Raw genomic sequence first — 102,480 nt, forward strand, 5'->3', positions numbered from 1 at the left:
GGTTTCTTGCCAGATGTTGGCCTAGTCCACATACTGATCCGCACTTTGGGGCTGGTCTACTTTGGGGCCGTAGTTTGCACGCCCCTTTGTGTTGGCAAGACTTGGGATTCCAGGTCGTTCGTTCTTTCTACAAAGGTTCTTTGAGCTCCAGGTGCCTAGGAGCCCTGTACTAAGCGAGGGGCAAAATCACGACATTATTTGTGTTCATCTTTGGAGGGGCTCTACACCTGCTGCGGTCCCGCGTGGTTGAGGTTTGAAAGGAGGACCTGGAATGAGGAGCTATGCAGGACGCCTAGGGTTCCTCAACATCAACCCTCTGCTGCTGTAGACATGAAAGGAACCAGTTGAATTATGACATTACATTCCTGGCACTCCTTTCCTTTCCTCCCAGCGCCAGTGGGACGTTTGAATGGGGTGAGACACCAGAACTGTCTGGACTTAAAGTGCCTTCAGGAGGCCTTAGTAAGATTTGCAGGTGTCTGCCTGGATTAGCAGCTCCTTCTATGGACTCTGGATGGCCAGCGTTTACTCCCGGACTCCCTTCTGTTACTTTTTAACTAAAGTACTTATAATAAAATACTTCAAATATAAAAACATAAACTAAGCAGTTTGGCTAGTTAAAAAATTAATAATATAAACACCTGTGGACCCACCACTAGCTTGAAATTTTATCAGATTTGCTTTGATTCGTTCCCCTCAAGCTTTATTAAAGTATAATTGATGATTCATTCTTTTTAAATAGAACAATGCAGATATGCAGAAGCTCCCTGTGTACCGCTTTCCATCTCATTCTGTCTCCCTCGCAGAGGTGAGCACTATCCTGAGAATGTATAATATATCATTATTTCCATACATGTCCGTATATGCATATCTGTAAAATGTTTTCTGTTGCACGTTTAGACATATAATTAAATGGAACCATACTGTACCTGCTCCTTTTTCCTCTCCCAAAATTATACTTTTGAGATTTATCTAGTTGGTCAATCTCTAGTTAATTTTCACGGCTCTTTTGTATGAATGACCCATAATTTATCCATTCCCTTACTGAGGGAGTAAAGTGATTTCTACTTTAATGCTGTTACAGAGCAACAATGAACATCATGTACAAGAGATTCACCAAGCAGATTCCCAGAAGTGGATTTACTGGGAAGTTTTCAACATTGTTAGCTTATTGCCAAAAATTGCTCTCAGAGTTGATTGAATCAATGCACCAAATTACACTCCTATCAGCAGTATATGCAGTTTGAGGACCCCAGTGGACTGATGTCTGATTCATACCTGAGAAATCTGAACTGAGAGAAGCTAGCTAAGACAGCTTTGGGTGGAGATGGAAGGCAGAAAATGATGGGCGCAAGGGGGTCAGTTTGCATGCACGGAATTTGTCAGCACAAAGGATGTGAAGGTGTTCCCCATGGAGCAGATGTGGGCCATCATGAGATAGCCAGCATGGGATCATCTTTGGTCCTGTCCAAGAGGCCTGAGTGGAAGGGCAAATAAACTTCAGCAGAGAACCTCAAGGTATCACTGAATTCCTAGGGACTGAATAAGGAGAGCTGCATTAGCCTTCCAAAGGAACCACAGGTGAGTGGTTCCCTGGTGATGGGGTTGGCAAAGGAACCCACGAGAGTGCCCACAAGAATCAGCTGTAAATGTCTGCGAAGGTTACAAGCAACTGATCCTCTACCACCGCAGCAGTAACAGGTAAGAACTTTACTGCTTCCCTTTCCTCCCCACTGTTAAAACCCAGGTAATGTATGCTAAGGGGAGGAGGAAAGTGTGGAAGGAAGAATAGGTGGAGAAAAAAGAGAAGCCTACCAGTCTCTCCCCCAGAAACCAGCTTCCTACTGGCAGTAGGCTAGAGCTGAATGAGGAAGGAAGCCTCAACTGTATATCAAGTTTGGAACTTTGGATATATTAATTACTGAATGACAGTGTTTTATGATCTTAAGGGACTACACAGCAGGACTTTTTAAAACCTAAGCGTAAGCAGAAAAGTCATGACTGTGTCTTCTATCTGAATTTACACCTAAAGACAGAACAACTAGGCCCACTGAATAAATGTAAATGCCAGTTGTGGGGGGGGGGAGCAAATAAAGTTGCTTTATAATTATATCTCAAAGAGATGCTTGTTCAATACAACAAACAAACATTCCTCCAGAGTGGCTTTACCCTGCTTTCTAGAAAGCTTCTAGTCAGTAAGTGCAATTTGTTTAAAAATTTTAGCCAAGGCACCTATCATTTAAAGGCAAAACTTCTGCCAAAAAATTCACAATGCTTCCAAAGACAAATAAAGTCGATTTGGAGATTCTGTGGTCTTCTGGGAAGGTATTGAAGTGGGAGCATTATTTCCTATAATTAACTGGAATGACTAAATATTCACATAAGTAGGTTTCACCAATAGCTCCAGCATTTATCATAGACAAGTAGTACTAAACTAAAAAACTATAATCTGTCATGGGATTAGAGAAGAAAAATAAACTAAAAAATCCTTATTATTTCACCTACCAAAATACAACAGGTATTATAAAATGAACAAAGAAGGCAAGTATTCTTACTATAATAAAAATATAAATGTCCTTTATATATTTATTACATTTAATATAAATGTTCTACTTAGAAAATTCCAGAGAATAAGTTCATATATTATTTATATCATTGAGTAGTGTTTGGCATATGTGAACATTAGTTTTATAGCAGTTGGCAAACATAAGATTAAATATGTTCTTTTTTTCTTATGTTGTAATTCTTTTTTTTTTTTATTTTATTTTTTTTTTATTCATGATAAATTATTAAGTGAACAGTGCAAGTTAAAAACAATAGTTTCATATTTTTTCCCCACCCCCCTTTCCCGAGTCAGCACCTTCAAGTGTTACCACTCCCCAAACGGTGCGCAATGCACTCATTGTGTAGGCATACCCCCATCCCCTCCCCCACCCCCCACCTCAGTCTGATGTCCAATTGGTGTCGTTCCCAGATTTGTATTTAGGTGATGATCAGGGAAACTGTTGTAATTCTTAATACAAACTGAGTAACAAGTCCTACAAAAATAGCTTCTTTCAGAGTCCAGGATGAAAAAACTCAGAAGTGGAAAAGTCAATGAGAGAAAGAATATACCTCATTTTAAAGGTGCCATTTTTTATTAAAATTATTTTTCCATATTCATACAAAGTGAACTTTTAAATGAAATTCAAGAACTCCTTTAGAATGATTCTAGAGTTGAAAGGCATAGTGCAAACATAAATTACTACAATCAACAAAATCAAAAAAGATTTTAAAAAGTATTTTTAGCTCAAAAAGTTTTAAGTCAAACTAAATTCAGAGCATTACCATCATTACCAGAATACCTAGTTTGAAACTTAATTTCTTTTTCCATTCCCTTTCAAGCTGGATTAAGACATTAACCATAATATTTTGGAATGTTCAGCATTTATGTTTGGTAACCAGACATGTATGATTTGTAAAACCACACTTAGAATTTATTTTGTTCAGATAAATGGGTGATTTTGTATACTTCAGCTGGAGAAAGTGATCACAAAGGAAGATGTGATGAAGTCTCCCACACAAAACTTAGTAAAGATCAACTAACACTTATAGACAAAACCTAAAAAAAAGAGATTTGTGGATGATTTCATATATATAACCTATAACTATGAAAAATAGAAATTGGATGGTTATTCTTACTAGCTGGATGCTCACAATTTCAAATGAAGAAATCACTAGCCACTCTGAAAATAGGATTAGGGAGGAAAATGATTTTTTAAAGTCTTCCAGTCTTCCATTTTAAAAGTTTGTCATTGCAAAGAAAATATGAAATAATATATTCAATTTCTGTGAAACACAAATGAGGAAGGAATCTGTTAAAAACATGGAGTATATTTTTATTTCTAATTTTAAATCTCCATGTAGGTCTTATAAGCTTTGAAATGCAAGTACAACTTTAAAGCATTATAATGACTAATTATAGATGAATAATAATACAGTCTATAACCAAGGAGGCAACTGTAGGCGTTTTAATTGGAAATAAGCATTCGGAGATAATGCTAATAGCAGTGTAGAAAAATGAAGTTAAAAAAAATTCAAAGTGTTGCGAATCCTCCTATCCTTCTGGGATTTTATTTTAATCATCTCCTCCACAGAGAACTAGCAGTACCTTCCTGTAGTCTCCCGATGTGTCGCCCTGGGGGAAAGGAAAGCAAAGTTACAGTCAGATAAAAGTGGGTTTTAAAATGTTCACAGTTCAAAATCATCTAAGTCAACTTTTCCTGGAATTTTTTTAGCTCTTTAAAATTTTTTCATTATTTTTTTTATTACAAAAGTAATATTTGTTCAGTGTAGGAAATAAAGACAAAAAAGAACATAAAAATCACCCATTCTACCATCTAAAGATTACTACAATTAACATTGTGGTGTGCACATATCCTTCCAGTCTTTTTTCTATGCATAGAAATATCTATGTAATGGAGCTGTAGTATTCTTCTATATTCTGCTTTTTCATTTAACAATATAGCAAGAATATTTTCCTATTTCGTTAAATATTCTTCTACCACATTATTTAATGATTACAGAATATTCCATTGTACATATGTAAAACAATTTATTTAATCATACCCTTTCCCCTCCCCATGTTGGATATTTATGGAGTTTCCAATTTTTCACTATTACACTGTTTCAATAAGCATATTATAGTTAAATTTTTTTAATGATTTATTCTAGATAAATTTTCATAAAATGGGAATTACTGGATTAATGAGCATGCATTTTCTTAAAGCTTTTTGATATGGATTACAAAACAGCCTTCCAGAAAGATTCTATAATTTCTACATAGTAATTTTTATGGTCTAATGATAGATTTTTATTAGTCCTTCATGGGCACTAGAAAAGATGGAATCTCTGTATATATAGGGTTCAAAGTTTAATAAATACCTATTAAAACCAATCTTAATATATCTTGTTTATACTTTCCCTCATTCATCTGCCAAAGAATAAGGTGCATTAAAGGCTCTCATTAGCATACTATTTCCATTAGTCTTCTTTGGGAGCCTCAGATTTCTTATTTATACATTTGAATGCAGTATGATTTGGTACCTAAAGTTTTATGACAATTTAATCTTTGTTGTGAATTGTTACCTTTGTCAATATAAAGTGATCCACTTTCTCCTATTTAAGGTTTTTTTTCTCTTTAAATTCTTTTTGCTAATAGTGTAATCCCTGCTTTCTTGTATTTGTCAAATATTCTTTTTCCCTGGCCTTTTTCTTTAAAATTTTTACATGTCACTGTATTTTAGTTGTTCCTTATAAACAACATGAAGTTGGATTTTTTAGTTTTTACCTAACCTGAGAGTTTATTTTTATTTTTATAACTTATATTTTTATCTTTTGTCATTTTTTCTATTTACATATTTCATACTTCTGTTCTGCTACTTTTGTTTCCTTTTCTTTGAGACAATGTCTTGCTCTCCCAGACTGGAGACTGGAGTGCAGTGGCACAATCATAGCTCGCTGCAGCCTCAAAGTCCTCAGCTCAAGCCATCCGCCCAACTCAGCCTCCTGAGTAACTTAAGACTACAAGCACCCACCATAAATCCTGGCTAATAAAAAAAAATTTTTTGTAGGTGTGGGGTCTCACTATTGCCCAGGCTGGTGTTGAACTCTTGGCCTCAAGCAATCCTCTTGCCTCGGCCTCCCAAAGTGCTAGGATTATAGGCATGAGCCACTGTGCCTGGTCTATTTTTGCTTCTTTTGACAATTATTATTGAATAGGCAACGTATTTTTATTTTCAATCTTTTCTAGTGGTATGTGTGTATACACATATATGTACATACTTACATATACAAATATATACTATAAATATTTTATAGTGATATTTTCCCAAGCCAATCAATATATTTCTACTCTATCATTTTAGTGCCTGTATAGTATTAATATTATATCATATGGATTTTCTATAACCCATCTAGGTTATTCCCTATTAATAGAAATAATATATTATATAATAAATTATATACTATAAATATATATTTATATAAACAAATAATATAAAATAATAAACTAATATAAATAATGCTATGATGGAAGTATCATATTACATAGTATACTTTTTGCACATTTTATTAAATAATTTTATTCAAAATCTTTCATAGACTTTTTTATGGTAAATATATCTAAAATATATAAAATTTGTCATTTTAATCATTTTTAAGTATATAATTCAGTGGTATTAATTACATTCACAATGTTGTACAACCATTGTTGCTGTCTATTTCCAAAACCCTTTCATCATCCCAAACAGAAACTCTGTACCCATTAAGCAATAACTACTCCCATTCCTCTCCCACCAATCCCTAATAACTGCTAATCTACTTTCTGTCTCTGTGAATTTACCCATGCTACATATTTTATGTAAGTGGAATCATACAATATTTGTCCTTTTGTGTCTGGTTTATTTCATTTCGCATGTTTTCAGTATTTAACCATGTATCAGAAATGTCATTTTTTTCCATGACAGCCTACCATTGAATGTCATTCCTTTTTATGTATGTATATACTTATGTATATACATTTAGTTTATCCATTTATGTGTTGATGGATACTTAGGTTGTTTCTATCTTTTGCCTATTGTGAATAATGTTTACATTGGTGTACAAGTATCTGTCTGAGTCCCTGTTTTCATTTTTTGAGTATATACCTGACAGTGGAATTTCTGGGTCATATGGTAATTCTATGTTAAACTTTTTTAGGAAGCACCAGACTGTTTTCCACAGTGGCTGCAACATTTGACATTCGCACTAACAATGTAGGAGAGTTCCAATTTCTCTATATCCTCACCAACATTTGTTATTTTCTGGAGGGGGGGGAGTTTGTTTACTTGCTTTTTCTTTTTAATTATAGCCATCCTATTAGGTGTGAAATGATATCTCATTCTGGTTTTGATTTGCATCTCCCTAATGATTAATGATGTTGAGCATCTTTTCATGTGCTTATTGGCCATTTGTATATTTTCTTTGGAGAAATGTCTATTCAGATCCTCTGCCCATTTTTTAATTGGGTTGTCTTTCGTTGTTGAGTTGTAGTTCTTTATATATTCTGAATTGTAAACCCTTATCTGATAAAAGTTATTCCAGTTTATAGTCCCTCCATAAAATAAGACAGTGAGTTTTCCACAAGCACTTCCCAATGCTGGTTATGATTTCTTTAAACTTTGTTAAGGTATTAGGTAAAAACTGATGATTTGTTTTTATTTGCAATTTGTTAAATATTAGTGAGATCCCATATTTTCCATATATTTTTGGCTTTTTTGTGTTTCATCTTTCATGAAATGCATGGTTAATATCCTTTTGCCCAGTGTTCTTTTTCCTAGTGATTTGTAAAGCTCTTAATATACGTATATTAACCCTATGTTATATGATACAAGTATATTTTCCCATAACTTCATTTATGGTCATCCTTGAATCTTAAGCTAGCTATATAGTTCAGCTCTGCAAAATAAAGTTATCTCATAGCCTGAACAGAAATAGAAACAAGTTCCTGAATGCCTTGTAGACATAGTAACAAAATCTGTAGCTAAAGTCACCTAATAGTTAGACCTCTCCAAGCTATTGAGTAGGATTCAGAATATTTAATTCACAGATCAAATCCTGATTTGAAGTCTGTTGTGCAGGCAACCCCAGTTTCCAAGGAAATTTGTCTCAGTTTCATGTCCATGAGATGCTTACGGCTTCTTCAAGAAGCAAAATCCTGGTAATGAGGGGTTTTGAGGGCTGTGAATCATTTCTCATCACTCCTATGCCACCTTTGGACTCCTAGAAGTCTGGAGCCAGGTGAGGAACAGCAATCCAGGTTAACTAAAATGCTTTCCCGTACTTCCAGCAGACCTCAGCTGGCCCTGCATAGGACTCTGGATTCAGTTGCTTATCTCTTATGATAATTGGGTAGATAAGGAAATCATGCTCTTGAAAGTATTCATTAAAATGTTATCTTTCTCTCTCTGGGGTCAACATGAAATAATTACTATACTTAGAAGGCAAATATTTCCAGCTTCTGTCCTGGTAAAGGTTTAAATGTCTATGTGAAAGGAGAGAGACTGCAAGTATCTGGCGTACCATTTTTAAAGGGAATAATATATGCCAAGAAGAGGGGACAGGGAGTGCTGAATGCTGAGGTCAGAGCCGCCCTTTCCTTAGTGCTTTCCCTTGGGCCAAGGCTGCTGGGACCTACCTTGATGAAAGAGTGCAGAGACTTTCCATAGAGCCTCTTGAAGTGTGCCCGGATGTCCATCATGTCAATCTCTGCTCGAGAAACCATCACTCGGATGAGGGTGTTATCATCTGTGCCCAAGCCCTAAGGAAGAAAACAAGATCCTACATACACGAAAAACTGGCCAGTTTTCAGGGAGTATCTTCTCCAGTCTATCAAGGCAAGATTAGGGATGACTCTTCCTGATATCCTTTGTTCCACAGCATTAGAGGCCTGAGCAATAGCCTTGCTCCTTGCCATGGTATTCAAGGCTCTCCACAGCTTACTTTTCCAACACTCTATATTCTGACCAGAGGACACACTGCCCTCGCCTTTCTCGAGAGCCACTCTGTGCTGTCCAGCCTGCTTGCCTCATCTATGATTCCCTGGAATGTCATCCTTCGCTTCTCAGCCTTACCATTCCTCTCCTTACCGTGTAAAATCCTTTGATGTAAAACTTGCTTGAAGTTCCTTCTCAAATATACTAACTTCTTCATATATTCTTTGCAGAGCCTCCCCAACCCCGAAAAAATATTGAAAAAAAAATACCCTTTCCTCTCTGTTCCTATAATATTTGGATCCTCAACTGCTGTCTTACTTCCTATCTTGTTATTGTTAGTGTTTTGCACATATGTGCCTTCTGCATAAGGCTAGACGTTCTTTGAAATGACTACATTTTGGTCTTTCCTGCACCTCCCGTGACCTCACCATGGGTGGTTGCACAGAATACAGTGCAGGGTTAGGAGTATGGGCTCTGGAGCTAGCCTGCCAGTGTTTGCATCCTTGCTCCGTCACATCCTCACTGAGCACCTTCAGCAAACTGTGTAGCCTCTCTATGCCCAAGTTTGTTCTTCTGTAAAATAGGGTTAATAATAGTACCTGCCCCATAAAGCTGTTGTGGGAATAAAAATTAATCTATGCATATAAGGCATTATGAACAATGAGCCACACATCCTAAGTACTCAATAAATATCACCTAGTATTGTTATTAGCAAGCACTCAGGGAAGTATTTGATGAATTGGATATTTCAGGGTGAAATTTGATGGGAGGTGTATAAGTAAGCCTTAGAAGGTGGACATAATATATGCCAAAGTCATTCAGATGCTAAAAATGAGGCCATTTACCTTCATCGATTTATAAAGCCTTTCAGCAAAATATGCAGGTTTGTTCCTCATACACTTAACTGTAGAGAAAAAAAGAAATAAAAAGATTACAGGTAAGACTTGTGAGAAAAGAAAAGTGACAGCTGTTCCCTCACTTTCTGAAGGATACCAAGTAATATTGCTTGGCTGGAGGAATTTTAGCTAAACGTTTCATGAACGTGCATTTTCACAGATAGAAAGCACCCTCAATTTATCATCAAGTTCCTGGAGAAGTAATTAATAAAGGTCATCAAAGCATAGGGTGGCATATAGTTTCAAAATGATGATTACTGTCTCTACCATATGAGACACGAATCCTAACCATTCACAGACTTGCAAGATGCAGCTAGTATAATATTATCTTTCCCATGTAATGAGATATAAAGGCACATAAGATACAAAATATATAAACCACATGGCACAACAGCAGTCAAGTTGTATATAATATTTCTTGTTCAAAATTCTGGAATGCACCATGAGTGATTTAAGTAACTTTTATCTCTGAGAAAAGTTCTGTATCTCCATGCCAACAAATTGATAACAAGGAGGAAAGTCTATAGACATTTGTTTCTCCGTTCCCCGCCCCCTACCAGCTTACCTATAGCCAGCAGAGCATCTTCAAAGCTCCCAGATGTTTCAGATTTAATACTCTGTTCAATATCCTTCTGTGATATCCTTTTGTATTCATCAAACACTACAAATAATAACAAAATGGCATTATCAATAAATAAAAAAGAATAGAGGAAACTAAAATTTATGGAGAGAATGAGCATTTTTTAACTAGCCAACACTATTTACTCTTTGACATATTTCAAGAGGAAACTAATTAGTGACGTGGGCAAGCACCCAGGAAGGACATGGCACAGTGGCATGGGCTTTGGTGAGGAGGAAGAAATACTGTGACACTTGGAGAACATCAGACAAGTCCCTTCCCTTATCTGGGACCCTGTTTCCTCACACATAAAATGGACATGACCTCTAGAGATATTTGCTTTCTTTCCTCATTGTTTCCTTAATAAACAGAATGTGTCTTTTTGTAATTTTGGCCTTGGCAGTCACCTGTGTGTTCATCTTCCTTCTGTCTCATCAAAACTAGAGCAATTCATAAAATCAAGTTTATGGCATGGTTAAAAAACAAAAACAAAAACTGAGCAATTCAATCTCTTCAAAACTGAGTCACATTTAATAATAGCTGGTTGCATCTTTTAATAGGCTTTAACATAATTAAATTTGTTTGCTTTTTTGCCAAGTATTTTTTAATGTGATGAATATGTTTTCCTCTCTTTCTGTCCCCTTCCAGAACCTTCTCAGAGCAGGTGTCTATTTTGTTTATCTTCTTCAGGGTGCTGCCCCACCTCCATCAATGTGATTTTCACAGGTCTGTCAATCAAGGGGAACTCATACCCAACAACATACACCATAACCTCTATCAAACAAGCGAGCAGTTCACCCAGTCAGGACCCATTAGACTTACTTTCCTGGGAATTTAAAAAATTTAAAATTGAGCAGATCATGGGGATGGCCAAAAGCACTGAGTCATCTTTATCCTCAAAGAACAGAAGTATCACCTGGGAAACCTGTTAAACTTCCTGGGTGTCACTCCCAGAGATTCTAATTCAACCAGTCTGAAGAAGGGGTTCAAGCATCAGTATTTTTAATGGAGAACAGACTTCAGAGACTCTGCCTTAGAAATAAAATCCATGACTCCCTTCTACTGAGATCCCCAGAACTGCCTTGGTTTCTGTTCTTCCTGAAGTTGTTCATCTCTCCATTCAATTTTGTGAGATACCAGTATTTTTCATTTTCCCTCTTGTCTGATTCTGTATTATTTCCTCTTTTCTTACTTAAGTTGGAGTCTGAGTATATTGCTTGGAATTAAAGAATCTAATTGACACACTTTCTAAGCCTCAGTTTTCTCCACTCTGAAATGGGGAAAATAATGACTATTCCATTGGGATGTTGCAAGAAAAAATGCTTATAATATGCTTAACACTGCACAAAGAAGATAGAAAATTATTTTTAAAACCTTATTGTGAATCCTCACCATTATTGTTGGTTGGTAAGAAAATTATGAAGTTTTCTTTATCTAAATAATGCTTAAAATATTTCCTGCCAGTGGCTTACAAACAGATATTTTATAACTGCCCAACTGGGGGATTTGTGCCTGCAAGTGAAATTTTTACAAATGTGTTTATGCACTAAATCGGCTCCTGAGGACCTGAAGCTCTTGGAAAACACCACCAGGGGGAGATTTGTGCTATTCATAATCAGGCAAGGGACTGCAATGAGTCAGAAGTTGGTGCATCTGATGATAGCTCAGAATGTTTATTAACAGGAGCAATCACCTATTTTTTTTGTCACTGTGGAATAACTGAAATAATTACAACTTCAAAATGTGTTGTACTTTTCAATTATGTTTTCAATTTAGCAGACTCCTCAAATTTCCCACAAGCTTTGTAAATCAGTGTGATTATAAGGGCGTGGTGGGTTTATAAAATTATGTACATAAAGACCTAGAGAGCTTACATAAAATATGAAATATCTTATTAAACCCTTACTGCTCTTTACAAGAAGACTATAAACCTGACAACAAATATTCTGTAATTGTATAGCATCTTTCTCCCAAACAAGTTAAAAGCATATTCCAAAGTTTAGAATTATCAGAAGCAAATTAGAAACATTACACATAGGAAATAAAATTTGAAATTATCCACTATTCATATTATGCAACATAACTCCTAAAGAAATCACGTTTATTAGCTTTACAGCTTGGATGTTAAACAGGAATAAATATCAACCAACATTTCTATTTTATTGCTTCCTGTTGCACTGAAGATTATTTTCTTATGTAACTAAATTAAAATCAAAATCTTGGGGCTACTTTAGAAAAAGGACTGACTATGAAGGTAAATTTCCTAGTAATGTGAACATCAAACATCTATGAATATGTTGTATTTCTGCTAATTATTCATAATCTTTCAGAAATTGGCTTTCATGCACATCATTGGACTCATACATTTCCAAGATAAGAATCTAAGACAGTTCAGTACAATCAGTTCTCTGTACCAACTGTAGGAGAAAAGGTTACAATTAATTAGGAGCAATATAGTTTTCACTGTTTTTCAAATAGTTTCTTTGGGAAGTGAGGTAAGTGCCTTACCATGCAACAGATGATTTCGATTCCGGGAACAGAGAACAGTTAGAAATTTCACCTCATCTGTCCCCCATTTCTTCTCTCCAGCCTCATACAGGTCCTGAAGCCAAACAAAGCATAAGTTTAAAGCACCAAAAAGGATGTGCCAGGACGTATGCAAATATTTCCAGAACTTCAAAGAGCTGAGCTCGCTTAGTATTATTATGTTGTTGGTGATGGGGGTGGAAGTGGTGGTGCTGAGTAGAAATGACTCAGGACTTTTAGGCATGCGACTATGGGGACCCCAGAGTACCTCCCTGGAGTCAAGGCAACACCCGCAGTTCCCTATATGCAGACTCCATGGTTCTATCATAAGAGCGAAAAGGAATGCCCTAGACTTAGGCTGTCACAGTTGCCACTAACCTCATGTGGCTATTTAAATTTTAATTAATTAATATTAAATAAAATTTAAAATGCAGCTCCTCAGTCACACTAGCCACATTTCAAGTGCTTAGTGGCTGCATGTGGCCAGTGGCCACCCATACAGGGCAGTGCACATGTGGAATGTTTTCATCATCGCAGAAAGCTCTGTTGGACAGCCCTGCTCTAGAATGATCTGTCTCTCAGTAGAACCAGGATCCCATTGGTAATTGCTTACATTCCAACCAGTAAGAAGACAAGAAATTGATTCAACTCACTCGAACTTGATTATTGATAAATCAGAACTACTATTGATTTATAATGAGCCACTGGACTGTTACATTTCTCCAAAAGGTCTTAACTCTAACATTGTTACTCGTTGGGTTTACCACCATCTATGCCTCTGTTTCTTTACTTCTTTCTCCGATTCCCTCACTGCTTTACAGTCAATTAACATAATCACAGAATTTTAAAGCTGAAAAGGCTCAAAAAGTTCATCTGATTCCATTCCTCTTAAACTTGAATCTGAGTAGGCTTGTGACGGCTTGTGGATGATTTATTTTATGTGTCAACCTGATTAGGCCCGGGGTGCCCAGACATTTGGTCAGACATTATTCTGGGTGTTTCTGTGAGGGTTTTTTTTTGGATGAGATTAACATTTAGATCAGTAGACTGAGTAAAGCAGATTGCCCTCTCCATTGTGGGTGGGCCTCGTCCAATCAGTTGAAGGCCTCAAAAGAACAAAAAAGCTGACCCCCATCCCCCACCGAGAGTAAAAGGGAACTCTTGCCTGACTGCCTTGAACTGGAACATCAGGTTTTTTTTTCACTACCTTTGGACTTGCACTTAAACATTGGCTCTTTCTGGGTCTCTAGTCTGCTGGCCTTAGGATGGGAACTATGCTATCAGCACTCTTGCTTCTCAGGCTTTGGACTCAGACTGGAACAAAACCATCTCCTGGCTCTCACTTGCTAATTCACCCTGAAGATCTTGATACTTGCTCACCTCCATAATCTTGTGAGCCAATTTCTTATAATAAATCAATCTCTCTCTCTCTGTCTCATTCATACACACACACACACACACACACACACACACCCCTATATCCTACTGGTTCTGTTTCTCTGAAGAACCCTGACTAGTACACTTCAATTAGTAAAGTATAGTGGAAGTGACACTGATTTCTGAGACTAGATCATAAACAGTCATGCAACTTCCACTAGTTCAATCGGATGCTTGCTTTTGGGGTGCTTCCTCTTGAAACCCAGTGGCCGTGCACTGAGAAGCCCAAGCCAACATATATCCCCTTCCTTCTAATGAAAGCAACAGCTCCTTTTCTACATACGGCATAGTGATTCATACCTCTTACACTAAATGGGACCAACCCCTCACTATGGTTAAGAATACAGACTCTAGATACAAATTGCTTGGGTTGAAATTCCCAGTTCTGCCATTTATTATCTATCTGAACTTGAGCAAGGAGATTGACTTCTCTGAGCCTCAATTTCCTTGTCTGTAGAATGGGGATAGCAATACTTACCTCATAGAGTTATGGAAGGATTCAATGATATACTTCATATAAAGAGCTTAGAACAGTGTTTGGAACCTGGTAAGAACCCATATTTTATTAGCCATTATAATTAGTGTTATTGGGCCACAGCTGATTAGACCAGGGGTTGGTACCAGGGCAACCATCAGTGGGTTGGGTACCAGAGAAGCACCTGCTCTTGGAGTTTGCTATCAATTTTACCCAACAGGGTATACACTGTGCCATGCTGCTTTACACAAGTCCTATAAATGTTCTCTTTGGGGAAGTAAAAATGCACAGTGAAAAAGCAATCACCTCCAAGTGGTTAGTGGTTATCTGGGACTGCCACACAATGGACCCAATGTCAAGAAACATGGAACCCAGGAGTACTTAGGTAATGCTGTCCAGTGCCACCCCCAAGCACCAAGTCCCTCTGCAAAAAAAAAACAAACAAAACCTCTGTTATTAACAGTCATCTGTGGGAATCTTTTTTTTTTTTTTTATGGTATATCCCAGCCTGGCTAATATATGCTGAAATATAAGAGGTGGTCCACCAGTTAAGGCCTGTCTTATTGGCAAAAGAGAAGACAACTGGACGAAAGAAGCCGCAGTTGTACTAACCTGGGCATCCTGCCTCATGAGGTCATCATCCAGATGATTTCCTTCATCCCTACCACCCTGAGGATGAGAAAAAACCAAAAAGAATGAGAAAGTATCCACAAAGATTTAGGGGCACAGTTAGGGCAGAAGGTCTAGGGACCCAAGGACATGGTAGTTAGACCAAATGCCACAAGGCGTGGGACTTCAGACTTTGTGAGGGAAGACAGATGTCCTCTGACCTGTGCCTACAGTACATTAGCCTCAGTGTGGCCCCTCATGTTGCCCAGTGTCTCTGCCAGTAGAAGGGGAAGGAGAATGACTGCTCCCTCTGCTATCTCCTTGCCTTCCCCACCGCCCCACTCCCCTATGTCTTCCCAGCTGACTCCTGCCTTCCTAACCTGGTAACTCTACAATGACCAACTTCTACCAACCAGGGCTTGGGAGCAGAGGAGAGTCAAGAGAATCTGGGACCTGCAGTGGGGCTTGAGGAGCACATGAAAATGTCCCCCACCCCTCCAACGCCAGCTCACAGGAGGGCAGGGTTGGGGCCTCAGAGGAATGCTAAAGAGCAACAAATCAGGCTTCTCTCCTCTAGCTTTTTAAACTTTTTATTGCTATGCTGTCTCAGAATTCTGTGGTCTATGCATAGCTCAACAGAGTGGTAAATATGGGAGGAAAAGAAACACAGGATGGAAATAAGAGAAACAGGCAGGTGTTAAGTAAATATCAGAGACGAGGCGGAAGTTGGAGGTGATTTCCCAGGTTCTGCTTTGTGTGTTGGAAGAACAGCAACAGTATTAACAGAAATAGTCAGGGAGAAAAGCTGGTTGGGAGGGAAAATGAGTTTAGGAGGACTTATTTGAGGTGATAGTAAAATATCCACAGGAAAACATCTGAAAAGCAGTGAGAAATGAGAGTCTTGTGCTCAAGAAGGAGGCCGGGGACAAGGATGCAGTTAGGAAGTGATGTGAAATGTCTCCAGTTTCCATCTTCTCTTTTCTGGCACCCCTGCCCTACCCAGCCCAGTCCTGCTTTATTTCCCACTTGGGATGCTGAGTAACTTCCTACCTGGCCTCCCAGCCTCCAGTTGCTCACCACCATTCATCCTATACCTCGCTATTACATTACTCTCCTGAAAACGCAGTTCCAATCACATTGCTCTTATCATCATCATCATCATCATCACATCACCTACTGCTCCCAAACCTTTGGTGGTTCCCTACCGCTCTCCAAATAAAATGTAAACTCCTCCCAACATGGAATTGCAATGCATCCTTCCAAGTTGCTTCTAGAATTACCAGCCTGACTGCTCAACTCATTGTTCCCTGAACACACCCCATGTGTTTCCCGCCTCCTCGCCTTGTTCTTGCTGTTCTTCCTGCCTGGAATGCACCCACCCACATCTCGGCCTCTTGAAATTCTAGCAGTCCTCCAAGTCCTCTTTGAACTTATGCCATGAAGTCTTTCCTTTGTTTCTGCAACCACAATCTCTCCTTCATTCTTCCTTTTACTATGTGCCTCTCTTCGTGCAACTTGTGTACCTGATATATTCCCTTATGATAATGTAAACTCTTAAAGCACAGAAACTACCTCTTAATTGTCTTCATAACTCTCGGAGCACTAACAGGGGTACCTGGCATGCATTAGGTACTTGGAAATATTGAATTAAGTAGAACAAATGTACATACATGTCTACCCAGAGTCTCTTAAGGAGAAATAAAATAACAGAAAGGCCCAAGAACAACACCTGGAGCAGATCCACATTTGGGGGCTGAAAGGATGAGAAAGGTTGGTAAAGGGGAGCATTTCAATAAAACCCACCCCCCATCAGAAGCAGCCAACAGAGACAGTGACTCACAGCTGACAGAGACACCAGTACTCGCTGGAACATGAATGACGTGTCAGAGCAAATGTCATCTTCAAGGCTCCGTCCATATTCTAGCAAGAGAGTGAAATTAGCAACATCAGAATAAAGAGTCTTGTCCTACGCTGTGTCTCACTCCAGAGCATTCTGTCCCCTCAGGATCAGCCTGTTTACTGAAGCAGCTCATCATGAGGTTTTCCACCCCACACACAATTTTTCAAAAACTGGACTCTGATAAAATGGTTCAGATAAGTTTATCTTGTTGTCATAGTGAAATGAGATGTTCCCGTTCCTTAGAGAAGGAGAAAGCCGGGGCCGAAATCCTCTCTCTGTGGTTCCTACTGTCCAGGGGTCTGTCGCGAACATGGTTCTCAGAGCTGCGGAGGCAGCAGCAGCCGTGCAATGGCCACTGCAGCATCACAAGTGGGAGGCCAGAGTGGAGCTTCTGAACCCATCTTTGGGGACAGGGGCCGGGGCTGTCAAACACAAACCCTAGCATGCACCTTTTCTACCACATCTCGCACTGGAGAGGTTCTGACAAGTTACCCAAGAGACGCTCCAACCCTTCACCGCCCTCAAGGGAGAAAACCCACATTGAGACCCAGGTCCTAGCTCCAAACTCCCAGGGTTTAGAATCTCCTGTTCTGAACACTTACCAAAAAGCTCTTATTGTGGTTGGTTTTTTTCTACAAAAGGAACACATGTTGACTACAGAAAACTTACAAAAAATAAATCGGTATCATGAAGCAGGGGGCAAAAAAAAAAAACCTCCACCATAATCTCATCATCCAGAAACAATAATCATTGATAACATTTTGGTGAATATATTTCCTAATTTCCCCCCACATACACATATTATTTTCCTTTCTTAAAAAAAATGGTATGTTGTTAACTGTGTCAATTTTTTAATGGGATCACAGCATAGTATTTTATAGCTTATCTTTTCCACTTATCTATATTCCATTACCATTTAATATAATTTAATAATATTCTTCAATATTAGTTTTAATGACTATATAACAGTCCATTGTGTGAGTGTGCCATATTTTTTTTAGCTAATCTGCTACTGTTGGACATTTTTAGCTAAAATAAACAACATCTAATAAACACTGCAGTATCTAAACCTTTGTGCATTTTTTGTTATATTCTTAGGGCAAAAAGTACGCCTTTTTAAAAAGGCTTTTCATACGTATCATCCTCTGGAGGTTTCTAAGAGGAGAGTGAATGGCTATCATTCTGAGATGGCTGGAGGACGTACAGTCCAGTCTGGAGGTAAGAAGTTGGCCCCTCCAGGCCGCTAAGATTTGCTGGTGCCACCATTTTGAACAAACACCTTTGATCCTTTGCTTGCTAACACGGAACAGCTTTCCAACTTTTCGAATAATAAAATATGGCACTGGATAGCCCAAGTAGAGTGGCATCTTCACGTGAGAAGTCTTAAGTAGCCAACAGTTAGCCATTTGCTTAGACAGGGATCTGCCTCAAAGCAGAGCTTGGCACCTAGGATCCCTCATGGCCTGCGTTTCTATGAAGAGGGTCTAACCAGCGGATAACCATTTGCTGCTAGTCTCATTCTCAAATCACAGCAAAACCGTGGCCAGGGCCACTGAGGATGTCACATACGCTGCTGGTAGAGCTGGTTTATGCGCCGGATCTCCTCAGGGGTCCGGGAGGCCAGGATCTCGATCAGGCAGCCCTCATCCGTGCCGGCTCCCTAAACACGAAACCAGAGTGGGAGGAGCATATGAGCCAGTTTATAAAGTTAAGTCCCAGACATGGAAGGAACACAGCCATGAATCTGCAGAGAATAAAGACAACCCACTGGGTTCTAGCAACACAATCTGTTAACTTTTAATTGTCCTGACCCAAATCCAGTGTGTTTGCCATAATAATTATTAGTAATAACAAACATTTATAGACTGTTTACTATGTGTTGGTTATTGTGCTGGGTTAGGTACAGTTTCTGCTTCTCTGGTGGCTTAATCTTTCCTTGAGCTCCTCTGTTCTCTTCCTCTGAAGGGCAGAACCTTCAGGCAAAGACTTTGTCACCTCTTTGCTTTCCCAGAGCCTAGCCCAGAACATTCCACAAGGCTAAGTACTTGTGGACATGGTTGAGGAGGGGAATTGTACAGATGCTGCTCAACTTACAATGGGGTTACATCTTGGTAAACCCATCATAAAGTTGAAAAATTGTAAGTAGAACCATCCTAAGTCAGGGACCATCTAGATTTGCATTTTATACTTGGTCATTAAAAATCAGCAGACCCCAGCTAGAGCAGGCACCACTGATTGGTCATCTAGGGATGCCAAGACCCCTCTTGCCAGTTCTAATCCTCGAGGCCCCCTGGCGTCAGTCATAAACTTATATATCTCAAAAGTCGCTAACACCACAAGACAATTTCTGCAACTGTACCAAAAGCTGCAATCACTCCCTACTGAGCCACAGGAAGAAGCAAATGATTCTGTAACTTTTTTTGGAAAACAACTTTAAATTATAATGCTATAATATAATGTAATGTTTTCAAGCTGTCATCAATGAAGGAAAATTTTTCTCCTATATGTCATCCTCCCCACTCTCAGAAGGCCTTTGTCCCAGTTTCTGGAGGAAGCTTGTCAGTGTTTGCACTGACAGCACCAGGGGCACCGAGGAGGAGCAGCCACAAACCTTCATGGCCCTGTGCAGCTCCTGCACGTCGTACAGCACCGTGGGCGTCATCAGCGCCACTATCGTCTGCTCGAAGTTGCCACTCAGTTCTGACTTCAGGTCGTCCATCAGGTCCTGCAACGCAAGAAAGTGGCTCCGCTTAACTGCTGCCGTAACTTAAACCAGCCACTCTCCAAGTGTGGTCCAGGGACGCCTGGGTCTCTGAGACCCTTTCAGGGGCCAGCAAGGTCAAAACTATTTTCATAATAAGAATAAGACATACTCGCCTTTTCACTCTCATTCTCTCGCGTGTGTACACTGGAGTTTTCGTAAGGCTACTCGATGTATCTATGTATCAACAATTATGTCAAAAGGCTACTAAAATACTCCCTCCATTCCCAACTACATATCTGTACAAGATCAGATTTTCTTCATATACCTCAGCCAAAACCACATATTGGAATAAACTGAATGCAGAAGCAGATGGAAGAATCCGGTTGTCATCCATTAAGCCAGACATTAAAGAGATTTGCAAAATGTACAACAATGCCAACCTTCTCACTAAATTTTTTTGTTTTGCAATATATAGCTATTTTTCATTCAAATGGTATTTATAGTAACATGTAATACATTTATTGTTATTTTTACGAAGTTAACACATACTTTTAAATGTCCTCAGTTTTAATTTCTTTCTTTTATTTATTTTTTTATTTTTTGAGACAGAGTCTCACTCTGTTGCCCAGGCTAGAGTGCCTGTGGCGTCAGCCTAGGTCACAGCAACCTCAAACTCCTGGGCTCAAACGATCCTTCTGCCTCAGCCTCCCAAGTAGCTGGGACTATAGGCATGAGCCACCATGCTTGACTAATTTTTTCTTTATATTTTTAGTTGTCCAGCTAGTTTCTTTCTATTTTTAGTAGAGAGGGGGTCTCGCTCTTGCTCAGGCTGGTCTCAAACTCCTGAGCTCAAATGATCTGCCCACCTCGGCCTCCCAGAGTGCTAGGATTACAGGCGTGAGCCACCATGCCCAGCCCAATTTTAATTTCTAATGTGTTCAATATCAATAGATATAGTCCATAAAAACAAAAAAGTCCTCAATAATTAAAGAGTGTAAAAGGGCCTTGAGGTCAAAATGTTTGTAGACACTGACTTAAATGTATTTGCTAACTTAACAGTAAATCCTGAATACATCTCCAAGTCAATATTTACCTGGCACATTTGTAACAGCTGCAGAGAATTCTAAATATAAATATAGGTGCAATATAACTTCTTTAATCAGTCCTTTGTTTCTATTTTTCTACTGTTATACACACAAGGCCTTTAGTTGTATTTTTGTGATCATTCACGATTATTTCTTAAGACTCAATTCCTAAAAAGAAATACAATTATTTGGACAAAGGACCAAATTCTAAAGACATTTATTCATATTTCCTCCTAGAACAGGTCAGAGAATTTAAGAACCTTCTTAAGATCAATCAACTTAATCCATCAATAAGGAGCCAAGCTGCTATTCAAACCCCAAATCTCTGATTCTCACAAACCTGATTCCACAACACTTTGTTTCAATCTACTGTGCATATTTTTATGTTATAGCCATACATGTTGAATGAATGAATGAATGAACAAATTAGTGCTCAATCTGTTAATGTCAGGCATCTTAACCAGCTACCATCTGATGAGCTTAGCTGTGAAACTGAACATCAATCCTGATGCATGCAGTAATGCGTTTAGGTCTCTAGTTCACACAGTACAGGTACGTTCATGCCTGTTTGTGTTCACTGAATTTCTTTGGGGATGGAGAATAGTTTAAAATGTCCAGAAGACAGAGCAATTCTGACCACAGGAATCCCATTCCCTACTTGGGTGCCCAGTCAAGGTGTGCACACAGATGCTCTGGGGAATAGCTGAGCCAGCCCGGCCCCACCCAGCAGTTTAATACTTTAATACTTTACTACTTTGAGAAGTAGTCTCAGTTCACCTGTTTGTAAAAGTATCTCAGGGCAGAAATACTTAACATAGAGCTTCTGTACTCTGACACCTGGAGACACTCATTGATGATGCTTCCTCAATAAAAAGGTTCTTGATAACCACATAGGTGGGTTTGCAATGATGTGGAAAGATTGAGTGGAATGATTCTGGTGAATGAGTCATTGAAAATAGAGATAAAAGAGATAGTTCCTGAGTGTGTGGGATTCAAACTAAAAGGGGAAAACACAGTAACTGAACAACATCTGAATACATAAGCTACTAAAACACAATCATACATGTGAACACATAAAGCCCCACTCTAGAATTTGAGGGGGTGCCCCTCCATTGAGGAGCATCAAAAGAATGAATGTATGCTACAAGCAGATGCATGTGGAAGAGTCCAAACGGACCTTAAATCCTAGGAGGGCCTATTTAAAACAAACTGGATGTAAACATTTTAGTCACTTTGGGGAGTCTTCATCCATAGCGGCCTAAAAGAAGCCATCAAGGCCAGAGAAGCAGCTCTGGAAGCTCAGCCTTGCCTGGTGCTCAAAAGGGTCATAAGTTGAGCCCATGTGACAACCAAGGCCCTGCGAGAACTGTGGGAAGGGACCAGCTTGGCCTTGAGGTCTGTGAATCATAGAGCTCCCTGAAATCACTTGTGGAGAAGTATAGTGGGAGAAACCTGTGTTGAAATTGTTTTTTGTTTGTTTGTTTTTGTTTTTTGGTTTTTTGGGTTTTTTTCCAAGAACATCTTTAAAGAAGACAAAGGATCCATCTTTGAAAATGTAATACCACTTCGGGAATCTAGATCAGGGAGAGCCCTGCTTCTTCTCTGTCGCCTGCCAAGTCCCTGCCAAGTCAGCCACGGAGCAGGAGAGGTTAGGGTTAGGGTTAGGTGGTCTTGTAGGCCTACCCTGCCAATGGTGGTCTTGTAGGCCGTCCTGATTTCCTGGCGCTGGGCAGTGTTGCGGTAGGCAAGGACTCCGATAATGGCATCTTCATCGGTGCCTGGGGCAGAGCAGAGACAGTGAGTGACTGTGATTTGAGAGACGAATGAGAATGTGGGTTACCCAAACATACACAGAGGGCATTCTAAGAATAGAGGTGCTTGTTCAGAGAGTTTGTCTATATTACTGGGAAACAGACGCTAGATTTGAGTCTTGGGTCTCCTTGAATTAGCTGTTTACCACTGAACAAAATAGTTAACTTCTCTAAGCATTAATTTCTTTATCTATCCACGTGAATGATCACAGGACTTTCCCTCCCTGGGCTGCTGCAAGTGTTACATAAGATAATTAAGTGCCCAGCACTTACTAAACCTTCAATAAATGCTGACAAGAGTAATTCTTCTTCCCCTCCTCTGGAACTCTTTTCACATCTTTTAGATCTCCTATATCTGTCTTCCACAGTCTCACTTTTCCTCCCCTAGTTTTTGTCTCTTTATCATTTCCTCTGAGTTTTGAAACAAATCAAATTTGTCTTTTAATTCACTGACTTGGCATTTTGCAGAATTTAAGTTGCCTGCTCACTGCATTCACTGTGTTTTAAAATCTGTAAATGTGTTTTTAAATCTGTAATTGTGTTTTTTATTTCTAATCTATCTTTCCTGAACTCAAACGGTTCTCTTTATATAACTGCCGAAAAATTCCCATGACACCCATTCCTACCAAAACTTTAAGTTATGAATTACAAATTAAAATGTCCTAAGTTTTGCTTGCCTGTTTCTTACAGCAGCTTTTACAAAGGGGACTTTATTCTGATTTTTCAAATGGGTCCCTTGTCTTTGTAACAGCTGGATGTTCCTGTATGTTTGGACAGTCTTCTGTTTCCTCATTGTCTCTACCGTATGGGGAATTGTGAGGAGTTACAGAAGTGGTTTTTGAAATATTTCAGAAACAAATGAAAAAATGTAGGTTCACCATATTATTCCTTGCAAGACTCAAGATCAAGAAAAATGTGAGGTGTAGGGAGGAAGCTATAGAACTTTAAGTTTACATACCTTAAGGACCTACTTTTTGTTCTTATAAAAAAAAAAAAAAAAGGGGCAGGGGGTTGGGGGGAACTGGGGAATGATAGATACAACCATCCTTTTCCCGTTCAGCACTCTCAGCTGGGGGAGAAAGTCCATCACCTTTTCACACTTCCTGTTTCTATGAAAGGCACCACCCTTCCTCCAAGTTTGAACCCTCAACATGGCTTTGCTTTTTTTTTTTTTTACCCTCTCCCTTCCTTCACATTCAAAGTTCCTGCCAAGTCATGCAAATTCTTGCTCTCTAACCTTCTTTGCATTCTGCCTCCCCTTTTTCAATTCCTACCACTATCACTCCAATTCAGGATTTCAGGGTTTCATTCTCGACAACTGCAAAAGTCTGCTAATTCTTACCTCCTAATTGGTCTTCCCAAAGTCTTTCCAGATTTATTTTCCTAAAAAGAAAAACTCTGACAATGTCCCTTCCCTGCTCAGAAGTACACAAAGGCTCCCCACCGTCTGCTGGATTTACTACAGGTGCTATAGTTGGTGTTTGAGACTCTGCTGTCTACAATATCCCATTCACTACTGTAAGCATCCACATAAAAGATAGCAGGCAGCCCAATTCACAGGTTTAGCTCTAGAATTATTGTGCTTTACCCAACTGTATAGCCACTCCATTCTTCTGACTTCCTTCTTGGCAGTCTATTGGTTTATATGGCTCCTGAACCTCCTCCATTTAACATCGTGATTCTGGCATTTGTTGCTTCCTGGCCAATACCTTTGGGCCATCCATCACCCTATGTCTGAGCTTCTTATAGGTGGCTTTCATAGTAGCACCGCAGGACCTTCCTTTGGTACCTGCCTTCTCAAAAAGCTCCCAACCAGCCTACTCCTGTTTTGCAAGTTCCTCTGCCACAAGCTGCCTTTCCATGCATTTACCATAACTCCCCTTAGGGCTCAGCGCACGCTCTTCCATTCACCTGAAACACATTCTCTCTTAACTCTGCTTATTGAAACTCAATCATCTCCGAAGGCCCATTTGAAATTCTGCATCCTCCAAGAAGTTTTGCTTGATGCCCCTAATAAAATGTGATCTCCTCTCTGCGAACCCCAGTGGGATCTTACTTGTGCCCCTCCTATCATATTGTGAACTGGCCATAGTTATATCTGTGCATGACTTAGCTATGCTAGTATCCATGGACTATGTGGCCACAAGGACACATTTTTTAGTCCTTGTCTCCTCTGACAGTCGGCTTCGCACTGGCCCACACATAGCAGGCAATGAAAAAGGGTTGTTTGTGCCAAATGTCTCCTATTTTGATAATTTTGAATGCCATGTGGTAATGTTCTATATTAAAGTGTTCTTGCCTATACCAAAGAGTTAGGATAAACCTGAAACAAAAATGGTGGGTCCAGTACATTTTCTCTTTTATTTATGAAAAAGGGAAAATGAGAAGAAAGGTGCATAGATTCAGTACGATGTTCTGTTCAGAAGTGGGCAGTAGGATAGAACAGTGGCTTAACCTCCAGCTCTGGAGTCAGACATGAAGCACTGACCATGCAAAGATGGAGGAAAAGTGTTCTATAAATTGCCTAGAATCCTGACTCTGCCACTTACTGGTTCTGAGACCTCAGGCAAGTTAGATAACCTCTCCACACCCCAACTTCTCAGCAGTAAAATAAGCTGCTGCCAAGATTGAAAGAGATAACCTATGGAAATCTCTATGCCTCACCCAGAGTAGAGCTTAATAAACGTTTGCTATTAGTGCTACTGTTCTTGTTACTGTTAGCAGCATTGAGGCTAAGTAAAACAAACCCTTTTTGGACCAAAAGCCTGGGAAAGAAGGTCTGATGGTCAAGTGTTTTTACCCAAATCTCAAGGAGATTCTAAACAGCAGCTAAGAACCAGGGGATACTTCTCTGGCCAAAAGTCCACCCAGGCAAGTCTTGGAGGCAGGGACTATGGGGTAGCCTGCAGTGCACCCCATATGACCCACCCAGCACGAGGCCTTGAACCTCAGGGATCTAACTGAAGTGTAGCACACTGGAAAACGGTATCAGCCTTCTCACATTAAGCTCCACACACTGCATGTTGGTGCTGTCACAGTGGAGCTGTGCCCATCACGGCTGTAACAAGCAGAGGGACTCAAGGGAAAGAACATGGACTTAGAGCTGTCAGGCCTCAGCTTGAGACAGGGCCCTGCCAAGTGTGAGCCACGGCTCAGTTCCACTTACTACTGACTTTGTGAGAGTTACTTGGTTTCTCTGGGTCTCAGTTTCACATCTGTAAAATGGGACTAAAATAATAACAGTAAGACCTGCTTTCACTAAATCACATGGTTCTTACACACATCCAATGAGATAATGTTTGTGAAATTGCTTTGTAAACCTTATGGCATTATACACATACCAGCTCTAATTTGAAAACAAATACATTTCTAAGTTTTATAAACAGATTCATAATGTTGTAATACAAAGCAGATTTAAACAATTGGGGAAACCAAATTATTTGGCAAACAAATACATTTCTGAAGTTTTATATACAGATTCTTTTTTTTTTTTTTGAGACAGAGTCTCACTCTGTCACTTGGGCTAGAGTGCCATGGTGTCAGCCTAGCTCACGGCAACCTCAAACTCCTGGGCTTAAGCGATCCTCCTGCATCAGCCTCCCAAGTAGCTGGGACTACAGCTGCACACCACCATGCCTGGCTAATTTTTTCTATTTTTAGTAGAGACAGGGTCTTGCTCTTGCTCCGGCTGCTCTCGAACTCCTTAACTCAAGGAATCTTTCCACCTTGGCCTCTGGAGTGCTAGGATTATAGGCGTGAGCCACAACGCCCCACCCTTATATACATATTTTAACATTGTAATTCCAAGCAGATTTAAACAATTGGGAAATCCATAATGAGTGCATTAAATTTAAAATTCTTTATTAAAATGATGACTGAATGCCCCTCCCCATCTAATTTGTCTTGAAAAACCAATTTGTTCCTGTGTGTTTTCTGAAAGAGACACCCACTCGCGATTGCCAGAGTCACACAGTACCGTCCTCTGTGACTCTATGACGTACAGCGCACGAGGGAGGATTCGCCTCCCGCGGGACACTTACCGAACCCTTTCATGGCCTTCCTCAGGCTCTGGGCGTCTTCGGCAGCATTGAATCCTGAGGCAGCTTTGACGGTACCTCCTTTGCTTGCCTGAGTACACAAACGGTGGCGTGACTGAGATGCAGGCTCTGACCAATACGGAGGCATCTCACTCATATGCTGAGCACCTACCATGGCCCAGACAGTACTCCAGGTGCTGGGGACAGCAGTGACCATAAGTGAGGCTTTTGCTCTCTTGGGGCTGATGCTCTAGTTCAGGGGGAGGCAGACAGCAAACGAGCCAACATATCAAGACTCCATAACGTGCCTGGGGGTGAGAAGTGCTGTGAAGCAGACAGAGAGGTGCTGGAGGGGATGCTCGGAGGAGCGACATTTAGGCTGAGAGCTGAATGTATGAAGCAGCTGCCCATGCAAAGGCGGAGGGAAGTGTTACGGGCAGAGGAAACAGCTACTGCAAGGGCCCTGAGGTTGCAGCCAGCTCCTAAGGAGCGGTGGGACAGAGGCCAGGTGACTCAAGTGGTGGGCAAGGAGAGAAGAGGTAAGATTAGCTACACCACCGCCTATGGGGTAATCTGTCCCCCCCAAAATGAAAAATATCAAACCAATCAAGCCTCTAGAGCCAAAAACCAATTTGCAGGAAATAGAGGACAGAGGAAAATGTTAAACCACACCAAAGGGAGCAGTCAGAAAAACCCAGACTCTGAGAAACACTACTTAACAAATGATCTATAATATTAATAGTTTCTTCAACAAATAAATTGCAAGGGGAATTTAAAAAGAGAGAGTTGAAGGGGAACTATAGTCTAAAAGAAATTTAAAAAGCATATCGATGATCGTAACGTGTGAACTTTATTTGGATCCTGAATCAAACAAACAGTAAAAAAAACCAAATTGGCAAATGTGAACAAGTGTCACATTGAGACAATTGGAAATGTAAACACTAACTTGATGCTTGATAACATTAGGAATTAGTCTTAACATTTTTAGGTATAATAATGGTATTATGGTTACATTTTATCTTTCTACAAGGTTTCACTTATACCTATTGAAACAGTTTACAGATGAAATGATAAGATGTCTGGAATTTGCTTCAAAATGACACAGGTGGGAGGAAGTGAGTGGAGATAAAGAAGAAACAAGATTAACCATGAGTTAATAATTATTGATAGGTCCACAAAGGGGTTCCTTATAATATTCTGCTTACTTTTGTATATGTTTAGTCTTTTCCATAGTAAAAATTAAAAATAAATAAAAAGAAAGAAAATCAGAGAGGTGGGTTGAGGCCAGAGCAAGGCAGCCCTTCCAAGCTGAGAAAGGAGTCTGTACCATCCTAAGTGCAGAAGGAAGCCACTGACAGGTTTTAAACAAGGGGGTGGGACATGTGATCTGATCTATATATTTAAAAGATCCCTCAGGCTGCTGTGGGGAGATGCAGAGATCAGTTGAGAGTCTGGGCCAAGATCCGGGGGTGGGATAAGATGCTAGACTAGGGTGAAATAATTAAGATGGAAATAAACAGACAGACTCAGCACATGTTTTGGAGCAAAGGCGACAGAACTTGCTGATGGACTGACGTGGGAGGTGAGAATGGAAAAGAATCAAGTATAACTTTAAATCTTTTTCGTGAGCAGCTGGGTATCGTTTACCCAGATGGGGAAAACTGGAGGAGGAATACCAGATTTGGGGTGGCAGTGGGGGGTAGGATTTAGAAGTTCTATTTTCAAAGTATTAAGTTTGGGATGTCCATTAAACATCCCGGTGGAATTATCCAAAGGACAGTTGGTTATACCATATAAGTCTAGAGGTCAAGTCTAAAGTAATAAATTTAGGATGCATCAGCATTTGGGTGGTATTTGATGAGATGACGGAAGGAGAAAGTGAAAATAGAGAAGAACAGGGACCTAGGACAAGCCTGGATCTCTCCAACAGTACAGGTCCAGCAGAGAAGGAGAACCCGGAAAGGACGACTGAGAAGGAGCAGTCCTTGGGGTCAAAGGAAATTCAGGAAAGGGCATTGTCCCAGGCTGAGGAAGGAGGGAGAGGTGAGCACCTGCTATAGTGAGAAGCTTAGTGGGAAGGAACACAGGCACTGGAGCGAGATAGACCCGGGCTTGAATCTTGTCTTCAGCCTGTTCTAGCTGTGTAGCCAGGGGAAGCTTCATTTTTCTCACTCGTATACTAGGAATAATGATATCAACTCACAGGTTGTTGTAATAATGAAAGAGGATAAGACAAGAAAGTACTTAGCACTGAACCCAGGAAAAAGTAAACACTAAAACAAAAACTTGAACTCATGGCTATCATCATTGTCATCGTTATTATTAAATAGGACTCCATATAGCCATATCTCCATAATAAATATAGTAGTGAGATTCTTTGTATCTATTTCTTATAATATCCCTCGGTGCCAGCCTATGGGGTAATACCAAAGGTGGTAAAAACAGTGTAGAATAGAGCTAAAGCTTCCCGATGATTTAATTTGATCCAAGGATGTAATATGGGCCATCTAAAGGAATAGAGGATTTTTTCCCTGCAGGGCAGTTCGCTAGCAAACCAGACAAGCTTTATGTGCTACACCACCCGGGCCTGGACCTCTTAGGCCTACTGTGGCCCACATCAACCCATCCAAGTCCTCAGATACCACAGGGCATGGCCCTCCTCTTCTGAATGACCAGGCTTTCATATCCTGGATATGGTCAGTACCCAACACTTAATCATCACCCTCTGTATACCTGACAGAAGAAAGTAGAAATTTATGATACCAACTTCCTTGGAGCACTGTTATGAATTGTATCCCCCCAAAAAAGACATGTTGAAGTCCTAACCCCAGTGCGTCAGAATGTGACCTTATTTGCAAATAGGACCATTGCTCGTGCAATTAGTTAAGATGAGGTCATACTGGAGAAGGGTGGGCCCCTAATCCAATATGACCAGTGTCCTAACAAGAAGATGGCCATGTGAAGACAGAGATACACAGGGAAAGCACCATATGACAAAGGCAGGGACAGGTTATGCAGCAGCAAGCCAAAGACACCTAAGTGCCTGCAAACCACCAGAAGCTAGGAAGAGGCACAGAAGGATTCTCCAATAGGTTTCAGAGGGAGCACAGCCCTGCTGACACCTGCATTTTGGATGTCTGGCCTCCAGAACTGTGAGGCAATACGTTTCTATTATTTTAAGCCACCTCATTTGTGGTACTTTGTTATGGCAGCCCTAGGAAACTAATACAGGCACTTTTCTTCTTTTTCTTCTACTATATATCAGTACTAATAAACAAATTGGTGATTTGCTGTCAAAGTTAATGTGGCCTAACAGCCTTTGGCTCCACCACGAGACAGCTTTTTGTTTGCTTGGTTTTTTGGAGATGAGTTCTTCCTATTTTGCCCAGGCTGGGCTCAAACTCATGACCCTCCTGCCTCAGCCCCCTGAATAGCTGGGACTACAGGCGCACACCACCATGCCCAGCTGAGACAGCTTTCTGAGTTGAATGTTTCACAAGGTTCTTTTAAAACTCTAGTATTAACAAATATTTGGATGATACTCAAACACTGCATGCAACTTTAAAACAAACTACATTCCTCAGGGACATGAATATGGGATTAAAATTAATATTTAACAAGATGAATCGATCGAGAGATTTGCAAGGGTGGTTCAGTTTATCAATTAGCATTCTTAGTCACTCTTTTTCTCCAAGATCAAGAAATTTGTTCCTTGTTAGCCCTATAAATATCCATACTGATTATATTCCAGGGCATAATGTACCATTATCCAATCTGGGAAGACAGGGGATTCCAATCCAGGAAGGCTCATTGTGGTAGCAGGCAAAGGAAACAGAGAGGATGTTGGGAAGAATGACAAAAATGAATAGCTAGAAATAACTGCTGTATTCACAACTTATGAAATATTATTGGTATTATATTAATGAAGATGATAGACGTCAAAAAGATTGGAATACAACACAATGGAACCATCGTGAGCAGTAGAAAGGGATGGAGGAACACACTACTGATACACACAACATGGATGAATTGCAAGACACATAATGCTCAGGTCAGAGGAAGAAGTCAGAAACAAAAAAGTACATACTCTGTGATTCCATTTATAGGATGTTCTAGAACAGGCAAAACTAATCGATGGCGGTAACAATTAGAACAGTGGTTGCATTCTAGGGTGGAGTGGAGAGCAGGTGGGGGCTGACCTGGAAGGCACATGAAGGAGCCTCTGGGAATGAGAAAATATCCTATCTTGATAGAGGAGTAGGTTACATTTGTCAAAGCTCATCTACCAGTAGCCTTAGGGGCTATGTAGTTCACTATATGTAAATTATATCTCCATAAAAAAAATTGTTTTAAATACTTTAATACAATGACTTTTAAAACATATGGTCATTAAAGAGAATTTGGAAAATTCAAATAAAAATATTAAAACACCCATAACCACCATCTAGAGTAAATAATTTTAATGACATAAAATGTAATATAAACGTTAGTACAGAGATTAGATAAAGCATAAGATGAGAGTGAATACATAACTTTTATATCCTACTTTATCATTTTATTCTAAGTATGTCCCTATACTAAGTGCAAAAAAAAAAAAAAAAAAAAAAAAAGCAGAACACAAAACTGTTATTTATGCTCTTATTACTACTATTTAAAAAATCATTTTAGGCCAGGCTAATGGGACTCATGCCTATAGTTCCAGCACTTTGGGAGGCTGAGGCAGGAGAATCACTTGACACCAGGAGTTCAATACCAGCCTGGGCAACAGAGCAAGACCCTATCTCTAAAACAAACAAACAAAAAATTTTAATTAGCTAGGTGTGGTGGTACATGCCTGTAGTCCCAGCTACTCGCAGGAGGGTCAATTGAGCACAGGGGTTCAAGGATGCAGTGAGCTATGATGATGCCACTGCACTCCAGCCTGGGTGACAGAGTAAGACTCTGTCTCTGGAAAAAAAAAAAAAAAAAAGATCACACATATGAGTAAGGTCAAAAATAAAATAATCGCAAATAGTTGGGATTTTCAATATTGTAACTGCATAGCATGGTTTACTTTTCTTTTCTTTTCTTTTTTTTTTTTTTTTTTTGAGACAGAGTCTCACTCTGTTGCCCAGGCTAGAGTGAGTGCCGTGGCGTCAGCCTAGCTCACAGCAACCTCAAACTCCTGAGCTCAAGCGATCCTCCTGTCTCAGCCTCCCGAGTAGTTGGGACTACAGGCATGCACCACCATGCCCGGCTAATTTTTTCTATATATATTTTTAGCTGTCCATATAATTTCTTTCTATTTTTAGTAGAGATGGGGTCTCGCTCTTGCTCAGGCTGGTCTCGAACTCCTGAGCTCAAACGATCTGCCCCCCTCGGCCTCCCAAAGAGCTAGGATTACAGGCGTGAGCCACCGTGCCCGGCCTACTTTTCTTTTAAAAATGTCCCTTATCTGTCTAACAAATAACAGTCATAATGGAAAAACAGGTTTTTAGGAGGAAAGGTGAGAGCAACTGAAGTAATTTCTCTGGAGTGGAAAGCACAGTGAAGACCATGTGGGTACAGTCCTCACGTGTGGGCAAGCTGGGAGCTGCTGAAGGCAGGAAGAGCACTCTGTTAATGTTGAGTCCGCAGAGCCTAGTACCACGTCTGGCACAAAGTACGGACACCATAAACATTCCTGAAAAAATATTCTCCATGTCCAGGGAGAATCAATCAATAAGAATGGATTTTAAATTAAAGCATAAGAGGTTTGGGGCAGACATGAATAAACCTTTGTCAGGGATCATGAAGAAAATTCTGGAATGTCCAATGTAAAAAAAAACTTTTTTAAAGAGTATTTTACTATATACCCAGGATAGTTTACACATCCATCTTCCTAAAGGAAGGCATCTAGAGGATCTCCAGTTCCTCTCCAGGTATAAGATTTCTCCTCCTATTATTCCTTCCCAGAAGAGCAGGGGTCAGAATCAGGCAACTATTCAGAAAGCTCGTTTGGGTGGGGGAAGGAGAGCAGATGGCCAGCCTTAGGTAGAGCCACGTTTCCACCTTGGGAACTGAACTTTAACAGAACTCCCAAAGGGATTGGATTCCATGCCTGTCCCAGAGATCAGATAACCAAGTTCGGAGGAGTCTGATCACAGTCGAAAGCAGGAGGAGATGACATCCCTCCTGATGAGCCTAAAATGATGGGACTGCACCAAATATCAACAGTGGTCATCTTCTGGGGTAGAACCTCCAGGATTTCTAGTTTTTCCTTTTTAAATGTGCTAAAATAAATACGTAGTGCTTCTGCAAAGAGATAACTATAACTTGTTTCTATATTCTCAGGCTGTTAAGAGGATTCAAAGGATGCTCTCTCTGAATCAATTTTCAGGGTCAAGTTGCTTACTACTGCTGAAAGAAATTAAAATGATGTTTAAAAAAAACCCTGCCTTTTCATGTCCTCCTCCCTTTCCCCCTGTTGAGCAAACAGTGCTTTGTTTAAACTAACAGTGGCTGAGTACACATCCCGTACCTGTCTGCAGCTGGCACCACGTAGGGTGAGGCGCTCCACAACTTACCATGGCCATGACTCTGTGTCAAGATCAGAGTTCAGTCACCCCGGCAGATGCTCCTCTGTGATAAAAGCAGAGGGAAAATTACTGTGAGGAGGGAAGTGGCATTAAAATCATTAATCAGGGTAATTTGTAGTTTGCACGAAGTTAAGCCATGAGAAAATAACACCCAACTTCATCAAAAGGCCAGCTATTGATTAGCCAAAGATACAAAGGCGAGGCTAACAATTACACAGAAACTGTTAAAACAGCCAAGTAGTTTATTATGCCAACAAAATGTTTTCCTACCTGCTCTTCTGTTTGGAGATAACACACTACAGAAACAATTCCTTTTTTTTGTTAGGGTGAAGTATCACCACTTGTACTCAAACCAGACATAGATTCTGAACTGTACGCTACAGTGTGGACCAGAAGAGGTGCCCCCTTTGAGAGAAGAGATGATTGATCCAACTGCAGCAGGAGAAAGTACAGCACCCGGCATACACTCTGACTATGTGATGTGTGTGTGTGTGTGTGTGTGTGTGTGTGTAATGACAGCCTGCAACCCAATCAACATTAGAATCTTTTCATGTCCCAATGGCTATCTTCACTGCCACCATTCTATGGTTAAAGATGCTTCTTCCCTGTGAACTGCAGCCTTACACGCTCAATTTTGTCCTCAGTTTTCATATCCCCTCCTTCATCAGAAAGACTGGAATCATCGCACGTTTTTTTTCAGTTGTTCAGAATGCAAGACATGTCTTCACCATAGGCCTCTTATAGGCAGGCCCTAAGGGGCAGGCTAACCACCTCCTGTTCCCATATCCAAATCATATGAACAGAGCTCCTTTTCTAAAGTTAGATCCTTTACCTAGGTCATCCTAGAACCAGAAGTACAGGCATCCCTGGAAGCTTGTTAAAAATACAGACTCTCGGGCCCCCACCCCAGACCTCCTGTCAGAATCTGCATTTTAACAAGATTCCCCAAATATTCGTCTGCACACTAGTTTGAAAAGCCCTGGCCTAGACAATGATAACTACATACTTCTTGAATCACTTGATTAACACGTAAGCCCTGTCTGGGCACATTTGCTTTTTACCTTCCAGCCTTCCTCAGGCCCAGCTCCATTCGTCATTGTTCCCCACCGTCCATTGCAGACTTACCGCACATTACATGGGTGTTCAGTCCCTTCCAAAGGGACAGCCAGCTGGTTCTGGGGCACAGCCTGAGCAAAGGTGCAGAGGCAGGAAAGAGCAGCGGGTTCAGGGACAATAAGGAGACAAGGCAGGAGCAGAGGGCTCTTCCCAGGAAGGCTCAGAGACAAGGTTGGAGAAGCAGAAGGGAACTGATTGGTAAGAGCCTTGTACGCCCAACTGAGGAGTTTGGCTTTAACAATACACTAGAGTAATTGGAAAATAGTGGAAAGTCTTTTGTAATTTGCAGAGAAATATTAAAATAAAAGAAACGCTTTAGCAAGGTACTATACTATAGGGTAGTCTGGATTGAGGGCCAGGGGTCAGGAAGGCCCTCAGGCCCTGTAGGAGAGAGACTACTACAGGAACACACAGGGAGAGGCGAGGCTCTGGGCAGGGTGTGACACCTGGAATATGACATACATAAGATGTTTGGAAGGAAGGCTTTATTGGATGTAGTGACTCATGGACTGTATAGATTTATTCATTCAACACCATATATTCATAAAGTGCCTCTATATTCCAGGCACTGTTCTAGTTGACAGAGACAATACAGGGAGTGAGAGAAAGAACTCGCCTTCAAGGAGCTTACAGCTATGATCCGAGAGACCAAAACAGACACCCTATGTCAACTAAGGTGGACCCTAAGGTTAAGGAAACAAAGCTACCTATGGGTCGAGGGTTCAGGACCTGGCTGGCATGCCAAATTTCTAAATTCCTACAAGAAAAACCATACTTGCTAAACCCCTTAACAGTAAGAGCTATCAACTCTGATTTACAACTCAGACTACTACAACTCTAATCAGACAGAGGACCAGCCTTATGAACATTCTTTCCTGATAAGGAACTGCAGATCGTAAGCCAGTTTCAGCCAGCTTGTAGAGGCTGCACACAAACTGTCCTTGTGTCTATAGTTCACCTTTTGACATAAGGAGCCAAATTCCACCACATTTTAATACCAAAACCTTGCCCCAAAGTGAACATGGGATGTATGTTACATATATGTTTGCCCATTACATATGTGCTTGGCTCCCCTCATAAATATGCATAGCTTTTCCCCTAAACCTACTGATTGTGTATGATACTGGCCTGTGAGGCATAAAACCCAACCTGTCACTCTTCCAAGAGAGCACCTCTGGCACAAGCGGGAGACTCTCTTCCTAGTTTGCAAACCTATATCACCAATAAAGCTCTTCTTTCTATTATTAATATTTAGCCATCGTCATGGTCTTTTGGATGACATAGTCTACCGGGAGAGATAGACAACAAATAAACAAGTGAATAAATAATCTCTGACACCAGTGAGATGAAAATATAACAGGATAATGGTACTGAACAAGGATCAGCCTACAAGCCAAGGATGGTTTTTACATTTTCAAACAGCTTACAAAAAGTCAAAAAATATTTTATATGAAATTTGAACTTCAGTGCCCATAAATAAAGACTAACTGGAGCACAGTCACACCCATTTGTTTATATAAAGTCTGTGACTACATTCATGCTACAACAGCAGAAATGAATAGTTGTGACAGAGACCATACAGCCCACACAGTCGAATATATTTATTGTCTGGCCCTTCACAGAAAAAGTTAGCTGACCCCTGATATGGAGAATGACATGATCGGTTGCCAGGAAGGAGCTGGCCTAGACAGGGTGATCAAGGAGGTGTCTCTAAGGAGATGACATCTAAGCTAAGAACTGAATGAAGGGAAGAGGCCAGCCACTCAAAGTTCTGGAGGAGAATTCTTTCAGGCAGAGGAAACAGTTAGTGCAAAGGTCCTGAGGCAGAAATGAGACTATTATGTTTGAGGGATGAATAAAAGCATCATGAATAAGAGCAAAAGTGGCAAGAGATGAAGATGGAATAGAGCCATGGGATATTGTGACTTACAATAAGGAATGTATATTTGATCTTTGTCCTGTTCCTGGCACAGAACTCCTAAATCCCTTGGAATTTCCTAAGTGATGAGAACAATAAGGGTGAAAGGAGTGTCTTTTGTTATTCATAACAAGCTCCTTTCAACCACACCTGAGTTTATATTAATGAGGTTTATATTAATTAATGAGTTTATATTAATGAGGATGGGGAACTGGTTGCCAGGGGAACCAACTATGCAATTAGAGGGTTGGAATTTTCAGCCCATCCCCTTACCTCAGGGGAGGGGAGAGGGGCTGGCGATTGAATTAATCATCAATGGCCAGTTATTTAATCAATCATGTCTATGTAATAAAAACCCAAAAGGATGGTGGGGGGCGAGGGGTGGAGGGTTCAAAGAGCTTCCAGGCTGCGAACACAGGGAGACGCTGGGAAGGTGGTGCACCTGGAGAGGCCATGGCAGCTCTGAGCCCTTCCCACACACCGAGCCCCATGGTCTCTCCCATCAGGCTGCTCCCGAACTGCATGTTTTTTTAATGATAAACTGGTTTTCCTGATTTCTGTGAGCCATTCTAGCAAATGAGTGAACACAAGATGGGGGTTGTGGGAACCTCTGATTTACAGCCATTTGGTCAGAAGTGCAGGTGACAATCTGGACTTGTGACTGGTGTCGGAAGTGGGGAGCAGTATTGTGGGACTGAGCCCTTAACCTGTGGGGTATGACACTAACTCCAAGTGGATAATGTCAGAATTGAGTTAAATTGTAGGACACCCAGTTGGTGTCTGAAGAGAACCGGAGAATTGGTTGGTGTGGTTCCTCAGCCCCACACATCCAGTACCAGAAGTGAAGTGTTGAGAGTATAAGGAAAAACAAACTGTTTTTCCTATACAATTGGTGTCAGAAATGGGATTTGCTAGAATGGCCCTGGCTCACCAAAACATGTGGTTTGAGAAGAGAAAGGATGAGAGGGTGGGAGGTGAGGAACCTTTGATTCCTAGTGGCCACGTGGTCACCCACAGTATGGAGCCATTGTAGTGCTGAGATCAGTTACTAAAGATAAAAGTTACCCCAAGAGTCGGTTCACTGGATGCATAAGGAAATACAAACTAATAAGGTGAGGCCAGTGTGGTGGCTCACACCTGTAACCCCAGCACTTTGAGAGGCTGAGGTGGGAGGATGGCTTGAGGCCAAGAGTTAGAAGCCAGCCTGGGCAACGCAGCAAGACCCTATCTCTAAAAAAAAAAAAGTACCCATATCCCTCATTAAGTATAATTTGTGTGTGATTTGAATTTAGTTGCTGCTGCTGTCGGGCTGACAACCACTCTGGCAGACACAGCTTTTAGGAGCAAGGGCCTCCCCCGCTTTGCTTCCACACAGTTTTGGAATAAATGACAAGTGAGAAGGCAGGGAAGGGGGACACTTCCCAAAAAAGTCAACCTTTAATGTGAACATCTCCACTCCTTTTTACTATATCAAGAAGTGGAAAGGCTGCTTGAGCGAAGTGTTCTGGAAATACTGAGAGCCATTATTCAAGGAGCAAGAAATATTTTACTAAAGGAAACAATAAAGCATCATACTTGAACACCGGGTGCTTTTAGCTAATTTATTTTGAGACGTGGACAGCACACAGCCATAAATCCATTTATATAGGCAGCTGCTGTAAATTTATTAAAGTTTTACCAGTACGAAGTGAGTTTCTAAATAGACTATAAAAATGAACACAGAAAATGGTGTTCCTTGACTCTTTCAGCAGACACCAAATAATACACATAATGCCAGTCCACACAAATGCTTACTGGCACAGTGCCTGGCACCCAGAAAGGCCTCAATAACTCTTGGCAAGGACGAGGGGGAGCAGAAAGGGAGGGAAAGAACTGCACCTCACAACACAAAATTGCTGCAGACCTCCTCGTAGCCGCACAAAGTGACCAGCTCCCAAGGGATGCAAGATCTTTCTTCCCAAAGCTCTGCCTAGAGCCACCCATCCGCCCCCACTGCCCACCTGTCCTGTGGTGCCGTGCTCTTCGCAGATCGTCTGTAGGAAATTCTGTGCTACCTCAGCTTCCTTGATTCTTTTGTTCCTTCTCTCTAAAGGCCTTCCTACAATCCAGAAACAGAACAATATGACCCAGTTCACAATGACTCAGACTGTGCTGGAGTTTTCAAAGTTCCTCAGCTGCTCACAGATGGGGCAAAATAAGCAGCAACTATACCTCAGTTTTTACATCTGTAAAATGTAAACACACTCACATTTCAGGGGTGGTTCAAATGACCCCAAAGAGCATGAGGACTCCTCAAGATCGAGGGATGAAGACTGAAGGTGACACATTTTTTTAGTGATGTCTAAGAAAACTCAGGGTTACGCAGAATGTGGGTAGGGAATGCAGCTTCTTAACAATATCCAAACTGTCTATACCTAGGACCTGGGATAGGGCTCCTTAAGTTTTTAAGTCAAAGTTTTAGAGACAATAAAAGAAAGCTGGGAATTAAATGTGTGAGATCTATCCCAATAGCAGTTAAATAAGGGAAAAATAGGTTGCAAAGATATTTAACCTATTTCAAGTAAGATTACATAAATTTGTGGAAATAATTTATAATGGGTTTGTAAAGAAAAATTAGGTATGGTGAGAATACATCTCTATTGTTTTCCAGGGGGATGTCCAGAAGGAAAATGATACCCTGTCACTATCGTATCACTGCCAGAAATCCGCAAGCTAGGTGCTGACTCAAGTATAAAGTTTCTTATGTCCTCACGACAGATTGCGGGTACATGGAACAAGGACTTCTGATTTCAAGGACGTGCCATATGTGGAGGCAACAGCATCGTGCATTTCCCCCCTTACCCAGAATTTGGAAAGCAGGCAAAGTAGATAGAGCCCTGAGCATTAGACTAGTAAAATCAGCAAATGCCCATCAAAACAAAGATATGCAAACTCATCTTAATGGGAAAGAATGGCTCCTGGGCTGAAGCAGACTTTCTGAAATGTATCAGCGTATTTAAAGAAAAATTGTGTCCTACAAGCCCCACACAAAACTGTCACAGAGGCTTCCTTTGAAATCTTCATCAAAGCCCTGTCCTAAGGAAAGGGTGGGTCCGGTGGTCCAGGGCTCCGTTATTTCCCATCTGTGAAGGTGAATTCTGTTCATCTAATACCTTTTATTCTGGTTTCCTGGCTGCCAAGCAACTGTTGGACTAGAGTTTGGCTTCCCAACTGGACTTGTCTACAAGTGTTGGAACATAAGGATTTTTGTCTAAGTAACAATATATTTCTTAATGTAAATAAATTGGTAGCACACGTGTGTTTGCATGTGTGTATATGTGTGTTGTGGTGTGGCCAGCCTGGTAGACAGGAACCCTCCCCAAGAGTGGAACTCCTTCTTGGTGTGCTAAGGAATACAGTTTCTCTGGGTCTGCTGGATGTTGCACTGTGGTGAATTCACATCCAGCAATGGATGCTCTTCTTGAGACCCCAACTCCACTTGGCAGCCTCCATACAGAGTCCCAACACTGACCCACATCCCAGCACAGGCGACCAGAGCATACATTATGAAGGGACTTGCTGGCCTCGTGGCACATTCTTACTGAATCCGTCTCCTCCCTGGAAGATCACATGTGAGTGAGTCATTCACCATTTCTTTTTGGTACGTGGTTTCATTTTACATCCCATAAGGATGACAAATTTAAACCACTGGCTGTGGATTTTCAGAGGGTATGACTGGGCTCCACCCAAGCACTAAAGGCTTTCAAAATCATCTATAAAATAGGAACATGAAAATAACTTTTTTTTTCTGCTTTTTTTTTCTCCTACCTTAGATCCTTTCAAAGGTAAAGGAAGCTTTGTTGCAGTGATGGGGTTTGAGTGGGGAGAAATAAACATTTTCAAATATTTATTCAAGGGCAAAATGTATAAGCTAAATAAATGCAAACATTTGGAGACCTATCTGCTAAGCAATCCTAGATAAAAATCTATTCTACCCCAGCACTGGCCAGTTACTCACAGCATTGTGGAGGACAACCATAATAGTTTCAATCCACAAATGATTCAAATACCACATTTTACATATAATTTAAAACATCCCACTCCTTCTCTATCCATCATGCCAAAGTCTCTTAAAGTTTTTACTCTACTCCTTGTCTAACAGGCAGAGGAAGGAGGGAAGGAACATTTACTAAATACTTCTCTACGTTATCTGAGTTAAGCTACCCAATAACTATTGGAATAATGATTATTATTTCCACTTTGTAAGTTAAAAACTGAGACTTAGAAAAGCTGTGTTATTTGCCTGAGGTCACACAGTTTAGCACATGGGCAGACTGGGATCAAACACCCATATGTCTGATTAGAAAGCCAGCCGGATGTACAGTATGAAAACTGGCTGTGGTGAGCTCTGCTTTGTATAAAAATAAAAAGAGAGCCAAGGTGGCCTAAACAACTGTCAGAAAAGGTGACTGGATCCTGTATGCTTAGCTCAATCCCTGCCATGTTAAACGTCTTGTCTCAGTTTCCCCAGGAGTAAGTTTCAAGGAGGGCATAAATTAAAGTATATTCTAATAAGCTTTATAAATGTGTAGCTGCCCCACCTGGTTTCTCTGCATACTGCATTCAGCTTACATCGTACAGTACTTCAGATATTCCTAAGTAATGTTTTTTATTGTTATCTGAGTGACTCCTCGTGTCACCTGTGGACTAGAGACTTTTGGAATTCTGGTGACTATTTTTTCATTGTTGTTGGGAGTTTTTTTGGTTTTTTTGTTTGTTTTTTTAACTATTCTGCCTTTTAATTGCAGACAAACTGTTTGGATCCCCCTCGTCTCAGGCCAGTGACCGCAGAAACGAGAAGTTGATGTAGTGGCAATGCTGATTATTGCTCACTGTCATGGGACTGATGTGATAGTTTACTGACGTTTCCTGTTCATTCATTCATTCACTCGTTCGACAAACCTTATCTGAATGCTGCCCCACACCAGGTACCATTTTAGGTGGTAAAAGGCACACTTTGATGTCCACCTGTACACCTTTCATAACAACCTATTATTCCCTATCCCTTGTCTGTTTAAGAGTAACCTACCATTTAAAAAAAAAAAAAAATCCTGGAGGCTATTGGTGATGATTTTGGTTGAACTTCCTTCCTGTTGCAAGGACTCTACAACCTTGCTCAATGGTCATCTCCCAGCTTCTAGTCACCCTCTGGCTTGACGACTTAGTCCTCATGGGGCAGGCTTGCCACTGCTAAGGAGCTCTAAGAATCAGGAGAGTGGCCTTATATTCCTTGTCCTGTCTTTTGGAGCTAGAGGGACTTTATTTTAAAATAAATATTTATTGACCATTTAGTTGTATTGAATGCTTAGATATTTTATCCATATTATATCCTTTTGTCCCCTCATTGTCCAGTGAACTAGATATGATAATTTAAGTTTTAGACAAGCTAAGCATAGTATCCAAGGTCACTCAGTAGTAGGGAACAAGAGCTATGTTTTCACGGCTCTGACTATAGAGACTTCATATTATACCATGCCAAATACATGTATGTACACACACGTGTATAATTATGTGTAAAGGCAGATGACAATTCTAGAAGCTTTCAGAATAATGATGGAATAAAAACTTTAAATTGTCACATTTCTTGCTGAGCTAAACACATCCTTGTTCTTCCTATCTTTAACAAGCTGGATGCAAAAAAAAAAAACAAAACAACAACAGCAACAAGAACATTCCTCTCCCAGACTTATCTGATGGACACTGGACCATACTTTCACTGGCAGACAGATGGCTCCCAGTCAAAAGTGTTTAGTCCAAGGCTAGTGGCCATTTAAGGAGAACAGTGCATTTCTAATTCCCACACACCCTGCCCTACTTCAGTCACAGTCTTTCTAGTGGGAGAACAACATGGCACGGCTCTGTGATAGTGTCTCTTTGAGCAGACACGTGGTCAGAGTCGTGCCATCTCCATCTAGGAGGGACATAAGGATTCCACCCAAACACATTCTGTGCCTCCCCTTATACCACAGCCCAGCATCCTGTGCTCAGTGCAGGAAGGTCATGGCTGGTCCCACCACAATATAAAAGTGCCCAAAGTACAGCCTACTTCAGAGACTGACTGATGTGTCATGCCTTTGGAGTAGTCTGCATTCAGTGTCAAAGGAGGTTAGATATAATGACCCCATTTGGTTATGTTTATTCTAGTGCCAGCAATATTAAGATTATCCAGTACAGGCCGGGCGAGGTGGCTCACGCCTGTAATCCTAGCACTCTGGGAGGCCGAGGCGGGTGGATCGCTCAAGGTCAGGAGTTTGAGACCAGCCTGAGCAAGAGCGAGACCCCGTCTCTACTAAAAATAGAAAGAAATTATATGGACAACTAAAAATATATATATAGAAAAATTAGCCGGGCATAGTGGTGCATGCTTGTAGTCCCAGCTACTCAGGAGGCTGAGGCAGGAGGATCGCTTGAGCCCAGGAGGTTGAGGTTGCTGTGAGCTAGGCTGACGCCACGGCACTCACTCTAGCCTGGGCAACAAAGTGAGACTCTGTCTAAAAAAAAAAAAAAAAAAAAAAAGATTATCCAGTACATACCAGTAGAGAGAGAAAGGAGTGCCAAAAATAGCTTTTCTAGCTTTTGCTATGAACTGAAAACATTACAGGCTTTCATTCAAAGCCTAAGGATGTGGTTGGCACAGCTATGACATTTTTTCCAGCCCTAGATGGCAACTGCTCATGCTATTAGAGGCAGCTCCCCTCCAGACTTAAAAGCACAGTTCTGCTTTTGATCACTCAGAGTTGGTTTTCCCCTATTTCAGATCAAAATGTCAAGCAAACCACAGGTGAGAGAGTAATTCCAAGGCTGAGATATAAGTATGCAAAGACAGCAGAAGTAGCAATGGAGGGGACAGTGTGCCCCCAGAGTGAGTGCCCTTCTGCCAGGGTTGGATTGTCAGGGTGGAGAAGCCTTTGGCGAGCACCCAGGCCACCCCTTCATTTTACAGACAGGAAACAGCCCTATCTACAGGTAAGCAATGGGTCCATCTTCTGGGTAATGTGCGTGGTAATGTGTTAGGTTCTCTCAGCTGACCCAAGGTCTGGGAGGTGCTGCCATCACGGGCAGCACAGGTTCACTCTAGAATGGGAGAATCAATGCCATCCTTCTGATGAAAAACTGCAAAGGGACAGTCCAGACCCAAGAATGGCGCAGCCAACTTCCCACCCGCATTTCTAATTTCACATGATAGTCATTCAGACAAGCAGCAACTTCACAACTTCAATGACCACACCAACCTTCCTCCATAAGGATGGAACCCTAGGGTGCAACCACTTGAGTTTATAATCCTCCTACACACACTTCCTAGCTGTATGATTTGGGCCAACATATAGCCTCTTGTGCCTCAGTTTCATCATTGATAATGAGGATCACTTGAGGCCAGGAGTTGGAGACCAGCCTGGGCATCAGAGCAAGACCCTGTCTCTGCAAAAATACAAAAAATTAGCTGGGCCTCATGGCATGCACCTGTAGTCCCAGCTGCTTGGGAGGCTGAGGCAGGAGGATTGCTTGAGCCCAGGAGTCTGAGGTTACAGTGAACTATGATGATGCCACTGCACTCTAGCCAGCACAACGGAGTGAGTCCCTGTCTCTTAAAAAAAAAAAAAAAAATAGTAGAATTACCATATGATTCAGCAATTCCACTTCTGGGTATACATATACCCAAAAGATATGGAAGCAGAAATTCAAAGAGATAACGGCATGTTCGTGTTCACAACAGCATTATTCACAGTAGCCAAAAGGTAGAAGCAACCCAAGTGTCCTTGAACAGATGAATGGATAAACAAAATGTGGTATATATATACAATGGAATATTATTCGGCCTTTAAAAGGAAAGATGTTCTGACATATTCTACAACATGGATGAACCTTAAGGGCATTATATAATACTAAGTGAAATAAGCTATTCACAAAAGGATACATAAGTCCACTTATATGAGGTACTTACAATAGTCACTGAGACAGAAAGTAGAATAATCATGCTGGTGGGAGGGGGTATGGGGAGTTACAGTTTAATTGTTACAGTTTAACAGTACAGAGTTTCAGTTTTGCAAGATGAAAAGAGTTTTGTGGATGGATGGTGGTGATTATTGCAAAACAATATTAATATACTTAATGTGACTGAACTGTACATTTTTTCTTATGTGTATTTTACTGCAATTTTTTAAAGTTTTTTAAAAATGTGAACTGCTTAAGAAAAAAACAACTCATCAAACTAACCACTTAAGGTGTGTGCATTTTATGATATGTATTTTGTGCCTCAATAAAGTAATATACATATATACAACCTTAGAGGCCAAGGTCTCGGCTTTGTAGGAAAACTGCTGTGACTCTTCATTTAGCAATACTCACTCTAAGGCAAAATCCAACTCGGTAGAATCCAGAAATCCATATGGCTTTTGTACAGCATCATGGATAAAATCATGTCTCCTCAAGTATAACAATTATTTAAAGAGAAAATCTGTCAAGTATGGTTAGGCTTTGCCACAGGGTTACATTGTGTTTCCTGATCTGTTCTCAGAGTTATTTTAGAATCAAAGTGCCTTAAGGAAATGTGCAAGGTCATGTAATTCCATGTTCCTCCTTCAGAAACACCACAGGTAAACTATGTGAGTGAGAATCTAATACAGCAATGCTCACTGGTTGATCACACAAGAACCCCAACAAGTTTATCACAAACTACTAGTGTTGATCTACACTTCTTGTCTGCTCTATCACCAGGATTGTCACATGTCCATCCACACTGTGGGCCATCACAGTCTCTCTTTGGGGATCAAAAACTATAGACCACTGTATCTTTTTTTTTTTTTTTTGAGACAGAGTCTCACTCTGTTGCCCGGGCTAGAGTGAGTGCCGTGGCGTCAGCCTAGCTCACAGCAACCTCAAACTCCTGAGCTCAAGCGATCCTCCTGTCTCAGCCTCCCGAGTAGCTGGGACTACAGGCATGCGCCACCATGCCCGGCTAATTTTTTCTATATATATTTTTAGCTGTCCATATAATTTCTTTCTATTTTTAGTAGAGGTGGGGTCTCGCTCTTGCTCAGGCTGGTCTCGAACTCCTGTGCTCAAACGATCCGCCCACCTCGGCCTCCCAGAGTGTAGACCACTGTATCTTGAGACCAAATTCCAAGGTTGACCAGTGCTCTTCTTTGTTGCTATTGTTGTTGTTGAGAGAGAGTCTCACTCTGTCACCCCAGCTAGAGTGCAGTAGTGTCATCCTAGCTCACTGCAACCTCAAACTCACGGGCTCAAGCCATCCTCCTGCCTCAGCCTCCCACAGTACTAATATTACAGGCATGAACCACTACGCCCGGCCTGACCAGTACTCTTGATTTCTCTTTTTGTCTTCGCAATCATAAGTCTCAAGGATAAAACAAGAAGAGCACCTCATCAGGAAAACTAAGACCCCTGAATCTAACATACGGTCTTTCTCTTATAATCTTTTCCAGAGAAATTAAAATCCAGTCCATCTTTCTTTACAGAATCCTTGTGATGCAGGAAGGGAAGAGAACAGACTGGATCCGAACGAGAGACTGAAGTACAGGAGATATGGAGAAAAGGGAACCCTTACACATTGCTGGTGGGAATGTAAATTAGCACAGCCATTATCAAAAACATTAGGTGTTTCCTCAAAAAACTAAAAATAGAAATACCATATGATCTAGCAATCCCACTTCTGGTATTTAGCCAAAAGATTTGAAATCAGTATGTTGAAGAGATGTCTGCATGCTCATGTTCACTGCAGCACTATACAAAATAGCCAAGTTATGGAATCAACCTAAGTGTCCATCAATGGATGAATGGATAAAGAAATAATATTTATACACAGTGGAATACTATTCAGCTTTAAAAAAGAAAATTTTGTCATTTGTGACTTCATGGATGGACTTGGAGAACATTATGTTAGGTGAAATAAACCAAGCACAGAAAAAGAAACACTGCATGTTCCCACTTGCATGTGGAATCTGAAACAATCCCACTCAAAGGAGCAGAGAGGATAATGGTGGTTACAGAGCCTGGGGGGTGGGCAGAATGGAGAGATGATGGTCACAGGGTACAAAGGCTCAATTACGCAGAAGGAATAAGTTTGCTTCTTTACAATATATTGCACAGAATGTCAAATATAATAAATAATGTACTGGGTATTTTAAAATCAATAAAAGTAAATTTCAAAGGTTCTCATCACAAAAAATGATAAGTATTTGAGGTGACGGATATGTTAATATGCTGATTTAATTCTTCCACATTGTATTCATAAATCAAAACATCACTTTGTACCCCATAAATATATACAACTCTAATTTGTTAATTACAATTTAAAAAAATTTAAAAAGTATAGGGGGGAAGGGATTTGCAGGGAGTTAGTGATAAAGCCAGAGAGTTGCTTGTAGGTAGGAATACAGGCACTATACAGCCCAGCCCTTTCTCTCTGGCTCCAAAGGTACATCTCCAGGTATATTTGCCCATGAAGGAAGAAGACTCCCTCTGAAGGAACAGAAAAAGCAGCCAGCCCAGTTTTCCTCCACAGATTTACACTGGCTCAACCCCAGAGAACTGGAAGTGAGCAGAGAATAAATACTACTCTCTTCAAAGTTTCGTTTTTTGCCCTGCAAATAATCAAGTTTCAGCTTTGTGGGCAACCCCTTCTCCCACTGGTTCAGCCACTCCCTCACGGGGCTACGGCAGGGTTCTGTTCTCAAATCTTTCCAGAATTCAAGCTGACTCTAGCAGAAGGACACAGAAACAGAACTGTTAAAATTCTTCCACAGTGGATTTCTGATTCACACAGGGAACTTGCTGTTTCTGATGCAGCTGCTCCCAATTCCTCATTCCAAAGCTCCTGAAGCCATGGGGAAGAAAAGGGAGAAACTCATGACAAAACTGAGAAGACTAGGCAGAAGCTGAGAGGAACTAAAACTAACTTAAGGCAGATGGAGCTGGATGGAGGGTGTGTGTGTGTGTGTGTGAGAGAGAGAGAGAGACAGAGACAGAGAGAGAGAGTAGGGAAATGGGTTATATTTCTCTACCAGCTCTGTCTGATGTGGGGATCCACCCAGAAAACCCCACCCTGAGGTGTGAGGAGCTGTGAGGCAGGCCAACTGCTGGCCCTACTCACCCCCAAACAGGCCAAGCGGTGTTGAGGCGGAAACCATGCTGCCAGAGTGGATTCAGAGAGACATGATCAGTGAGAATCCTGGCAGAAATGCATGCTGGGAGGTATTTTATATATATAAATATTTTAAAATTTTTAATTTATTTTTTCTCAGAGAACCAGGTATCAGGGGTAGAAAAAGCAAGAACAAAGAGAACACCAGCTAGAAACTGGGAATTAGACCAGGCACCGTACAGACAACCCCTGTCCTGCTGTAAAGCTCACGCTAACATAAAAAGCTGCACAGGGTGGGAGTAAGGGTGGTCTGTTCCCCCTGTCTCTGGTGTACAGTCTCTAGACGCCAACACAGTGGCCACAAGCCACGTTACCGAGCAACTGAAGTGTGGCTAGAGTGACTGAGAAACTAGATTTTTAAATTTGGTTTCATTTTAATTAAAGTTAAATTTTACAATTGATGCAGCATAAAATATTTTCCCATTATACACAACTTTATTGCTTTCTTAGTGCTACCTTTCACTTTAACCATAGCATGTGTAGGGCACACGTCAGGCATGTGGCAACTCTTCTAGCATTACATACAATCACTCATCTAGTTGGTCCCCACAGATTTATTCATTTCGAATGGTATTTTTCTAGGGACTGATGCAATATTTGAATGCTTTTTTCTGAATATGTTTTACAGAGAGCATAAGGTACAGTGATCCCTATGTTAATTGTCATTGTAATTAAATTTATTTTTTTAATTATAACATAATTAATTCATTCTCTAGTTTAAAAAAAGTATGGACACATGTTAACATTTAAAATGAAGGCCTGTTACCAAGTGTAGAACTGAGTGGAGTGGCAGAACCATCGAGAGTGGCACAGCAAAGTAAAAGACAGAACTGACGCGAGAGTGAATTTGCTTAACTTGGACAGATGCAGTAGGTAGGCCTTTCACTTCAAAGTCAAATCCTTCTAAAAAAGATGAACCGGTGTTTTTAATGTGGATGCAAATATTAAAGGAAAATTATTTTTGGATACTTGATTTAGTTATTGGAAAATTTTTAAGTACGTTTAAAATTTGAGCATGTGAATTTACATGAAAAACTGCACATTTTATGAACTCTAAATACAAGTCAAGTATTTCTGGTGAAAATTTAGCATTCAAATTCAGATGTGCTGTCAGTGTAAAATACACATCAGATGTTAAGATTTAGTATAAAAAGAAGCCTGTAAAATATCTCATTAATAATTTTTATTTTGATTATATGCTGAACTGATAATGCTTTGAATATATTGGGTAAAATAATCTATATTATTAAAGTTAATTTTTCCTGTCTCTTTTTACTTTTTTAAATGTAACAACTAGATCATTCAAATTTGTATATGTGGCTCACTTTATATTTCTATTGCATAGCACTACTCTAGACATCTCTCATGTCATTTAGTACTAATTATTATAGCTAATGTTGACTGAGCACTTATCAGGTCAGATACCAAACACTTTACATGAATGATCAGACTATTTCTTTAAATTTCACACACAAAAAACTTATTTATCTTTTCAGTGTCTTCATTTCCCTATTTGATAAAAAAGAAAAAGAAAAACATAATATGGACCTATAACAAAATGCTAGAGAACAAAGGAAAAGGAACAAAGCCTCAAAATATTTAAAGGAAGAATCTATCCCTGAGAATAATCCACTTTGAAGAAACACTCAGGAAACTATTGGGCATCCTCAATATTTGGCAGAATAACACAGCATTCTAAACAGGGAATGAAAAATGCCTAGTGTAACAATATTGGTAAATCTTCTGAGACCAAAGATTTTGGTTTAAGTACTCCACATTCAGCACATCAAGGCCAAGATTAATTTTCTATGACCATTCTCCTCCTCCCTCTCTCTATTTAATCAAGCAAACAACAGATTTTAGATTTTTAAAGCACACATGTATTTAAAAAGGACTTACAAAATCATATCTAAATATCACCCTTTTCACTACTGGTTGTTTTCAACAAAATTTTTTTTTTTTTATGAAAATGGAATCCTCCTAAAAGAAATAAAGACTATCTGCCAAGGTCATAGAAAATTTAATACTAGCACCTCAAGAAATCACAGAAAAGATAAAGCAAAATACTAGTTAGCTTTTTAAAATTAACCTTTATTTTTGAATTTTAAAGACAATACATAAACTTGGCAGAAAATTTATTTGGGTTTGTTTTAGCAACCTCAGGATCTTATGGTAGTAACAGTGAACCATGGGTCCTGGACAGTCAGTGCTAATTTTATTTGTCACTATTAACCTCTCCTTCCCTCCAGCTGTTATAATAGTATTATTATTAATACTTTGTTATTATTTAAGTTGCTTGTGTGATCTGATAAACTTGTTCCCCAAACCCTGCAGAATGGGAGTAGAGGTAGAATTTTTCATGGCAATGCTAAAAAGAATGGATCTTTTCACACCTACAAACAGAAAAGATTCACATTCATAGAATTTTAGAGACTGGAATGCCTTTAGTAATCCTCTGTTTCTCCCTTTCATTTTATTTGGTAAATTATTAAGTCAACTTTAAACACCATAAAGGACATTGTAAAACAATGAAAACTCACCATCTACTTTCATTTTGTTTGTTCCAGTCGTTTAGCACAGTCGTAATCACAGTATGTATATAATTTTGTGTTCTCTTTCTACTTAATTTTCTATATTCTACACAATCACCACATTTATCATTTTACTGAATTTATACTCTCCCATCAAATTGATATATATTATAATTAAGTCAATGTCCCTCCTATTGGTTGTTGAGTTTTTTTCTACCACAACTATAATCTTTATGATCAGCTTTGTAGATATCTTCTTCTTTTGACCTATTGCTTGGGATATCTGCTAATTATGAATATTTCCAGTTGTCCTCCAAATTTACAAGGATGTCCAAAGCCCAGCCAGGCATAAGCTAGCTTTCTGGCTTTATTTATTTATTTATAAATTAATATATTTATTATTAATATATAAATTATTAGTTTACACAGTAACTAATGATTATATATAATATTGATGTACCTATAAATTGATATTTAGGTATAAAAGTAAGCCTTATTACTAATTTGTCTTTTTAAATTAATAGTAGGAACACTGAATCTTTCTCTTTTTTTTCTGCATGTATTCTTTGTGAATTATCAGTTTGCATTTTTTGCTCATTTTTAGGATCTTGATGCTTTAATAACATACTTATATAAATTATGATATATTATAAATTTTAATATTATATATCTAAAATTAATTATAAATATTTTTCCAATTTATTATAATATTTTCCTTTTAGTTTCATACAGTCAAAATTTGGAAGAGAAATTTTCAATTGTACCAATCTGTCTTTTCCTTTGTATTCCTCTCTCTTATTAGTTCAGCAGTTAGGAAAGTCTCTTTTTGGTGAAATGTTGATAATAGTAGAGCTGGGTGATGAAGACATGGGGGTTCATTTCGCTATTCTCTCAGTTGGGTATATATTGGAAAATGTCCATAATAAAACTTTTTAAAAGTATCTCTTCCCCATTGCTAAAATAATCATTTTATTTTATTTCTACTAATTTTCTCCCAGCCCTTTCATTTTACAGTTGAGGGAGCACACCGATGAGGTTATAGTAGTTTGCTTACTACATGACCCATCTTGTTTCCCTCCTACTAAACTTAGCCAAAACCTCTTTTTTTAGGAATCGCAAAAACACCCAGAGGCGGGGCTGTTTGGGATGGGCTAGAATTCAATTAAAAAAAGATGGGCTTGTAGATCCCAAGTGACTGGTGCTTTATTCCTTCAAACTTACTCCAACCCTGCCACACAAGATATGGGAAGGTCACGGACGTGCCGATAAACTTAACAGCTGGCTCTCCAAGGAAAGAAAATCCTGATGTGTAGCCACTTCTTTGGTGTAAATATTTCCACCAATATTGCAAGTTACTAATGTGACCAATTTCAAGTTACTAATGTGATGTCACTGAACTTAGAGTTGGGAATAAATGAGCAGTAGCACACCACTATATACTATTTCCACCACACAGATATAATAGACATAAATAACTTCAAGAGCATAGATAACATAGTAAAAGGTAGTAAAAGAATTAGGAAATGATGAGCTGTTGTAAATATAAATTATTTATATTTACATTTTAATATAACTTAGTTACTCATATGTTCAATTTAGCCCAGCACGATGGCATGTGCCTGTACCTCCAGCTACTTGGGAGGCTGAGGAGGGAGGATTACTTGAGCCCAGGAGTTCAAGGCCAGCCTGGACAACATAGCAAGACCCCAGTCTCTAAAAAGAAATAAAAAATAAATAATTAAAAATTAAGGAAAGAACGCAAGAAGCCCTCCAGGTGATTCTGATATATTCTCAAGTTTGAGAACTTCATTTCCATGGCAATAATTCTAGACTCCAACTACTGATGCCTAAAAAGTTCCCCAAACCACCCTATGGATATTTCATAAGTGTAGACTCCCACTCATAATCTTACATCAAGTATAAGGGAGGGGGAGGGGGGTAAATTATGTTAATGGGAGGGGCATCATGACACTTTAAAAAAATACCTACATAAACATCACTCAAGAAATGTTGTGCTTGCCAAAGGTTGTTTAAACAGTAGAGTTCTCAAAACTATCCACTGCAAGCATGCATTATTCCTGGTAGGCCCTATCTGTTATTTTATGATATCCGTGAAACTCCAAATTAAATTCTCTTCCCACATATGGGTGCTGGCATAGGCTGAGAATCCAGAACAAGAACCGAATTCCAGTCCCTGCCCTGCCCTCCAGATTTAACCCCACCTATGAGAGCTGATTTATTTTGGCATACAATTGGGATAGCAGAAGTTATTGCAAAGGATTTCTGTGAGAATTAGCAATCATGTCAACCTTCCTTCCTCCTTAAGAGAACCTTCTTTCTGTTGGGGGATTGGGTTTGCTAAACCAGGAGGAAATAATGATCGCTCCAAGGCAACCCCTTTCCAACTGCCATGAATAGTTTAAGAGTGGCCATGTGATCCACTTCTGGCCAATGAGAAATAAAGACAAACCTGCAGCTTCAAAGAAAGATTTCCCCCAAGGCTAAAAAGACAGAGTCAGCTAGCCAAGTTCTCCCTTTTTTCTGGCCTTGGATATTGTCATGACATGACATCTAGAGCTATGGCTTCAAAAGGATTCTAATTAATATAGACTGTAAAGCACCTAGCATGGAGGAAAGGTCTCAAATTCAAAATGCACAAAAATCACCTAGGATGCATTTAGAAATACAAATTTGGGGGGCAGGACCCTGGACTCTAGGGCTTGAGTCAGTAAATCTCAGAGACCTCATTTAATCAAGTTTAAATAAGCACCCCTGGTATTCTCGTCACACCTTAGTCCAGGCCCTGATTCTTACACAGGTGGTCTTCGGACTGCAGTTCCAAAGCTGCTACTTGCTGTGTGTGCAGGTACTCATAGTCCTTACTTAAATATTCATTCTGCCCCTATCATGTAAAAGGCATGGCAGGAGAAACAAAGATGGAAGAGACGTGATCTGGCTCCCAAGGAGCTTGTAACCTAGTAAGAGAAACAGAATGGGTATATAACGCATCTAGTGACAAAGCAGCACTATTATTAGAGTTGTAGAGTGGGCAGAGACAAAGTCCCCCTACTTTCAAAGAGATTCAAAGAGATCTCATTTGACTTAGGCATTGAACAATATTGGGATTTCAACAGGGAAAGGGTTTTCCAGGCAGAGAACAATAAAAATGAAGCCAGTTATGATTACAAATGGTAACTTACATGAAAAAGAGTACTTAGTTTGGAGTTGAGCTGGAGCTTAAGGGCACCATGAAGGGAGCAAGGGCTGCAAAAGTAATTTTCAAAAAGGGATCATTTTGTGGCAGGCCAGGTTTAGAACCTGGACTAAAATTTGCAGGCCATGGGAAATTGTCCATTCATTTTGCACACCTTTAGTGAGCACCCACTATGTACTCAGCACTCTGCTAGCCAGAAGATGAGAGCTGCATGGTCCCCCGCCCTCAGTGGAGCTCAAAGCTGAGTGGAGGAGGCAGGCATGTGATCAGACATAATAAGGCATGAACATCCCGTGCTGGGGGAATCACAGAGAGAGAGCACATAGGAGAGGCCCCTAACCTAGACTAAGTCCATCGGGAAAGCAGACCATGTCCAAGGTGAACGTTGGTGAGTTGGCCAGATTTAAGCAGGGAAGAAGGAGTCATGTTTCTCCAAGGCTGAATCTCTACCTTGATTTCCTTCCTGGTACTCAGTACTTTCATTTTATCCAAAAATATTTATTACATAACTGGGCCAGGCACAGGAACAGATGCAAAAGGAAATAGAGATTTACAATCCAGGCGGGCAGTCCTTAATATGGGATCCTTGGACCTTCTAGGACTCATCCCCCAGTGCTATCCTGTATAGTCCTACAAAACAACCTTAGTTTGTAAGGGCCCTCCAGCTCCACCTCTGGGACCAGGCTGCTCTGATAGACATGCCACTCCTCCAGAGTGCCTTGGTCTTGCTTTCTCATTTCTTTTTTTATTTATTTATTTATTTATTTTTTTTTTATTTAATTTTACAGAATCAAAGAGTCTAACAGTATATCTTGTTAGATACAGTATGTCCTCATAATGTATACATTATTTCTTGTACAATGATATGAAATAATATGGGAAATATTCATGATAAATTATTAAGTGAACAGTGCAAGTTAAAAACAATAGTTTGATATTTTTTTCCCCACCCCCCCCTTTCCCGAGTCAGCACCTTCAAGTGTTACCACTCCCCAAACGGTGCGCAATGCACTCATTGTGTAGGCATACCCCCATCCCCTCCCCCACCCCCCACCTCAGTCTGATGTCCAGCTTTCTCATTTCTATGCCTGTGCACAAACCCTTCTTCTCCAACCCTGCCTCAATATAAAGCTTCCCTCTCCAGGAAGCCTTCTCTGACCACTCCTGATGGAGTTAGGTGCACCTCCTGTTATTCCATGGCAGTCTGTGCATGATGAATGCATCAAACCACTTATCATACCGTCCTATGATTTTTGAATTGCTGATTTACTAATCTCCCTAAGGATAGGGTCTGTGTGTTTCAGTCTTGAATCTCTATTGCCTGTCACATTATATATATATATAATAAATAAACAAACCTTTGTCCTTCTCGTAGAGGCTGTTAACCTCCTGTCCAGCTCCCAAAGACCCTTCCCCAAGGTGCTGGGCCCCCCTGCCTTTAGGTGCTGCCCTAAGTCTGGCTCCCACAAGAATGGCCACCAGAATCATGACAGCACGTTGTTCTCATTCCATCTCTGCTCTCCACTCTTCACCTATCTGCTGAGACCTCCTGGATGCTTAGTATGACCTAGGTCAATATCAAGTTCACCTTGGACAAGTGGTTTGGACATAGACTCTACCTCTTCCCCTGTGAAAGAATCCAGCCCCACAGTCAGCCTAATCTCCCAGCCTTGCCTTTTCCAGCTGATTCCCCCACTTTTAACCCATTATATAGTATTAAAGAGTGGTAGAGCATGGGACATAGAATCCTCATGCCAAGCTCAAATCCCGGCTGTACCACTTGTCAGTATGTGACTTTGAGCAAACTACTCAACTCTTTTGTGGCTCAGGTTCCTCATCTATACATGAATGATAATACTAGCATCCACCCAATATGGGTGAAAATTTAATAAAACAATATGCCAGGTGTTTGGCATGGGGCCAGGCTCATAGGAAACACTTGGTGAACATCAGATGTTAATAGCAGCAGCACAGAGAGGCAGAGCTCTCACAGACTAAGACACAGCCTGGCTCAAGAGTGGGTCCAGGCTCTGAAGCCAAGATCAGGCCCCTCGGTGCCCATGACCTGATACCATTGCAAGGACTTTGTCTGACAAAGGGCCCTGCCCCAGCAGGTTTACCTAGTCCACAGGCTTCATATGTCAGCTTGCTTGACAAGGAGAAAGTTGAACAAGAAAAGAAAACCATTTGATCAAGATTTAGTTAATAAGCCAAGAAGCCACAAATCCAAATCCCAAATCACTATGAACCAAGCACTGATGGAGTCATAGGAGGGCAGAGGGGATAAAAGAACAAGCTTTAGCATCCCGGCAGCGGGATTTAAGCCTCAGTTCTCAAGCAGTCTAAACTCCTAAGAACCATGACTTGGAGCCTTGGGATTCTCATCTGTAAACCAATATTAATAACCCCATCTCAGGTTGAAGTGAAGATTAAATAAAATGAGTGTTATTCAAAGTTGCTCCAGGGAGGACATTCCAACTGCCTGCATAAGTAGCCCCAATTGCAGTGAAAACAAACCCTCAAAGGCTAGGTTTGGGCCAAATCACAGCCCAAAGCCTAAGCAAAACACTTTTCAAGTTTCTTGTTTTAGATTAAAAAGGTAATGATTTTTGGATTCTACTCCAGTGTTTTTATCCCCAAACATTTAGGTAAAATTGATACTCAAGGAAAATCCCACCCCCTTGTTTATTCTGAAGCTTCAGGTAGTCCCTGGCTCCTTGCCCACCAGCCCCAGTACCTGCCATTCACCTTGATCTCCCTTGGAGAAGAAGAGGTTTAATCTATAAGCAGACATGCAAGATCAGGAATGTTAACAAAGAAATGCCACCACACATGAGTCTGGGGATGACCAGGAGGCTCACCCTTTAAATGCTGAGGGCTACTGTGGTCCAGGTTGACTGTGCATGTTACTCTCTAAATTGCTTTCAAAGAAAAATTATCCCTAAGCAAAAGCAAGAACATCGAGGAGGGAAATTCACAGATGCCCTTGATCTAGTAGTTGTGTGTTTGTGCATCTGCATGCATGTATGTATGTGGGGTAAGGGGTGTACTTGCATGTATATCCCCAAATGAATAGAAATCTGACCTGAGCTGAATGAGGATGGCCTTGGCCTGATAGGGATCAGGGAAGTCAGCAGCTCTTGGGTGGCGAGTTACTGAGTTACTCATTTTCTCACTCGTGCCCCTTTCCTCTCCTACTTGCTATTCCACCTCTCTGTCATCAATTAAAAAGCCAGGGCTTGGCTAAACAGAGAGACTTGCAATGGAAGGGGGAGGGGGGTGTCCTGGATAATTTGGCGGAGGGCACCCTATCCATCTTTCCCACTCTCAGCCGGAGAGAGCAGGTGCCCGGTTTTCATGAGAGACGTGTTACTCAGGACCCACAATACTCCACAGCTCACACAAGACTTGCATCGACGTGGGGAGCACTTCCAGTTGGCAGAGTGTTGAAAAGCAATCCTCTTTGGCCCCTAAGTCTCCAGCTGGTCAAAGCCATGACAAAAGGGTGAGACTGCCATTGGCTGACTCAGAGCATGGGCCTCAGCCCAGCTCTGTACTAAGGGCGTTAGATACAGGAGGAGAGAAAGTGGTAAGAAACTAGGAGAAAGGAGTCAGTTTCCTAAATGGAGTAAAGAAAGAATTACAGTAAACTGTAAGCAGTGTTAGACTGAGTTAGCGCCAGGGAACATTGACTCAATCCTTTCTTTTTGATTCCCGAGCGCAGCACATGGACGCAGTAAGTAACTGCTGTGGTCTCTGAGTGGCATCCCGAGCTGTATAACCCGCTCTGGCTGTCCTTTGGAGGGTGCCCGTGGTAAGGGCCGCGCTCGCCCCCCTCCTGCCCACGCAGTGAGCCCCGGGTCCGCCCGCAGGCCGGCGGCGGGCACCCTCTCCTGGGCGCGGCGCGGCGCGGGCCCGGATATCCCCGCGAGGCGCTCCCCGGCCGCGGCTCCCGCTTCCCCGAGCCCAGAGCCCCTGGCCAAGAGCCCCCGTACCTCTCGTGCCGAGACGGGGCTGCGCTCGTTCTCTGCGGCCGCGGAGGTCACACTCTGGTCGGGCCGGACAGCGGGTCTTATCCTGGGCGGATCCGCCCCACTTCGGGGTGGAGACTGAGCCTGAGTTCCTGGTTGTCCCGTTGCCCACGGGACCGGAAAATCCTTCAGGGAGCAAAGCGCACCTGGGGCCCAGGGTCCGGACCGCCGCGCCAGGTGACCGGGGAGGGGCCAGCCTCGATTCCCCACCCCCAGCTGGGGTTGCACCTGGCACGTCCCCGCGCCCCAGGCGGTGGCCAGTCCCGCTGGGTCCCCAGCCTCGCCCACCTGCCCGGATCGCACAATACCCCGGGCATGACCAGCCCCGCTCCGACCCCCGCAGAGTGGGAGCAGTTGGATTCTCCGCGTCTCGGGTGCCCGGGAGCCCCCACACCCTCCGAGGCCAAGCGCGGGCGACCTCGCCCGCTCCCGCCCCGCGCCGGCCGCGCCCAGCTCTGGGGAGAGCCCCGGGTCCCGCCGCGACTCCAGGCTTCCTCCCGGGGAAACTGCGCTTTCTCTCGGCAGCATGCTCACGCCGAGCCTGTGGCCGGGGAAAGTAGAAAGTGAAATCTGAATGGCACATTTCATTTCCCTCTTTCACATGAAAACGCACATTCCAAAAAGTTTCCAGCAGCTCGGCATGTTGGAGAAACTGCTTGAGAAATGCAGTTCCCCTTCTTTGTGCGCCCAGCAGGCGGGGGAAGCAGGCCTTTGGGAGTCGGACTCGGAGCAGCCCGGATCTTTCTCTCTACACCGGTAAATTACTAAGCTTTAGTACCTGTCAGTAGCTCCCAGGTTCGGCTTGGCGCAGCCCTCGCCCTTCGTAAGACAGATTTGTGTGCTTGTATCTGCTTCCCCTGCTGGCCACACGCTTCTTGAAGCCACCGACTAGGAGTAGGTCGTCTTTGCGCCCATGTCCAGTACTGATTCTGGCGCGCAGTAGGTGCTCAGTGAATGCTTGCGGAATGTATTCGTTGAGCCCACAGGCAAATTCAGATTTTATTTAACAGAGGATAGCTAGCTTTTGGGAGTGCTTGTTACCCAACAGACCAAACTCCAAGTGCTTACTAACACCTGCAAAGCCAAAGAGGTAACATTAAATTATTTCATTAAGATGTGTCTAAGAGGCTGGTCCCAGTGCAGTGGTGTTTACAACTAATTGATCACAACCAGGTACAGATTTCTTTGTTCCTTCTCCACTCCCACTGCTTCACTTGACTAGCCTTTAAGAAAACCAAAAAGATGCATTAAGAGCTACAAGAGGTGGTTTAACATGGTTTAGAACATGTGTTTTAGGATCAGATTTGTATTCTAGACCTGCCTCTTTTATCTGCATGATAACTTAAAAAGTTTCTGAGCTTCGGTTTATGAACTAAACTTGAGGAAAGGAAATTAAAGGCTAAATAGTAGGAAAAATATGAAATAAGGATAATTCATTTCCTCAGAAAAATTAGAGAGATCACTGCATCCCTTAAAAATAATACTTAGGGGCTAGGCATGGTGGCTCGCGCCTGTAATCCCAGCACTTTGGGAAACTGAGGCAGGAGGATTGCTTGAGGCAGGGGTTTGAGACCAGCCTGGGTGACATAGCGAAACCCCCGTTTCAAACAAAAAATTAGCCAAGTGTGGTGGCATGTGCCTATAGTCCCAGCTACTCAGGAGGCTGAGGCAGGAGGATCACTTGAGCCCAGGAGTTCAAGGCTGCAATGAGCTATGATCATTCCACTGCACTCCAGCCTGGGCTACAAAGTAAGACCCTATCTAAAATACACACACACACACACACACACACGAAAAAAAAAAAAAAACAAGAAATCAAACAACAACAAAAAAACCCACAAAATACTTAGGCCACATTAAAAAAATACAGATGAGGAACATAGCAGGTGCTGTTAGAACCCTGCTTAGATAACCTTCACTAGGAGGGAGCACTCAGCCCCAGCTCACTACTGCCTTCTGAACCAACTGCCCTCAGACAAGTTGGGGGAGCCACAGCTAGAGGATTTTTTGTTGTTTTGATGTTTATTTGTTTGTTGAGACAGGGTCTCCCTCTGTTTCTCAAGCTAGAGTGCAGTGGCATCATCATAGCTTACTGCAACCTCCAACTCCTGGGCTCAAGCAATCCTCCTACCTTACCCTCCCAAGTGACTGAGACTAAAGGCGCTCACCACCACACCTAGCTAATTATTTTATTTTGCTTTTGTAGAAATGATGTTGCTCAGGCTGGTCTGGAACTCCTGGTCTCAAGCAATCTTCCTGCCTCAGCCTCCCAAAGTGCAAGGATTACAGGCATATGCAACTACACCCAGCCCAGGGGCTAATTTTTAGGGGGCACAAAAGGCCAGGAATAAATTTGTGGTACTATTTATATTCCGGAGCTCCCATGGGATCAGGCTGAAGCTAAACTTCAGCAGAAACCACATCTTTGTTCAGCGTCTCCCTCTCCCCTATCCTATTTCCCTCACTTACTTAGAGGTTTCTCTTGAGAATACCCTCAGTAAAGAAAGCACTTAACTAGAATCCTAATGTCAGGCTCTGTTTCTAGGGAACCTGATCTGAGACGGAGTATTTTAAAAATTAATATAATTGTCGAAATTAAAGACTCAAAGAAGCCTTTATATTAAACACATGCACTTACCTCAGCTCCCTCTTGAAATCTGACTAAAGTAAGAGTAGGTTTTTCAAAAATCTCACAAGGACAAGGAACAAGAGAGGAAAAAATAACAGAAGTTTGGGGACCTAGAAAGCACACGGACAGGTGGCAATTGACTTAGCAGACCTGAGAAAGCTGACTCCTAAGCCAGGAGCAGGAAAAGCCAAGAAGCAACATGATATTGCAGAGTTTCTCAGGATACGAAGGAGTGCACTGCGCTAGGTGCTTCCGAAAGTGGAGACACAGGTAAGCTAAAAACAGGAGGATTTGTTGTAAGTCTGCATGAGAGGCAGCCAGTGTCCCCAACATTGCGCAGCTGCCACTCTCCTCTCGCACAAGGGCGGAGGCACATTCTCTGAAGGGGGTAAAGCAGGGGATCTCTGGGACGGGAAAGCACTACACGTAGCCAAAGTGTTATCTGAGACCACCTAAAAAACTACCCCAAAGCTTGGTGACCCAACACAACGACCATTTTATTATATCTCATGATTTTGTGGGTCTGAATTTGAACATGGCTTGACTGGACAATTCTTCTGTTCCATGTGGCATCAACAAAGGTCACTGGGTGGTATTCAGCTGGCAGATGGGCCGGACAGGAGGATTCACGCGTATATTTGGCACCACGGCAAGTAGAGCTGGAAGAGTCTCAGCTGGCGCTGTCAACCGGAGCACCTACACGTGCTCTCTTCACATGTTAGTCTCGAGGTGATTGGATTTTCTTCATGGAGGCTCAGGGTTTCCAGAAAGGATACTCCAAGAGCCCCAGGTAGAAGTTATAAGACCTCTTATTATTGAGGCTTGGGAGCTATTGAACATTATTTCTGTTGCATTCTATGGATCATGCAAGTCACCAAGGCCAACCTAGATTCAAGGGAAGGGGATTAGACTCCATTCCTGAAGAGGGAGTGGGGAGGTTACAAGGTATTTACAGTCTTCCTTAATCTAGACCACTAGATTAACACAAGACTGGGGCTACTGTCCCGAAACTGAAGAGCCATATGAAACTTAATACGATGGATATTGAGCTGCTTGGTGTTCTTCCTCCATTTGGCTCCTAGAACACTGCCAGTCAGGATTATACTCAGTAGGATGGGGAATTTGAAATACTCTTCTCTTGAGAATCTAAGGGGAAAGACCTGTAGAAACTGTAATCATTTACTCAATGAAACTGGAGCAACCTGTTAGTAAACTCACCCTCGTCAAGCACCACCGTCTTATACACACACACCCACGGCTTCCAGGCAGGCACATAGATCTCACTCTTAGGGTTGCTAGATAAAATACAGGACACTTAGTTAACTAATTTGAATTTCAGATAAACAACAAATAATTTTTTACTGAAATATAACATACTTTGGGATGATAAGCATGTCCTACATATTGCATGAGACATATTCATATTAAAAATTATGTATTGTTTATCTAAAATTTAAATTTAACTAGGCATCCTGTTTTGTTTTGCTAAATCTGGAACCCTTAAATAAGAACAGCCAGCCAAAGTCATCAGAATTTAAGGGAAGGATCTGATGTGTAAGATAAGAACCCAAAATATACTAACAGGAAAAAAGAAATTTGGAAAAAACAGACTATATGGAGAAAAGAAAACGTTGAGAAATCTATTATCGATCTCCTTTGAGAAATAAAAATAGAATAAAGTAGAATAGATACACTAAAAAAGAAACACTCAGAGAACCAAATAGAGCTCTTTTACATTAAAAATGTGATAGCAAAACCAAAAAACATAGTAGAGTGGTAAGAAGATAAAGCTAGGAAATAGCCTAGAATGTACTGGCAAAAGACAGAGAAGGGAAAGAGGTCATAAGAAAGGATGAGAAATTTGGAAAGCCAGCCCTAGACATCTGGGAAGCAGAGGCAAAGAAATCAATTAAATAATTCAATTCTTTTAGAAGTAAAGGGCATGAGTTTCCACATTGAAAGTGCTCACTGAGCCCAGCATAATGGAAAAAAACAACCACACTGAGGCACATCATGATAAAATTTCAGAAGACTAGAGTCATACAGAAGATCCTACAAACACCCAGAGGGGGAAAATGAGATTTTATATAAAGGAGCAAGAATCAGAATGGCATTGGAGCCAGTGTGGTGGTGCACTCCTGCATCCCCACTACTTGGGAGGCTGGGGCAGGAGGATCGCTGGAGCCCAGAGTTCTGGGCTGTAGTGCACTATGCTGATTGGGTGTCCACACTAAGTTTGGTGTCAATATGGTGACCTTCCAGGAGTGGGGGACCACCAGGTTGCCCAAGAAAGGGTGAACTGGCCCAGGTCAGAAACCAAGCAGGTCAAAACTCTCATGCTCATCACCCAGTGAACAGCCATTGCACTCCAGCCTGGACAACATAGCAAGACCCCATCTCTTAAAAAGAAAAAGAAAAAAAGAATGGCATCAGATTTCTCAGTAGCAATACATGAAACTGGAAGGCAGTGAAATAATGCCTTTAAAATTCTGAGGAAAAATTATTTCCAACATAGATTTTCATATCTATCCAAATAAGCAGTCAAGTGGAGGGGGGTGTAAATAAAGATTTTTTCAGACATGCACAATTTCAAAATATTTATCTCTCAGGTACCTTTTCTCAAGAAGCTTTCAGGGGATGGGTAAACTCACACCTAAAGGGTACAATGCACACCATCTGGATGCTGGGCACACTTACAACTTTGACTCGAACTGTACAAAAGTAATTCATGTAACCAAAACGTTTGTACCCCTGTAATATTCTGAAACTAAAAAAAGAAGTTTTGAGATAATGTGTCTACCAAAACAAGGACATAAATCAAGAAAGTTTTAAAAAACAAAGTGAATAGCAGGATGAACAACTGAAAATCGAGTGGTGGAGAAGGGTAGTTACGATAGATAGAGATTTCTAATTTTGGTTAACTGTAGGGGATAGCTAACATTTATAGAAGCACTTACTATGAGCCAGTCACTATCCTAAGTGCTTTACATAAACAGTATTAATCAGTTAATCCTTACAACAGCTCTATGAGTTAGATACTTGCGTAGAGTAGGTGTCAATAAGTATTACTATTGATGGTACACAAATCGTTTGTTAATTCAACAAAATTGCATTAAACTTCCTGTAGCAGATTTCATTTTTCAAAATTGGCTGTAACAATATGTTCAGTCCCCCATGCTCTTCCAAAAAACCATAGAGATGGCCTCTATGTCATCTCCCCTTGAACCTCAGTAGGCTTCTTGGATGGGTTTCTGTGACTGCACAACAAAAGTAATATTACGTGACTTTCAAAACTGGGTCTTAAAAGGTGACACAGCTTCCATCTAGTCCTCTGGCTCAGAACATAAGCCTTTAGAGCATGTAAGTACAGCTGCCCTGAAACCACCATGCTGCAGAGACCAAGAGAATGGACCACATATAAATAAAGAGAAAAGTGCAGGAGCCCTGGCTGTTTCAGCCCTCAATAATTTGAATTTCCCCAGTCCTGGCGCCAGACACGTGAATGAGGAAGCCTCCAAGACAACTTCAGCATCATCCCTGTCTCATGGCAGCCAGATGAGACACTCTGAGTGGGATCCACCTAGCTAAGCCCAGTCAATCACCAGAATGAGAGATAACAATAATAAATGATTGTTATTGTTTCACACTCTAAATTTTGGGATTTTTTTTTGGTAGCAATAGACAAGCAAAACACTTCTAGATAAAAGTGGGTTTTAGGCTAGACTTCTGAATCTCCCTTCCTGGGAGATTGAAATGGCCAAAGGCATGTAGGAGGGGCATTTTTACCCTGAGTGGTGAGTCTCCTCTCCGATACTGGAGATGGCAATCTCAGGAGGACAGCCAGGCCACATCCAATCTGGATGCTGGCCAGGGAGGAGCTGAAGCTAGAGGCCAGTTAACCTTCAGCCCCTTGGGACAGTGGCCTTGCAAGGCACCGAGGAGAAACCCAGCAGGGGTGACTTTCCTTGCCAGATGGCTCCCTCCACAATCCTTTCAGGCTGCTGGAAGGTAACCAACCCTGCAGTCTGAGACGCGAGGGGAAGATTCTAACAGCATCCAAATAGACAGGCAGGGAGCCAAAAAGAATTAGCTCATCCTGTTTGGAGCAAAGCATGGATAAAAGTTTCAACTTTCAAGAATGAGTAAGCATAAAAAAATATATAGAACTATAAAAAAATTCTGGAACATAGAAAACATAACACCTAAGAGGTAGAAGAAACTATTTTTTTAAGTTTACCATATGAAGTAGAAGTAAATTTTAAGCAGCTTCTGCTATGTCTTTCACAGATAAAACAGACCAAAAAATACAGGGCCGATCTGAATAATATTATGTATAAGTTAGAATTAATAGTTATGAGCTGGACTAGCCTCCCTATTCTACAGAGAAAACACCTTCTTTTCAATCATCTACTGAGCATTTACAAAAACTGACAAAATGTTTGCAAAGAGAACCTCATTAAATTCTAAAATAAAAATAGGAGTTTGAATCTCAACTTTACCATTTATTAGCTGGTGACCTTAAGAAAGTCACAGATCATGGTCTCCAAGAAGGAGGTGGCACTCCACAGCTTGCTTCACTTCTGGCCTGGGATCCTAAGCAGTGTAAGGCACAAGGTGACAACCGATGAGTGATACGTCTTGCATTAGCACAACCTCTTAATTAGGGTCCTCTATTGGTACTGCAATAATTCTTATTCAATGAGCTTCACTGCTGTTTGGGAAAAGGTATTGTCTAATTTAAATCAATTCTAGATATTAGACATTCTGAAAACTTCCTGTTTGCCTAACAGACATAGTGAGCAACACCCCCTAATGCCCATTCCCCTAATAGTCTACTGGAAATAGATCTAAGAAATAGCATCAGCATTTGCTATTTTTGTTTTTTCCTGCCCCAAGAGAGCAACATCTGTTCTTTCCTTCCCCCAAACCTGTTTTGGTCCCCATGAACTGCTACAGCTCAACAAAAAGAGAAACCTTATTTGACCACAGGGACGTTAATCATTTGCATTCTATCAACATAAAGTTCAGCATAGTTTGGTAGTCAAATAAATGCATCTGCAGATCACTGCCTCCAGGGAAGTGCCCAGTCCCACCCCTCATCCCACTCAGAAGCCTGGGAGCTGACAAGGAAGACATTTTTCCTTCAGTTGTTGGTGTTTTTAAAACATCTGCTCTTCTGGCTTGTGCCTTTCCCGATTCGGTGCTGCAGCTCACATGTAAGCCTCATCACATCCAACCATGATTATGAACATAAACTCTGATCATAGGGATCAACATGGTCTCATTCATTTTCACAAATGCTCTGGGTGGATGTGAATAGCTCCGAAGTAACTACAGTTAACTGTCACAAAAACAGCTGCAAATACTTCAGGATGGGAGTTATGATAACTCATCTTTTTAATATGTGTTTTTGTAGGGAGGCTTTCAGGTTGAGCTGAGGTTTGTGGCCACTGCTAGGTTCAGGCAAGTCTGGGTAGGTCTGGCAAATTATTGGAAAAAGTCCACCAGAGGTCTGAGCCTTACACAAGAGGGGAAAGGAGCCAGTCGTGGTGAACGTAATTAACAAAGAGTCAGTCATGCAGGGCAGTGGTCCCAACCTTTTTGGCATCAGGGACCAGTTTCATGGAAGACAGTTTTCCCACAGACCGGGGTGGGGTGAGGTGGGTGTTGTGGGTAGGAGGAGGGGTGTGTGGAGCTCAAATAGTAACAGGTGGCCCATTTCCTAACAGGCCACAGGCTGGTATTAGGCTGAAGCTGGGAGGTTGGGGACTGCAGATGTAGGGGACTCAGGACCCCAAGAATAGAACTAGGACCCAGCTTCCAGGAATTAAGTCTCAAATATTAAGTGGGATCAAACCAAGCACTATGTTGTTGCCTTCTGCACTCTGGTAGACACAGGGTGGCCTATTGGTGACTATGACTAAGTCATAAATTTGTATATAAATAGTGACATGGTGGCTGCTGGCTTCTCTGAATGTTTCAGGGCCAACACCTGAAACCCATCTACCCAAAAGGCAGGTTTAGGGAACCTTTGATGGGGACACAATTTTGCCTTACCTAAGGGCACTTCCCTACCATCACTGCAGAATACAGAAAACAAACATAACATCAGTGGTGCCCCCTCCCCTCCCTGCACTGGTGGTACACCTTGCTCATGGGTCACTGTCAAACAATCCCTAAGCAGCAGAGATGACTGTGGCTGCTAGGTCAGTTTGCCACTTTTCTAAGATTCCACCAGCAAGGAGACAGCAAGGCCAAGTAGATTTAGGCGATTTATTACGGCACAGCAGGCAGCATAAGCTCCATGTTTGCATAGGTTCCCCTTCACCTCCGAGTCCGGTGGGGGCCATGCCGAGGCAGGCCCAGGAGGATACTGAGCACGCAGTGTATCTGGGTCATATTAGGGTGGAACTCAAGGTGCTGGCTGAGAAAGAATTTTTGACACAAAGATTAAGATAAAAAGAAGTAAAAAGTTTATTTTACTTTCCCCTAGAGAGAGAGAGAGGAAAGGGCTTGGCACAAGAAAGAAAGAAAGAAGTACCAACAGGGAGGATAAGGGGTTTGGAGTTTTTATTGGGAGTAAAGGGGAAAAAAAAATATTGCTGCAAGCTGATGGCAGAAGGCAGCTGTGAAACACTGCATCTGTTTTTCCTTTTTCCTTTTTTTTTTTTTTTTTCCTCTTCTTTGTGAGGCTGGCTTATCAGTCTCCTAGGAATCTGGTCTGGCAAGAACTGGGGGTGGGGTTGGGGGTGGGGGAAGCTCACATCCTGCTGTCTGCTCAGGGCTCTTCAAGGCTGTGAAACAGACTTTCAAATAAAACCATTTAAGACTCAGGTGGTTAATCTTAAAGACAACAAGTTGAGCCACATGTGGTTAATCAAACAAAAGGACAGCTGTGCTATGATCTTTCCCTTTAAAGGGACAATTGGGTGCTGTGAGTTTTTTTCCCTTTTTTCCTTCCTGTTAGATAGTTTATTTTTCTCTATTAGATAGTTTATTAGCAATGCCATCCTTTCAGGGGCTGCTAATAAACCTGCTGATCCTCCCAGGTTTTATTGTCCCAGAATGAAAGAAAATCTCCAGGGAACGAAGGGTGAGGTCTCTAGCTTTATTACCCTGGAATATCCTCCAAATATTCCATCTCCAAATCTGTCTGCAAAGAGATACTTTTCTCAGCTGCAGCCTAACAACTGCATAGTAAAAGAACATCACAAGAACCAAATCATGAAGCTACGACTAAACATATTTTGGAGAATTTTGTGCATTTACATATGTGGAAGAAAATCAAATTACTAAAATACTAGGTAAAATGAGCTGGTTCTTAAAATGCTGTTTCTTTCTTAAAAATAAATGGTTGCTTGATTTTACCAGGAAACTATGACTACAAAGAACAAGGCTGTGAGTAATTGAGTTGTATTTAGCCTCTTAAGGTAGTACATTATCCTGAAGGCCACCCACCCCCTGCTGCTTCCCCCACTGTTTGCTGTTCTTTAGGTCATGGGAGGTGACTTTGAAGGTGGACAGCATGTCCTAGGACAAATATTCTATGTCCTAACTGGGGTGGTGGTTAGACTGGCGTATACACTTACTAAAAGTCACTGAACCATGCACTTAAAATCTGTGCCATTAAGTATATGTAAATTATGCCCCAAATAAAAAGAAGATGCTAAAATGATTAATAGCTAGCTATTGGTTGCCTGGATTTATTAAACTGACCCCCTCCCTCCTTCATGTTATCCATCAGGCCTCCTAGCGTTTCTCGGATGGATGTCAGGGAGCCCAGTGCCCTGTGGCTTGACCTGTCTTTGTCTCCGTGGTTTAAACATCTCCAGATTAAAGAGGAACAGGGAGAGTGGCTCTAAATGAGCCTGACGAGTGCCGAGAAACTGCTATTCCATTTAATAAAATTTCATGACGGGTTATTTCCAAATCGCATCATTAAGAAGCTGGGATCCGCCGGGCGCGGTGGCTCACGCCTGTAATCCTAGCACTCTGGGAGGCCGAGGCGGGTGGATCGCTCGAGGTCAGGAGTTCGAGACCAGCCTGAGCAAGAGTGAGACCCCCGTCTCTACTAAAAATAGAAAGAAATTATATGGACAACTAAAATTATATATACACAAAAAAATTAGCCGGGCATGGTGGCGCATGCCTGTAGTCCCAGCTACTTGGGAGGCTGAGGCAGGAGGATCACTTAAGCCCAGGAGTTTGAGGTTGCTGTGAGCTAGGCTGACGCCACGGCACTCACTCTAGCCCGGGCAACAGAGTGAGACTCTGTCTCAAAAAAAAAAAAAAAAAAGAAGAAGCTGGGATCAACTAAACTCTCCTCCTGGGCGGCCCGGGCGGCGCGGCTGCCTGTTTCCCCAGCTCCGGCCTCGGGGACGCGTTTCCAGTACCAGGGCGAGGCTGCCATCTAGTGGCAGAAGAGGCAACCAGCGGGCGAGAGCGGCGTAGCGGAATGAGCTCATCTTTGCCTCTTTACAGAACTCAGAGTTTACAGAATTTACCCATCAAAGGGCGTCAAAGGATCCTCTGAAAAGATGCTTTGAAACTGAAGAGAATGGCAGGAGTGCTTTTGGAGGGTCAGACACTGACTGTCCCCCAGCCAGGGAAGTAACGGTGATGGACAAGGCTGCAGTGAGCCCGTACTGCATGATGCGTGTGTGCCAATCAGAACAAGCCTTCTTTCCTGTGGCTGGACGAAGCCCAGGGTGCACGGCGTGGCAAGCGGAACACAGGCTGTGTTTCAGCTGTCCTCCCCAACCTCTGCCAGGGATTGTTGGTGCAGTGGACAAACCGCGCAACCGCGAGCCCGAATTCAGCAACTGTACCTGCCCACAGCAAACACCAGTTCCTAGAACACAGGGCACAGATGAGTACACCCCACCCTCACTTGTCCTTCAGGTACTTGGTAGCCACTGTTACACGTGAATCTCCGTTGTCTTTTCAACAGACACTATCAATTTTAGGTTTCTATTCAGGCCTAGGTGTGGACGGCCTCTATCATTTGAAATGGAGAAAGGGTGGGAGCTTCTAATGTAGTGTGTTTAGGAAAGGAGCATCATACAACTTTGTCACGAAAGACGACAGTGTGGAATTGGACAAATCCAAAGTCGTAGGTAAAGGGCGTAGTAAATTTTATACTTTAAAATCCATGGACAAACAGACACATTGTAGAACTAAGACGGGGAAGATGTTTATTCATTTAGCAAACATTTCTTAAACACCCTGGTTTGGGACACTGGGCTAGGAAAAGGGAACAATGGTGACTAGAAAAAGAGTCCCTCTGCCTGGCAGGAACCCTCCCTGCTCCCCAACCCCCCACTCTGCCCTCCTAGAAAAACACCTACTCTCCTCTCCCAAGCTCATGGTTCAAAACCTTATCTTTTGTGAAGCCCCCTACCTCCCTTTACAGTTAGGCGTTTCTTCATAATACTTTATGAGTGCTTCTTTTTAGCATTTAGCACATGTTATTATAATTTCTATATTTATTTATTTTATTAGCTTTCACCTCCCCCTGAATCAACTTTTGGTTGGTTGAATTTCTCTATTGTTTTCTATTTCATTAATATTTGCTTTTATCTTTATTATTTTCTTTATTATACTTTCTTTAGGTTTAATCTACTGTTCTGTTTCTTGTGTCTTTAAATTCTAACACTTTTTTACTATTTTATTGCAATTAAATATATAACATAAAATTTGCTACTTTAATCATTTTTAAGTGTACAGATTCAGTTGCATTAATTAAATTTGCAATGTTGTGTGACTATCACCACTATTTCCAAGATTTTTCATCACCCCAAACAGAGACTTTGTACTCATTAAGCAGCAAATCCCCATTCCTACCTCCTCCCAGACCCTGGTAATGGTAACCTCTAATCTACTTTGTGTCTTTGTGATTTATTTTTTTCAAGAGATGAGGTGTCACTGTGTTGCCCAGACTGGCTTCAAACTCCTGGACTTGCCAGGTGTGGTGCTCATACCTGTAATCCCAAAACTTTGGGAGGTTGAGGTGGGAGGATCATTTGAGGCCAGGAGTCCAAGACCAGACTGGGCAACGTAGTGAGACCCCACCTGAACAAAAAATTAAAAATAAATAAAAAATTAAACCTCCTGGGCTCAAGCATTTCTCTTGCCTCACCCTCCTGGATAGCTGGGACTACAGGTGTGAGCCACCACACCCGAATTTGCCTATTCTAGATATTTCATACAAGTAGACTCATATAACACTTGCCCTTTGTGTCTATCTTATTTTATGTAGCATAATGTTTTTAAAGTTCGTCCGTATCGTAGCATGTGTCAGAATTTCGTTCCTTTTTATGACTGAATAATTTTCCATTGCATGTACATACCACATTTTGATTATCCTTTTATCAGTTGACAGATATTTAGGTTATTTCCACTTCTTGGCTATTGTGAATAATGCTGCCATGGACATTGGCATACAAGCATGTGTTTGAATCTCTGTTTTTAATTTTGTAATTACTTCTTTATATCACAGCTACTTCCAGTAGACCATAAATCCTTAGGACTTGTCTCACTCATTTTTATATCTCTAGGCTTAGCACAGGCCAAATGCATAGTAGGAATGGGCATGAGTTTGGTAAATAAATGACTAATTATAATAAATTTTTTTTTTTTGAGACAGAGTCTCACTTTGTTGCCTGGGCTAGAGTGCCATGGCGTCAGCCTAGCTCACAGCAACCTCAAACTCCTGGGCTCAAGCAATCCTCCTGCCTCAGCCTCCCGAGTAGCTGGGACTACAGGTATGTGCCACCACGCCCAGCTAATTTTTCTATATATATTTTTTTAGATGTCCATATAATTTCTTTCTATTTTTTTTAGTAGAGACGGGGTCTCGCTCTTGCTCAGGCTGGTCTCGAACTCCTGAGCTCTAACGATCCACCCACCTCGGCCTCCCAGAGTGCTAGGATTATAGGCATGAGCCACCATGCCCGGCCAATAAATTTTTTTTTGAGGCAGGGTGTTGCTGTGTTGCCCTAGCTAGAGTGCAGTGGCATCTTCATAGCTCACTGCAACCTCAAACTCCTCAGCTCAAGCAATGTTCCTGCCTCAGCCTCCTGAGTAGCCAGGACTCCAGATGCACACCACCACACCCAGCTAATTTTTTCTATTTTTATAGAGATGAGGTCTTGCTTTTGCTCAGGGTGGTCTCAAACTCCTGGCCTCGAGCAATCCTCCTGTCTCAGCCTCCCCAAAGTGCTAGGATTACAAGCGTGAGCCACTGCACCCGGCCAATTACAATATTTTACATCTATGAATCACTTTGCAGTTTATAAAGCATTGATCACATATATTTTTTTCACTTAAGCCCCACATTCCGAAGAGCATAGATTTTTTATTTGATCTTTACAATGAGCCTGTGAGGTACTTAGGAGAGTCTGGTATTATTATTTCCATTTTATAGAGGATAGCCAAGGTAAAGCAACCAGAGTCAACGTCACTTAGGAGTCAAATCCAAATCTTTCACCTTCTAGTTCAATTCTATTTTTATGCTAACTTGCTATTTCTCCTGTTATTTCTGACAAATCACTGGTGAAAATATCATTCTTATTGAAAATCGATTCCAGGGGTATAATTAAGGTTTTTCTATAAAAGAGCCAGAGGAGGCTGGGGGTGGGGGTGTCTTGATTTATCCCCATCGCCTAGTAAAATAGTTCCTGGCCCTGGCATTTCAACAATCCAGAGTGATCTTTTAACATCACAGATTGGATCATGTTATTGCTCTGTGTGAACCCTTCCAATGGCTTTGCAGTGCTCCCTGCGTAAAAAACAAACCCCTTAACAGGTCTACCCACCCTGTAGCATCTGGCTCTTGAGTTCTAAACTCCAATCCCAACAGGGACTAGGCAAGAACTTTAATGAGCAAGCCAGCTGGGTGTGAGATGGAAAACAGCAACTGGCCCTTGGCTGCGATGGTGGGAACTGACAGAGAGTGGCGGGCAGCAGGACCGCAGGACTTGGTTTGTTGCCATGGGGGCGTGCAGGCCAGGTGCTGCCAGGCCTCCCAACTTTCTTAGAGAAGCAAAATTCTGGATATTTTGTGTCATGTCTATGTGTTTTTACTACCGACAACAAATTCAAATTTAAAAATCAGTGGGGTCAACATGGTGTGACTCAGGAGAACAGAACGGGCTGGATGCTACTCACAGAGGACAGGACCTCAACTCTCTCCCAGGCCCATTTCTCCTGGCTTCCTGGGTCTGTCTGTCTCCGCCATACCAAACATCCTCCAATGCGGTGTTCCCGCCCCTGGCTGCACGTGAGCGTCACCGGGGAGCAGGAAGAAAAACAAGTGACGTCTGGGCCCCTCCTCCGGGTATTTCTTTAAGGCTCCCTTGGTGATATTCCCGCGCAGCCAGACTGAGACCCTGTAATTACCAACTGGATTGCTGCCTCCAGCCTTGCCCTCCTCTGGTCCACTTTCCACACTGCAGCAAGAGGAATCTTTTGAAAACATAAATCTGATCAAGTCACTCCCCTGCTCAAAACCCTCCATGGCCGCTCCTTGTCATCGGAATCAATAACTTTGCACGCTCAGAAGGACTTCGCGCTCTGGCCGAGCCCTCCAGCCTCATCTCTTCCCGTCACCACCTCCACTTCTTGCCACCACATGCACTTTGCTTCAGCTCCCCTGAACTTCTTGAAGTTCCACGGATGCACCCGCGAGCCTTTGAATGCGAGCAGTTGGACGAGCCTGCATGAAAGTGGGCACCAGGGCACTGGGGGAGAGAGAGGATTTGAAGTGGTGCAGGGGTAGGGGGGTGACCAACATGAGTACTAGCCTCAAAAAGATGGAAAGTCCCTCGAAGGCAGAGATTGCCATTAGTATTACTTGTTTCCCTCTCTGCAGTGCTCCAAAGGCCAAGTCCTGAGCACGTGAAACACATTCTGAATTGAATCGAAATTACATTTGCAGGAAATAGTCTCTAGTCTGCTTGATTAGTTTTGGGAGGGAGTGCATTGCTCACCTGAATGAGAGTCAAAGCACAACAGTAGCACTAATGATTTATTTATTTGTTCAGCTACAACCATATTTATTGATCATTTGCCAGGTGCCTGGCACACTGGGTCTGTAATGACAACTAGAGAGCTTATTGTCAATTGGTAAAGACTGACCAGAAAACTGTAAAAAAGGGGGGGAAGATAGCTAGTTCAGACTTGGAACGTCAGGGAACGCCTTACAAAGGAGAATCCTGAAGGACAAGCAGAAGCCACTCAGCTGTGTGTGTATGTGTATGTCATGGACAGGGCTGGTGAGAGAGAAGGGAATTCCAGGCACAGGAAGCAGCAGATATAAAGCCCTGGGGTCAAAGGAAGGCATGGCTGGTTCTGAAAAGTGCAAGCAATTCTACAAATCTGAACCTCGGTGATTCTATGACCTCTGCCAGTGACCTCAAATTTTGGCTAAGCATTTCCCAAACATAGCAGAAATAGTATCTAATTGAGAAAGTTGAAAATAATTGCATCCCTCCAAGAATGTCTTAAGAGACTTTCAGGAAGAGAAGAAGGAAGGGTGCAATGACAAACATCCAGAGGATGGAAGTGACATTTATATTGCAATTTATCTTCCAATAGTAGCCTTCTCTGGGAACTCTGACCAGCTGGGAGGACCTTTGCCCACCAAGTTCAAGCTTTCATCTAGCAAATGTGGGGTCCTTGCCTCTGTTATGAAGATGGGAAGCAAGGTTCTCCTGGGGTTAGACAGCAGGAGCTTGACATTTGGGGTATGTGATTGATGAGTTCTGTCTTCCCACAGAGAAGTCCCATGGAGAGAGAGGGCTCTAGAAGCCAAATAGCCAAGGGACTTTCCAATCCAAACATCTGCTAGGAAATGCAGAACACACTGAGCTGTGCCCGACCTAGCTAGACTAGACACACGGCCCTGTGGCTCCCCTGACAGCATCGCCCTGGCCAGATTTTCCACCATCAAAACAATTCCTTTAGATTCTACCTTTTCTTCCTAGAAGATCCCTGTTAAAAACATCCTAGAAGGAAGGGATCACATAGGCTGTGTAAGTTTCTTAGCTTGCCTGGCACCTGGTAGAAAGCCAAGCCCCAAGAGCATGCACTGTGGGGATCCAAGCAGATTCAGAGTTCAGGCATTGCCCGAGACGAGCAGAGAAGACCGTATGGATAAGATACCAGTCTTGGGCATCCTGAGGGCTCAGGGCCACTGGTGATGAGGCAAGGCTTTGGGTGGAGGGGTCACAGGGAACAGCATTTTCCAAAGAAGATGAAATGAAGAAAAATGAAGTTTCCAGTTTGATACATGAAGTTAAAGAGGAAATAGCAGTAACAGAAAGGTACAGCAACTGGTAATTCCAGAAAAGGACGGGACATTAGGTATTCCTGGTTCAGCTCTAAGTCAGATCCGTGACTCACAAAATAATATTGGCTGATGCTCTGGAAACTGGGGCCTTTGTTGCCCTTATCTATGATGCAGAGATAATGATCAAATGCCACCTCCTTGTGTCAGTGAGGAAGGCCTGACAATTAAAGGGTGGATGCCAGGATGGGCTCTGGGACTGTGGGATGAAAGGCACTGGGTGAGAACAAAGGGGCTTGGTGGGAGTTTCCCAAGCACCAGCCTCAGCTTCCTGCACTGGAATCCCTGCCACCTCATGGCCAGCCTTGGGGGCATCGCCAGGCAAAGAAGGCAAAGAAGCCAACTTTACAAAACAGATGGAATTTTTTCTTTTTTTGAGACAGAGTCTCACTCAGTAATCCTGGGGTAGAGTGCAGTGGTGTCATCATAACTCACAGCAACCTCAAACTCCTGGGCTCAAACAATTCTCCTGCCTCAGCCTCCCAAGTAGCTGGACTACAGGCGCGTGCTACCACACCCGGCTAATTTCCGTATTTCTAGTAGAGTTGGGGTCTTGCTTTTGCTCAGGCTGGTCTTGAACTCCTGAGCTCCAGTGAATCCTCCCGCCTCGGCCTCCCAAAGTGGTAGGATGACAGGCATGAGCCACTGTGCCTGGCCTCAGATGGATGTTTTTGATGGGCATGTTCATAATCAATGGGCATGAATTTGGGAATATTCACCTGTGGCCGCATCCTCCACCCTCAGGGCTGCAGCTCCTCCTCCCAGTCAATCACCTAGACTGATGAAGCCCCACCCCAGGTCTTCTCTATCACAGGATGCTACTTTATTGTCTTTCTGGCACTTGTTTCTTTATTTGTTTGTTGTTTATTATCTGTTTTGTCTTGCCAGAGTGTACTCCAGGGGAGCAGAGCTTTAATGGTATTCTCCACGCAGTGCTTGGCCAGCAGCAGGCATGCAGTTAACAGTTCAATTAATGACTCAGAAAAACTTAAAAAAAAAAAAAATTTCTAACTCAGGCATCTCTTTTAATATACATACTGGACAATTCCTGTTAAATGTCTCACATATACTCCAACCTGCACATGAGCAAAATGTACCTCTTCCTGTCCTCACCCTCCCGTCTAGCCAATGACCATCTAAGAACTTGGGAGTCATTTCCCACCGTCATCTCTTCACCCGGATTCCAGGAGCTGCCTCTTAACTGTCACCCTGGCCTGCTGTTGTTTCTCTCTCACATCCATTCTCCTGAGTGGCCTTCAGAAACACTAATGTGATCATGTCACAACACTGCCCAAAACCCTCTGGGGCTCCCCATTGCCCTCAGATAAAGACCAGATGTCTTAGCGTGGTAAGGTCCTCCCTGATGTGGCTGTTGTCCAGCTCTCCAGCCCCTCCCCTGTCTCGGCTCCAGCCATGCCGAGCTGCTTGCAGTGCCTCGAGTGTGGCGCTGTCACCGTCCTCAGCCGCTGCCTCTCTTCTCGTGTTGTCTTTCCGGTAGATCCATTCTTTCCTGGTTCACCTCATGTAGGAAGACTTTTAAAATCAATATTGTATTTCTCAGGACCTTTGCTTTAAGGGACAGAAATCCCGCACGAGCTAGCTTCAGTTGAAAGGGGATGTATCAACTCCTGTAGGTAAGGACCGGATGGGTCAGCCACAGGAATGGCTGGACCCAGACGCTCCAGTGACGCTGTTGGCTCTCTCCCTCCACCCACTTCCACACACATGTATTTTGGCTTCTTATTACGAGTTGGTCTCATTCTCTCTTGCTAAGGGAAACTGTAGGCATGGGGAGCTCCGGGCTGACATACAGTTTGGTCACCCCAGGGGAGAGTGAGGCTTCTTTCTCCCAGTTTCAGCTTATACAAATTATGGGAAAGGCTAGGATTACATTAGCCTGGCTGGAGACATGTGCCCAGCACTTGGCCCGTGATAGCAGGGTAGCATTTTGATTGACCAGGCCTTGGACCATCTTTTTTGACCTAGGAAGGGAGAACGGGTACTTCACTTGTGGGGGAGCAGTTCTTGGATAAAAGAGGGAGTGCTGTTATCAGGAAGAGAGGGTAGACCACTGGTGTCTACTACAACCATCTTCTCCTCCCCCACCCCTGTTCATGTTCCCACTGCCTTCTGGCACAGAGGGGACAAAACAGATTTTGTGGTCAGATAGACATAGTTTCAGTTATAGGCTCTATAGTAACTACCGTGACCTGGGAAAGTTTTGAGCCTCCCTGTGTCTCTACTTTGTCATCTGTTCAATCTTTTAGGATGGTTCTGAGGTATATGGCACACAGTAGGTACTATCATTGTAATAATAGACTTCATAACATTTAATCATATTTGACTGTCTCCCCTTTCTAAACCATGAGCTACTGGTGGCAGGGCCTTATTTTAGGCAAAATTATACTTAGTTATAAGAGCAGGGCTCAAATACATCATAGATTGATTTCTGCCCACTGAAACAGGATGCTGCTGAAAGATAAGGCAAGTTTTAAGGGTGAGGGAGGTGTTCCATTCTGTCCTCCTCAATCTTGGCTTTATAATAATGGCTACTGATTTATGTAGTCTTCTTTTTTAAGCTCCCCAAAGCATCTCCACATCTATCTCCACTTAACGTCACTGTGTCACCATGGAGGGAGGACCCTGTTAACAAGGGATCCAAGAGACACCAGGTTAACTAAAAATGGGCAGCAGGGGGCGCTGTGGACAAGCTCCGGGAAACCCGAGGAAAAACTGCTGTGGTCGGAACCCAGACCTGCGATGCGTCCTACCAGCTGACTCAGGCACCTCCGCAGCTGGGTGCCTGGCTATTGACTGGGCTCTTGCTGAAGTATAGTTGCCTCCCAGGGCATCTCCCCACAAGTTAGGCCCCAGCTCCGGGATCTGGCCCAACGCAAGCACTCTTCCATGGGTAGGAGCTGGGTGGACCACACAGGAAGGTCTGTGGGAGCCCAGTCTTTCATCCCTGCCTGGGTCCCAGGAAATAAAACGCTGATGTTTGATAAAGCCAGCGTCCACAGGGCGGCAGTGGGTGCAGCGATGGCCACACTGTGGACAGCGGCTGGCTGGACTGGGTTTGCATCCTGATGCTGGCACTGGGGAAGGCTAGAGTGTTCCCTCATCGCAGCCCCTGTCTTTCATCCTCTTATGCTTCCTCCTGCTTTGATTATACTGAGTAGTGTCTGTATTCTAGCCACCCGTTTATATCTGAAGTCCTGTGGTGGGTGCCTTTGGCCCTTGCAGCATCCTCCCTCCCTTCCGGAAACAGTACACTCTCCTCCTTTGGAGAAGGTCCGTTCTCCATTCCGAGGGGTTCCGGTGGGGCTGCCAATCACAATGCTCTGACCCCAGCCCCCAGCCCAGCCAGCCACTTGAGGCAGGAAGGAGCTAGGGCTTCTAGAAAGGCAGACGCGGAGGAGAAGAGCCTCTGAAGAGGGAGGTCAGGAATGTGCTCAGAATCCAGGCTTAGATGTCTGCAAAATCCTGGAGAGACATCACCCACCAAGCACTGCTGTCACTGGGAACTCATTTGGAACAGAGATGCAGACTAAAGAATGACTCTTGTGAAGGACAGAGCCGTGAAAAGTAAAGTTCTTCCCATGCTAGAATCTCCCTTTCTCCTACTGTAGGCTGGTAGTCACGCCTGTGTGTTCCTTCCTCAGGTGACATTTGTGCTGCAAGGTAGAAAGCAAAAGCTGCCGAAACAACTTCTTTTCTTTTCTCTCTTCTCTTCTCTTCTCTTCTCTTCTCTTCTCTTCTCTTCTCTTCTCTGAAAGGCTCAATTCCTCACAGTCCTAAACTCCTTAGAGAGTTAGGTGCCCCAGACGGAGAGGGAATAGAGGTGATACCTTCAGGGAAGAAGTAAAAGCAATGGAGGGCTTGGAGGAGCAGCCCCTCAAAAGGGGACAGAGATCTGGGGTCTGTGAAGCGTAGGGATCTGGGACCCATGTAATCATGTTACATATTACGTGTTGCTGGAACCGGCATGTGACAGCTTGCTGGAGCTGAATGGTAAATTTTGAGGAATTTTGCAAGTTGAAAGACTTTGCTCTGCTTGAAAGCAGCTATGGTGGGAGTGTTTACACCATGGAAGTTGGCACATGCTATAAGGCAGAGTTCCTCCCCTGCCCCAAAGCCAGTTGCTAAACATTTATCAGCGCACCACTGAACATGAGAGTGACCTTTTCCAGTCTTATCATTCAGATAAATGGCTTCTTCCGTGGGGAGAACAAGTGACAGGGATGGGAGAGAGGGGACCAGAAAGCACGTTACACTAACAGCGCTCCCCCCAAAAATAGAGTGAGGGCTCTTCATGAAAACATATGGAAGTGGAAATAGAGGGGCTCCCTCTATCTTTTTACCTTTTTTCTTCCTTCTTTTTCCTTTTTTTAACCTCCTAATAATGCCTGTATTGGAGATTTTAGAAAAGAAGAGGAGGCGGCAGTGTGTGGTGGTTGAGAGCAAGGCTTTGGAGTCAGACAGGATTGGGGTTCGCATCCCAGCTGTGCCCCTCCCCAGCTGTGTGATGCGGTGTAAAGTGGAGTAAAGTCGGAGCAAGAAGTATCATGATGTGTATTTGGGTAGAAGCCGGGCCACTCTGTTCATCTGAGCTCTGTCAAGGATCTTGACTGGCCCCCAAGAGTCCTCCCCTTGTCTTCTCTTTCTATCCCATGCTGGAACCTCCCTTTCTATTCAAGGCAGGTAGCCGGGCCTGTGTGTTCCTTCTTCAGGAAGGAACTATAGTGAACGGTGATAGCTGTCCACAAACCTGGTCCACAGAGCGTGGGTAGGATTTAGGCGATCTTTGACAGCTCATGCAAAACCCTGGCTTCAACAACCAAAGAAGCTGTTGTTTCCTTCATCCAGTCACATCTAAAAACAAAATGCCAAACTGGAGAGCCTGCCCCTACCACTGGTCCTTTGGTTCTTCCTCATGAGGGAGTGGGTAGATCCCATGGCTTTTCTGAATTCCAATTTCCTTATCCATAGGCTAGAAATGACAACACAGCCTCATTACCTTTTGTGGATACATATTATGACAAAAGGCCCAGAACCATTGCAAATTTGTGACCAAAAGATTGTGGCGTTTCCCAGTTGGGTCCAATTAGGATCATTACTGATGTGGTTGCCTCCCCTAGGCTGAAAGAAAAATGCCACCGTTAACCTTTCATTATTCGCAACAAACCCAAAGGAAAAGTCCTTGGCCCAGGTCCTAATGGAGCTATTAAAGCCCTTTTCCTATTCAGCTGTTTAAACTCAGGGTGAATAACCTGGTAATTTTCTGCTGCTTCTCCCCACAGACTATAAAAGACCAAAAGTGAACTCTTCCAACTAATGAAATTTAGGGCAGGGGCCAAATTAACCTTCTTGTCTTTTAGTTTACTTTTCCCCCTATTGTTCTCATTTGGTTGTTTTGTTATAGTGGGGGTTTGGGGGAAGTTAGTGTGTATTTGTGTGGTCTGTTTAGTGGAAGACTTTGAAAGGACAGAACAGTCATACATGATATATAAGACCCCCCAAGAAAAGGAGAGACCAAGAGAATGAAGAGAAAAAAAAAAAAAATGAAAATAAACCAAGATGAAAATAGGCAACACACACACACACACACACACACACACAAATCCTATATATAAAAACCAAATCTTTCCTTTTCTCAATTTCTTGCTCTCCTTTTTCCTTTTCACTGCATTAGGGTTTCCCCACCCCTCATTTCTATGTCTCTTTTCTCTCTGTGTGCCCTTATTAACTCAACCTCATTAACACTTCCAAAACCAGAAAGCATTATCCTGACACCACACCCCTCAAGTCCTAGTTTTCTTTCTGAATTTCCCAATCTCTTCTCAGGTTCTACTTCAGGTCAGCTGCCCAAGCAAAAGAAAAAAAAATCTCAGAATCATGTCTTATTTTTTTAATTAGCTTTATTGAGGTATAATTTACATACTAAAAATTCACCCATTTTAAGCATTCAGTTTAATTCATTTTGACAGAGGTGTATAGTCATTAACCACCACCACTGTCAAGACATAGAACATTTCCTGCATCCCAAATGCTTCCTCATGTCCTTTTTTAATCAAGGTCTTACCTCCATTCCCAACACCTGGACACTACTGGTCTGCTATCACTATAACAGATCAGTATAGCTATATCACTATAGCATTTTCTAGAATGTTATATAAATGGAATCATATAGTAGGTTGTCTTTTATGTCTGGCTTCCTTTCTTAGCATACTGCTTTTGAGATTAATCTATGTTGTTGCCTGTATCAATTGCTCATTCATTTTTATTGCTGAGAAACACTGCATTATAGAAACACATCACAATTGTTTGTTTATCCATTCATTAGCTGATGGACATTTGGGTTGTTTTCAGTTTTGGGCTATCATTCATTAAGTGCTATGAATATTCACACATAGGTCTTTATGTGGATATATTTTCATTTCTGTTGGGAGTAGAATTTTATTTCATTTCTAGGAAGAGAATTGCTGGGGTGTATAGTAAATATAGTCTAACTTTATAAAACCCCCATGAACTGTTTTCCAAAGGGGCTGTATCATTTTCATTCCCATGATCAATGTATGAGAATTCCAGTTGCTCCATATTATTGCTGACACTTTGTATTGTTAGGTTTAAAAATTTTAGCCATTCCCCTGGATGTGTAGTATTACCTCCTTGTCCCTTTAATTTGTACTTCCCAAATGACAAAAGTGGAGTGCATGTTCATGTGCTTATTTGCCTTTAGTATATCTTCTTTGGTAAATTGCCTGTATACATGTTTTGCCCATTTGAAAATTGAGCTGTTTGTCTTCTTCTTATTGATTTGTAAGAGTTCTTTATATATTCTGCGTACAAGACCCTCAGCAGATACATATTTTACCTATGGAAATAACCTAAAATACAAAGAGTCATGCACAAGAATTTCCACATCAATGTTATTTATAATTGTGATGAAATTAGAAATGAGTTACAATCTAATAAAAGGAAAACTGTTCACTTCTTTAGGACTGAAAGGGATATCTTACAGTCTTTAATGATATCAAACATTTAAAGACACAGAAACCTGCTTTTGCTATCATTTTAAGCAGAAAATAAAATCATGTATATCAGCCATGCATTTAAGAAGGCTGGAAGTGTATACCAAAATCCTAAGTGCTACCATCTAAGATTGTGGCTGGTGTTTGAATTATCTGTATTTTTCAAGAATTATAGGGGAAGCATGCTGTAAAAAGGTGGGAAATGTCATAAGGAAGTAGATGGTTAAGGCCCACGGTCTGTGGGGTAAGTGTCCTGTGGCCCACCTCCCTCGAGAATCGAGAATTGGGAGGAGGACACTGCAAGGATAGGCCCAGGAGTTATGGGGTCCAAAGAAGAACAAGTGGTAAAAAAAATCTCAACGTGGAAAATGCCAAACAAGAAAACGAGGGAGGGGAGTAGGTCCCTGTGCGGAATGAAGAGGAATCTCACCATTTGGGAGGGGACGAAGGCCAGGAGCCTAGAGGAAATGTCATGCCGGGGGCGGGTTAGGCAACTTGCCCCTAATTTTCCACGGGCCGTACCTATTAGGCCTATCGATCACAATGAAGCAGGAGAGGATGCGGAAAGGTCTGTGGGGCAGATGATGGAAATCAAGAGAAAGACCAGGGAGCAGCAGGTGAGGCACTATTTGCGCTTCCAAATCCCGAACCTGACAATCATCATGACTTTTGTGTCATACCTTGAATCCTAAGGTTTTCCCAGAGGTTAATAATGTGGCCACTGCTTTACAAGCTTGTATTTTTGTGATTTACTTTTTCTGTAAACCTTTTGGTATTTCCATTTAATCAGTTTCTAATTGAATATTGTTTTGTCTCCGTCTGAAAGTTTCCGTCAGCATGGCAATTTCACCCATTTTGGGAAAATATTCTTTTCCTAATATGAAATTAATACAGCAGTTTAAAAAACAAACAAACAAACAAAGGAAGGAAGTGGTTAAAGCAGCACTTGGTGCTTCCCTCACAAGTGCACCTGGGCTGTGGCATGATTTGTGATACTATTAATAACAAAGTTGACTGTGGTCAGTTGCATAACAGACCACCCAAAAGTTTTGAACTATAATTCTAGCTCTGCCCTTGAACTCCAGGCAGTTTTTCTGAAACAGGATTCAGAACTGTGAAATACCTAGCAAGGTTGCCATGTAGCTTTCTGGGGACCTGCTTCCCAGATACGTACTATAAAGCAGCAGTCCCCAACATTTTTGGGACCAGGGACCAGTTTCACTGAAGACAATTTTCCACAGATGGAATGATTCAAATGCATTACATTACTGTGCAGTCAAACCTCTCTACTAATGGTAATCTGTATTTGCAGCTGCTCCCCAATGCTAGCATCACCACCTCAGCTCCACCTCAGATCATCAGGCATTAGATTCTCATCAGGAGAGGCGAGCTAGATCCCTCACATGTGCAGTTTGCAGTAGGGCTCCCGCTCCAGCTCCTATGAGAATTTAATGCCAGGTGTTGGAGCTTATGTGGTGATGGGCAGGAGGGATGGGCAGCAGCTGTAAATACAGATAAAGCTTCACTGGCTTGTCCACCTCCTGCAGCCTGGTTCCTAACAGGCCACTGACAGACTGGTCAGCGGACCAGCTCTGAAGTATGCAAAAGCTCTGTATCTTATCTTCAATGACTTTGGAAGATCATCTCCAGAAGTCAGGCATGCCTTTAGTACTTAGAAGAGAGTCTCTGTGCTTCTGTTGATAGAAAACAATGACACCAAAGAGAACACAAACTCAGAGGACTGGAGGGAAAGCAATGTGGGCAGTTAAAGAGAAAAGCCCTGGTTGGAAGAAAACGTTGGAGCTAAGGGGAAGAAAGGCAGGAGTGGAAAAAAGAAATGGAAGAAAGAACAGAGAGCTGAAGCAAACAGGTCAGACTTTGAATAAGTAAACTTTGTAGATACATTTTGCATATGTAAAGTCTTATCCTATAATTAATTTGTATCCTTTTTACTCATTTTCATTTCTAATTTTAAAGTAATTTCTGTTGCTCTCTGAAGACTGGCAGGAAAGTACAATTACTATTGGGTTTATTGTGACAAAGAAATTCAATGAACTTTAGATGCCTCTATAGGGATTACTTTCATAAGAAGGCAATTTCCTAAAGCAGCATGTTTTGTCAGGGTCAGTGATTTGGCTCATATCAGAGGTATCTTTGCACCTGGTGAGTTACTTTACCTACGGCAGGCACACTACATTGCTTGCTAAGTGACCTAAGAAACCAAGAAATAATATTCAAATTATTATTCAGAAGATCTAGTAGAGGATTTTAAAAAGTTTGGTAGCCAATCAAAATCCAAATATAAATTTTTCTTTGAAATTTGATATGATGCAAATGCAAAGGGCCAAGAATAACCAACACAATCTTGAAGAGGAACAAAGTGAGAGGACTTTCTCTGCTATATATTTAGATGTACTATGAATAATTTTGGCACAAAGATAGACAAATTGACCAGTGGAAGAGAACAGAAAGTCCAGAAAGAGATCCATGCATATATGGATATTTTATTTATGACAAAGGAGGCACTGTAAAGCAGTAAAGACAGTCTTTTCAATAAATGGTTCTGGAACCATTGGATAATTATGAGGAGGGAAAAATTAGACCCCTATCTCATGCCATGCATAAAAATTCATTCCAGGTGTATCATAGGCTTAAATCTGAAAGGTAAAACAACAAAGCTTCTAGAAGACAATGTAGGAGAAGAGTTTCGTGATTTTGAGGTAGGGAAAGACTACTTAGTAAGCTAATCATAAAAAAGATCAATAGATTTGAGTATATTAAAATTTAAAACCACATTAAAGGTCAGGAAAGACTTCATACATAGGACACAAATAGAACTAACCATAAAGAACAAGATCAATAAATCTGAAATTAATTTAACACTTAAATTTACTATTAATAGATATAGAGAAGATATTTGCAATATCTACAGCCTACAAAAGGCTTTTTATAAAGTACATAAAGAAATCCCTCACTCCTGTAATCTCAGCTCTGTGGGAAGCCTCGGTGGGAGGATCACTTGAGGATAGGAGTTTGAGACCAGTCCTGGCAACATAGTAAAACTCCTTCTCTACAAGAAAACAACAACAAAAACAACAAGAAGCTGGAAGGCTACTAGGGAGGCTGAGGTGGGAGGACCCTTGAGCCCAGGAGTTCAAGGTTACAATGTGCTAGGATCACACCACTGTACTCCAGCCTGGGCAACAGAGTAAAACCCTGTCTCTTAAAAAAAAAGAAAGAAACAAGAAAGAAAGAAATCCTATAGGCCAATAAGAAAAGATAGTCAACCAGAGGAAAAATGGGCAAAAGACTTGAACCGATGTTTCTGGAAAAAAATATCTAATGGAAAATAAATATATGAAAAGATATTTAATATCAGGATACTAAAAATGAGGAAAATGAAAATAAAAACCATAACCAGACATCATTACATACAGAACAGGTGGCTAAAATTAAAAAGACTAACACTTCCCAGTGCTGGTGAGGATGCAGACAGCAGACACTCGTATGCTGCTGGAGACTGTGGATCGGTACACTTGGGAAAAGTTTTTGTAGTGTTTACCAAAGTTGAAGTCACACATAATTTATGATTTCATGATGCGATTCATAGGATTAAACCCAACAGAAATATGTGCTCATGTTCTTTAAGAGACATGTACGAGAATGTTCACAGCAGCTCTATTTGTAATTATCTCAAACTGGAAACTGGCCTAAAGTCTATCAGCTGAAGAATAAATAAACAAAGTGGTATATTCATAAAATAAAATATTATTCAGCAAAGTAAAAGAGTGACAGCAGCTACACATAACACCTTGGGTGAATGTTAAAACCTTATTGAGTGGAAGAAGCCAGAACCGTAAGAATAAATATTGTATAATTTCATTTATACAAAATTTATATAACAGCAAAAAAAAAAAAAAAAAAACTATGGTGTTTAGGATTCCGTGCTTGGGAGGTAAAACTGTAAAGAATAGCAAGGAAATAGTTACCACAGAAGTTCAGGTAATAATTAGCTTTGGGGAGAACAGAAGGAGCAGTGATTAGGAGGAATCATCTGTGGGATTTCGGGAATATGGCAATTTTGTATTTCTTGACATGATTGTTGCTTGGTGAAATCTCATCAAGCTATTTTGTACACATTACTGTTTGTGTGTTAGATCAGCCCAAGAAGCAATAGAAAAATTGGATAAACCAATAACCATAGAAGAAACTGAATTAATAGCCAAGATCTACTTCCCAAAATGAACCAGATCTTGTGACTCTATGGTTAGGTTCTATAGAACTTTCAAGGCACAGATATTTCCTACCTCATACAATTGTTTCTGTGCTAGCATAACCCTTATACCAGAGGCAAATGAGGAAAGCAAAATTAATTAAAGATACAGACTAAGTAAGCTCATGTATAAAGCTCATGTATGGACGTCAACTCTAAATAAAATACTAGCAAATCAAATCTAGTAATTCATTAAAAGAATGATAATCATGACCAAGTCAGATTTATCCTAGGAATGAAAAGGTGTTTTGACACCAGAATATCTATAATGTAATCCACTAAAGAAGCAAAATAAAAAAAGAAGATGATATGAACATCGATTTAGATGCCATGTAAGCATTTAAGTGTGGTCTATCCATACAGTGGGATATTACTGGGCCATAAAAAGGAATGATGTACTGATACAAGGTACAACACAGAGGAACCTTGAAAACACTGTGCTAAGTGAAAGAAGCCAGACACAAAAGGCCACACACTATATGATTCCATTTCTGTGAAATGTAGAGAATAGGCAGATTCATAGAGACATAATTTTTCTATACCATTAATAACAAAAAACACCTCAGCCAAGCAAGGCTTTTTCCAGAAATGTAAATATAGTTTATTATTAGGAATTGTACCAATATGCCACTACATTAGTAGATTAAAGGGGAAAAAAAACCAAGATAATCATCTCAATAGATATTGAAATGCCATTTAGCAAAGTTGAATATCCATTCCTGATTTAACAAACAAATTAAAATCAAAACAAAACCCAGAAAGTCTTAGTATCTTGGAATAGCTAGATTTTTTTTTTTTTTGCCCCATCATAAAAATCTAGCATCACACTTAATTTCCGTAAGAAAGAAGATATTATATTTTAATAATGTTCTGGAAATCCTAACCAGTACAATTAAGTAAGAAAAGAATTTAAGAGGTAAAATTACCTCTTAAGGCAAAGAAGATTTATTAATTGTAAATGATACCAAATAGTAACTAGAAACCTGAAGAGAATAGGCCAAAAAAATGTTAGGAAGCTGGGGGAAATTGCAAAAACAGCTACAGTAGTTTGCATCTCTCGGAAATGGAGTATATTTCTTCACATTTTAAATCTGAGTTCAACCACATGACTTGCTTTAGAACAATGGGACATGAGCAAACATGATGCAAGCCGAAGCTTAGAAAGTGTGTGTGCATCGGGACCCGCCCTCTGACCATTTTGAGAGACTTTGAGACCACTACTCTGTGAATGAGCCTAGGGGAGCCTGCTGCATGGTGAGAAACATGCAGCCTTGTCATCGCTGTTGCCCCAGCGAACACAGAACCAGCCCCCAGACCTTTGGGTGAGGCATCCTTATCTACCAAGGCCAGTGGAAGTGCTAGCTTTCTGCAAAAGTAAACCACATTGTCCCGGACCAGAAGAGCCACCAGTTGACCCACAGAGTTGAGAAATAACGTTTCTTGTTTTAAGCCACTAAGTTTGGGGGTGGTTTGTTTTCCAGGAAAAGCTAACAGAAATTATAAGAGAATTTAGTAAAACAGTTATTTTTTGTACAATTAGTATTCAAAATTGATAAATAGTTAGAAAATATTATGAAAGAAAAGATCCCATTTAAATAGCAACACTACCACCAATTATCTGAAAATAAACTTAACCAGAAATAGGCAAGACCTATATAAATGCAAAATCTTTATTATGGGGTATTAATTTTTGCGGAATTTAATCTATAAACTCAATGGGATCCCTATAAGGATATTAAAATTTTTTTTCAACTTTTTATAAGATGATATTGGGCTCATCTGTAGAAATAAACAAGAAAGAATAGCCAGGAAGAAAATTTGCAAAGAAAGATATTGGAGGAGAGGGATGGTCAGATATATATTTAAATGCATTTAAAAGTTAGAAGAATTAAAAACAGTCTAAGCCAGGAACATACCTGTAGTCTCAGCTACTAAGGAGCTCAAGGGATGATCGTTTGAGCCCAGGTGTTTGAGGCTAGCCTGGGCAACCATAGCAAGACCCTGTCTCTGAAAAAATAAATAAAAATTAAAAAAAATAAAAACAGTTTCATTCTGGCAAAGCTTCAGACAGATCAATGTAATAAAACAGAAAATCCAGAAATAAACTGAAATAAGAATTTAGTAGATGATAATGGTGACATTTATAATCACTGAGAAGAAAAATAGATCATTCAAAAAACTGTTGAGACTATGGCCAGACTATCTGGAGAAAACAAAAACAAAGTCAAACTGTATAACCTCACTTTTTTCATCAAAGTAAATTCCAGAAATATTGTGATGTCAAGTGTTAAAATGAAACTATAAAAATACTAGCAATAAAGAAGCCAAATACAAAAGGCCACATATTGCAATTCCATTTGTTTGAAATGTCCTGGGAATCCATAGAGACAGAAAGTAGATTAGTGGTTGCCAGGGACTGGGTGTCGGGACAGACAATGGGGAATGACTACTTAATGGGTATAACATTTCTTTTTGGGCCAGGCATGGTGGCTCATGCCTGTAATCCTAGCACTCCGGGAGGCTGAGGCAGGAGGATCGCTTGCGATCAGGGGTTTGAGACCAGCCTCAGCAAGAGGGAGACTCTGTCTCTACTAAAAATAGAAAGAAATTAGCTGGGCAACTAAAAAAATAGAAAAAATTCGCCAGGAGGCTGAGGCAGGAGGATCACTTGAGTCCAGGAGTTTGAGGTTACAGTGAGCTAGGATGGCCACGGGCACTCTAGCCCAGGCAACAGGGCAAGACTCTGTCTCAAAAAAAAAAAAAAAAAAAAAAAAGATTTCTTTTTGGGGTGATGAAAATAATCTAAAATTAGATATTGGCAATGGTTGCACAACTGAATATACTAAAAAATCACTGCATTGTACACTTTAAAAGGGTGCATTTTATGATATGTGAATTTAACAACATTCTTATTTAAAAAGAAAAAAAAAAGGAAGCACAGAGGCTGGGGAGTCCAGAGAAGGCTCAGACCCAAGCAGTGAGGAAAGGGAAGGCTGCTTACAGGGGCAACACTGGGACAGAGTCTGGGGGGGCATTTTATGGAAGCAGATGTGTTATAGGTGAGAAAGGTACAAAGGCATTAATTCCTCTTGGCTCTGATTACCCCTCACTCTGCCTCTTTCCAGCACTTAAGGACTCTGCATGCACTGGATAATAATTTTAAACTTAATGCATGGTTTTGAGTAAAAAAATATGCCAGAAGAAAACATGGGTGAATTCATTTATAATATTGCAATGAAGACTTTGCTAGGCATGACATAAAATCCAGAAACCATATAGAGACTGATAAATTTGCCTAGAAATTAGCAGTTTTTATATTAAGAATGCCACATACATGTGATGATAGTAAAATAGTTGTTTTTAAAAATTTGTTTGTCTTTAGAGACACAGAAATCCTTGTGAATGAAATGGTGATGTCTGGGATCTGCTTCAAAATAATTTGAGGTACACTGAATATGAAGCTTGGTAATGGGTACATGGGGAACTCCTCTCTACTTTTTATATATTTGATTTATATATTTTTATGTGTTTGATTTTTCTATGATAAAAAGTAAAAAGTAGCAAGAAGAAAAATCTATATACAAAGTAAAACAATAAACTGGGAACAAATATTTGCAACATACAATATTTAAAAAAAGGTAATTCCTTAATTTATAAAGAACTCTTACAGATCACTAAGAAAAAGACAACACAAAAGAAAAAAGTAGATGAAGACATGAACAGATGGAACAATGAAAAAAAACAAAGTAGCCAAAAAACTTGTGAAAAGATGACCATACACACAAGGGAAAACAATAGTGAGATGCCATTTCCCGTGGAGTGAGGCAGCGGACATGCAGAGGTTTGCTACTAAGCAATGCTGATGAGGATGGGGGAAATGTTGGACCTACACACTGGTGGGAATGTAGGTTGCTAATATTTCTTAAAAGAACAATGTCAGATTATCTGCCAACATATTAAAAATACATACCTCTATACATCAAATGTAGTGTATCATTCAGCCTTCAAAGGAAGGAAATTCTGATATATGCTGCAACATGGATGATCTTTATGTGAAATAAAATAAGCTAGTCGCAAAAAGACAAATATTGTATGATTCCACTTTTATGATCTACCTAGAATAGTCAAGCATAGAGATAGAAAGTAGAATGGTAGTTGCAGGGGTGGGGTCAGGGCGAGAATGGGGAGCTAGTTTTCAGTGGAGACAGGGTTTCAATTGGGGAAGATGAAAAGAGGTCTAGATATGACTGGTGGTGATGGTTGCACAACAATATGAATACATTTAATACCACTCAACTGTACACTTAAAATGATTAAGATAATAAATTTTACATGTATTTTGCCACAATAAAAAATAATTGGGAAAAACACATACTCCTTGACCCAGAAATTCCACTGCCAAACATTTACCTTAGGTTAGACATTCCCATTGTCCATAACAGCAAAAACGTCAAACGATATAAATGCCCAACAACAGTGAATTATTAATAGTTCAACAAATTATGGTAAAATCATACAACATACTACTCTGCAGAGATTTTGAAAAGGTGGATTAAGGCCGGGCATAGTGGGCCACAGCTGTAATCCCGGCACTTTGGGAGGCTGAGGTGGGAGGATTGCTTGAGGCCATGAGTCCAAGACCAGCCTGGGCAATGTAGTGAGACCCCCATTTCTATAAAACATAAAAAAAGTTAGCCATGGCATGACCCTGTAGTCCTAGCTACTCGAGTGACTGAGGCAGATTTGCTTGAGCCCAGGAATTTGAGGTTACAGTGAGCTATGAGTGAGCCACTGCACTCCAGCTTGGGCAACAGAGGAAAATGGTGTCTCTAAAAAAAATTATAATAATAAATAAATAAATAAAAAGAAGAGGTGGATTGAGCTCTGATATATTACTATGTGAATATAATATATAGAATACTATATATTCTATTCTAGGCAATAGAATGCCACAGAGAGTATATTGTATGACACGTATGTATACATTTTAAAAGGTGTGTGTGTGTTGTGTGTATGTGATAAATTATTAACAATTTTTATATAACCATAATATACTTTTCTGAAGTCATAAATAAATTATTAATAGTGATGAGAGGAGTAGGGATGGTGGTTGTGATATTAATAGTAAGACTTCATTTTAAACTTTTTTTGCAATGCTTGCACTTTTTTCCTTCATTTAAATGTATGCTTTTCCCTATAATCCTAGCACTCTGGGAGGCTGAGGCAAGAGGATTGCTTGAGGTCAGGAGTTTGAGACCAGCCTGAGCAAGAGCAAGGCCCCGTCTCTACTAAAAATAGAAAGAAATTAGCTGGACAACTAAAAATATATAGAAAATATTAGCTGAGCATGGTGGCGCATGCCTGAGTCCCAGCTACTCTGGAGGCTGAGGCAAGAGGATCACTTGAGCCCAGGAGTTTGAGGTTGCTGTGAGCAAGGCTGACGTCATGGCACTCACTCTAGCCTGGGTAACAAAGTGAGACTCTGTCTCAAAAAAAAAAAAAAAAAAAAGTATGCTTTTCTTTTCTTTCTTTTCTTTCTTTCTTTCTTGAGACAGGGTCTTGTTCTGTCACCCAGGCTGGAGTGTAGTGGCGCTATCATAGCTGACCATAACCTCGAACTCCTGAGTTCAGGCGATCCTCCTGCTTCAGCCTCCTGAGTTGCTAGGACTACAGGAGTGTGCCACCACACCTGGCTAATTTTTTTATTTTTTGTAGACACAAGGATCTCACTATGTTCCCAGACGGGTCTTGAACTCCTGACCTCAAGAGACCCTCCCACCTCGACCTCCCAAAGTGCTGGGATTATAGGCTTGAGCCACCATACCCTGCCTCATTTTTAATTTTAAGTTTAAAGGAAATGTGATATTTTGTGCTCAGAGGCTGTGAGCTTTGTCATATGGTTTACAAGATGTATTTCCATTTGGATGTTGTATCTAACCACCCTTTTAATAGGTCAAATTTCAAAATCGTAATGGTAAAAACATTATTTTGTCTTTCTTTAGTTTTCTCTCTCCTTCCATTCCCCCTGGGTGCCCACTTCCCTGTCTAAATTCAACTACCACTGCTCCTGTGACTGTTATATGCTGCACTGGGACATCTTTGGAACTGCTGCCTTCCTGCTGGGGTTACTAAATTCCCTGTAGGTCGCCATCCTCACGCTTTTGTAGTGCTCCTTGCACCTGGTACATTTGCACAGCATGTACTGAAATCTCAGTGCATATTTGAAAAATAAATCTTTCTTGGTTGAGATGGATGTTTTTGCTTTGAAAGCCTCAAAGCAGCAGGCTTGGATCCTTCATTCCCAGCACCTCAATCCTGCACCTCTTTTCGCTCAGGGCCCCTCAGTTTTTAGGAGTGTCGAACCCATTGTGTGTGGTAAGCCTGAATTTCTTTTTTTCTTTCTTTTTTTTTTTTTTGAGACAGAGTCTCACTCTGTTGCCCAGGCTAGAGTGAGTGCCGTGGCGTCAGCCTAGCTCACAGCAACCTCAAACTCCTAGGCTCAAGCGATCCTCCTGTCTCAGCCTCCCGAGTAGCTGGGACTACAGGCATGCACCACCATGCCCGGCTAATTTTTTCTATATATATTTTTAGCTGTCCATATAATTTCTTTCTATTTTTAGTAGAGATGGGGTCTCGCTCTTGCTCAGGCTGGTCTCGAACTCCTGAGCTCAAACGATCCGCCCACCTCGGCCTCCCAGAGTGCTAGGATTACAGGCGTGAGCCACCGCGCCCGGCCCTGAATTTCTTACTAGTTGGGTGTCCTCTATCTTTTCACGCGTGTTTTTCCACATCTTGGTTCTTTAACTCTTTTCTCAGAGTGGGCAAAGTAGAGAAAAGAGCCCTGGACCCTGGGATCAGGAGACCAAAGTTTGGCCCCAGCTCTGCCACCAGCTCATGGAGTGACTCTAGGCCCAGTGTCCTCCTCTACATCATGAAGACATCTCTAGACCCTGCCCCACCCAGGCCCACTGCCAGCCACACCCTCCCCTTCACTCAATTTGTGTCCTCAGTTGTCTCCTCTCATCTTCTTATCAATTCGTTAGCTCTTTAAGATATCAGTATAGTATATTTCCAGCCTTATCCTCTTATTCCCTTTTGACTCTTTCAATAAATGTTCCAGATCATAAAAATAAATCTAGTTCCTTTCTACCTCTTATTCCTCCTCTTTATTGAAATTACAACACAAAATCACCACCCTCTGAAGTAGCAGTTTGGATCACAGTCTGGAGAAGCAGAGATACAGCTTGATGTGGCAGAAAGCACATGAGTCTCAGAGTGACAAGGCCTAGATAGCTGACTCCCAGCATGACCACTCATGATCTCAACTCCCTGAGCCTCAGTTCCTTCATCTGTATTATGGAGCCAGTAATATTCCACTCTGGCCCCTCTCCCAGTCCCACCCTACCCCTCCTTGTCAGAGCCTACAACTCAGCTTGTTCCCAGGATCCATCTTCCCCATAGGTGACCAGAGGTGACACCCCTGCTCCCTGGCCCTGTGGCCCTCCTTCTCTGCTGCTCTGCTCCCCACTGTCTGCGCCCATTGCTGTCCCCACGCAGTGAACCAGAGCTCTCTGGGGAGAAACAGTGGGGAGTGGGAGGGAGAAGAGGACAGCAAAGGAAACAGAGAGAGTTGAAGGGTAATTCTTTTTTTTTTTTTTTTTTTTTTTTTGAGACAGAGTCTCACTTTGTTGCCCAGGCTAGAGTGAGTGCCGTGGCGTCAGCCTAGCTCACAGCAACCTCAAACTCCTGGGCTCAAGCGATCCTCCTGCCTCAGCCTCCCGAGTAGCTGGGACTACAGGCATGCACCACTATGCCCGGCTAATTTTTCTATATATATATTTTTAGTTGTCCATATAATTTTTTTCTATTTTTAGTAGAGACGGGGTCTCGCTCTTGCTCAGGCTGGTCTCGAACTCCTGACCTTGAGCGATCCACCCGCCTCGGCCTCCCAGAGTGCTAGGATTACAGGCGTGAGCCACCGCGCCCGGCCGAAGGGTAATTCTTTAGCTCCATAAACTTCTGTATGTAGGGGCTTCCTAGAAGGCTGGTCCTCACCTTCCTATCTGCTATAAACTGAATGTTTGTGTCCCGCCCCCCAAATTCATATGTTGAAATCCTAATCCCCAGTGTGATGGTATTAGGAGGTGGAACCTTCAAAAGGGGGTTAGGTCATGAGGTGGAGCCCTCATGGATGAGATTCGTGCCCTTGTACAAGAGACTCAGAAGAGCTCCCTCACCCCTTCAGCCGTGGGTGGACACAGCAAGACCATGCCATCTATGAACCAGAAAGCAGGCCCTCACCAGACACCAAATCTGCAGGTAACTTGATGTTGAACTTCCCAGCCTCCGGAACTGTGAGAAATAAATTTCTGTTATTTTTAAATTACCCAGCCTATAGTACTTTTTTTTTTTTTTTTTGAGACAGAGTCTCGCTATGTTGCCCAAGCTGGTCTCAAACTCCCGGGCTCAAGTGATCCTCCTGGCCCAGCCTCCCTGGTAAGTGGGACTCCAGGCACGCACCACCATGCCAGCTTCCAGTCTATAGTTCTGTTAGTGATGTGAATGGACTAAGACACCGTCCATTCACTGTCTTCCCAAATGAACCCTCAGAATTACAGGCAAACGTCATTTTATTGTGCTTCACTTTATTGCGCTTCACAGATGTAGCAGTTTTTACAAATTGAAGGTTTGTGGCAATTCTGCATCCAACAAGTCTATCGGTGCCATTTTCCCAGAAGTATTGTGCTCACATCATGTCTCTGTGTCATATTTTGGTAATTCTCACAGTATTTCAAAATTTTTCATTAATATTACATCTGTTATGGTGATCTGTGATCTGTGATCTTTGATGTTACCATTGTACTTGTTTGGGGGTGCCACAAATGGCACCAAAATAAAGTGGCCAAGTTGATCGACAAAAGTTGTGTGTGTTCTGACTGCTCCACCAACCGGCCGTTCCCCCGTCTCTCTCCCTCTCCCCAAGGTTTCCTATTCCCTGAGACACAACAACATTGAAATCAGAGCAATTACTAACCCTACAGTGGCCTCTCAGTGTTCAAGTGAAAGGAAGAGTCATACGTCTCTCACTTTAAATCCAAACCTGGAAATGATTAAGCTTAGCGAAGATGGCATGTTGAAAGCCAAGATAGTCCAAAAGCTAGGCTTCTTGTGCCAAACAGTTAGTCAAGACGTGAATGCAAAGGAAAAGTTCTTGAAGGAAATAAAAGTGCTACTCTGGTGAACACACAAATTATAAGAAAGTGCAACAGCCTTATTGCTGATATGTAGAAAGTTTTAGTGATCTGGGTAGAAGATCAAACCAGCTACAACGTACCCTTAAGCCAAAATCTAATCCACAGCAAGACCCTCTAACTCTCTGCAGTTTTATGAAGGCTGACAGAAGTGAGGAAGCTGAAAAGGGAAGTTTGAAGCTAGCAGAGTTTGGCCCATGAGGTTTAAGGAAAGAAGCCATCTCTATAACATAAAAGTGCAAGATGAAGCAGCGAGTAACCTATATTTAAGAAATACATTTTCTAAGGCTATAGCTGCCATGGACAGTGATTTCTCTGAGGGGTCTGGGCAAAGTAAATTTAAAATCTTCTGGAAAGGATTCATCATTCTAGATGTCATTAAAAACATTAACAGGCCCGTGGAAGAAGTTGATTCCAGTCCTCATGGATGACTGGGAGGACTTCAGGACTCCAGTGGAGGAGGCAGCTGCGTATGTGGAAATAGCGATAGAAGTAGAATTAGAAGTGGAGCCTGAAGATGTGATTCAATTGCTACAAGTTCATTATAAACCTTGAATGGCTGAAGAATTGCTTCTTGGGCCCGGCATTTCCATTCCTCCCTTCATGTGCCGTGGCCACTAATTTGCCTTCTCTATTTTGCATGTTCTCTCTTTCTTTCTTTTTCAGAGAAATAAATAAACTTTTACTTCTGTATATGAAGAAGAAGGAGAAGGAGAAGGAGAATTGCTTCTTGTGGATGAGCAAAGGAAGTGGTTTTTGAGATGGAAACTACTCCTGGTGAAGATGCTGTGAGTACTATTGAAATGACAACAAGGGATTTAGAATATTACACACACATACACTTAGTTGATAAAGCAGCAGCAGGTTTGAGAAGATTGACTCCAATTTTGAAAGAAGTTCTACTGTGGGCAAAATGCTATCAAACAACGTCACGTGCTACAGAGAAATCTTTCATGGGAGGAAGAGTCAATGGATGTGGCAAACTTCATTGTTGTCTTACTTTAACAAATAGCCACAGCCACCCCAACCTTCAGCAACCACCACCCTGCAGTCAGCAGCCACCAACATAGAGGCAAGACCCTCCACCAGCAAGAACATTATGACTTGCTGAAGGCTCAAGTGATCGTTAGCATTTTTTAGCAATGAAGTATTTTTAAATTAAGGTATGTACATTGTTTTTGTAGACATAATGCTATTTCACACTTAATAGACTACAGTATAGAGTAAACAGAACTTTCAAACCAAAACATTTGTGGGACTTGCTTATTGCAATATTCACTTTATTGCGGTGGTCTGGATCCGAAACCACGTTCTCTCTGAGGCATGCCTGTGTCTCCGAGGTAGGATTGCTGTTAGGAAGGAGATTCATCTTACAGGGTAAGGGAACTCAGGCTTTCAGTCTGTTGTGGGAACAACGCCAATGGCCTCTCCTTAGGGGGCGTCCACTCTCCCTGTGCTGATTTCTCCTTCGCTTAGTCGCTTCCATCCAACCTTGTCCAGAAGAGTGTGCGGGTGTTTTTTTATTTCATACTCACGGTCGGTTGTTCTAATATTGCTTATTACAACACTTTCCACAACTTTCTTTTTCTCCCTCATCTCCAAAAATAGCAAATGACATTGCTTGCCCAGATTTTCCACCCGAGTTTGTTTTTCATTTTTGAGAGAAATCAGCACGGGTGCTGAGTGCTGCCTCAGCACCAAATAAATGCTGGTACTGAACCCCAGGACAAAGTCAAAGGTTATACACTCCTCTGCAATGCAGCTGCAGATCTGTCTGTATGCACAGCATGGGAGGAATGGATGTTGTTTGTGGTATGAGAACTATATATGGAAATAGCTTGGATGTGCCTGGATTTTTGCATTAAATATGTTCCTGGAATTTAATGTGTACTTAAATTTATCTTATAACAAAGTCAATCTTACCCAGAATGACTGGTGTCTTAGTCCATCCAGGGTGCTATAGCAAAGATGCCATAGACTGGGTAATTTATAAACAATAGAAAATTTATTGTTTACAGTTCTGGACCAAGTTCAAGGCACCAGCAAATTGGCATCTGGTGAGGGCTCTCTGTTTCATAGGGTACCTTCTTGCTGTGTTCCCACATCATGGAAGGGGCAAACAAGCTCCCTCAGGACTCTTTCATAAAAGCACTAATCCCATTCACCCTACTCACTGTAGGACCTCATCACCTCCTAAAGGCCCCACAAACTATTGTGTTGGGGATTAGATATGAATGTTGGGGGGCAGGGAACACAGACATTCAGACTACAGCAACTGGTAAACAGTGTTTCCGTGATAATTGGGTGTCTTGGAAGAGGGAGACTTACCTTTTATATAAGCCTTATGTCACTTGGTTTCTCCAGCCCACAGTAGCCAGGGGATTCAAATGAGGTTATAGGACCAGCTATAACTCTCTGGCCAAGACAGCCTCATGAAATTCTTAATTTTAAAGCAAGGGGCCCACATATTTACTTTGCACCAGGGCCTGCAAATTTTGTTCTTTGCTACTGTCCCTTGTTAAATCCAACCCCAATGATGTTTAGGAGCCCCTGGGGCATGTTCACAGATGTTGATGAAACATTCAGTCGCCTACTTTGTGCCTGCTCCATTTCCTTTGCCTCCCGCCCCCATGGACATTGTGGTCCTGACATGACGTGTGGCAGCCCCTGGGGAGCTGCAGGCAGGGTGCTGGGTTGTCTGGAGCCCCAGAGGGCCGAAGCCATGCTGCATGTTCCCACAGAAGGGCTCTCCCCTCTCCTGGTGGTGCTCCCTACCTCTGCCCCCAAACCCGTCTGCTTGTTACCCATCCCCCCCAGTCTTCCCCTCCCCACTGCCCCTTCTCCAACCTTCCCTTCCCTGCTTCCAGCCACCTTCCTTCCCGGAGAGCTTTGAGTTTCACTTTGAAGCCCTCACTAAACACAGATGAGCACTTTTCAAAGACCTGCATCCACCAAACTCTGTGTTCTTCAGAACTCCATTTCTGGAGTCTATTAATAGAGGCAACAGAAAAAGGGAGGTTTGCTAGTCAGATGGATTTGGGAGACACTGCACATTAGATGCTGTTCTTGGAGACTTAACTAATCACTATGGTATGTTGAAAGTTCAGAGAAAAACTATTTAACTTAATGTAACCCAGTGTTTCCTAAATTAAATTGAGCATTCAACACTCCCACTGTCTGCCTCCTAGCCCCACATTAACATTCTACAGATAGTATTCTTGGGTGATGCTCCCTTGGAAAATCATAACATAAATTGACATAAACCATTTCTGAACATAATTTAATATTTCTTTGAGGAGTCAGAAGACGCTGGTGTTTATCTTTTGATCTCTGGACAAATGGAAATTAAGCATATTCTGAATCATATTAAAGTACACTAAAGATATTTAGTCTTATGTAGAGCTAGGCACATAGGAAATAGTATATATTTGTTGAATTACTAAACTTATGGAAACCCTTTGGGCCTCAGTTTCATATACTTAAAGGGATTGGATTAGTTGGCCTCTGAGACAACTTAATAAACATCGTGTCTTTTATGTTAGGCACTGAGGTATGGAGAACAGGCTCCTCTCCCCAAAGAACTCATAGTCTAGTAGAAAACAGGCAATAGACAAATAACTATAACACAACATGATATTGTCACAAGAAATACATACTAAGTGTTATGGTAGTACAGAGGAGGGAGCAACACGGAGTCTTAAAAAGCGAGTGGGAGTTCATTAGGATGAAGTGATGTGGGCAAAGGGAATTCCAAGCTAAGCGCACAGCACGTACAAATGCATCGAGGGCTAAAGCACTAAATTTTTCAGAGATACTTTTAGGCCTAAATTCTTTGACTTTATAAATGTTGTGGTAAATTCCATACTGCAAATTATCATGCCCACATTTGTTTTTCATCATTCAGAGTTCCATATGTTAGATCTCCTTATAGTGGTTCCATCTGAGGTCATAATCTGGGATTTTCTTAAGAAAATTAAGAGTTAATGGATAGTAAATAATATCACTTCCCTTTAAGACAGATACCAGGCTGCCCAGCTATAGTGGCTCTAGTCCCGCCACCTGCTCCTGTGCCGCCAACTTCTGTCCTGCTAGTGTAAGGTCCGGGCAGCCCCTGAGGGTCACTCCAGCCCTCCTGTCCCAGGCCTTTTCGAATTCGCTTCCATAGCTCTCCAAGTTTCAATGGCAGCTTCTAGGGTTCTGTGGCCAGTTCTAATGAAATATCCTATAGGTGTGTACGTGTATACGTGTGTGTTTGTGTGTGTGTGTGTGAAATGACAGGGTTTTCACAGTTTAACTTTAAGCCTGTAATTTTGATGCAGTTCCTTTCTCTCTTCTGTCCCCAGAGTAAAATCCCACCTTTATCCCATGGTGGCGAGTCTGTTTTTCAGGGCAAAGACTGTACCAGGAAGCTGAAGGTACGAGTGGTGGTGCTCCTGGGCCGGGTATTTGTGTTTCCCCTTGAGGAATACTAAAAGGCAAGAAAAACTGCTGCCACAGCCTCCATCCCGGTATTCATATGTTGATGTGCTTTAGCATTATTGGTATTTATTGGTTATTTTAGGATGTTTCTTTCCAATGAGATCCCAAGATAAATTCAGATTTTTAGTTGTTTTGTCTGCTTTATAAATAGTACTAAGCACTAAAACATGATGCTTAATACTAAGTTCAAACATGGTGCTTAATAAAGCTACCAGTGATACCCTGGTACATGTGCAATTTGAGGTCAAGGCCTCATGTTACCCATATTGTAACACATTAGGAGGGTAAAGCTTTTGCAGAAATTATTTTAAAATAAACTCCTTAGCATGCATTGTCCCTTATAAAAGAACAGAGTTTTAAGGCGATGGACCAAAAAAGGGCTAATCTTAGATGCCTGAGAATGGTTTGAAAAATATGGGACATTTGCCCAGGCTAGAGAGGGTCCCCGGGGATGAGGGTGTGGAAGCTGGACAAATAGCAGAGCTGCTAACCACGTGAGAGAGAGGACCTGAGGACAAATGTTGAGAGGGGCATGAATATTAGCTGACCATGTCAAATAATTCCTTAAATTTTTATTCTGGTTAAAAATGTCTAGCATGCAAATAACAGTATGCACAGTTCACACAGCGGACTACGACAGAGCTGTAAAAAAGAATGAGGACTATGTGGAGTGATCCTTAGAATGCATGGTTAGTGAAAACAAAGTAAGGCTACTATGCTACTGTTTATCTAAAAAATGAGACTTCAATACATGAAAATATTTGCTTACTTTTCCAAAATGAAAGAAGTAGTAGTAAAACTTTGTTTTTGTAAAAAAGAATTTATAGGGGAGGGGACAGGGTAGAGGGACTGGGATAGAATACACAGTCCTCTGAATGCACCTGGAAGTTTGCCTTTGGAAACTTGTAAACATTTTACGTAATTACAAAATAACTTTTAAAATATAAATTTAAAAGCAATCCCTAAAAAAACAAAATCAAAATTGAATAAACGACCTGAAATATATACTCTGAGTTGGTGGGATAACCACAAAGGAAGGACTTTAATTTTCAAGTGACTTTAATTTGATTTTCATTATTACAATGTGTCTTAAAACCAAAAAGAACTACATAGCAACCTTAAATGGATTTCAGTAATTATATTATTGGTGCTAGAGTTAGAATAGTTATTCTAAAACTGTTGCATGTTTATTGTGAAGTAAAGCAAATATGTGATTTTATTGATGTCTTGGAGATGTGGGAGTTTTGATAAGGGAGAAAGAAAATAAAAATGTGAGACTGATGAGATTAAAAAAACATCTTGTAGTCCTATTTGAAAATATGATGTGAATTCATGATGTATTTTCTTTTTTTTTTTTTTAGAAACAATTAATTGTATTTATAGGAAGAATTTTATAAAAAGGTGTACAGATTCTTACTTGGAAACATTAACAAAATGCAACTATGTTGAAAAATTCGGTATTGGAGAACATATTCTACCATGGCAGAAATTGTTTAAGTAATATATGTTGCTATCATTTGACATCTAACTAAAATCATGTATTTAAAGTTAATTAATTATGTTTTGGATTATACACAGAGTGCTTATGACTTAGATCTTTCTGAAAAAAAAGTTTAATGTAATAAAATTTTATATTCCAGAGAAAAAATAAAATAATCAAGTTGGAAATGTGGTTCAGAAAGATTTATTTTCATTTACCTTTTATTTAGTAATGTGTTAATTTTTAATATGTATTTGGTGCTTATTACTACTAACACATTTAGTACATGTGGCAGGCACTGTTCTGAGTACTCTACAAATATTCATTATTTAACTTTCATGACCACCTTAATGAGATAGGTAATGCTATCATCCCAATTTTACAGATGAGGAGAATGATTTCATGATGTATTTTCAAAGAAGAATTTCCTAACTCTTTCTATTAAAAAGGCCTAGAAACTCTGATCAACCCAGTAGCCTGATAACCCTGGAGCCCAGAGTGTGATGTCTAAATCTCATTTCTTATTAAAAGGAACCAAGACTCCTTGGGGAAATGAATGATTCCTGATCTGGGGCAGAAAATACATGAGCTAAATCTGGAATATAAGAAATCTTGTCATACTGGAAACCAAGGAAATTACTTTGATCATGTCAAAAGACTTGGGAGCCAACCTGAATAAATTTCCACTGGCTAAAGATGGAACAAGTTAAAAATTAATAAGAATGATAATGGGAATGGATTGAAACATACCAAATATTTTTAAATCTATGAGTTCATAATGATACTTAAAACAAAACATCTTGTTGGTCACCTTTGATGGATGCTAGGGGACCAACTCATTATTTTGAAATTAGTAAATAGCGAAGCATTTATCTTACATTTCCTGCACAATCTGTACTTCAGGGTAACCAAATAATTGATGATGGGATATTTCTTTTTAGAGTAGTATTCCAGCTAATAACTGAAGAAGAATTGATAGAACTAAAACATCACCGTTTAAAACCCCTAGTGATTTAATACATCTAGATACTTCGCATCAGTGGCTGCTGACATCACAAAAAAAGAACCAGACCTTATTTGCCTCCTCATGAGAGATACACAGTACCACCCATGAAACTTCCTTCCCAAAGAACCAAATATGAATCTGAGCACAAGAAATATAGGGGAGAGAGGAACTTGTTAAATACACCAAAATATAATAATACAGTAATAAAAATCCAGATTGGGAAATTCTACAGGACTAATGCCCTAGCACCTCCAACAAATAAATTATAAGGGGGAAAAATAATGAAAGGGAAACAAATATATAGCCTAAAAGATACTTAAGCGCACATCAACTCACTGCAATGTGTGGAGCTTAGTTAGATACTGATATGAGCAAATCCAAATAAAAAAATTTATGAGGCAAATGGGAAAATATAAACAATGACTGGTTATTGGATGATATTAGAGAATCAATATTAATTTCTTCAGTGTGATAAAGGTACTGCAGGCATATTTTCAAAATGTTCTTATGTTTTAAAGATACACACTGAAGTATTTATGGACTCAATGATATGATGTCAGGGATTTGTTTCATGACAACACAAAGTCGGGGTGTGGGAGGCTAAATGATATAAGATTAGACAAAAAATTGATACTTCTAGAAACTTGATGATGTATGCATTGTATTACTCTTTCTATTTTCTTTTTTAAATTGGTTTTAGAGAGGGGGTCTCACTATGCTGCTCAAGCTGGACTCAAACTCCTGGGATCAAGAGATCCTCCTGCCTCAGCCTCCTAAGTAGCTGGGACTACAGGCATGCGCCACT

The 102,480-nt window shown here is 41.4% G+C and overlaps 1 protein-coding gene and 1 pseudogene across 1 annotated transcript; one reads left to right on the plus strand and one right to left on the minus strand.

Annotated features, from left to right (window-relative positions):
• Window positions 1-3,238: 3,238 nt before the first annotated feature.
• On the minus strand, window positions 3,239-57,301 carry ANXA4 (annexin A4). The gene is made up of 13 exons (XM_069493930.1): window positions 57,144-57,301; window positions 33,158-33,212; window positions 26,616-26,703; window positions 22,448-22,542; window positions 19,587-19,700; window positions 18,545-18,635; window positions 16,916-16,995; window positions 15,079-15,135; window positions 12,537-12,630; window positions 9,975-10,070; window positions 9,359-9,417; window positions 8,216-8,338; window positions 3,239-4,177 (listed from the first exon to the last, which is right to left on the minus strand). Exons 2-13 carry the CDS (start codon window positions 33,164-33,166, stop codon window positions 4,118-4,120), a joined length of 966 nt encoding a protein of 321 aa, XP_069350031.1. The 5' UTR covers window positions 33,167-33,212; window positions 57,144-57,301; the 3' UTR covers window positions 3,239-4,117.
• An 18,267-nt stretch (window positions 57,302-75,568) lies between these two features.
• Window positions 75,569-81,871, plus strand: LOC138399474 (protein BEX4-like; annotated as a pseudogene).
• The last annotated feature ends 20,609 nt before the right edge of the window (window positions 81,872-102,480 follow it).

The sequence above is a fragment of the Eulemur rufifrons genome, chromosome 19, assembly GCF_041146395.1.
Source record: "Eulemur rufifrons isolate Redbay chromosome 19, OSU_ERuf_1, whole genome shotgun sequence".
Classification (NCBI taxonomy): Eukaryota; Metazoa; Chordata; class Mammalia; order Primates; family Lemuridae; genus Eulemur; species Eulemur rufifrons.

What these genes read in the sequence shown, in the direction of transcription:
- ANXA4 (XM_069493930.1), bottom strand. An exon ending in TCGAAATCATCTGTTGCATG is followed by an intron (nt 10,071 to 12,536) that starts GTAAGGCACTTA and finishes TATTATTTGTAG; the next exon opens with TGTTTGATGAATACAAAAGG. An exon ending in AGATGCTCTGCTGGCTATAG is followed by an intron (nt 9,418 to 9,974) that starts GTAAGCTGGTAG and finishes TTTTCTCTACAG; the next exon opens with TTAAGTGTATGAGGAACAAA.